This window comes from Siniperca chuatsi, linkage group LG8, assembly GCF_020085105.1.
Source record: "Siniperca chuatsi isolate FFG_IHB_CAS linkage group LG8, ASM2008510v1, whole genome shotgun sequence".
NCBI classification, from domain to species: Eukaryota; Metazoa; Chordata; class Actinopteri; order Centrarchiformes; family Sinipercidae; genus Siniperca; species Siniperca chuatsi.
Window position 1 is genome coordinate 31,621,331 of NC_058049.1, and position 128,756 is coordinate 31,750,086.

Below are 128,756 nucleotides of genomic sequence, written 5' to 3' on the forward strand. Positions count from 1 at the left end.
CAGATTATCTGTTTGACACCCTTTCACAATACTGTAGAGAATATTGTATAACTTGTATTATGAACTGTCAACACTGTAATAAAGTGTTTCTGTGAAACCGAAATGTCTTGCGTTGCTTACAGTCAATATTTACTAACTGTAGTATTGGATTTCTAGCAAAAGTCTTTCACATCTTCATAGTCAAGATGTTAAATGAACCAGGTTTTTTTGACCCTCCTAAATGCAAGTTTTTCATATCACCTGTTTAAACAGTGAAATTTCATAAAACCTTTGTGAAAGTACATGTTTCTCTAATACCACATTTACTACTAAATTTAAAAATGCTGTGTAGTCTTCAGGTCATCACTTGACATGGTATGACACCTGCCATGCAATGACTTCCTCCTCTGATGGGTCCAGGAACACCTGAGCTTCATCAGGTCACTCAGATGATCTGTAAAACATGGCAGATTCAGTGTTACTTGTAAGACAAATACATAGCAATATTACAGTATAAGTACAACTACTAAAGGCTGCAACAGCTCATTGTAGCTCAAAGTAGTCCTAACACATCAGGCTACAAACCTGCATTTCTGATGTGAGGCTGAAGAGTACCTGAAGAGTCAGTGTGTCTCTGTGAATGGTAAAAGGTAAATGGACTGTGCTTATATAGCGCCTTTCTAGTCTTTCTGACTCCTCAAAGCGCTTCAACTACATATCACATCACATCACATGTACTCAGAGCTACATTCACACACATTCATACAGCGATGGCAGAACTGCTCATCAAAGTAAGGTGGGTCGGTGTGGCAGGCAACATCCCTTGTTGCAGCTAACTGTAGTGATGTGTTGGCCTGTATGCAGGAATTTTGTTAGAGATTACACCAACGTCAAATGTGTAGTTATGGCAACAGCTACACACAGTGTAATAATAATAATTTTTCAAACTATTATTGAAGAAGAAACTGATTACACAGAACATTTGGCTTCGAGTGTAACTTGTGTTGTGACATAGCCTAGCTACCAAAAGCTCATAAATGCAGCCTATGACTCTGTAAAATAATCACATAGCTGGATGTTTTTGAAAGTTTTGTATTTTGTTTGGTTTAATAACTGGGCCAAAAAGAGGAGTGCCACCTTACCTTTACAAGTAAGACTATGCTCTTGCGGTTTGCCGGGGTCCGACTTTGCTTGTGAAATAGCACTTGCACCCAGCAACTGCCAAACTGTTCGGGATTTTTACATTTTTCTCCGGGTAGGGTCCCTTTTCTTTCTTTTTTCCCTTCTCCATCAGATTTGACCGATTTAACCAACTTTTTAGCCAAACAAAACAATGAATTAAGGATCTCTCCTTACTCAGTATTTATATTTTTCATTTGATTAATTTCTTGTTAGTTTATTTAATCACATATGCATTTATTTCATTGTCAATTGATTGATTTGTTTAACTGTCTTATTTATTAATATAATTATAACCCTTCAAGTCTGATAGTTTTCAGTCTGAATGCCTAGTTCGACCATCAGACAAGCAGTTTGTTTGACTCATATTGCAGTGTAAGTTTAGCCTCACAGAGCCCCTAGCTTTGCTGTAGAAATCTTTTGTTAACTCTTTAAGAGGGTATAAAATATATATAATATATAACTATACAAAAATTCAATTAAATTTTATTTATATAGCGCCAATTCATAACAGAAGTTATCTCATTGCGCTTTTCCTATAGAGCAGGTCTAGACCGTACTCTTTATAATATTATTTACAGAGACCCAACAAATCCCACCATGAGCAAGCATTTGGCGACAGTGGCAAGGAAAAACTTCCTTTAAGAGGCAGAAACCTTGGACAGAACCAGACTAAATGGTGGACTGCTGTGTTAGGTTTTGAATATATTCTGTGTTTGTAAAATACTGGGATTCCCAACCCAAACTTCCTGTCTCCGTTTCCATTTTCAAAGAGAAACTAAGCAGGAAATTATCCACATACCAAATCAATAACTGTGGTTTGTTATGCTCAAGAGGTAAATACAACTCTCAGTAACTTAATTACTTTACTGTTAAAAACTTAAAAACCTCTCTAAAATATAATGAATGTCTTAGTTCTTAGCTTTACCTCGTCCTTTGAATTCACTTGTTTAAGATGCCTTCAGTTGTTATCAAAACGGTTGTAAATACCAGAGTTCTCTGCTGAATCACCAAGGTGCGGTGCTTATGGGAGAGGGTGCATTACTTACATCCACCCAAAATAGAGAAGTTTCATTTTTAACTGTCCCATTTCCCAGGAACGCTTTAAGGCAACATAAATTATACACTGACGGTGTTGGCATGCTCCCTTGCTGTGCTGTTGTGTAAATGTTTGTGGATTAGAATATTTTGGTTGCTATTGGAATGGTATTCTGGCTGCCTGTTGCAGCATGATATGGGAGTTCTGGGAGGTGCAAAGCAGGGGCCCCTGAAAAGAAGGGGGGGCTCCTCTTCTCTCCTCTCCTCTCCTCTCCTCATTTCACCTCTTTTTCTTTCTTCTCAACTGTTTAACCCCTGCAGTTCACCCCACCCCCAGTTCAACAAGCCCCAACCAGCCTGATACTCAGAGCTGTCTTTTCACATGCTAATGTCACTCACATTACAACAGACATGTCTGCCTGCCTGCCTACTAATAACACCACTAAGGTTTTTCTACCGGCCTGTTGTATCGGTCTCTGGTTTTCTATAATTTCACTTTTCTTCAGTCCCTCAGCCCTTCTCTACCTCTCGTAAACACATGCGGATTTCAAGATGCACTTTCTGTTATACAAAGCCTGCATGTGTCTCCCAGCTGAGAGGATGCAATATAACAAAATCTTTTCAAATGTATGTAAAAAAGAATTGTCTGACATTTTGGGAAATATGCTTATTTGTTTCTTTCTTAGAGTGAGTTGTTCAGATTTCAGTCTTATGTCTGTGTGTTAAGTACAGAGCTGGAGTTAGGACATGGTTAGCTTAGCTCAGCAAAAAGTCTGGAAGCAGTGGGAAACAGATAGCCTGGCTCTGTCCAAAGTTTAAAAATACACCTAACAACACCTCTATAGCGCACTGATTACACGTTGTATGTCATTTGTTTAATCTGCACACAAACAGAAATGTGAAAACAACAATTTGTGGTGTTAGGGGGGAGTTCCACCCTGGAAATATTTCTTGGCGAGCAACAATGTATCCGTCCACCCAGTACTTCTGGGCAATGTCTCCGTCAATAGAACGCATTGCTAGATATGATCAATGAGCACAGGTTGATTTTGGTCTACAGGCACGATGGTACCAAACTTGGCAAGCTCACCTCGGCAATAAAACTTCAGAAAGCTGCTCACAATCACTGTGACCGGCTGCTGTTAGTCAAGAAATAGTTACAGCACATAACACTCATAATCACATAAGAGAAACCCCTGTTCAACTTTAAAGTTGGGAACATATGTGAGATCACATGGTCTGACACTACAACGTCCACCACACATACAGGATTAAAACAATCATCTGAGGAAATATAATATAAATAATTATCTATGGTTTATCTTCAGCTAGCATACTGAAGCAGTAGCACTGTGTTTCCATCATGAAATATTTCAGGAGCAATGATACTTAACTTATCAGCATGACCTTCATCAAGACCAGTTAGCTTAACTGCCACTTATACTTCATATTGCAATTCAGTGGACTTAAAACGTGAGTGAATGGTTTGGCACACAGTTCACTTGAGCAAGCTTCTGAAAATGGCACCCATTTTTTCTGTTAATTGACTTTGAATTGAAAATCAATTCTGAATCCAATCGTGACTCCGAGAGTCAGAAGCAAATTAAATCAAATCACGAGATTCCTTAAGATTCTCACCCCTGAAGTATGTTATTAAGCTCTTAACATTATTTGCTGTATTGATAGTCCCTCTGAAAGTGTATGTTAAACCCATATCCAGCTGCCGCTTGTTTGGGGAAGTTTAAGAAGCCAAAAATGATCTGTTGTAAATGTGTGTTGCATTGTTGATTTGGTTGATGAATCTCCACTTTTTGGATGGGGAAATATTGTATTAACACACTTCTTGAATGGTTATACTCAGGGACAATCTGGAATGATATCACATTCTTGTATGCATATATATATATATATATATATGTAAAACACAAATGCCAACGCATTGATTCTGGCCAGTCAGCATGACCTATAATATCATGACAAGCTGATCCCAGTGCTGTGCGAGGAACTTATTTACCAGTAATTAGCGTTACTATAACCGGTAATCGTGGTCAGTGTTTGTAATACTTCCGTTGAAGAAAGTCTCTCATTTTCTTCTGACTCTGGCAGTCCTTACGGTGGAGTCAAGCAGCAGAAATCAACCAACACAACAAGACAGGAAACATAAAGACAAAATATGACAGAGCGCTTTCTTGTTGCTGGGAAACATAAAGCTATAACCACTAAGATGTAGCTTTACTGTACTCTAACTACACTACATTCAGTATATTACTGACTACTATGCTTGTAGTATAATTGCTATGTACTATAACAACAGTATTGTCAATACGTAACTGTACAGTGAACATTATGTGGTAATAATTCCTTATAACTTCCTTCTAATGATGACATACTGTAACTGCACTGTTATATTTATATAAGCATCGTTTCATAGTTCTGGAATGTTCTGTTGGCTGTGTGTGTGTGTCCTACATCCAGCCTTAGTGTTCTAACTGGGTCACACCAGAACCCAGCTGCAGTACTGCAACACCGGCTAAGAGAGCATGTGCAGACACACACACAGTGTGGAGACTGTGTGTATATATACGTATGTGTGTGTGTGTGTGTGTGTGTGTGAATGTACGAGTGATAGCAACAAAGAGCAACTGGGGATGCGTTGTCATGGCAACCCTCTCGGAAGCCCGCCCACAAGCTTGTATGTCGGTGGGCATTACACAGTGAGGGAGGGAAAAAAAAGCACGGGTGCAGAGTGAGGCAGTGTGTGATTGGTCACACCCCCTTGTCTTTGTGTGGCGCAAGGGATTGTGGGTAGCCCTTGACTGAATGCTCATTTGTGTGTGTGAGTAGGAAAAGAGTGAGGGGGGCTGAGTGTGTGTGTGTGTGTGTGAGAACAGAGGAGGACGACGCCTGTGTGTGTATGTGTGAGAGGGGAGGGGGAGGAGCAGAGTATGTGTGTGAGAGAGAGAGAGAGAGAGGAGGATGAGCTAGTGTGTGTGTGAGAGAGAGAGAGAGAGCTGCGCTACCATCAGAAGCTGTGCTGGGCTTTTTAACTGGATTCTATTTTTTATTAAAGGAGTGGATTACTACCAGCCAAGGTATGAATCAGCCTGTCACACTGTCTGTCTGCCTGTTCTCTTTCTGTCTCACTCTTTCATTAGCTAGCCTGTTAGCAGCAGCTGCTAGTTAGCATTAGCAGCATAGCGTCACAGCCCTACGAAGAGAGAGACAGAGAAAGAGACGAGTGATAGAAGGATAGATGCAGACATACTGTATGAGAGAGCGAAAATGGAGGTTTATAGAGAGCAAGAGAAATGGAGAGATGAGGGAGAGAGAGAGCGAGGGAGAGAGGGAGGGAGGGAGGAGGGAGCGCATGACAAAAGGAGGGGGTGTGGTTTAGTGCTTTGGACAAAGGAGGCTGGCTGATTGTTTACTACCACTGCAGTGAGAGAGACATGGACGATCAATGTTCCATCATTCTCCCTCTGTTACTCTCACTTTATCTCTCTCTTTCTCTTTATTCTCTCCCCACTCTGCTTCATACAGCTGCTCCCCTCTTTCGTCCTTTCCACTGCATCTCTCCTAATCTCTCTCTCTCCCTACGTATCATTTCTCTTCCTCCTTTCCTGACTAGCTCTCTCTCTCTCTCTCTCTCTCTCTCTCTCTCTCTCCCCTTCTGTTTTTGGAAAGTGTAGTAGTAATTTAGTGAGCAGGGGTGTAAGCTAACGGCTGCTGCCACAAAATGGCTCTTCTTTACCTCCAATTCAGTGATTTTATTACCAGGACTGGGTCAGAAATACTCATGCTGATGTAGATTCTGAAAACCAACCGTAAAACTCAGCAGTAGATGCTTTCACTCCACACTGATGACATGTGTATGTAATGACGTACTATGTTCTGTCTGTATGTATGTGAGCTAGCTGCCTGCTATGTGACTTTGGTCAGTCTACTCATTCTTCACCAGCAATAAGAGAAGAAATCAAGCTGTAGTAGTTATGGTAAAAAGCAGTGTTAATACAGCAAGAAGAAATGGCAGTAATAGTGACTGTTGGAGGTAGTAGTAGTAGTTGTAGTAGTAGTAGTCAATAAAAACAAAAGTAGTAGAAGGACTGGGACTGCAATAGTAGTAGTGGTGGTGGTGATGGTTGTTCATTAATGCAGGGTTTGTTTCCCCCTTTGTTTACAGCTTGGATCTTATTTCGTTAAGTTGAAGGGACGCTCCACAGATTTCACTCAACAAGATCAATTCAGTTGATTTGGTTAATACAACTCAGCCTGTGAAAACAGTTGAATAATGCCCTGGTTCCTCCCTAAAGAGGAAATCTGTCCAGAACCCTGTGATCACTCCCAATAACTGATTGATGACTGGGCATAATTGTCCTCCAGCATTTTTGGAGCTTGACCCATACTAGGGACAAAAAGTCAGGATATCTCTGGTGCTTCAATGTTGTACATTCTTTTTTTAAATGTATCTCTCTGAAGTAAACACATTTTATGGAGGCACAGTCCTTAATGGCTGGAGTAACCCTTTCATTGCTAAGATTAGATCAACCTGTCTGATCGTCTGACTGCTCAAGTGTTTCTTCACCTGTCAGACTTCTTTTTAGTGATGTCACCCTGTTCCCACATCTGAATAATCAACATAGTGAGTACAGTGGTATTATTGCTGATACAAATAATGGACAACACTAAAAAAATAAAATCCAAGTTGTAATTAACCACAATTATCTTTAAACAGCAGTGGTAGTATGAGGGATAGCGTAGCAGAGGTAGTAATACTATCAGTAGTATTATTAGTAATACTAGCTATGTTAGCAGTGGTAGGAGCGGTAGTAGTAGATAAGAACAGTCTTGTTTGTAGCAAAGTATAGCAGTAGTACAAATGTCACCAGAAGATGCGGCAGTGGTAGTTGTATTAATAGTAATAACCATAGTACTAACAGTAGTGGTGCCGGCACAGCAGGTGTAGTTGTAATAACTATTGTAGTGGAGCATTATTATTTATAATAGCAGTAGTGGTCAAAGTTTTACTGACTGTTTCTAGTCTCACCTCTTAGTTCACCACACACCTTTGTGGGGAGAATGGTGTGCCTAATTTCATGAACAAATATGACTAATATTGATTATACTTCTCTCCATCGTCTCTGTTGGACTTAGACTTCGTCTTGATTTGCAATACTGCACACAATTCATATATGGTATCTATTGTATGTTATTATATATAATAATAACAACCATATTTTTTATTACTATTCATTATATATATATTTCATTATACTATACTAGGCTCATACTAGCTATTTTTCAGTACTACACTTTATGTAATTCTATATCTACATTTCACCTTTTATTATACTTTATATGCCATACTATATTATAATGTACTATATTATACAATATCATGTTATAATAATATATATGGAAGGGATAATGTACAGTAAATGTACCTGTCATTATTACGAAATTAACCCAGACCCCAAAAACAATAATTTGACACCAAATAATGATTTAATTGCAAAGAAAATGTAAACATTCAACAGTGGCTCAATGGCCATAATTCTTACTGTAACAGTTAAGGCACTCAAATACTGGCATACTGTCAAGAGCAAATAAATAACTCAAATAAATAATAACTAAGCAATGCTCCATTGTAAGACTCTGACCTGTTGATAATTCCTGAACGTGTGCTCGTTTATACAGAGCTGCACAGCGGACTGACTAACATGCACACGTGAAGGCTCATTGTAGCACAGCTCAAGCACTTTGACCATATGCTTAAATTCTGCATTCTCTGTGAACGAGTATAGTCGCATATCTGCAGAGATAAACACTCCTATAGCATTAGTTATTGATTTGGCACTGTGTGAATCTGCAGTGAGAGGCTGCCTGAACGCTGTAGGGAGAAGGACTCACCTTCCAGTCTGATTTTGTCCTGTTCCGCTAATCAGCACATTTGGGTGATGCCGTCATAAATGACATGTTTGAAGTGTTTCCACAGACAAACCCGACTTCATTTGAACAATGTCAGCATACAGTTGACATTAATCTGTGTCCATGTTCACTGTAACTAACCGGGAAACCGCAATTCTCCCATACAGTTTAGCAGCGATACTACATGAGCTTGACTAGCCGGGCTAAGCTGACTAGCATGCTACAGCTGATACACAACAACTGGTGCACTGCCAAAACGTTCCGGGTAAACTTTTTGTCACAGGACTTCTTTCTGCAGATTGATATGATTGGACTCCAGAATCTATGATCAGAACTGCATCCATAGCAATGGTTTGTTATTCAGAAATAACAGACCGTAGAATGCCGTAATTGACCAATCAGAGTCTTCAACATAGCCGTAAGTATATATAACATACACACACATATATATGTGTGTGTGTGTGTGTGTGTGACTACCTTTAAACCTGTTCAGGTGAAGGGAGCTCATGGGACAGAAACAGAATTATGGAGGGCAGTATTAGGGTCATGCTGAAGATGTTCTATGAGTCTGTGGTGGCCAGTGCTGTCCTGTATGCTGTTGCATGCTGGGGCAGCAGGCTGAGAGTAGCGGACGCCAACAGACTCAACAAACTGATCCGTAAGGCCAGTGACATTGTGGGGGTGGAGCTGGACTCTCTGGCGGTGGTGTCAGAGAGGAGGATGCTGGCCAAACTACACGCCATCTTGGACAGTGTCTCCCACCCGCTCCATGACGTGCTGGTCAAACAAAGGAGCGCCTTCAGAGGAAGACTCATCCCCCCACAATGCACCACAGAGTGCCACAGGAAGTCATTCCTGCCTGTGGCCATCAGACTCTTTAACTCCTCCCTCTAAGGGTTAGTCTGTATGACCCTAAGTCACTAAACTGGACATTGAGCATTACATCTCCGCCATAATTAATAATAATTGTGCAATATTAGTTTTCCCATGTTAGTTTTTCCTATTTATTGTTACTGATACTATATACCTCAATTACTCTCGACAGTACATGCACCTCCGCTTATTACTATTATTTATTACATAATTAGTTACATTGTATTTTATACTGTACTTTCATCATCAACCAGTAAACCCACTTGGTACTCGACACTTAGTTTATCTTATACTTATACCGACATGATACTTAATTTATTTCTGACCTGTTTTATAGTGTTTATAGTGTATCATATCGTTTTCTAGTACTTCCTCCTGTGTGCACTGACGTAAAGGCGAGCTGCTGTAACAAAGAGTTTCCCTACGGGGATCAATAAAGTTTTTCTGATTCTGATTATACTTGATCAGAACTACTTCATACAATGTGTTGTCCGACCATGTCGAAATTCAAAAGTGTTTAGTTATTGAGAACAGCCACACAGGGAGGCGGCCGTCATAGAGAGGGTGGAGACGTGATATCGTTTAAATGTGGGAATAACGGCGCACATTTTCAGAAAGTCTCTCCTGGAAGTGACAGAAAACGTTGCTGACAGAAGTTCCCACCACCGTACAGCTGGCCAATCACGGCGTAAAGTGGGTGTGAATGTCCGATCGCCGGTTTCGGAAAGTTACAGAAATGATCCAACGCAGCCCCCCTATTCTGACGTCGGAAAAGTGTGGGGGGAGGGGGGTTCCGAAGCTATTCGACCATCCGACAAGCAGTTCTGATGGAGTGTACTGGCCCCTTTTAGTGTAAAAGCACTATAAGACGCAACAGGAAATAGCCTCTCACTCAGCTGTTCTTTGAAACACGCATGCTTTTTGCCCCCACCCCCTCTCACTGTGTGTGTGTGTGTGTGTGTGTGTGTGTGTGTGTGTGTGTGTGTGTGTGTGTGTGTGTGTGTGTGTGTGTGTGTGTGTAGGGTTTTGGGTTTGTCCTGATCACTTTCCATGTTGATGCCTGCAGCTGTCAGTGTAGGGAGGTGGCAGCATGGTGGTCAGTGTTCCCAGCAGAGCCTCTGCAGCTGTGCTGTCTTCTTCTGTCCATCTTCACAATTTAGGAATCATTTGTATGTTTATTACACAAAAATAGGCAATAGGCACCACGAGCTGACGTGTATTGCTGTTCTTTATTTTGGGGATTCGCTTTTACATCTTTGGGGATTTGTGGTTGCGTTTGAAATAGATTACTATAAAAGAATATTTGATTTATATTTGAGTGTAGATGTTCATTCTTGACCTTGAGAACAGTATGTGTGATCAAATCATTTCGCTTTTAACTGTATCTCATGGCTTTCATTTGTGAATGGAGCTGGCTCAGGGTTAAAGGGTTCTAGATTCTGCAGTTCACCTTACTGACCTCCAGCTTTCTCTCTACAGAGTTTATAGTGTGTGTTCACATCTACCAAACTGACGACAAGTTGTTTCAATGTTTGTTATCTCCATTGATGATTTGGTTCGGTCACACTCGAAAATGCTTGTTCTTGACATGGGTTTCCTTGTACCGAAACTGTATTAATCAGCTGTAGTATTCTAAAGTAACTTCTGCTTATGACTTTGCTTAGTAGATTCAAACTAGTCTTCAGGTGTGTTCCCAGCTTGAAGCAACAGGTGGTCTCCTTTCTTTTTCCTCTGGGTTTAACTTCAGATGCTGTTGAGCTGGATGGGCCTGTGTGGCGGTTGTTTTACTGAACTTTATAACTGTTGGACTTCACAATTAAGGAGGACATTGTCTGATTCATCATCACAAACATCTTCCTTTCCACTGATATTGACATACATTCTTTTTACCAAATGGGTTGGACATTGAAATTATTGAACTGAAAAATGACATTAAACATCAAGCCAGAACAAGGGACAACAACTTTAGGGACTTGTTAGAAGGGAATAATTTGTGCACTTAAACCCCATTTCCACCTGGTATTAACATCTTAAATGGATAAGGAAAAAGAGGTGTTAATGCAGTTGTTAATGCAGCACACGCATTGTGATTGGAATGAGGTTAGATTGGCCAGACCACATCTGGAGGTGGTAAGTGCAGTATGTACAGTTTGGCCACACTCTCAAGAAAAAAATCCACCCAACAAGTTGAAAGGGCACTTAAAGGTGGGTCAGAGATTCTAATCCAGTACACGTCTTTTTGTCAAATTCAGTGAATATCTCCTCTCTGTCCGCTCAGTGTGTGCGCTGAAAAACCCTCCGGTGTTTGTACTCAGCCCTGGCTCTGTGAATGGGAAACAAACAAACACTGTTCCAGCCATGATGTGTGTGTCAGGTGACGTTAAAGGACTTGCCCACGGACATTCAGCTAACTTTCTAGTTTGCCAAGCTGTGCTGCTGTTGTGATGTTAGCTGTAGCAGCAGGAGAGTTGTGAGCGTCGCTGTCTGGAGCTGCTGTGCTGGCTCTGGGAAAGCGTCTCGTCCTCTCTGGCAGTTTGCTAACCCACAACCTAGCTAACGTTAGTTACATTACTTGCTGTGTCGCTGTTTGCTCTATATCATCAGAATCAGAATCAGAAATACTTTATTGATCCCCGAAGGGAAACTCTTTGTTACAGCAGCTCGCCTTTAGTACCAGGTGGGTATAAGTATAAGATAAAATAAGTGTGAAGTACCAAGTGGGTTTATCGGTTGATGATGATAATACAGTATAATAATAATACAATGTAATAATATAAGTAATAAGTAGTGGTGCATGTACTGTCGAGTTAAGTGCAGCTTATTGAGATTATTAAGATATTGCACAGCAGTAATGGAGGTATATAATATCAATAACAATAAATAGGAAAAACTAACATAGGAAAACTAAATATTGCACGGGAGTAGTACACAGAATATTGCACAATTATTCAAGTATGGCAGAGATGTAATGATCCATGTCCAGTTTAGTGACCTAGGGTCATACAGACTGACATCCTCCTCTCTGACACCACCACCAGAGAGTCCAGCTCCACCCCCACAATGTCACTGGCCTTACGGATCAGTTTGTTGAGTCTGTTAGCGTCCGCTACCCTCAGCCTGCTGCCCCAGCATGCAACAGCATACAGGACAGCACTGGCCACCACAGACTCATAAAACATCTTCAGCATTGTCCGGCAGATGTTGAAGGCCTCCTCAGGAAATAGAGGCGGCTCTGGCCCTTCCTGTAAACAGCTTGAGTGTTCTTAGCCGAGTCCAGTTTATTATCCATGTGTACTCCCAGGTACTTGTAATCCTCATGGTATTTGTCATGGTATTGGATTTCTCCAGAATTGCAGAACCCAACTTTAACTATACCTCTCCTTGCTATCTCAAGCTCTTGTGCAAAAACTATTAAAACACATCAGTGAGCCACACTGTTACACTGGGTGACATGTTCCTTCATCACCATGAACACACACACTGTAGTTTATTTTGACTCAGTCCCACATACACCGCCCTGCTGCCCCAAATACTTAAATGCAGTATTTTCTCCTGTTTGAGTAATGGTGGATAAAAGCTACAGTGGCCAGTTGTTTTAGGAAATTACTCAGCATTTTGAAACTACTAGGTTAGTGAGGTGATTTTAAAGACTGACATCTTCAGTAGGAACCAATGGGCTTAGAGCTGAGAGACTCCGCAGGTAGGGAAGTATTGAGAGATGCACTGAATTTGATAGTTTTGGTCTTTTCATGGAAAATATAGAATAACACCAGACTTTCTTTAAGGTCAAATCCTATTTTGGCTTCACGTGTCTGTGAGATAATCTTTTCATGTGAAAATGAACAAGTCAAAGCAAGGATACATCACTGTGTGTGTATGTGTGGTGGCATATTGTTCACTTTGAAGCTCCCTCTTGGTGTAAATAGAATGATATTACATTTGATTGAAATTGCCATGATTCACACTTGAATCTGTGTGTTAGAGGTTCTCATTACGTATTGTGCCTTCGTTTCCCCCAGGCAGGGTGTGACAATATTCATATTTATGTTCAAATGTCCTGGCAGTAAAAGAGACATTATTCACCACTTGAACTTATGTGCGGGATTGTCATTATTTTTTTAAATTATTGTTTTGGGCCCTTTATGCTTTTATTGGATTGCCAACATTAGAGATATGACAGGAAAGGAGGGAAGAGAGAGATGGGGAATGTCTGAAGCCAGACACCCAGGACAGCCAGGAATTTTATTTCTTATGTTTCAGAGAGGTAGATCTGAGACACGAGACTGCATGGTGTTCATTTTGTTCTACAGGTTTTGGTTATCGTAGATTTTAATCCAGTATCACTCAAAGTGATTTCTGTCTTTTCACAGGTGATGTGTCACCCATCAGTATGTCCCCCATCAGCCAATCGCAGTTCATCCCTTTGGGAGAGGTATTGCTATTGGCTATCTCTGCTATGAACTCCGCCCATAAGCCTGTCACTCAGGAGGCCCTAACTGAACACCTGCAGACATGTTTTCCAGGTAACACCAGCTCACACACTAACATCAGCTAACAGTCACCACCCATCAGCTTCTGTCTACTGTGACACAGTTATAAGTTCAAATAAAAACAGGGATTTTTTGGATAAATATTGTAAGGGCTCACATTCAATGAAGTGCTTTACATTCCCAGGGCTCCAGGGTGCGACCAAAACTCTGTCAAGTGCGACTAAACAAATAATGTATAAAATATTTTTTAATAAACACCAACTGGATGTGCAGTGGTGATGCGTGAATCTGACGTAATCCGAATCCACATTTACACACAAAGTATCCTCTGCCACTCACCCAAACAAATTATTTTCTCCGATTTAGAGACCCGCACCGGCATGGACATTTTGCTCCACCTCTACCGGTCTCTGTAGGCTATATTGCCGTTGAATTGCCTTTATGTCGAGCAGCGCCAGCTTACCAGGTGATTTCTTTACTGTGTGTTGTATTGATGTATGAGGGTTTTCCTTAACTATTTACTTTAACGAGAGGCTGCTGTCAGTCATTTTAAACGTTTCCATGCGCGCAGTAATGTCACAGCAAATAACGTAATGAAGGTACCCTGCTGTGCCTCGTGCATAAATGCACACAGCATCTCTCTTAATGGGGAGAGGCTTCACCCTATTTCTCCCACCCGCAACGCATCTGTATTAATCAGAATATTCATATCAAACCGACGCAAGGAGGAGTCAGAAATGATAATAAAATTTAACACTGTTCATAACATAGCCAGAGAAGAGCTACCTTTACTAAATTGAAGTCCATTAAAAACCATTTATCTGAACCTTTTATTCCTGTTTACAATCATTTACATATGTTTAGAAATGTGTGTATGGGAACTGGCATAAAATACGTAATGCTTAAAATGTTATGTTAAATATTATTGGGTGCACCTAAATTATGTGGTGGTGCACCTAAATCATGTGGTGGTGCACCTAAATGAAAAAGTTAGGCGCACCAGTGCCACCACTGTAAAAAGTTGGTCTGGAGCCCTGATTCCTGTTTCTTACTGTATCTTTTCTGTTGGGTTGTATTTTCATTTTGTGAGACTGTACTTGACTACATTTCAGAGAGAATATTGTACCTTATACTTCCCTGCACTTATCTGTTTGCTGTGGTTACTAGTTACATTGCAGATTAAGTGTTTGGTGTTTAAACATATAACTAAACATGAGGTGAATTTACTTTTTTAATGGCCAACATTTTGGTTTAAAATAAATTGGAGTTTAGTGTGCAAAGGCCTTTAGACAGAGTGCCACCTGGACCACCCACAACATTCAAACACTGCTGACATATCAATACTATAACACTTTCAAAGGAACCAGTCTTCATAATGAGTAATTTTGATATTTCATTTAGCTGCTAATATTTCTTACATAAATAGAATTTAGTTGAAAAATGTGTTGTCAACCTGGGAAGTGAGTAGACAGCCATGTGTGTCCACACGCTTCTTTTTACCTGGCAGTGAGGAGCTTCACCTGGAGGGCATAACGTGTGCAGGAGTTAACACGTGAGTGAGACATGAGGGAGGCTTGTTATCTGAATGGAAAGCACCCCAAGCAGGAGAGCTGCTAGTTCAGCACCAAGGATGTTGTAGTACTAGTACAAGGAGTGTTTCCACATACAAACACTGCTAGTTGTCCTCATTGGAAAGCACAACCAAGGATGTAATGATGCCAGGGTTCCCACGGGTCCTTGAAATCCATGAAAGTTTGTGAATTTGAGGGGGGGAAATCAAGACCTTAAAAGTTTTTGAAAATAGACATAAATAGATATGGGTCATTGAAAGTGTTTGAATTTATATATTTTGTGCAAGAATAGAAATTGAAGTTCTTAATATATAATTTTTTTCTTAAAGTAACATGACTGTAACACAGCAGCACAGCTGAGAAGTGTTCACACAGTCAAGCCTCTCTCTCTCTTTTTAATTGTCTGTGAGCTTCTGTAAAGCCTGCTAGTTCTCTGTGTCTCAAACTATGCCACGTTGGGTCCATGAATTTGAGGGAACTGTGCCTGGAAAGCCCTTGAAAGGTATTTGAATTTGATGTTTAAGAAGGCGCGGGAACCATGCATTGGTGGGCCTTTGTCAGACCTTTTCCACTACAGCAACTTAATGACCCATAACGTAAGGCGTGTAACAACTGGCTTCCACACGGCAAACCCTTATGAGTTCAATCAACAAAACCAAAGGCTTAGCACATAGGGAGGAAGTTGGGCTGTGTTTGCATGAGGCCGCCCTGTACACCTGCATGAATATGATTGGATGTTAGTAGTCAGCTGATAATCACACAGCTGATGAACAATGGCGCAGTCAGCCAAAAGCAGGAGGGGACAGGAAATACGCAAGTAAGGTTGTAAACATAAACAGCTGGAAATAGCATGGTTAGCGGGCTAACGACAGCCGTACACAAATTAATTGTAATTTGTATACGTATTTGTATTTGTATGCACTTGCAGTCACTACAGAAAAGCAGCATCCCTTCCTCTCTGCTGCTTGTATTATTTCACCGTGCAGTGATAAAACAAGGATATAATTCAGTTTAATTCAACTCAATTTAGCACCAATTCATAACAGAAGTTATATCATTGAACTTTTCATATAGAGCAGGTCTAGGACTATAAACAACCAGTATGTCCTGAATGGGACATCAATCCCTCCACATCTCTGAAACTGGCTGGACATTGGAGAGCTTGGCAATTCCGCATGTCAAAAGTCAATCAGATTGAACTCTGAGCAAAGTGAAGGTGGGGGGTCACTTTGTGACGGGAAGAGAATGTGTCTCGGCCTGTTCCACATAGAAATTAATGGGAAGCAGGTTTCGGTCTGACTGCTCCATGAGCCACTGATGGTGAAGCATTAATACAGCTGATGCCAACCAGCAAAGTAATACGATACACTACACTCACCAAGATTTAATAAGGAAGACTAAGCAGAATTTGTTTTCAGTATTGCAGTGAATTTAATGCCTTTTTTGCCTTTTAATGCCTCACAGCAAGAAGGTTCTGGGTTCGAACCAGCTGGGCCTTTCTGTGTTGAGTTTGCATGTTCCCCGGTGCCTGCGTGGGTTTCATCCGGTCTCAGGTTTCCTCCCACAGTCCAAAAACATGCAGGTTAGGCTGATTGGCGACTCTGAATTGCCCGTGGGTGTGCATATGAACCTGTTATGATTGACTGGCATATATAGCTAATGGATAATAATAATAATAATAATAATAATAATCACGCTACTGCCTACTTCATGATGAGTGACAATGAAATATATGCGTCAGGTGCACAAATGAACGAGCTGCTGAGAGATGGGCTGCAGATGGGACCGAAGGGTGTACAATCCTGACCCTGAAGGATCCCGCAAAGGGTACAGTCCCATCCAACTATCGGCCAATAACCTGTCTCTCCACAACATGGAAGCTCATGTCAGGCATCATCGCGGCTAAGATAAGTGGACACATGGAGCAATACATGAGCAAAGCACAGAAGGGCATTGGCAAAGGAACCAGAGGAGCCAAACACCAACTCCTGGTTGACAGAACAGTCACCCAAGACTGCAGAGCCCGACACACCAACCTGTGCACTGCCTGGATTGATTACAAGAAAGCATATGACTCAATGCCACACACATGGATCACTGAATGCTTGGAGATGTACAACATCAACAGGACTCTAAGATACTTTGTTGCAAACTCGATGAGGCTGTGGAAAACCACCCTTGAGACCAATGGCAAGACACTTGCAAAAGTATCCATCAAATGTGGCATATACCAAGGAGATGCTCTGTCCCCACTGCTGTTCTGCATAGGTCTGAACCCCCTCAGCCAAATAATCAACAAGACTGGATACCTACTCAGGAATGGGGCCACCATCAGTCACCTTCTCTACATGGATGACATCAAGCTATACGCTAAGAACGAGCGGGACATCGACTCACTGATCCACACCACCAGGATCTACAGCTCTGACATTGGGATGTCATTCGGGCTTGAGAAGTGCAGCCGAATGGTGACAAAGAGAGGGAAGGTAGTCCACACAGAAGGGGTCTCACTCCCAGAAGGAACAATAGCAGACATTGAGGATAGTTACAAGTACCTTGGAATACCACAGGCAAATGGCAACCTCGAAGAGGTAACAAGGAAAACAGCAACTGCCAAATACCTCCAACGAGTAAGGCAAGTCCTAAGAAGTCAGCTCAATGGCAAGAACAAGGCCCAGGCAATAAACAGCTAGTGATCAGATACCCTGCGGGAATAATAAGGTGGCCAAAGGAAGAGATACAGACCACAGACATTAAGACACGAAAGCTCCTCACCATGCATGGAGGGTTCCATCCCAAATCCAGCACCCTGAGACTGTACGCTAGCCGTAAGGAAGACAGCCGTGGACTAGTGAGTGTGAGAGCCACTATCCAGGATGACACATCCAAGATCCATAAGTACATCAAAGATAAGGCCCCAACAGATGACGTGCTCAGTGAATGTCTCAGGCAATGGGGAACAGAGGAAGACGTGCTGGAGGAGGGACCATCATGGGAGGACAAACCCCTACATGGGATGTACCACCGGAACATAACTGAAGTGGCTGATATCAAGAAATGCTACCAATGGCTAGAGCGGGCCGGACTGAAGGACAGCACAGACACACACACACACACACACACACACCCCCTGCTGTAGAGAATATCGATAAATTGTTGAGAATTATTAAATTTTGATGGAGCATTTCTATTTTAAGCAGCGCAGCTTTTCTAGCCTTTACGGCACCGGTTTAGCGGCCCGCGAGTCGAGCCAGTGAGTGAGATATACACACACACACAGGGAGAGACGAAACGAGCCGGAGAAATAATTTCACATGGCATGCTCTACAAAGAGAAAAGTAGACAGTGGAAGCAGAGCTTTTAATCAAGAATGGACAGACTCTTACATTTTCAGTCTTCCCACAGGCAGTTCAAAACCAGTGTTTCATATGTTCCGAGATCATGGCGATTATTAAAAGCAGCAATGTGAAGCGCCACTACGAGACAAAGCACAGAGCATCTTTTGAGCAGGTTAACAAGGGGGATGGATTTTGGTCATTTTGCTAACAAAGGGGATGGCATCCCCCCTCGTCCCCCCTCAAATTGCCTACTGGCTGCTGTGTTAGACTGCATTAGTTTTAGCCATACACATTCTTTCACCATCACATAATATTTACCTGCTGTACATCCCAAGGAAAGAGAACCCAGTGTGCTTTGGTGCAAATGGAGGATGAGGGATTGAAATGCCTCTAACGAGAAGGTCTGATGCTGTGGGGAAAATGGCCCAACATCCTTCACCAATGCTGTTCTAGTAGTTACACTACAAATGCAGGAGTACCGTGTTCATGGATGTCCTGAACATGGTTCACCATGCTTTGCCACTTGGCCGCTATCAACCACAGGTGGTTAATAATGGCTGGCCTCCACAGCTTCTGGTCCTCCCTCTCCTTTGAAGCAGCATCCAAAGTTTCCAAAAATTTCTGTAGACCTGTTTCAGAACAGAAAATGTTAAAAAAGAAAATGTAATTCTAACAACAGCCAACCTAAACGAAACTACAGACAGCCCTGCCATAAAACCTACCTTTACAAAGCCTACAATGCTCAGTTTTGAAATTCGGTCTGATAAGTGTTAATTCAATTCTATGTCAATTATTGAGGTCATAGTTAGTGTTGAGTTGTACTGGACCGCATCATACTGTGAGGTGTTCCTAATATTTTGCCCTCCTTCATTATGTAAGTGGAGTTGGTGGTGAGGTGCGCATGCGCCAGCCCGCATGCTGCCTGTTGCCGTAGCTCCGTCTCGTCGTCTTACTTTTTCCAACTTTTAACTTTCCTTTTTTATTCCAAACTTGAGTAACTTGTGTGTAAGTGTAATTTAAACTACGCTCTTTGCGAAAATGAGAGTAGAAAGTGTTTTTGTGCTTTTTTTCGCCGTGGAACTTCTTCTTCTGCTACTCGGTCAGGGCACCGCTGCAGATCAGCTGTTTGGCCGCATTGTTTACACCAGGAACAGCTGATCGCGCTGAAGCCGAGCAGCATGGCCCCCAGGACAACCGATGTCCCCACTGAGATCTGGAGGAGGACACACCGAGGATGCAGAGGTGGAGCGAAGCAGCGAGGAAGAGAGAGAGGGGTGCAGACAAAAGAGACTTAAGAATAAGAGATTTAAGCCATGTCTGCCTTCTCTCGTCATGGGCAACGTGAGATCACTGGCGAATAAAATGGACGAGCTAACGGCGTTAGCCCGGAGTCAGACGGAGTTCCGTGAGTGTAGCTTGATGTGTTTCTCTGAGACATGGCTACACCAGGATATCCCAGATCATAACGTTTCCATCGAGGGCTTTCAGACTGTTCGGGCGACAGGGATCACACCGGGAGGCGGTAAGCGGAAAGGCGGCGGGCTTGCTGTTCTAGTTAACAACAGATGGTGTAACCCTGGTCACATTACCATCAAGCAGAGTATCTGTAGCCCGGACATTGAACTGTTAGCTGTGGGACTCCGGCCATATTATCTGCCCCGTGAATTTTCACATGCCATTGTTGTGGCTGTTTACATCCCCCCCTCTGCTAACCCGGCATCGGCGTGCAACGGCATTCACACCGCCATAGCACAACTACAGACTCAACACCCGAGTGCACTCATTTTAATCTCGGGTGACTTCAACCATGTCAGTGTTTCAACAACATTGACTAATTTCACCCAGTATGTGAGCTGTCCTACTAGAGAGGAGAGGACACTGGACCTGATGTATGCTAACGTTAAGGATGCATACAGCTCTTCCCCCCTCCCCCCTCTGGGTAGGTCAGACCACAACCTGGTTCACCTCAAATCCTGCTATGTGCCTCTGGTTAAAAGGCAGCCTGCGACCACAAGGACAGTGAGGAGATGGTCAGGGGAGGCCTATGAGACACTGCAGGAATGTTTTGAGGTGACAAACTGGGATGCACTCTGTGAGCCTCATGGAGAGGACATTGACGGGCTAACTGAGTGCATCACTGGCTACATTAACTTCTGTGTGGACTGCAATGTCCCAACCAAGATGGTCCATTGTTATCCAAATAACAAACCGTGGGTAACAAAGGACATCAAGGACATTCTGAATGCCAAGAGGAGGGCCTTTACTGATGGTAATAGGGAGGAGGTGAGGGCAATCTAGGCTGACCTGAAGGTGAAAATCAGGGAAGCCAAGGAGAAGTACAGGAGGAAGCTGAAGAGGAAACTCCAGCAGAACAATATGAGGGAGGTCTGGAGCAGCATGAAGACCATCACTGGCTTCAGACCGACGGGCAGCAGAGGAGTTGAAGGCAGCTTGGACAGGGCCAACGAACTGAATCTGTTCTTTAACAGATTCGACACACCGGCTCCTGCTCATCCCCCCTCTAACTCAGCTGCTGTCGGCCCTCAAGCTCCTCTGAGTACTCTGCTTCCCCCTCCCCATCAGGCTAACGGCCCTCTCCAGACTGACGACTCCCCCCCTCCCCCACCTGTAACTTCTGCTGTGTGCCTGACTGCTGACCAGGTGAGAGGACAGCTGATGAGGCTCCACTCAAACAAGGCTGCAGGCCCCGATGGCGTTAGCCCCGGGTGCTAAAGCCTGTGCCCCCCAGCTTTGTGGAGTCCTTCAGCATGCCTTCAACCTGAGCCTGAGTCTTCAAAGGGTCCCCATTCTGTGGAAGACATCTTGCCTCGTTCCTGTGCCAAAGACGCCACGCCCCAGTGGCTCCAAGGACTACAGACCGGTGGCACTGACCTCCCACATAATGAAGACCCTGGAGAGACTAGTGCTGGAACAGCTGCGGCCCATGGTCAGACCCCTCCTGGATCCCCTTCAGTTCGCCTACCAGCCCCGGCTGGGAGTTGAGGACGCCATCATCTACCTGCTTAACCGCATCCACACCCACCTGGACAGGCCGGCAAGCACGGTGAGGATCATGTTTTTTGACTTCTCCAGTGCTTTCAACACCATCCGGCCTGCCCTGCTGGGGAGAAGCTGGCAGCAATGCAGGTGGATGCCCCCCTTGTGTCCTGGATTGTGGACTACCTGACTGGCAGACCACAGCACGTGCGCCTGCAGCACTGTGTGTCAGACAGCGTGGTCAGCAATACTGGGGCCCCTCAGGGGACCGTCCTCTCTCCCTTCCTCTTCACCATCTACACCACAGACTTCAGCTACCACACAGAGTCCTGCCACCTTCAGAAGTTTTCTGATGACTCTGCTGTGGTGGGATGTATCAGCGGTGGTGATGAGACGGAGTACAGGGCTGTGGTGGGTAACTTTGTTTCATGGTGCGAGCAGAACCATCTGCAGCTCAATGCGACAAAGTCAAAGGAGCTGGTTGTAGATCTACGGAGGGCCAGGCACCAGTGACCCGGTTTCCATCCAGGGGTCAGTGTGGACATTGTGGAGGACTACAAGTACCTGGGAGTACACTTAGACAACAAACTGGACTGGACCAAGAACACTCAGGCTGTTTATAGGAAGGGCCAGAGCCGCCTCTATTTTCTGAGGAGGCTGAGGTCCTTCAACATCTGCCGGACGATGCTGAAGATGTTCTATGAGTCTGTGGTGGCCAGTGCTATCCTGTATGCTGTTGCATGCTGGGGCAGCAGGCTAAAGGTAGCGGACGCGTAACAGACTCAATAAACTGATCCGCAAGGCCAGTGACATTGTGGGGTGGAGCTGGACTCTCTGGCAGTGGTGTCAGAGAGGAGGATGCTGGCCAAACTACATGCCATCTTGGACAGTGTCTCCCACCCGCTCCATGACGTGCTGGCCAAGCAAAGGAGCACCTTCAGCGGAAGACTCATCCCACCAAAAAGCACCACAGAGCGCCACAGGAAGTCATTCCTGCCTGTGGCCATCAAACTATTTAACTCCTCCCTCTAAGGGTTGGTCTGTTTGACCCTAGGTCACTAAACTGGACATTGAGCATTACATCTCCGCCATAATTAATAAATTGTGCAATATTCTGTGTAATACCTCCGTGCAATATTAGTTTTCCCCTTGTTAGTTTTTTCTTATTTATTGCTACTGAAACTATATACCTCAATTACTCTTCGACAGTACATGCACCTCCGCTTATTAATATTATTTATTACATAAGAGTTACATTGTATTTTAGACTGTACTTTCATCACCAACCAGTAAACCCACTTGGTACTTGACACTTAGTTTATCTTATAGTTATACCGACATGATACTTAATTTATTTCTGACCTGTTTTATAGTGTTTATTTTTTCTAGTACTTTCTCCTGTGTGCACTGACGTAAAGACGAGCTACTGTAACAAAGAGTTTCCCTACGGGGATCAATAAAGTATTTCTGATTCTGATTCTGTTGACTTATCTGTTTTTTATAGAACGTGTACAGCTAATGCAAAATATCAGTGCAAATTTACACTACCTGATGAACGATGGAAAGGTTTGAGGTTGTACTGTGAGCCACAGTGAAGCAGTTGATGGTGGTTGAGGAGCCAGCAGAACTGGCTGTAGGTGCATGTGTCCCTTCATTACTTGCAGTATCTCCCAAAACCTTATAACACACCAACATTACTGTTGAAAACTGTGGACTCGATGTCTTGACAGTCTAGAGTTTGTGCAACCTGCACAAACAATAATTCACCATGATGAAAAATGGGGGGGGGGCATTGCTGAAACTGCGATTTTTTTTTTCTCTGAATTTCTGCTCTTATGTCTTGTAAAACATATTAAATCCTTTCCAAATGATCTTTAGTAGGAAACATTGACAGACAAATTCAATCTGCTAGTTGCTCTTTAAATCTGTGATCATTTGGTCAGATATTAAGTGGAATGAACCTACTAAAAATGACTCTCTGCCAGGAAACCAAGGGAGACACTGCACAGAAGTACTGGACAGATGTATAAACTGTTGTTTGTCAGTAAATAGGTCCAGCCCTCACTGTGTTCCACCTGTTGCAAATTCGGGCAACCCCCAATTTGAAAGGATTAAAGGTGTTGGTAGGAGTATTTTTGAACTTTGTTCAGAGCCAGGCTAGCTGTTTCCCCCACTTCCAGTCTTAATGCTAAGCTAAGCTAATCATGTCCTGACTTGAGCTCTGTACTTAACACACAGACACAAGACTGATACCCATCTGAACATCTCACTCTCAGAAAGAAAGAGAACTTCTCAAAGTGTTGAACTTTTCCTTCAACCAATAGAATGAGGCGGATCAGTTCCTAGGATAGAATATTTGCTGCTTGATTTGACTTCCATTTCTATTTCAAATGTCCAGAAATGAAAATCTGCTGTGGGTTGGACTTAAAAAAGCATCACCCTTCTCTGTTCAGATTGTTTCCTCTTATTTTGATGACCCATAGAAACTGAACAGAAGCTGAACAGAAGCATATCTGGGTAAATGTGCAGGGACCTTATTATAGTGTTAGAATTAAATAGCAGATGCTGCTCATCACCAGTCTGGTTTAGCAAAACAATGTCCACCGCAGTTTTCCAGTGCCCAAGTGATGTTTTCAAATGTCTTGTTTTGTCCAACCAACAGTCCAAAACCCAAAGATATTCAGATTAAACAGTTTATGTCATGTTCCATGGTGGGCCTAATCAGTCTTTTTACATTGCATCCTTTGCAATGTGACTATTACAACTATACATTTGAGATGTCTTTGCTGAAATGATATATTGTTAAGGCCAACTCAATACACACACAAACATTTAGTCTGCTGATGCATGTGTGTATCTGTAGGTGTATCTGTGTGTGTCAGTCTACTCTGGGTTTCCCTCTTTAGAGAAGTTGCGTCATGCCACCAAAGCAACTGCACTTGTATGATGTAATGACAAGCAACAGACACACACACACATACACAGCTGTCTGTCCAGGTACTATGCAGTCTATCAATGAGTTTATAATAATGTGTCAATCTGTGGCTCAGTCATCTCCTCAGAGTGGGAGGGATAGTTCAACATTTTTGGAAATATGCTTATTTGATATTGATAACTATCTCAAGTACGGACAAATGACGAGTTTGTGATTTTAGGTGGAGTTGCAAAAAGTTCCAGCTAAGAATTTCCTCTTAAAAGCTATTCACAGAGCTGATGAGACACTTGGTGCGAGAAGATGCATTACTTGTAGCATTTGACTGATTGTGAGCAGGTCTTAGTGATTTAGAAATCCTCTGGACTGCCTTTAACTTCTTTCAGACTGAGAAACTACATTTAGCGGTAAATGCTTTGTGAATTACTCTCAGACCAAAAACGTAGTTCTAAAGTTAGGACAGACACTCCTCTTATTTTAAGGAGTCAGTCAGTGTTACTTTCAATTTCAAAATAAATCTTTACTCTTCTGAAATTTAAATGAAAGCCGGTTTGCTTGGGTCATTGGTTCAGTTGTGTGCATTCAGCACCACTGTCATCACAGACAGTGCTCTACATTACACTGTAAGACTATTGATACACTATAAAAAATCACGGTCCGGTGCACGCAGCAACACAGAGACTACATGGTATGTAGATTGGATCCGCATTACATGCATCAAAGTTCACAAGCATGAGTTCTGCCCAGAAACTTTAGCCATACACTGTTAGCCACATGTGCTCAAGGTAGCACTACGAGTTGATTGGCGTGTGAGTCAATCACACTATGAAGAGCGCAAATGAAATGCTGGAGCGGGAAGACCCACCTGCGTCCTTTCAAATCAGTTGTTTGGGAACAAGACAAGGATAAGACAAGGATGGTGTGTCAGTGTTGCTCCATTATTGTGTTGCTCCATTATTGTAGGATATGTGAGTGGAAACACACTGAACAATGGCATCGCTCAGATGTGCCTATCACCGGGACGAGAAAAAAGTAAACCAGAGCCCAACTCCTTATCCCTGCTGCTTTCAAGCAGCCTTTGATGCAAAAGCAGGATGGAAATGATTATTTATAATATTATTAGAAACTAATATTATTTATTATTCTATTTATTTTGTATTTTCATAGCATAAGAGATGCTTTTCAGTTTTATAGCCTATTGTGACCTATTGCCTTTTGGGAAAGTACAATGTAATATAGAAATGTTTGAAATGATCCTTATTTTTATAATGAAAATAGTAGACCAAAGTTGCCAGTGGGCAAAATGCTTCCTCAGTCCCCAGCAAGAGGATTGTGTCTGTCTTTTACACTTGCACTCTGTTCAAAATAAATGAAAAGAAATGTATCCGTATGCACCGAACTGTGACCCCTAAACAGATGAACCAAACCATGACTTCTGTGTACCGTTACACCCCTATTATAGTTTTCGTTGAAATGTTAGTCACATTCAGTAGTGATCCTGGTTTTGATGTGACCAAGCAAAGATGCCTTAAGATCAAAACAACAAGCAGAGATGTATAGAAACACTACAAATTTTCCAAACAGACAGAACTCACCATGACTCCACCATAAGAAAGAGACTGGGCAAAAATGGCCTGCATGGCAGAGTTCCAAGAAGAAAACCACTGCTGAGCAAAAAGAACAGGCTCGTCTCATTTTTGCCAGAAAACATCTTGATGAGGAGCGAACTTGGGTTCTGCAGCAGGACAATGATCCAAAACACACCAGCAAGTCCACCTCCGAATGGCTGAAGAACAAAATAAAGACTTTGGAGTGGCCTAGTCAAAGTCCTGACCTGAATCCTATTGAGATGCTGTGGCATGACCTTAAAAAGGCAGTTCATGCTCGAAAACCCTCCATTGTGGCTGAATTTGTGAACAATTCTGCAAAGATGAGTGGGCCAAAATTCCTCCACAGCGCTGTAAAAGACTCATTGCAAGTTATCGCAAACCGTTGATAGCAGTTGTTGCTACTAAGGGTGGCCCAACCAATTTTTAGGTTTAGGGGGCAATCACTATTTCACACAGGGCCATGTAGGTTTGGATTTAGTTTTCCCTTAATAATAACAACCTTCATTTAAAAACTGCATTTTGTGTTTACTTGTGTTATCTTTGACTAATATTTATTTTTGTTTGATGATCTGAAACATTTAAGTGTGACAAACATGCAAAAAAGAAAAAGAAATCAGGAAGGGGGGCAAACACTTTTTCACACCACTGTATAGTCTGCCATGTTTCTTCACTCGGTGCCAGTTCGCTGTAATACACTTATGTCTCACGTTCCAGCATTCGTTTCCTGTTGATTGAATCCTTCCTGTGTTGTGGACCTTGCTTCTGGGTTACCCTGTTGGATTTGTTTGCTATCCCCTGACTGCCTGCCTGCCTGTGTACCGAACCTGCTTACTGGAAAGTATAGACTGCTCTTACCTTATCTCCTGGCATAATGTGTCTGCATTTGAATCTGTTGCCTTTGACTTACCAGTTGTTACATATTCGATGCGATTTCGGCCATTGACAGAGCAGAAAATCTTGCTTTTTGACTTGCAAGGCGTGATTTGGACTTGCCCTCTAAAGACTTGAGACTTGGTTCAAGAGACTTAAAAACAACTCTGACAGAGAAAACTAAAATGACATTACATTTATTCATTTGGCAGACACTTTTGTCCAAAGCGACATACACATGAGGTACAATTCAAGCCACAGTAGATCAAGGAGAAGTCTCCGAAAATAGAAGCCCCAACACACAGTTTGTGTTCCACTTGACACAAGTACCACAAGGTTGCAGGTGCATGAAGTAACATATATAAGGAGTTGAGCGGCATACTCGGTTAGACAAAACCCCTCTCTCTCTCTCTCTCTCTCTCTCTCTCTCAAACCCTAACATGGCAGCGGCGGATGGCCGCCCACCATTGTGTCTGGTTCTGTCCAAGGTTTCTGCCCTCTTAAAGGAAGTTTTTCCTTGCCACTGTCGCCAAATGCTTGCTCATGGTGGGTCTCTGTAATTAATATTATAAAGAGTATGGTCTAGACCTGCTCTATAGGAAAAGCGCAATGAGATAACTTCTTCTTATGAATTGGCACTATATAAATAAAATTGAATTGAACTGAATAGATAGGACCAAGGGGGGACCAAGTACTGATCCTTGTGGTACCCCGGTGGAAAGGAAATTATGCTTGGACTCTTCTCCTTGCTGCACCCAAGATGTCTAATTCGGATAGGGTGGACAGGAGGATTTGGTGATTCATTGTGTCAAAGGTTGCCAACAGGTCCAGCAAGATGACAACTGACAACCTCAGGGTTTCTAAGACTGACAGCAGTGTAGTTTCAGTGGAATGACTGCTCTTGCAGGGTTTTTCCTGGCTCAGAATGGGCCTTTGGGGGTGACTACACACATCACTAAGCATGATAGATCCATGATAGATTCTGAAAACAGTGTCCAGATGACTACGACTGAAACCTTTTCTACTATAACAGAGCCAATAACAACAACTGTAGAAGCAGTTGTCGAGCAGGAACACGGGGGCAGCAGGTGGCCACAACCACAGATCCAGACTCTGCAGCTCCGGAGGCAGAAATACCTGCTGAAAGCAACAGAAGGAGAGAGGAGAGAAACGAGAAAGCACAAAACTACGGGAGAGAGAAGATGTCAAGGTAGTAAGATCCAGTAATGGGATAAAAATGCATACAGATGGAGAGGGAGAGGAGGAGAGAGAGGAAAGAGGTGCATCAGGGGAAGTCTCCTGGCAGTCTAGGCCTATAGTGGCTCCCATTCTACTTTTGGAGGCTTTAGGAACCACAAGTAACCCTGCATTCTGGGAGCGCAGTGTTCTAGTCAGGTAATAGGGTACTATGAGCTCTTTAAGATACGATGGTGCCAGACTATTAAGAGCTTTGTAGGTGAGGAGAAGGATTTTAAATTCTATTCTGGATTTTACATGGAGCCAGTGCAGAGAAGCTAATATTGGAGAAATATGATCTCTTTTCCTAGTTCTTGTCAGTACATGTGCAGCAGCATTCTGGATCAACTGGAGAGTCTTAAGAGACTTATTCGGGCAGCCTGATAATAAGGAATTGCAATAGTCCATCCTAGAAGTAACAAACGCATGCACTAGTTTTTCAGCATCATTTTGAGACAGGATGTGCCTGATAACAAGAAGAAGTACAGAGACAAGTCCATTGTCTGATGCAATTAGAAGGTCATTTGTAATTTTCACAAGTGCTGTCTCTGTGCTATGATGCACTCTAAATCCTAACTGAAAATCCTCAAATAAACTATTATTTAAAAAGTCACACAACTGATTGGCGATTGCTTTCTCAAGGATCTTAGAGAGAAAGGGAAGGTTAGATATAGGTCTATAGTTGCCTGAAACCCCTGGATCAAGAGTGGGCTTTTTAAGAAGAGGTTTTATTACAGCTACTTTAAAGGACTGTGGTACATAGCCTGTTAATAAAGACAGATTAATCATATGCAGTAAAGAAGTGCTAACTAAGGGTAAAACTTCTTTAAGCAGCATAGTTGGAATGAGGTCTAAGAGACAGGTTGATGGCTTAGGTGAAGAAATCGTTGAAGTTAGTTGGAGAAGGTTGATAGGAGGAAAAAAGTCTAAATATATATCAGGTTTTACAGCTGTAGCCCTAACCCGATTTATCGGTACTGGTTGAGGGCAGAATGTGATGAATTTTTTCTCTAATAGTTTAAATTTTATCATTAAAGAAGCTCAAGATGTCGTTACTACTGAAGGCTATAGGAATACTTGGCTCAATAGAGCTGTGATTGTCAGCCTGGCTACAATGCTAAAAAAGAAACCTGGGGTTGTTTTTATTTTCCTCTATTAATGATGAGTAGTAGGCTGCTCTGGCAGTACGGAGAGTTTTCATATATGTTTTAAGATTATCTTGCCAGACTAAACAAGATTCTTCCAGATTGTTGAAATGCCATATCCTTTCAAGTTTTCGCGATGTTTGCTTTAGTTTGCGGGTTTGGGAGTTATATCATGGAGCTAAACTTCTTTGTTTTATAATCCTCTTTTTTAGAGGGGCTATAGAATCGAGTGTCGTTGGCAGTGAGCCTGCAGCACTATCTACAAGATGGTCAATTTGGGAGGGGCTGAAATTAGCATAGGAGTCCTCTGTTATATTGAGACATAGCATTGAATTAAATGCAGATGGGATAACTTCCTTGAATCTACCCACAGCAATATCAGATAGACATCTAGAGTAAGAGTTTTTGCCTAATGGTGTGTTGTCCACTAATAGCAGTTAAAAAGTTATTATACAATTGTCCGATAATGAAGGATTCTGTGGAAAGACTATTAAATGTTAAATTTCAATGCCATGTACCAGAACAAGGTCGAGGGTGTGGTTAAAACAGTGAGTGGCTTTATGTACACTCTGACAAAAGCCAATCGAATCTAATAGATAAATGCAGTACTAAGGCTGTCATTTTCAACATCGACATGAATATTGAAATCACCTATAATAATTACTTTATCTGTTTTAAGGACTAAACTTGATTTAAAAACTCAGAGAATTCAGAAAAGAATTGAGAATAAGGACCAGGAGTGCGCTACACTATAACAAATACAATTGGCTCTCGTGTTTTCCAGGTCAGGTGTGAAAGACTAAGAACGAGGCTTTCAAATGAGTTATAATTTAGTTTAGTTTTAGGGTTGATTAATAGGTTTGAGTCGAAGATGGCTGCAACTCCACCTCCTTGGCCAGTGCCTCGAGGAATGTGAGTATTTATATGACTGGGCAGAGTGGATTCATTTAGGCTAACATTCTTCATTACCCAACCAGGTTTCAGTAAGACAAAATAAGTCAATATGATACTCTGATATTAAATCGTTCACTAGTAGATCTTCAGATGACAGAGATCTGATGTTTAAGAGGCCACATTTAATTCTCCTTTTTCAGTGTTTTTGTTTAGGTTTTTATGTATAACTCCTCTTCTGTTAACTTTTGGTTTTATTAATTTAAGTGGTCGGGGGGCAGACACGGTCAGTAAGGAGTTTTGGGTGGGTAACTGCTCTGGAAGTGCAGACAATCGTGTAGGACTGCAACTCTGCCTCCTGGTCTCAACACTGGGTTGACTCGGCCAAATTTCTAGATATGAGAGCTGCTCCATCCGAAGTGGGATGCATGACGTCTCTCCTAATCTGACCAGGTCTTCCCCAAAAAGTCTGCCAATTATCTAGAAAGCCCACATCATTTGTTGGACACCACCCGACAGCCAGCAGCAGAATGAAGACATGTGGCTAAACAAACTACGGAGACTGACATTGTCTTTGCATATGTACACACCGACTCAACATTAACTTTAGTGACCTCCGATTGCCATAATCGGGAGTCGTTACCGCTGACGTGAATTACAATCTTAATGTATTTACGTTTATCCTTTATCCTTGTGTCGCTGAGTGGGGAGAACTTGTTAGAAACGTGAACAGGTTGGTAGTGAACCATGGGATTTTGCTTTTGTCTGTTCTTCCTTCGGACAGGCACCCAGCCCCACGGTTTCCCGGGTGCTCAGGAGCTGCGGCAAACAGGAGCTACCTCTGGTCCGCACAAGCTACTGGGAGCTGGCTAACTACAGCAGCTAATGATTGAGTTCCCATGGTGCGGAACCGCGTTTCCAATTCACTAAGCCTCCCCTCCAATGCTACAAATATGCAACATTTGTTACATGTACCATTATCACTAAAGGAGGCAGAGGAATAGCTAAACATTTGACACACTGAGCAGGAGAGAGCAGGAGAGTGAGAGGGAGAGAGAGAAGCCATTGCTAGCTGCTAATCTACAGAACGGTAGCTAGCAAAAATGAATAGCCTGTAAACTGTGGGATTAGCGAGAAAGTCGTTAAAAGAAGGAGAGCACTCTGAGTGCTTGAGCAGCACTAGTGTAAGTTTAAATGTATAGCAGATAGTTAGTCACTATAATAAAGAATCGCACAAAATTAACTGTGATGAGCTAGAGCAGCAGAAATACGATACTAGTAACAGACAAACACCGGTGACCAGAAATGAGAAAATACCCTTACCGCAGCACGTCAGCATGTCAGAGTCAACTGAATGGATGCAGTCAGGTGAACCAAATGCAGTGAGGTGTATGAATTTTTAAACTAATGGTGGATAAAGGGGTACTTGAGCTCATCTGACAGCACTGCATGGGTACATGTAGGTTGTGAACCATTGGTCCAAAAAGGACCTACTTCAGAGTGTAATATAATAACATTATATTCACCAAGTTAATTACTGAGATCTGGGAACATGGTGACATCACTAACAAGAAATGTGACAGGTCACACAAGCAGTCAGACGATCAGACAGGTTGGAAACAAATGGACAAAATTTGTCAAACTTATTAGGAAAATGAAGGAAAACAGTAAAATTATTCTCCAAACTGTCCATTATAAACATCCCTCACAGTTTACGCACCCACTTCCTGCTTCCACTTTCACCCACTATACTTGAGAAGATGAGATATTATTATCAGCATTTCAGGTGCGCTCACTTTCAGTTTTACAGGCAGATCAATAGCTGTGCAGTGCACCAACTGCTTTCAGGATACCAACCAGTCTGGTTCTGGAACTCTCACAAACTGTCATTCATACTAGACTCATCATTAATATAAAACGGCTGCTACAAGTTTTCCCCTGATGCCAGTACATTGAGAGCAGAGAGAGATCAGCTTCATGTTGTTCCTCTACCATACATTTGGTGTGAGTGTGTTGATGTCAGGATTAGCCTGTCCTGAATCCAGAACAGCAGCTTTCAGACACAGCCTGCTTCTATCTCCACCTCCTTCCCTCTGCTCAGCCTTCCTATCAACAAGATGGAGAGGAAAAGGGACGGACAAACATTGTGTGTGTGTGTGTGTGTGTGTGTGTGCGCGCAGTCTGTCTGCATGGTGTTGCATCATTCTGGCTGGGCTGAAAGGCTGCTATGATGTAACTGGCAGTAATACCTCCAGACTGACAGAGGGAGAGCGAGCAGGAGATACTGAGGAGACAGGAAGAGAGGTTAGTGGAGGGAGGAGAAAGGAGGAGAGAGAGCAGGAAAATAGAGAAGAAGCAGAGAGGATAAATGAGAAAGAGATGAGAGGAAAATGGAAGAGAGTTGAAACAGAACAGCTGTCTGGATATTTGTAAACTGAAATGAATGCACACACTGTCCTCTGTCATTTACAGGTTCATAAACCTCACCTGATCCACCGTTTTGATATTTTATATCGTATACATGAGGTAGAGCAAGAGCTAAGAGGATAATGCAGGGAAATGGTTCCAAAAAACTTTGTTTCTAAATACAGAAAAATCTTAATTGTGAAGAAGTGGCTGCAACATCTCTTAATCAGAATAGTAGGTGTTATCTTTAATTCTTCTCCTTGCTTCAAAAAATCATATCAGTCACAAAGATGGCTTCTGTCCCTCTTTGTCTTGCTAAAACCCTTATTCTTGAATTAGTATCATCTTGAGATATCCCAGATGTACTAAACCAAAACTTCAGCTGCTTCAGAATGTAGCAAAATGTTTCTTGCATGAACAAAAAATTTAAGCACATAACTACAGTTCCATTTATGGTTACTTACACTTTCTCTGCAGGCCTTGTCAGCTTTCTCAGTATACTTCAGAACAATCTAGTCTGTACAATGTCGAAAGGCAGATATGTTTTTACCTGTTATGAAAGGCCACACTCAAAAGCGGGTAAAAAGCCTTTCCTCTTACACCTATTTTATACACCAGATGTGTGTATGACGAGGCTCTGCTCAACTTGCTTGTTATTTATCTGACTGTGGGAAAATCTGCTATTTTCACATCACAGATGATGAACAAAGACATTAAAGCATGAGTCTTGACATGGAAACTGGTAGAAGTTTAGTACAGTATTACTGTAGTGTAACTGGGCAGAGGAGTGAATAATACAGTAGCATACTGTACAGTATAATATAGTATTTTTTATAGTCATAGGTAAGGTGTAAAAGATGAGACATCACTAACGAAGTTGAGTATTTATAAAAACAAATATCTACAGATAAGAAATAGCAGAACTGTCACTGTCACACTGTCAATCTGAACGAGGTAATAGAGAGGGATAAGACATGATGAATCTTAGGAGTGCATACATTCCGACAGTCTCTACTCGACGGCATTAATGGTGTTGTACATGTGCAAAGTGACAAGTAGTTGTGTGGAAAATGAAAAAAGTGCTAGAGAGAGAAGTTCAAATCATCCCTACTTTCACACCTCCACACACATGTCCAATGACTGCATGAAGCGGAATTATGGTCGGATTATTCGTTTCAAGTAGTTACAGAAATTGTCAGTCACAGTCCCCTAATTCTGCTCTTAGAAAGGGGGTTTCAGATGCCCTGAGACAATCTGACAAGATCTTTATTCAAAGCATACTGAGGTCGTTACATAATCAATTTCTGTTGAGGGATGCAGGCTCTATTCAGACTTTTAAACCCACAGTAAAAAGCTAGTTATTTTTGATCATGGTGGCCCAGTTTCTGTGAAGTCTACTAAGGTTTCTGTGACTGTGCAGTGTATAAATGTACTTACTTTTACATTTAGTATGAGGACATATTTGAAAATGATGTCTTCATGTTTACACCTGCATTTTTTGACAATTTTCTAGTTCCCTGTCTACAGTAGTTGAAACACCAAAACCAAGTGTGAAATACTTCTAACTTTTCATTATTATTATTATTATTATTATTATTATATGTTCTACAAAAGATTCATTTTTTTAAACCCAAAAAAAGACATTTTGTTCCAAGGATCTACAGGGGTCCTTGATGGGGTGCCAGGCAAGATGAATAGATTCATTATTATTTTATTATTTCAGTTACTTGAGGTTAGCATTATGAGAGTATGTGTACCTTTGAATGTATAGGTTCCACAGAGCTTTTGGATTCTACACATAATCATAACTTTTTTCATAAAACAATCTCCTGAAGTTTCATTCATTGGAGTTAAACATAATAAAAAGAGAATCTAATGTGGACCTGTGTGAAATGTCCCTGCTCTAACCCCTTCTTGTCTCTAATTTTGGTTAGGTGTTCCCACGCCAACAGAGGAGGTTCTGCACCACACGCTAAGCATGCTGGTCCGTGAGCGGAAGATCTACCCAACACCTGACGGATATTTTATTGTAACCCCTCAGACTTACTTCATCACTCCAAGCCTAATCCGAACCAGCTCCAAGTGGTACCACTTAGACGAGCGATCTTCTGACCGCCACCAACAGCAGCAACATCAGAACCAACAGCAGCATCAGCAGACGCAGTGCACCTCCCCTCTCTCTGGCACCATCACCCCGTCCACCTCTGGAGTCGTGCGAGATCGAACACACCCAAAGTCCAGCCAAAACCACGGTGGGGGAGGCGGAGGAGGTGGGGATTCTTTTTACAACAATAGTTACCGTGGGGAAGACCCCCCTAGCCACCACACCACTCTGCAGCGCAGATCCCCCAAAGACCACCGGGAGGCATACTCCTCCCCGCATTCCCCACAAACACCTCCTCAGCAAGCAGGAGGCAACACAGAAAAGAGTCGCAGCACCCTCGGGTTCCCCTTCAAGACGGACACGCTCACCAAGCATCGAGGAGGGGGAGGAGGAGGGGGGGGGGGAACTGGAGAGATAGAGAAACAAGCAGGTGGAGGAAGTGGTACAGGAAGTCGGAAATTTGGTTTGAAGCTGTTCCGTCTGAGCTTTAAGAAGGACAAGGCCAAGCAGCTGGCCACCTTCTCTGCACAGTTCCCCCCTGAGGAGTGGCCGCTCCGCGACGAAGAGACGCCCAGCCAGCTGCCACGCCATGTAGAGATGGAGATCATCCGCAGAATCAACCCTGACCTCACCGTGGAGAACCTTGCCCGGCACACAGCAGTCATGAAGCGTCTCGAAGAAGAGCGTGCCCAGAGGAGCAAAGCATCCTCAGCCAATCAGAGCTCCAGGAGTAGGAGAAGTGGGGGTAGACACAGGAAGCAGTCTCAGACCAAACTTAGCCGCTCACACAGCAAGACGAGGGCTTCCCGTGGTGAGCCAAGCGACGGTTCCCACCTGGAGCTGGCCGACAGGGACTACAGAGCCTACTCGTCCTCACTGGCTCGGTCACCGAGGGAACACGCCCTGGCCATGGAGCGCCAGCGGGCCCGGCTTCACCTGGCACATAGCAACCCCAACATCCTCGACTCATCCCACCTGCCTGTCACGCCAGAGTGGGATGTGTCCGGAGAGCTCGCCAAGCGACGCACAGAAATGCCTTTCCCCGAGCCAAGCCATGGCCCATCAGCCCACCACTCCAAAGTCCACCGCTCACACTCCCACACCCAGGAGAGGAAGTCCAGAAACGAACGCAGTGACAAAGCCAAGGAACGTTCCAGATCCATGGACAATTCTAAAGGACCACTTGGAGCTGGGTTGATAGGACCACCTGATTATTATGACGACCGGAGCCGTTACTATACTGATGATGGCACCCTGCGAGCAAATCAGATCTCTTCTCACTACTCTCGTGCCACACCCCCCTCTGCTAAGCTGCCTGTGGATTCTCTGGGGTTGGATGGTGGCAGGAGCTTAGAGAAGAGTAAGAGCAGGGACAGCCTGCCAGCATACTCACCCAAACCACTACCCACCTCCGCCCCGCCTGATGATTACTTTCAATGTGCTGGTTCTTCTGAGGCGGTTCTCACAGCAGCAAACCCACTGGGAACTCTGGGCAAAAGTAGCCATGATGGATTAAAACTAGGCTGCACGGACAGGCAAACAGACAGACAGACACCCCATCCCCTAGAAAATAAGGAGGACTTGTCAAAGGTGGGACCTAAGGGTGGCAGCCTGCCTCCAATACCTCTCTCTATCCCTGACCCCCACCTTCCTAATGGACGACCTCCCCACAGTGCCTCCTCTGGTCAGGAGAAACATAAGGAGATCTTTAGTAAAGACACACTCTTCAAACCTCCTCCTAGCCTCCCTTTGCCCGGCTACAGCTCCCTGAGAAAACCGCAGGCCCCTGCCTCGTCTACTCTGTCCTCATCCTGCGATGCACTTGATTCCCAGGAGGCCTTTGATGCTCCCAAACCTCTGGTGGCCACACCATCTGCTCCCCCACAGGGGATTGAACCTTCGACCAGTGCTGCAGAGGCCTCATTCGACTACTATAATGTCTCAGACGACGATGAACTCGAGGAAGGGGGGACTAAAAGTCGAGGAGAGGACGAGAAGGCTGGAGGAGGCGTTGTTGGGATGGGAGGGGGTGGTGCAGGGACCATGCAGTGGCTATTGGAGAGAGAGAAGGAGAGGGATCTACAGAGGAGGTTTGAAAGAACCCTCACCTTCCCTGGTGCTAAAGAGAACCTTCCAGAGCCCAGTCAGAACCAGCAGTCAGCCCACTCAGCTAGACTGGACAGTATGGACTCCAGCTCCGTCACTGTTGACAGTGGATTCAACTCACCACGGTGAGAACATGTGTATATATATACTGCAGACATACACACTATTATTTATACCTAACAGTTTCTGTACCCAGTACAGTTTAGGCACTATCTCCCATTTATCAAATGCAACGGATTGCATTGTGGGATTGTTAGCAAAAGGTAGTCAATTTTTGTCCCTTTTAATTTATATTTAATTCATTCCTCGTTAGTTTAGTTTTAAGGTAAGCTGATGATGTTTTAGCCCCACTGACACATGAGAATAGAGAAGACTGCAGGTGACATTTGAAAAAATAAATCATGTCCTAGTTTGTGCATTTGGAATAAATATTTTCAGTAGTTTTTTTCAACTGACAAAATCTGGGTCAGTCCATCTCAAATAAGACATAATTTTATAGAATCTGAATCCAATATCGAATACACTGGTCAAATGAGAATAATTTCAAATCCCTTATTAAATCTAATTTGTTAAGCTTTCAACATTTGTAAATAATTAAATTTATTAAGAATTAAAACTCAAAGGATGTGTCCAAAATCATTTACTCATTCAATATTCTTACTCTCTCATATATAAGAAAAACACAATAGTTAACTCTATAGTGACCAGTAAAGGGAGATTTCTGAATTCTTGAATGAGATTTTTTTTCAAAATAATAAGTTCAAATCTGTGAACAATTAGTTTGTTGTTCACAACTGATTTGAATTTCTTATTAATTCAAGCAAATAGCATGATCAAAACTGATGAATACTCTTCACAATTTCTAAACATTCTTTCATTGTTTGAGCCATCACATGCAGAATGATCTATTTAATGATCAAAATCTGTCAGACATACATGTATATTCCATAAATATGGAATGTTTGTGATGTCTGCTAAATTAGCAAATTACGTGCCGGTGACAGTATAAGACTTTACATGAAAGATCAAAGGTGAATTTTTGTTTACAGTACATGTAACACATTGCTACACAAATAATAAAATAATTGTACAGTATTGACTTTTCCCAGTAAACTTTTTCCTACTGTTGAAATCTGAATCTAAAAAGCTCAGTGCGATACCCAATAGCATTCAGCTAGACAAAACTGAAATTTTTGTATAGTACGGTAAGCAGTCACTGTCAACAAAAAAGTAGAACAAAACATTTGTATGTAAGAAACATTTCCAGGGTTGACTGCCATGGTGAAAAAACATTTAAACATTTTGACATTGGCCAATTTACTGACACAATAACTAGGTTTTGAAGCATGAATGAACTGTTTTGGGTGGGTTACTACCTTTTGCAGATATACAATAGAGTTGCGATGTCCCATGAAACAGTTGTGACAGTTGAACTAACAGTTTCAAGAATGTTAAGACTGTTTCAAAAAATGAGCCAAAGCGATTGAGAAAAACTGTAAGTCACATGCTTCATGTATGTCATGATTTACTCACTTAGTCTGTTTTCATTGCACTTTGTCGCATTTTGCTTTTATCAATAGACCAGCTTTTCCACCTCAGCCAAGCATAAAACATTTTTCAATATTTTGACTTTGACTAAAGTACGATATCAACCGCTTAAGGACAAAATCCACTACTAAAGTACAATACCAACCGCTAAAGTACAATATCAACCACTAAAGTAAAATATCAACCACAAAGTAAAATGTCAACTCCTAAAGTACAATACCAACCACTAAAGTACAATATCAACTACTAAAGTACAAATTCAACTACTAAAATACAGTACCAATCGCTAAAGTACAATATCAACTACTAAGGTTCAAGGTTCATTTATCATTTTACAACACAGGGTTGTATAGTGAAATGCAAGCTGTAGTCCCTTCATGCTACACAACCCCTCCCCGAAAAGAAACTATTATTTATGGTGGAGTGCAGAGGACGAATTGAGGAGTCTAAAAGCCTGAGGAAGGAAACTGCTCTGTAGTCTGGTGGTACTGCAGCGGATATTTCTGTATCACTTGCCAGACAGCAGCAGGGTGAAAAGGCTGTGGCGAGGTGGGTATTGTCTTTTAGTATCCTTTACAACCGCTTGAGTTCAACTACTATAGTACAATATAACATTTGCAATAGCAAATATTTGCTCCTGGGCCCCCTAACAGGACACTCCGGCCATGCTTTTGAATAGTCACACTACGTCTACACTTAGCCGTCTAATTTTGAAAACGTGTGAAAATTACTTGCATCCACACTAGCATTTCAAGGTGGTTTTCATAGAGACCTCTAACCACAGAGAAACGCCTGAACAACAGAGAAATGGTTAAATCTCTTGTTCATTCTCTAACACCACGTCATAGCCAGAATCTGGTAAGGAGTGGGACAGACAGTCCAGCTGAACAAATCATTATTTTATCACTTAAATCTGAAACATGAACATTTAAAATGATCATAGGGCGATGAAAGAAATTGTGAAGTTTTCACCTTGTGAGTCTGTTTGTCGTGACATAATGTGGTCCTGGAGACACCTACTGTAGCAGGAACTACCACAGAAGCAGTTTTGAGTACTTTGCCAGTTGTTTATTCAATTCATTTCACTTTTATTAATATAGCGCCAATTCATAGCAGAAGTTATCTTATTGTACTTTTCTTATAGACCGTACTCTTTATAATATTATAATATTTATAATATTATTTACTGAGACCCAAGAAATCCCACCATGAGCAAGCACTTAGCAACAGTGTCAAGGAAAAACCTCCTTTTAGGAGGCAGAAACCTCGAGCAGAGCTAGAGTTGGGTGGCCATCTGCCGCTGCCAGTTGGTGGGGGAGCATACAGTAGGACAATGCAAATTCCACATATAATTTTTAAATAATAATGATGTAATGGTAGTGGTAATATTAATAAAATAATAATAATAATATGAATGATGATAATAATAGTAATAAGACTAATAATAATTGTAGCAGTGGGTGTCGAGCAGGAACACGGGGGCAGTAGGAGGCCTGCAATCATATATCCAGACTCTGCAGCTCCAGAGGCAGAAGTACCTGCTGAAAGCGACAGAAGGAGAGAGGAGAGAGAGACGAGAAAGCACAAAACTACAGGAGAGAGAAGATGTCGAGTTAATAACATGCATTAATGGGATAAGAATGCATACAGATGGAGAGGAGGAGAGAGGTGCATCATGGGAAGTCTCTCGGCAGTCCAGGCCTATAGCAGCATAACTAAGGGATGGTTCAGGGCTCACCCGAGCCAACCCTAACTATAAGCTTTATCAAAGAGGAAAGTCTTAAGCCTACTCTTAAATGTGGAGATGGTGTCTGCCTTCCGAACCCAAACTGGGACCTGATTCTGCAGGAGAGGAGCTTGATAACTGAAGGCTCTGGCTCCCGTTCTACTTTTGGAGGCTCTAGGAACCACAAGTAACCCTGCTTCCTGGGAGCGCAGTGTTCTAGTGGGGTAATAAGTTATTATGGGCTATTTAAGTTATGATGTTGCCTGACTATTAAGAGCTTTGTAGGTGAGGAGAAGGATTTTAAATTCTATTCTGGATTTTACAGGCTGCCAGTGCAGAGAAGCTAATATTGGAGAAATATGATCTCTTTTCCTAGGTCTGGGGAGTCTTAAGGGACTTCTTCGGGCAGCCTGATAATAAGAAATTGCAGTAGTCCAGCCTAGAAGTAACAAATGTATGCACTAGTTTTTCTGCGTCATTTTAAGACAGGATGTGCCTGATTTTTGCAATGTTGCATAGGTGAAAAAAGGCAGTCTTTGAAGTTTGTTTCATGTGGGAGTCAAAGGACAAATCCTGATCAAAGATAACTCCGAGATTCCTTATGGTGCTGCTGGAGGCCAGGGCAATGCCATATAGAGTGACTGTATGTTTAGATAACGTCTCTCTGAGGTGTTTGGGGCCAAGTACAATAACTTAAGTGTTGTCAGAGTTTAACATCAGAAAGTTGCAGGTCATCCAGGTCTTTATGTCCTAAAGGCATGCTTGAAGTTTAGTTAACTGGTTAGTTTCATCTGGCTTGATCGATAGATATAATTGGGTATCATCCGCATAACAATGAAAGTTTATAGAGTGTTACCTAATAATATTGCCTAGAGGAAGCATATATAAGGTGAATAGAATTGGTCCAAGCACAGAACCTTGTGGAACTCGGTGACTAACTTTGGCGTGCACGGAGGATTCGTCGTTAACATGTGCAAACTGACATCAATCTGATTTAAACAAGCTTAGTGCGGTTCCTTTAATGCCAATTACATGTTCCAGTGTCTGTAATAGGATGTGATGGTCAATGGTGTTGAATGTAGCACCAAGATCTAACAAGACAAGTACAGAGATAAGTCCATTGTCTGATGCAATTAAAAGGTAATTTGTAATTTTCACCAGTGCTGTCTCTGTGCTATAATGCACTCTAAATCCTGACTGAAAATCCTCATATAAACTATTGTTATTTAGAAAGTCACACAACTGACAGCGACAGCTTTCTCAAGGATCTTAGAGAGAAAGGGGAGGTTAGATATAGGTCTATATTTGGCTAAAACCCCTGGATCAAGAGTGGGCTTTTTAAGAAGAGGTTTAATTACAGCTACTTTAAAGAACTGTGGGACATAGCCTGTTAATAAAGACAGATTGATCATATCTAGTAAAGAAGTGCTAACTAAGGGTAAAACTTCTTTAAGCAGCCTAGCTGGAAAGGGGTCTAACCCTAACCTGCTGCACATACAGATGGGAAGGATGTGCAGCAGGTTAGGGTGATTAAAGATAAGGATGGAAATGTATTGACAGGTGCCAGGAGTGTGATGGGAAGATGGAAGGAGTACTTTGAAGAGTTGATGAATGAGGAAAATGAAAGGGAACGAAGAGTAGAAAAAGTGACTGGTGTGGAGCAGGTAGTAGCAAAAATTAGCATGAGTGAAGTGAGGAGGACGTTGAAGAGGATGAAGAGTGGAAAGGCAGTTGGTCCTGATGACATACCTGTGGAGGTATGGAAGGGTCTAGGAGAGGTGGCAGTAGAGTTTCTGACTACTTTGTTTAACAAGATCTTGGAGAGTGAGAGGATGCCCGAGGAATGGAGGAGAAGTGTACTGATGCCAATTTTTAAGAACAAGGGAGATGTGCAGAGCTGTGGCAACTACAGAGGAATAAAGCTGATGAGCCATACAATGAAGTTGTGGGAAAGAGTAGTGGAAGCTAGGCTAAGGGCAGAGGTGAGCATTTGTGAGCAGCAGTATGGTTTTATGCCTAGAACGAGTACAACAGATGCAGTATTTGCTTTGAGGATGCTGATGGAGAAGTACAGAGAAGGTCATAGGGAGTTGCATTGTGTCTTCGTAGATTTAGAGAAAGCGTATGACAGGGTGCCGAGAGAGGAGCTGTGGTATTGTATGAGGAAGTCTGGAGTGGCAGAGAAGTATGTTAGAGTGGTGCAGGACATGTATGAGAGCTGTAAGACCGTGGTGAGGTGTGCTGTAGGTGTGACAGAGGAGTTCAAGGTGGAGGTGGGTTTGCATCAAGGATCGGCTCTGAGCCCCTTCTTGTTTGCTCTGGTGATGGACAGGCTGACAGATGAGGTTAGACAGGAATCTCCATGGACTATGATGTTTGCGGATGACATTGTGATTTGTAGTGAGAGCAGGGAGCAGGTGGAGGAAAATCTAGAGAGATGGAGGTCTGCTCTGGAAAACAGAGGAATGAAGCTTAGCCGCAGTAAGACAGAATACATGTGTGTCAATGAGAGGGACCCAGGTGGGACGGTGAGGTTACAGGGAGCAGAGGTGAAGAAGGTGCAGGACTTTAAGTACTTAGGGTCAACGGTTCAGAGCAATGGAGACTGTGGAAAAGAGGTGAAGAGGCGAGTGCAAGCAGGTTGGAACGGGTGGAGAAAAGTGTCAGGTGTGTTGTGTGATAAAAGAGTATCAGCAAGAATGAAAGGAAAGGTGTTCAAGACGGTGGTGAGACCAGTGATGTTGTACAGCTTAGAGACAGTGGCACTGAAGAAAAGACAAGAGGCAGAGCTGGAGGTAGCAGAGCTTAAGATGTTGAGGTTCTCTTTGGGAGTGATGAGGACGGACAGGATCAGGAATGAGTACATCAGAGGGACAGCTCATGTTAGATGTTTTGGAGATAAAGTCAGAGAGGCCAGATTGAGGTGGTTTGGACATGTTCAGAGGAGAGACTGAATATATTGGTAGAAGGATGCTGAGGTTGGAGCTGCCAGGCAGGAGGTCTAGAGGAAGACCAAAGAGGACTTCAACTCCTCTTCTGTTAACTTTTGATTTTATTAATTTAAGTGGTCGGGGGTGTGGCAGGGCTCAGAGAAAACTATGGAGTCCGACATTGTCTTTGCATATGTACACACTGACTCAACATTAACTTTAGTGACCAAGATGCAATCACAAAACTTTATATGTGTGTCGTTGAGATCAAAATGTAGGCTGAGTTCAAAAATGGGTGTGGGCCGAGCACGGAAGTAGGGGGGTAGGAAGTATTGAAGCGGCCCCCCACTTTACGCCCCTGGCATGCACACATTCGTTTTAAGTCGTGGAATTAGCTTTGCCAAGATGGCAAGATCCAGGCAAGCAAAAAAAACATGGATTCTGCAATCTAGATAACATCCATCCATCCATCCATTTTCTACCGTTAGGGGTCGCGGGTGACTGGAGCCTATCCCAGTGACTTTGGGCCTTAGGCAGGGTACACCCTGGACAGTGGCCAACTCGTCGCAGGGCTAACACAGACACAGACAAGGACAGACAACCATTCACTCTCACATTCATTCAATACGGGCAATTTAGAGTTATCAATTAACCTACACATGCATGTCTTTGGACGGTGGGAGGAAGCCGGAGAACCCGGAGAGAACCCACGGTAACACGGGGAGGACATGCAGACTCCACCCAGAGAGATTGCGTGATGTTGGTCTGGTCCGGGAATCGATCCCACGAACCCACGATCTCCTTATTGGGAGGCAGGAGCTTTTAGCCGCTCTGCCACCGTGCACCCCATCTAGATAACATTCAACCTTTATTATAACAACTAAATAACAGCAACTACCATGATACATCTTACATAGTCTACACATACTAACATAGTATTTTTTTGCACAAACATCCATTAAGAACGATTATTAGATCCTTAACAAAAAATATTATTTAAAGACAAAGCACATTAAACCTTTGGATGTCCCTAACCAAATAGACTACAGCCTAATCTACAAAATACGACGGTGTAGTCCCTCATTCGTCCAGGAGTGTTCTATCGTAGAGAAGGTTTCAGTCGTAGTCATCTGGACACTGTTTTCCTAATCTACACATAATTATTACCGGCTGCAATAGGCCCCACCACATTCAGTATTCATGTTCTTGCCAAACAACTGATCATTTGTCTGTGATGGACACAGTTCTTCACAGTAGTGGTGAGGCTGTAGAGAAGTGAGTGTTCTAATCCAACTGGTCATTAAATATGTATTTATTTGATGTAACGATGAGCAAAAATCTGAATGTCTGTCATACAGGAATTGAGTTCTCAAGTCCGTTTCCTCTTGTTTGTCTCCAGCAGAAGTGGAAGCTTCACGCACTTGCTTTGGTGTTGTAATTGTATAATTTCTTATTATGTGTCTCTCTGCAGAACAAGGGAGAGCCTAGCGTCCAACACCTCTTCCATAGTGGAGAGTAACCGTCGGCAGAACCTGGCGCTAAGCCCTGGCCACCTTGGCATCACTACTGGCAACGGTCCCCCCTTCTCCTTCCGCGCCATTCCAGAACCTGCCGGCACCCAACCGGAGAAACTCCAGAAGCCCAGCGCCTGCCTTGCGTCAATCACCAGCGTGTAGGGGCGGAACTAAGGGCTGGGTGGAGTGCAGAGAGCCAATGGACAGGGGCCAGAAAATAAAAGTCCCACCCCCAAGGACTGTTACACCTTTAGACTGACAGACTGTCTGAATCAGTGGAGCTGCCACAGGCCCACTGTGGAACTACAGCTGTTAACACACACACACACACACACACACACACACTGACCGATACAAACAGAGGACCACCAGGTAACTGCTCTCTCTCTCTCACAGACACACACAGACACTTACACACCAGGCCACTGGGCAGACTCTGACCATGTCATTCTACAGCCTATAGTTTACATACTGCTGTTGTGTTGTTTCACATACGTGGGTTCTAGTTGTGTGTGTGTGTGTGTGTGTGTGTGTGTGTGAGTGAGTGATGGGGGTGGGGTGGGGGGTGGTGGTATGTATAATCTGTAATCTCAGGTCATGTTATTTCCACTCCCATTCCAGCTGCTCCAGATCAGTGCATCTCCCTCTAGTGGTGCCTCCGGTATTACACACTGAAGAGACGCAGCTCTGCTGACTACTGTTACTGATGGTACACACAGGCTCACTGATCCAGCTCCTACTCACTACTTGTCTCTGTTAGTTCTCTAAAATTCACCACTTGCAGACACCTTGTAAGGTGCAGTGCCACAGGAAATGACAATGATAGTTAATACTGTTGACCATCAGTCCAAAAGGCAACAATAATGTGAGGTGGTTAGACAGTCAAATGAATAACCTGTGACCAGGACTGTTTTTACTATAACACCCTCTGTAGAATGAAGCTGAGCAGTTCTTGTATCTGTTGGATGTCATGATGCCCATCTGAACTGTCTGGACACTTTTACTAGTTTGTAACCAGCTTTTAACTATCCTCTGCAACTGTTGTCAGATATATGAGGTGTAGCTCTAGAGATGGGATTTTTGATTACAGACTGTTTAGTGTTTCATGGAGACAGATCTTCCACTTTTTTCCCTCATTTTACATTACCCTTTATGCACACGGGATGCAGCTCCGCCATATTTCAGCTCCATCATGGCTGCCAGAAACTGCCATTCCAGCCATGTCCACTAGAGAAATGCTCTTTTCTCTACTCCACTATCATAACAGGCCAGGTGTGTTTTTCCCAAAGAAGATAAGACTTTATTGATCCTTGAGGGGAAATTCAGTTACAACAGCACAGAAACAGGCTGAGTGGTAAGGAAACTACTACTAACTACTACGATAAAAAATAAAATAAGATATTAAAGAAATCAGAGAGGTGATATTAAAATATATATATACAGTATATACATTACAATACAAGTGAATTTGTATACAGTGTATAAATGCCTATATTTATTGACAGTTGACATGAAATTAATATTTAATGACATGCTGCATTTTGTTCCTGACTTTGTCTTTACATGCATACAGCAAAATTTGTTTTTCATGTTTGTTTATAGAGTCACTTCACAGTGGTGTTCAGATATAAGCTATTGAGGTCCTGCAGGTTACGTCAGCCTGTAACAGCTGCCATACTGGCAGGCAGAAAACATGTTTTTCCTTGTCCTGCTCCCTTGTAAATGTGTTACTGACTGCTGAGGTAGCTAATTTCACTTAAGACAATAACATTTCCTCTATGCCAGTCACATCACTAAACCCAGTTAAACTTCATCTCTTCCTTTCAATGAACATCACTGAGATTTATGGATGTCAGTGATTAAAAGCAGTATGGTAGTAGAGATACTACTTAAAAAGGGGTCATTGATGTGGTTAAACATGGAGCCTCGGAGAGCTTTTCAGTGATCGTGTTATAAGTGATGACTTTCATACTAAAAACTGTAGACACTGGAAAACAGCATTTAGATTTGTTGCAGAAGGTGTAGTACAGTAAGTCAGGAGACATAGGATACTCATGAACTTACTTTGGTCCTTATTCATATGAACTCAATCAGTTAAGGTTTATTGTTCCCCGTTCAAGTATGATTATGCTGAACAGCACATTTTGTCACCATGTTCTGTTCATATGAAGCCTGTAGCACAGTGTGTGTCTGTTGTTAGCCACATTCGCTAATTAAGAAACAGAAGAGGCTCGTTATGGACGAGAGGGTTAGTAGGCGCTTGTCATATTCATGATTTATTTGTTTATTTATTCATTTTTACTACCTTGGCAGACTGTTGCCAAAGATGAGCTGAGGTTACATGCAAATGCATGCGTACATGAACACTTGAGCAGGAACAGTATAGCCATCACATCACATTCATGTTATTCCCTTTTCTTACCACTGTATATCTCTAGCTCTGTCAAGCTCAGGTGAGACCTTAGGTGGTCAGAGGGTGGAAACCAGCCCCATATAATGACTCATTCATGGAAAAACTATCAATTAGTCATTGTTGTTTATGGAGCCGCTGCCTTGCTTCTGCCCCTCAGTATGGCACTCGGTGCTAGATGGCAACGTCACAGCAGGACCTCAATAAAAACAGAAACTGAGAAAATCATTGGTTTTGTTTTTATATTGACAGTTTTCACTATTTATTGCTTATATACATTTCCAGTTGAAGTGAGAGGAGGATGGGGAGTGGGTGGACAGAGAGAGGGAGGGATAAAAACGCAGAAGATGTCAGCTAAACAACTCTAAACAGCATTAGAATCAAAGCACCTTCATTCCAGGAAACACTTGAAGCAGAAAAACCAAGAACAACTGAACCAAACAACAATAAATGTGTGATAATTGGACTGCTTGAAGACATGACGCAGCTGCATACAGTGGACATGAGGGGTTACAGTCACATCAGTGTTGAGTTTCGGAACTAAGCTGTTACAAAGTGAGTAGCTGACTTCTTCTAAGATTTTAACCAGCAAATGATCATTTTCACTAGATGAGTAGTGAATTTGAAATGAAATGTGTAAGTCCTGGCATCAGAGAAAATAGATTCTGCTGCACATTAAAGGCTAGCCCAGGGTGTACGAGTGCACAATCATTAGGAGCAGCTGTACTGGCACTTGAGGTGGCTGAGCATCCAACAGAGAATATGAGATGTCATCCAGAAAAAACTTATCCAGACCAGTGTTATACACAACACAGCAGGGATGTGACTTAATCTTTTGGATCAGTAGCTCTTTATTTATACACAACTTTATTATTCATTTACATTTCTATCAAGTTCATGACTACTTGAGTTTTTCTTCGGTTTGAATCATATCCCTCTCACTCCTGGTGCTAAGATGTATTATGGTCAGTGACGGCCATGATAATATTCATAATAAAAAGAGTGATGATACAGTTGGAATATAGTATTAAATGGCTGTTTATACTTAGGTTAGGTTTCACCTGCATAATTTTGGCAATGTCCATTTAGTCCATTCTATGAAGCATTTGGGTGAACAGTGACTGAACAGATGGACGGGGCGACCACTGACAGGGACACTGGCACAGGGAGATGTGAAATAAGACCTACATTCGAAATGTGTTGGTCTCATTATAAAACCAGACCTGAGCTGAGCTGGATTTGCCTATCACAAAAACTCCTGCAGTCCTTCCCAATCATTTCCCATCCTCCTATAGGTTCAGGGAGCTGTCAGTCATCCCAGTGTTGTCGTCCTTTAGGCTCCTCTACAACTACCTCCACAGCAGCAACAACACAGCCCATCCTTTCTGCTATCACACTGTCATCAGCCTCTAGCCTGTGAATGTCTACATACACATGCATACACACATATAAACACTAACACACTACACATCAAAGTGCTGGACTCCTGGACTCCCCTTCCCTTTCTTCACTAGCATGGTGTCTTCTAATGGTACATGATGAGCATTGTGGTTCAGCTGCATAACCCCCCAAGTTCCCCATGGACATACATTTTGGTCAGTATTCATGGGCACCTGCAGACATGAGCTGCAGATGACATTTACAGCACATGGACCCTAATAGCGATGCGGAGAGTATAAATTAGCCTTAAGGGGTTCGGTATGCTTGAAATGAACTAATTCATATGACGTGCGTCTGACCATGTCTGCAGTCAGTGTTTCTCCTCCTGGCTGCATCAATTTCAACATCAGAAAAGTTTGCTGTTCCACGATCTGACAAGCACTTCATTTGAAGCTTAGTGACCCTTTAAGTGTGCCTCAATAAAATATACTGCTTTTAGTTAGAGAAGAGTGTATATCAGGACACGCTCACCTTGAGTTAACTTGTATGATGGTTTTTAAAAAATTCTATTTATTTTCATATATTTCCCCGTTTTCTCATGTGGGGTGCTCAGTTCCCTCTGCCCTGCAATCCTTGACGCAACTAACTATGCTGTTCTGGGGAACTGTGCAGGCACCACGGCCAACTAGTAGGAGTCAATAGCGTAGCGACAAAGACAAGAATCCTCACTGGCTTCCCACCTGTGTACACATACACAAGCCGGACGTACTGTACTGGTAGACTGAACTGTACCCCCTCACTGCCATGTGCTCTGAGCAAATGTAACAAGCGCTTCTTTCATGAACTCCCTGACCTACTGTTTGATTTTAGTTTTCATTCTACCACTGCATTGAGTTCTACTCTGCATCCTGCCACTACACAAGGGTCTAACCTTATGTGTTACCACTACAGTAAAATTTTCAGTATGCTTCAAACTACTAATACAAGGGCTTTACCCTCTTCTCCCTCTGTACCAGGGTACTGGATTATATTCTGTCCCCAATGGACTGTTCTATGAATATGGTCACTATACTGTCAATATTTTATGATTCTAATCTCTGTTCTACCACTGGAAGAGATTTACAGTTTGTTCCACTGCTGTTCTTGGGTCCACAGGGGTGCTAGGGACTAAAATCCAAGGGGGACTAAAACCTGCTACCAATAATTCCAATTCTTGTCTCTGTTCACTGAGTATTCTAGGATTGAAGGGTGTTAGTCTTTTTTCTGTCAATATTCTGGGGGTATACTGTACATCCTTTCTGTATCTGTAATAGGGTTCTTGTCTCTGCTCTAACCCAACAGTAGGCTTCCAATCCATTACAAAGCTCACAACAGTAGGGCTCTAGTCCTTACTACAGCATTGCAGTTGGGTTGTAGTCCTAATTATACCTCTACAGAGGTTTGCAGTGCCAGTTGTACCCACATAGATGGGCCTTATCCCTTATTCTATGACTACAGAAAGACACACAGACAGACATAAGTCCAGATTCTGTTAGTCAAGTCTCTGTTCCACTTTTACCATTTAGGGGGTGTCCTGTCCCTACAAATACAGTAGTTTTGGTCTCTATTGTACCACTAATCTTGGGTTTACCACTACAGTTGAGTTCCTGTCCCTACAGTGGAGTTTAATTTCTATTGTACCACAGTTCAGGGGTTTTAAGCTCCTGTTCCACAGCGACAGTGGGGTTCTTGTTTCTGTTCCACCAGTAAAATAGGGCTGTAGTCCCCTGCCTGGTGGATGTCTTGGGTTCCATCCCTCATGTCTGATGTTTGCACTGGCCCCTAACCCAATCCTCCCTGCTACTGTCTGGCTCAGTGGCCCTCCATCAACCCCTAGTCCCCTCCAGCCACAGTCCTGTGACCTTCCATGCTTTTTCTACACTTACGGTCCATGAAATGTCTTCCCTTAACATCGGCGGTGGTTTATAAAAATGGAGGTTCAACAATAACATTGTTTCTAATGGTGACAGTATGTCATACCTGTAAATGATGTTTATCTGTCATGCCTAGTCAAATAATTTAAACAATAAAAAGAGGGATTTTTTTAATGTCTATAATATCTGAAAGTCCCTTTGATGTGTAGTGCTGGTGTTACCGTTGTTGTAGTGTATGTGATAACCCTATGGGGATTGTGTTACTTTTTAAGATAATAAAATAACAATGTTTGGTTACACCACTGTTGTGTGTTTTAATGTGAACAACATTACTGCCTTACGAGAAAGCAATACTGTAGGCACAGGGGCCCAACTAAACAGAACGCTGAGGCTAATATTGCATTATTTGTTTGGTATATTTTACTAAATACAATTTGTGGCTTCCTCCTTGTTTTTGAAAATAAAAAACAAAAGTACGCCCTACTGCCATACCCAAGTTCACATTGACAACTTTCTAATTGCTGGATTCCTGACTGACAGGTTCACAAGATAGAAGAGGTTGAGCAGTCCTATAAGGAAGAGAGTATTATTGTATTGTCCAAATATTTAATCAATCTGTACTTGGATGCTTTGGCAAAATTGTTTTTCAAAACTGTCATGCCAAAAAAAGGCTTTGACTTGAACATTTTATTGAATGGAAATTGAGTTAGGGGTCACAATAGAAGGAGTGTAATTATGCACACATTACATGTAAGTGCAAAACGTTTGGAACAGCATCAATGGAAAGAGTAACTCCTGCACACTGATACCGAACCACAAATATATTTAAATAGACAACATTTCGAACCCAGTCGTATCTTCACTTCATTAGATAATAATTTTCTAAATTTATAAAATTTCTAATTCCCGTCCCATTTCTTCACAATTGAGAATGACTTCCGGATGGGAGCCGAAACGTCTTGATTCTGAAAACAGTGTCCAGATGACTACGACTGAAACCTTTTCTATGATAGAACACTCCTGGACGAATGAGGGACTACACCATCTTATTAGATAATAATGTTTAAAACTGGTTATTACACCCATGTGCTGTGTAGACCAATAGGCTGATGGGCTCTGTGAAGACAGGTGTGATTTACCATCCAACCTGCCCAGGGTGATATTCAAGTAGTATACACTAGTGTAATGGATCAGTATCAGTAGTATACTTCAACTCTTCTACTCTAGAAAGGTCAAGCATGAACTCTTCAATCTCAACTTTCAAGTCAGCATGGACGAGAAGGGTGGCTGTGGCTCAGGATCCACTGATCACTGGAAGTTCGATCCCCAGCTCTTCCTGTCATTGATGTGAGTGTGTGTGTGTGTGAATGGGTGAGTGAGAGGCGCTAAATAAAAGCGCTATATAAAGGCAGCCATTTACCATTTCCTTTAAACAGTTCAGAAAATATGGAAACTTGGACATCTGCTGCATTCGACAGGGTCGACCACAACGAATTACTAGAACGACTGGAAAACTGGGTGGGACTTTCGGGCACAGTATTAAACTGGTTTGAATCCTACTTAAAGGACAGGTTTACTTTGTGTCTATAGGTAATTACACATCTGAGCGGACAAAAATTATTTGTGGAGTTCCCCAATGCTCCATTCTGTGGCCTCTTCTGTTTAACATCTACGTGTTCCCACTGGCTCAGATTATGACATAGAGCACTTATCAAAGCAAAGTACAAAGTGCTTCACATAGAGAGAAATAAAATACCACAGTGACTAATAAAATACATTACAAAATAAATATATCAATAAAATAAATAGACAGCTCAGGTAAAATAAGGATATGCTTTCCGTTAAAATGCGTCTTGAGAAGAGACTTAAAAGAAGACACTGACGCAGACATAACATAATTTCTTCAGGCAAGTTGTTCCAGAGCCTCGGGGCCCTGATAGCAAAAGCTCTGTCCCCCTTAATTTTCATCCTGGACTCAGGAACGGCTAACATCACCCAAGGGAAGCATGTATAAGAACAGTACTGGTCCCAGAATTGACCCTTGAGGCACACCATAGTTGATCTGGGAAAAGGATGACATGAAGTTATCAATGGCGACACAGAATTTCCTACTGGACAAATAAACTGAGAGCCAGTCTAGGTCAGTGCCAGATATGCCCACCCAGGGCCTCAGTCTATCTAAAAGAATGCCATGATCAATAGTGTCAAAGGCAGCACTTAAGTCCAGCAGTACAAGAACTGAACACATGCCTGTCTGCATTCATTAAAACGTCTGACAAAGTGACTTTGAGAAGGGCTGTCTCAGTGCTGTGGTGCTGACAAAAACCAGACTGGAACTATTCAAAGGTCTTATTGTTTTCCACAGCAGTGAGAAGCTGCTTAGATACAAGTTTTTCGAGAATCTTTGAAATAAAAGGCAGTTTGGACGAAAGTTATCCAGGAGGGTAAAATCAAGCCCAGGTTTTTTTAGAACTGGCTGGACACAAGCAGTCTTAAAGAAATCTGGGACGCAGCCAGTAGACAGTGAGCTGTTAAAAATTGTTTGCAAATGGGGCGCAATACAATCCATAACTTCCAATAAAAAGCTAGTTGGGATTTTGTCCAGAGGGCTGGAGGATACTCTCATAAGAGACATGATGTCTGTTAGTTCATGCAGAGTAACAGCAGAAAAATTACTCAAAGAATTCCTGAGTGGGTGATCCACATCTAAAAAGGCAGGATTCGGGGTAATACCAGATCTTATTAACTCCACCGTTCCAGCAAAGTGCAAAAGAAACATTTCACAATCAGCATCACAATCAGCAGTGGCACAAGGAGAGGCTGGGTTACCTAACTGATCCACAGTCTTAAATAGGAATCTGGGGTTGTGCTGATAGACAGCAATAAGTGCAGAGAAATGGCATGTTTTTGCATCCTTCACTATCCTTATTTTAAAGGAGTAATAACTTTCATAGCCACAAAGTGGACCTGGTGACCTGATAAACATGGCTGTTTTCTAGTCTTTGAGTTTGGTCTATTTTTCAGAGGAGTTATTAGATCTAAGGTTGAAGAACACAGGTAGTTAAAAGACTCAACCAAATCACCACAAAGAACAATTCTGTCATAATTTAAAACAAGACTGGACAAAAATTCCAACAAATGAGTTCCAACAAGAAAGAGCCAGCTGGTTTAGGGGGGCAATAACAATAATAATAGCAAATATGACAGGGAGTGGGCCACCAAGTTTAAACATGAGCACTTCAAAGGAGGAAAAATCATTGCAAGCTATGAGGTTACACTTTAAATGCTTCCTATAGATAGTAACAAGGCTGCCTCCACCACAACCACAATCCCTAGGGCGGCTAAAGCAGTCATAATCTGAAGGCACAGTTCAGCAAGCTGACTGTGATCACCAGGACATAACCAGGATTCTGTTAAAAACATGAAATCTAAATCAGTAGAAGAGATAAAATCATTTAAAATTGGGCACAATGATAGTAGAAATGTAATTGTAGTGTTAATATTAATACATTAATAATAATAGGAATGACAGCTATAGGAAAAATAATGTCAGTATTAGTAACAGAGCCAATAACATCAACTGTAGTAGCAGTTGTTGAGCAGGAACACGGGGGCAGCAGGTGGCCCACAACCACAGATCCAATCTCTGCAGCTCTGGAGGCAGAAATACCTGCTGAAAGTGACAGAAGGAGAGAAAGCACAAAACTACAGGAGAGAGAAGATGTTGAGTTAGTAACATGCAGTAATGGGATAAAAATGCATACAGATGGAGAGGGAGAGAAGGAGAGAGGAAAGAGGTGCATCATGGGAAGTCTCCCAGCAGTCTAGGCCTATAGTAGCATAACTAAGGGATGGTTCAGGGCTCACCCGAGCCAACCCTTTATCAAAGAGGAAAGTCTTAAGCCTACTCTTAAATGTGGAGATGGTGTCTGCCTCCCGAACCCAAACTGGGATCTGATTCCACAGGAGATGAGCTTGATAACTGAAGGCTCTGGCTCCCATTCTACTTTTGGAGGCTCTAGGAACCACAAGTAACCCTGCATCCTGGGAGCGCAGTGTTCTAGTCAGGTAATATAGTATTATGAGATCTTTAAGATATGATGGTGCCTGACCATTAAGAGCTTTGTAGGTGAGGAGAAGGATTTTAAATTCTATTCTGGATTTTACAGGGAGCCAGTGCAGAGAAGCTAATATTGGAGAAATATGATCTCTTTTCCTAGTTCTTGTAAGTACACGTGCAGCAGCATTCTGGATTAACTGGAGAGTCTTAAGGGACTTATTCGGGCAGCCTGTTAATAAGGAATTGCAATAGTCCAATCTAGAAGTAACAAATGTATGCACTAGTTTTTCTGCATCATTTTGAGACAGGATGTGCCTGATTTTTGCAACATTGCGTAAGTGAAAGAAGGCAGTCTTTGAAGTTTGTTTCATGTGGGAGTTAAAGGATAAATCTTGATCAAAGATAACTGTGAGGTTCCTTATGGTGCTGCTGGAGGCCAGGGCAATGCCATCTAGAGCAACTATATCTTTAGATAACGCATCTCAGAGGTGTTTTGGGCCAAGTACTTGGAAAGTTGCAGGTCTTTATGTACTTAAGGCATGCCTGAAGTCTGGTTAACTGGTTAGTTTCATCTGGCTTGATCGATAGATATAATTGGGTATCATCCGCATAACAATGAAAGTTTATGGAGCGGTTCCTAATAATGAGGAAGCATATATAAGGTGAATCAAATCGGTCCAAGCACAGAACCTTGTGGAACTCAGTGACTAACTTGGGCGTGCACAGAGAATTCACCGTTAACATGTACAAACTGAGATTGATCTGATAGATAGGATTTAAGCCAGGTTAGTGCGGCTCCTTTAATGCCAATTACATGTTCCAGTCTCTGTAATAGGATGTGATGATCAATGGTGTCGAACGTGGTACTAAGATCAAGACAAGTACAGAAACAAGTCCATTGTCTGTTGCAATTAAAAGGTCATTTGTAATTTTCACTAGTGCTGTCTCTGTGCTATGATGCACTCTAAATCCTGACTGAAAACCCTCAAATAAACTATTGTTATTTAAAAAGTCACGCAACTGATTGGCGACTGCTTTCTCAAGGATCTTAGAAAGAAAGGGAAGGTTAGATATAGGTCTATAGTTTGTGTCAAATATGAAAACTTGGGCTGTGTTATTAGGATTGATAGCTTGTGCTACGTACACCCTGTATGTAAGATGTTTGCCTCTGTACAAGTCTAACTAATGTAACATCTCAGGTCAGCAGCTGTTCTGCACCATAGACTGCAATCTAATTAACAGTTAGACACGAGAAAGTGGGGGAAGGTACAGTGGCTATGATAATCCCATTGTGACATACAGAGGTGATTTGGGGTGACAAAGAGTGGGAAGAAATGTATGCACATGTGTTGGCAGGCCGGAGCCGACACCCTGTTGAGATGGGTTGCTTGATCAATGCATGGGGGTGACTCGCATTTCCTTACTGACCAGCCGCTCTGATCACACCTGAGAATGGAATGCAGCGGCCGGTGAAGATCAAGAGGAATGGGAAGTGTGAACTTAGGCATTTACATAGCATTGTGTACCAGGAGGAGCTCAGGACATACAACCAACTACTTTTGTATTGCTGCTTCAGACATAGCTGGGAGATCGCCTGAAGAGGTCTCTGTGATGTGTCTCCAGATATATCTGTATTTGTCTGTATTGTTAGATTGTTTGTAATGTTTGTAATAATTGTGAGGATATAAATACTAGTTAAAAGACAATTGTAGGTCTCGCGTGGATCCCTTCTCATCAACCAACTCGGAGAGAGGTTTTTCTGACCTCGACATTTGCTAAAACTCCTGGATCAAGAGTGGGCTTTTTAAGAAGAGGTTTAATTACAGCTACTTTAAAGGACTGTGGTACATAGCCTGTTAATAAAGACAGATTAATCATATCCAGTAAAGAAGCGTTAACTAAGGGTAAAACGTCTTTAAGCAGCCTAGTTGGAAAGGGGTCTAAGAGACAGGTTGATGGCTTAGATGAATTAATCATCAAAGTTAGTTGAAGAAGGTCAATAGGATCAAAGCAGTCTAAAAATATATCAGGTTTTACAGTTGTTTCTAAGGTTTCTGTGTTTGAAGATAAGTCGGTATTGGTTGAAGGCAAGACTTGATGAATTTTGTCTCTAATAGTTTAAATTTTATTATTGAAGAAACTCATGAAGTCATTACTACTGAGGGCTATAGGAATACATGGTTCAATAGAGCTAAGACTCTCTGTCAACCTGGCTACAGTGCTGAAAAGAAACCTGTGGTTGTTTTTATTTTCCTCTATTAATGATGAGTAGTAAGCTGCTCTGGCATTACGGAGGGTTTTCCTATATGTTTTAAGACTATCTTGCCAGACTAAACGAGATTCTTCCAGATTGTTGGAACGCCATTTCCTTTCAAATTTTCGTGATGTTTGCTTTAATTTGCGGGTTTGGGGGTTATACTATGGAGCTAACCTTCTTTGTTGTATTATCTTCTTTAGAGGATCAATAGAATCGAGTGTCGTTCGCAGTGAGCCTGCAGCACTATCAACAAGATGGTCAATTTGGGGGGCTGCAATTTCCATAGGAAATATTGAGACATAACATTGAATTAAATGCAGATGGGATCGCTTCCTTGAATCTAGCCACAGCAATATCAGATAGACATCTAGAGTAAGAGTTTTTGCCTAATGGTGTGTAGTCCAGTAATAGCAGTTCAAAGGTTATTAAACAATGGTCCGATAAAGAAGGATTCTGTGGAAAGACTATTAAATGTTCAATTTCAATGCCATATACTAGAACGAGGTCAAGGGTGTGGTTAAAACAGTGAGTGGCTTCATGTACACTCTGACAAAAGCCAATCGAATCTAATAATGAGATAAATGCAATACTAAGGTTCATCATTTTCAACATCGACATGAATATTGAAATCACCTACAATAATTACTTAATCTGTTTTAAGGACTAAACTTGATAAAAACTCAGAGAATTCAGATAAAAATTCAGAATAAGGACCAGGAGCGCGGTACACTATAACAAATAGAAGTGGCTGTCGTGTTTTCCAGGTCGAGTGTGAAAGACTAAGAACAAGGCTTTCGAATGAGTTATAATTTAGTTTAGGTTTAGGATTGATTAATAGGCTTGAGTCGAAGATGGCTGCAACTCCACCTCCTCGGCCGGTACCTCGAGGAATATGAGTATTAATATGACTGGTCGGAGTGGATTCATTTAGGCTAACATATTCTTCATGACCCAGCCAGGTTTAAATAAGACAAAATAAGTCAATATGATAATCTGATATTAAATCGTTCACTTTAGATGACAGAGATCTGATGTCTAAGAGTCTACTTAATTCTCCTATTTTGTTGTGCTATTTCAGCGTTTTTGTTTAGGTTTTTATGTATAACTCCTCTTCTGTTAACTTTTGGTTTTATTAATTTAAGTGGTCGGGGTGCAGACACCATCACTAAGACGTTTTGGGTGGTTAACTGCTCTGGAAGCACAGAGAAGCGTGTAGGACAGCAACTCTGCCTCCTGGTCTCAACTCTGAGTTGTCATGGTTTTGGTCCACTAATAAACTCGGACAGATTTCTAGATATGAGAGCTGCTCCATCCGAAGTGGGAGGAATGCCGTCTCTCCTAATCAGTCCAGGTCTTCCCCAGAAAGTCCATCAATTAACTACAAAGCCCACATTGTTTGTTGGACACCACCACGACAGCCAGTGGCGAAATAAAGACATGTGGCTAAACATGTCGTCACTGGTCAGGTTTGGAATAGGCCCAGAGAAAACTATGGAGTCCGACATTGTCTTTGCATATGTACACACCGACTCAACATTAACTTTAGTGACCTCCAATTAGCGTAATCGGGAATCATTACGCTGACGTGAATAACAATCTTACTGTATGTTTATCCTTAGCCAGCAGTTTTAAATAAGATTCAACGTCGCCCGCTATGGCCCCAGGAATACATCTGACTATGGTCGCTGGTGTTGCTAACTTCACGTTTCTCTAAATGGAGCTGCCAATAATCAGAGTTAGTTTCTCAGTGGGTGTGTCGCCGAGTGGGGAGAACTTGTTGGAAATGTGAACAGGTTGGTGGTGAACCATGGGCTTTTGCTTAGGGCTATGCTTTCTTCAGACAGTCACCCAGCCTCCCTGGTTTCCTGGCTGCTCGGGAGCTGTGGCAAACAGGAGCTACATCTGGTCGGTCCGTACCGGCTACTGGGGGCTGGCTAACTACAGCAGCTAATGATTGAGTTCCCATGGTGCAAAACCGCGTTTCCAATTCACTAAGCCTGACCTCCAATGCTACGAATAAACTACATTTATTACATCTACCATTATTGCTAAAGGAGGCAGAGGAATAGCTAAACATTTGACAAACCGAGCAGGAGAGAGAGAGGGAGAGAGAAAAGCCATTGCTAGCTGCTAAGCTAAAGAACGGTAGCTAGCAAAAATTAATAGTGTGTAAACTGTGGGATTAGCGAGATAGTCATTAAAAGAAGGAGAGAGTAATGAGTGCTTGAGCAGAACTAGTGTAAGTTTAAATGTATAGCAGATAGTTACTATAATAAAGAATCGAACAAAACTAACTGTGATGAGCTAGAGCAGCAGAAATAAGCTGCTAGTAAAACACAAACACCAGTGACCGGAAATGAGACAATACGCTTACCGCACCACATCAGCCTTCCACTTCTTCCTTAGATACAATGAGAGGGATAAAGTAGCGCTAGAGGGATCCGGGCTCCAAATAGCAGTACTATGATCAGTCCACAAGGGGGAGTTAGTGACAGCAGAGGGTGTGTGGCTGTTTTTGGTGGGCAGAGAAGAGAAAGAAGAAGAGCGAGAGGAAACAGGTGATATAAATAGTCAACTACGTGAGGAGGACAGCACAACATGCTGCAGGTTCACTGCCAGCATGCGACTACCTGACTTGTTTGGGTGAAGACTGTCTTGTGCAAACAAGGAAGAATGATCTCAGAATAAGTTAAAATTTAACTTACCGAGCAATTCTATCTGCTACAGAAGATCATGTTGTATGACAAAAAGCTCCAGAACAGTATCTTAATGGACCTTAAGGTGAGACTATCATTGATTACTCTGATATGGCTGGTTTAGTGCTATGGTTAGATCTGAAACCAGGCTGGAACACATCCAATACACTGTGGATGGAAAGGGTAAAAAAGGGTAACATCTAGGGCTGCAACTAACCATTATTTTCATTATCCATTAATCTATCGATTATTTTCTCTGATTAAGCGTTTTTCTATAAAATGTCAGAAAATAGTGAAAAATGTCACATTTTCCCAAAGCCTAAGATGACATCTTCAAATGTCTCGTTTTGTCCAACTAACAGTCCCAAACCCAAATATATTCAGTTTACAATCATAAAAGACTAAAGAAACCAGAAAATATTCAAATTTATGAAGCTGGAATCAGGGAATTTTGGCATTTTTTTCTTAAAAACGTGTTTTAAACAATTGCAGAACTGGAAACAGTTATGTCTTTGTTTTGTTACACCTTCATTGTGTCAGTATGTGCTGATAGTGATAATCAGTAATTACAAATTAGACTTACATATCCACTTGAGCAAAATCTTTATTATAGCTGAATGTATACTCTACCCACTCAATTCAGCATTTTTATTACATGTATCTAGTTCCAATAGGTGGGCTACATGTGCAGTATTTTTTTTTTTTATTTCTTCGCCAGCAGGCCTCCAACTTATAGGTCTGACAGTCTGTTACATATTATGTCATGCCATAAGTAAAGGCTTGTGGTGAGTAACAGAGTTATGAGTCCTAACCTCCTGTGATATACTGTTTCATCATATACTGAACTCAGACATCTGCGCATGTGTCGGCGTTTTTGTGTACCCGGCAGAAGTGACACTAGAAACTTCGTCTTAAACCATCATAAATTGATATTTTATCGAGTTTTTAAGCCAAGTTTTCTATGCTACACTGCTTTCCTGGCCACTGCTTTACCTATATGTTTTAACTTGGAAAAAGTCTTCAGTCATCGGACGTGTGGATCTTAAGTGATTTTAAGCTGGCTACAACTCCACGTGGTTTACCGGACTGCCTCCACTGCTGCTAGCTTAGCTAGGTTTGTTTTTAGCCCGGCGGCTAGGCTAGCCGGTCGCTTTTACCAAGGATTTTAAGCTTGTAGCACTTTTATGGACTTAACTGTGGACTTTAAGCTTCGAAGCACTCTCACGGACTAAATGATGAGTGTGGATCTTGTCACCTTACTGTCTCAAAGCTGAGGAAAAGTATCGCCTGTCTGGAAGCCGAGCTCAGAGAAAATGATAAGCTCATCCTGGAGTTCTCCACTGTTGCCTTGGCCCAGGCAAATCACCTGGCGGTCCTCGGCTCCTATGGCTGCGCAAGCCGGAATGCGACCATCCCTTCTCACTCCCCTGACTGCTCCACTCCAGCACTGGACAATGATCCCACTCTTCCGTGGCTCGGCTCCATCATCACTGGCGCCCCGGAGCATGAAGCCGATTCAGCTAAGCCTGAAGATCTGTGGCTCCTCATGGGTGCGAAGCCAAAAGTAATTGCCATTTCTACTCTTTGCTGATCCCCAGTGCAGTCACTCACCGGCGGGGGTGGTGAGAACGCTCCAGTGAGTTCGACTCCACGCCAACCGGAGCACAGTCAGCTTGCTGAACTGTGCCTTCAGATTATGACTGCTTTAGCAGCCCTAGGGATTGTGGTTGTGGTGGAGGCAGCCTTGTTACTATCTATAGGAAGCAATTAAAGTGTAACCTCATAGCTTGCAATGATTTTTCCTCCTTTGAAGTGCTCATGTTTAAACTTGGTGGCCCACTCCCTGTCATATTTGCTATTATTTATTGCCCCCCTAAACCAGCTGGCTCTTTCTTGTTGGAACTCATTTGTTGGAATTTTTCAGAATCAGAATCAGAAATACTTTATTGATCCCCGTAGGGAAACTCTTTGTTACAGTAGCTCGTCTTTACGTCAGTGCACACAGGAGAAAGTACTGGAAAACGATATGATACACTATAAACACTATAAAACAGGTCAGAAATAAATTAAGTATCATGTCGGTATAACTATAAGATAAACTAAGTGTCAAGTACCAAGTGGGTTTACTGGTTGATGATGAAAGTACAGTCTAACATACAAAGTAACTACTTATGTAATAAATAATATTAATAAGCGGAGGTGCATGTACTGTCGAAGAGTAATTGAGGTATATAGTATCAGTAGCAATAAATAAGAAAAAACTAACAAGGGAAAACTAATATTGCACGGAAGTAGTACACAGAATATTGCACAATTATTATTGATTATGGTGGAGATGTAATGCTCAATGTCCAGTTTAGTGACCTAGGGTCAAACAGACTAACCCTTAGAGGGAGGAGTTAAAGAGTTTGATGGCCACAGGCAGGAATGACTTCCTGTGGCGCTCTGTGGTGCTTTTTGGTGGGATGAGTCTTCCGCTGAAGGTGCTCCTTTGCTTGACCAGCACGTCATGGAGTGGGTGGGAGACACTGTCCAAGATGGCATGTAGTTTACCCAGCATCCTCCTCTCTGACACCACTGCCAGAGAGTCCAGCTCCACCCCCATAATGTCACTGGCCTTGCGGATCAGTTTATTGAGTCTGTTGGCGTCCACTACCTTTAGCCTGCTGCCCCAGCAGCATACAGGATAGCACTGGCCACCACAGACTCATAGAACATCTTCAGCATCGTCCGGCAGATGTTGAAGAACCTCAGCCTCCTCAGAAAATAGAGGCGGCTCTGGCCCTTCCTATAAACAGCCTGAGTGTTCTTGGTCCAGTCCAGTTTGTTATGTAAGTGTACTCCCAGGTACTTGTAGTCCTCCACAATGTCCACACTGACCCCCTGGATGGAAACCAGGGTCACTGGTGCCTTGGCCCTCCGTAGATCTACAACCAGCTCCTTTGACTTTGTCGCATTGAGCTGCAGATGGTTCTGCTCGCACCATGAAACAAAGTTACCCACCACAGCCCTGTACTCCGTCTCATCACCACCGCTGATCCCACCACAGCAGAGTCATCAGAAAACTTCTGAAGGTGGCAGGACTCTGTGTGGTAGCTGAAGTCTGTGGTGTAGATGGTGAAGAGGAAGGGAGAGAGGACAGTCCCCTGAGGGGCCCCAGTGTTGCTGACCACGCTGTCCGACACACAGTGCTGCAGGCGCACGTGCTGTGGTCTGCCAGTCAGGTAGTCCACAATCCAGGACACAAGGGAGGCATCCACCTGCATCGCTGCCAGCTTCTCCCCCAGCAGGGCTGGCCGGATGGTGTTGAAAGCACTGGAGAAGTCAAAAAACATGATCCTCACCGTGCTTGCCGGCCTGTCCAGGTGGGTGTGGATGTGGTTAAGCAGGTAGATGATGGCGTCATCAACTCCCAGCCGGGGCTGGTAGGCGAACTGAAGGGGGTCCAGGAGGGGTCTGACCATGGGCCGCAGCTGTTCCAGCACTAGTCTCTCCAGGGTCTTCATTATGTGGGAGGTCAGTGCCACCGGTCTGTAGTCCTTGGAGCCACTGGGGCGTGGCGTCTTCGGCACAGGAACGAGGCAAGATGTCTTCCACAGAATGGGGACCCTTTGAAGACTCAGGCTCAGGTTGAAGACATGCTGAAGGACTCCACAAAGCTGGGGGGCACAGGCTTTTAGCACCCCGGGGCTAACGCCATCGGGGCCTGCAGCCTTGTTTGAGTGGAGTTGATGGTAATGTGACCAGGGTTACACCATCTGTTGTTAACTAGAACAGCAAGCCCGCCGCCTTTCCGCTTACCGCTCCCGGTGTGATGTGTGTGTCCTGTCGGCCCGAACAGTCTGAAAGCCGTCGATGGAAACGTTATGGTCCGGGATATCCTGGTGTAGCCATGTCTCAGAGAAGCACATCAAGCTACACTCACGGAACTCCGTTTGACTCCGGGCTAACGCCTTTAGCTCATCCATTTTATTCGCCAGCGATCTCACGTTGCCCATGATGAGAGAAGGCAGACACGGCTTAAATCTCTTATTCTTAAGTCTCTTTTGTCTGCACCCCTCTCTCTTCCCTCGCCGCTTCGTTCCACCTCTGCATCCTCGGTGTGTCCTCCTCCAGATCTCAGTGGGGACATCAGTTGTCCTGGGCGCCATGCTGCTCGGCTTCAGCGCGATCAGCTGTTCCCTGGTGTAAACAATGCGGCCAAACAGCTGATCTGCAGCGATGCCCTGACCGAGTAGCAGAAGAAGAAGTTCCACGGCGAAAAAAAGTACAAAAACACCTTCTACCCTCATTTTCGCAAAGAGCATAGTTTAAATTACACTTACACACAAGTTACTCAAGTTTGGAATAAAAAGGAAAGTTAAAAGTTGGAAAAAGTAAGTCGACGAGACAGAGCTACGGCAACAGGCAGCATGCGGGCTGGTGCATGCGCACTGATATTTATCCAGTCTTGTTTTAAATTATGACAGAATTGTTCTTTGTGGTGATTTTAATATTCATGTTGATGAGTCTTCAAATGCCCTTGCTACTGATTTTTAAATATCACTAACTCTTTTAACTTTCAACAACATGTGTCTGGCCAAACTCATACCCGTGGCCACAATTTAGACCTAGTTTTTAGTGTGGCCCTGAAAACCCCATCTGTGGAAATCAGGGACATGTCTGTATATGATCACCTATGCATTGCTTTTAATTGTGGCTGCTAGTACTGAATTATCCCGCTCTAAGTACACATGTGTCCTTAATGAGCATAGTGCCTCAAAATTCTGTACACTGTTCAATTCTCCAGGCAATGTGTTTCCTGATTCCTCCAACACCAACGATTTGGTTGAGTCTTTTAACTACCTGTGTTCTTCTTTGCTGTCTACTGGCTGCATCCCAGATTTCTTTAAAACTGCCTTTGTCCAGCCAGTTCTAAAAAAACCTGGGCTTGATCCCACCCTCCTGGAAAACTATCGCCCAATCTCCAAATTGCCTTTTATTTCGAAGATTCTCGAAAAACTTCTATCTAAGCAGCTGCTGCTGTGGAAAACAATACCTTTGAAAAGTTCCAATCTGATTTTTGTCAGCACCACAGCACTGAGACAGCCCTTCTCAAAGTCACCAATGACCTTTTAATGAATGCAGACGCAGGCATGTGTTCAATTCTTGTGCTGTTGGACTTAAGTGCTGCCTTTGATACAATTGATCATGGCATTCTTTTAGATAGACTGAGGCACTGGGTGGGCATATCTGGGACTGGTTCTCATCTTATCTGTCCAATAGGAAATTCTGTGTCAGCATTAATAACTTCATGTCATCCTTTTCCAATAACAAGTACGGTGTGCCTCAAGGTTCAATTCTGGGACCAATATTGTTCTCCTTATACATGCTTCCTTTGGGTGATGTCATCCGCAGACATGGTATTTCTTTTCATTGTTATGCGGATGACACACAGTTGTACCTCCCTGTCAAGCCCACTGACCTTAGTACGCTGAGTTCTCTGCAGGACTGCCTGTCTGACATAACAAATTGGATGTCGATAAATTTTCTTCAGCTCAACTCAAATAAAACTGAAATCCTTGTTATTGGGCCCCAACACATCACTAAACAAATACTGCCATCTACTGGTAACCTGTCACAACACATCAAGCCTGTTGCAAGAAATCTTGGTGTCCTGTTTAATAGCAATTTATGTTTTGAGCTACATATCACTAAGTTTGTCCAATCATGTTTTTATCACCTCAGAAATATTGCAAAAATATGATCTATTTTAAATCTTAGTGATGCAGAAACTGTTGCACATGCTTTTATCTCCTCACGCCTTGATTATTGTAACAGCCTGTTCACTTGTCTTAATCAAAAAACTCTGAAACGACTGCAGACTGTACAGAACTCAGCTGCTCGGCTGTTAACCAGGACCAAGAAGTACGACCACATAACACTTGTTTTAGCCTCTTTACACTGGCTCCCTGTTGGTTTTAGGATTGATTTTAAGATCTTGTTGATTACTTTTAAGGCTCTTCATGGCCTGGCTCCAGATTATATTTTAGACCTTGTAATCCCTTATGAACCTTCACGTAGTTTGAGATCTTTGGGCAGGGGTCTCCTGTCTGTTCCTGAGTCCAGGATGAAAACTAAGGGGGACAGAGCTTTTGCTATCAGGGCCCCGAGGCTCTGGAACAACTTGCCCGAAGAAATTATGTTGTCTGAGTCAGTGTCTTCGTTTGAGTCTTGTCTCAAAACACATTTTTATCTGAAAGCAGATCCTGATTTTACCTGAACTGGTTGTTTATTTTACTGTTTATTTTATTGCTTCTGTGTATTTTATGTATTTTATTTCTTTATATTTCGCCATTCACTGTGGTATTTTATTTCTCTTGTTGTGAAGCACTTTGTACTCTGTTTTGATAAGTGCTCTATAAATAAAGTTTTATTATTATTATTATTATTATTAGCGTGGTTGATTACCTGTTCCTAGAGCCCTGAAAGTAACTGAGTAAGGCAAAAAGAAATTCTTATTTGAAAGGCTGTTACCTGTCATTGTGTCACTGATGATTACCACTGACAGTGACCTAACTGTAATTGGCTTGAATTGTGTGAAGCAAAAATTGAACTTAATGTACACTAGGCTGTAATAAAAAAACAAACCAGATCATTTTAGTTGGACTTGCACTATTATACATTGTCCTCAGCAGGTCGTTTTAGTCATGTATAATAGGATTTCATTGTAAAGTTTGATTGTCAGCTTATTGACGTGCATCACCGCAAGTCTTATATCATTTCCTGTTTGTATAAAATGGTGAAGAACATTGATTACTAGTGTACTAACTTCAGAATCAGAAATCAAAAATACTTTATTTCAAAAGACAGTAATACTATGACAATTGGGGAAATACTATTACAGTATTACCAGACAGTAATACTATGACAACTGGGGAAAAAAGGGTTTTGCCAGGGTAATCTTTTTAAGTTCCTTTAAAGAAAGTGGTGCACTTCAGCTTTTTGTGGCTGAAATGAATATTACAACAAAAAACGCAAACAAAAAAAATTCACCGGCCAAAAATTTTATTCATCTGGCAAAAATTTTCTTTTCCACCTGTTTTACAGATGAAAAACACATTTAAGGAACGTTGAAAGATTATCCTGGCAAAACCTTTTTTTTTTCACCTGTTCTTAAGTCATAAGCACAGGAGAGAAAACAATTTAGATCAGACATAGAAAATGGATCACTAGGATTTTTTCTTTCTCACTTGCCTCTCAGGGCTTCCGTACTCATGCAGACTGTAACCCCACCCACCGCAGTGTGTGGGACTGGGACATCATCCTGGCACAACTGCCTTCTCATTTCTAGAGCGAGCCATCCCCTGTTCGGGTTGCCACTGTGACCACAGCACAGCACGAGACCCATCATGCCCCCCATACAGACACCTGCGTGTTCTCTGCTTCTCTCCACGCTGCTGCTGCTACTGCTGTGCGGTGCGGGACAGCAGTGTCACGCGGCCCATCCCTTGCTCGTGTTCCTGATCGACGGGTTCCGCTATGACTACATGAATGACCTGCACGCGCTACCCGGATTTCGCGAACTCGTGGGCAATGGGGTTAAGGTGGACTATATGACGCCGGACTTCCCGAGTTTATCATACCCTAATTACTACTCAATAATGACAGGTAATCTATCTATCTATCTATCTATCTATCTATCTATCTATCTATCTATCTATCTATCTGTCTGTCTGTCTGTCTGTCTGTCTGTCTGACTTGTTTGTCTGTCACTAGCCTACAGTACTAACACAAACATAAAGTACCAGATATTCCAAGAATAAATTAACAAACTATGTAAATACAATAAATCAATAAACAAATTAAAGGCCAATCTTAAGTTATGCACCTAAATGCAAGACTAATGAAATAGGCAATACATATTAAAAAATGAAAAATGAAACCTTTAAAAATGATGTGGAAATACAACCCACATGTCAGAAAACAAATACCAAAAGTTTCACAGCTGTGGACACAAGAGCTTTTAAATTCTTCTGTGTAGCTTATAGGCATTTATAGCCCTAACCCAACACACTTTTTAGAATATTAAAAAAAACAAAAAGTGGGTGACCTTCAAACAATTAAAAACAGGTTTCACCACACTAACTACTTCTTATATAGAGATGAGTTATTACTTAATATTTACACCTACTAACTGACTGGTGGAACTGTTGTGTTGCTGACTCAACCAACTGTTTAGATTGGAGAGTAAAAAGAGATGATATGGAATATGGTCGACATGTTTGACCTGAATTTTAAATGAGAGTAATTGATATTCAACATTCATATAAAACAAACCCATAATTACCTAAGTTTAATATATTACTTAGCCCCTAAAACTGTTATATTTGGAAGTTATGTTAAAGCTGGTGATGCTGTAGCGACTTCCTGTTTACAGAGTTGATTGCTTTTGATTTGACGGTCCTAAGGATTTCCAAGCAATGGAGTGAGAATACTACAAAATAAAACAGGAAGTGAAAAACCCTCAAACTATAACAGTTACACATTACTACAGTTATACAACATTCTTTAAGTCTTAATGGTGACTTAAATCACTAGTTCGAAACTAGCTACAAATTACTATGAACATAGGAAGGACTTTACACACAAACTTCCTGGTGCAATCCAATCCTGGGATTTATAATTCCAATATCAGTGTAATAGTCAGTGTAATAATCACTTAATAACCAGATTATCTCATAGGAGATAATCTGGTTATTATAGATACAGAGATAATTCCAGTATTTCAGCACCTGTAAATGCAAATAGTGTTTAACAGCTACATCAGATTCAGGACATGTCAGCTTGATGAATGTTGAGATGTCAGTGCATTTGGAATTATTTGCACATAAAAAACCTGAATGGAAACACCAAAGATTCAAAAAGACACATTTTTAGCTTCACTGGGACTGGCAGACTATAACCCCAACCAAGGTCCTAACCTGAACCTAGCCCCAGTTTGTGCCTCTCATGTATTATCATGACATTGAAGTCACTGAGCTCATCATCTGTTTTCTCAAAGATAAATCCCTGGAGATCTTTTCAATAACCCGGGAGGTATTTCCAAAATCCTCAAAGACTCTTCTGTCCATCTCGATCAAACAAATATTTTGCTGCACAATAAAAAAGATTTTTAACCCCTTCTCCAAGTTGGGACTATTTCTTAATCCAAAAGAAGATCTCTTTGCTTGTTTTGACACAAGAAAAATATGAATGCATTATTATATATGAAAAAAATAATAATAGAAAATAACATTAATATAGATATCTGGCAACAAAACTTTTTTATTTTTTATATCCCACAAATTGAGAAAGGAGACATGTACTGTACATATACATACTGTATGTGAGGAAACATTATTATATTATTTAAGGGGGAGAAGATAAAGCATTGTGGGAGAAACTTTCACACAGTCACAAATATGCTGATCTGTTCCTCGCACAGTGGTGTACATAGAGGTCTTTTGGATTAAATGTCCTAGAGCTGAGAATTGCTGGATTTTTTAGAGTTCTAGTGTGACATATTGGATAATATTTGTTACTTAACAAACATTTTTGATAAGGATCCTTAAATTCGGGTCTTAAAGAATAGTGACACATATACAGAGCGAGGGGTGCAAGGCCCTGTATGAACTTGGCATGGGAGGCCCTGATCACTGACATGCATATGCATTAACTTGTGCTATTGAATTACTTAATCACTTTATTAATATTATTTTCATATCCACCACTCATAAAATGTAGGGGGGAGAGTTCGGGGCTAACCCCCTTCACTTTTCCAGCAGTTGGGAAACAACAAAGAGGCTTTTCTTGGTCTTGAGAAGCTGCAGCATTTATTAACTGATACATTGAATCCTACACTGTACATTTACTGCCAGACTGACAGCTTACTGCTGACCTTTTCCTCTGCTCTGCTTCATTTACTGTCACTTTTCTGCCGCTCTCTCTCTCTCACTTGTACTCCACCACACACTTTGCTACGCACATATGTGGTTGTTTATTAGCCTACAACAAGGAGACCAGCTTTTCCTGCACTTCTGAGCTCTGTCTTAGTATGATCTGTTCTGCCCGACGCTGGTAAATTGTGCAGCCGTGGCGCTGCTAGGTAGAAGAAAGCATCAAATTATAAATGCATGGTAGGCTACAGACAGAATTAATTAAAATAAAACAGCATGCAAGAGACAAATAATGGTTTATTTATGTATGTACATGTACACACACCAGAAATTCACCATGGCAGTGTTTTTCTGGCTCCCCCAAAAAAATCACAGAGCACTGGTAGCTAGATAGGCATTGCCGACATCTTCAGTCCATTGTCAATTCTCAATTAAAGTCCAAGCCTACAATGGGACGTTGTAGTCCCTCATTCGTCCAGGAGTGTTCTATCGTAGAAAAGGTTTCAGTCGTAGTCATCTGGACACTGTTTTCAGAATCAAGACGTTTCGGCTCCCATCCGGAAGTCATTCTCAATTGTGACTCTTGTCATTCTCAATTGTGACTCACAATTGAGAATGACTTCCGGATGGGGAGCCAAACGTCTTGATTCTGAAAACAGTGTCCAGATGACTACGACTGAAACCTTTTCTACCAAGCCTACAATGCTTACCTTATACAGCATTAAGCACATTCAACAGCATTATGCACAACTTTAACAGCACTACATTTAACCAGCAAAATTCTGCACAATGTTTAAACAACATTGCACACCTATTCTTTTTTCATTACTTTCACTTAAAGTCAAAGAAAATAACAACTCTTAGATAAATAAACTCACCATACAGGGAATTAATTAAGTTAAATTGCTTTCTTGGCAGCAAATTCAGCAGTAAAACCTGTGGAAGTCTTCATCCTTTTCAATGGATAAAACAGCATATCCACACAGTCTGTCCTGAAACACTGATGAACGCAATTAGTTATTGATTTGTTTCAATTTTGAAAAGCTGCGCTCTAGAGATGCCACAGTCACCGGGATGGTCGGAAGAATTCTGAGTTGTGAAACGTTTGTCCAATGCCTTTGAGGATTTGAAGTGCTATTTGTTTCCTTAGAATTATATCTCTGAGTATCCTCAGCTCTTGAAACAGGTCCTGTGCGTTTATGTACTGAGATTCGGACATGCTCGGTGCGTCACTCAGTCTGTCGCAGTGCTGTTGCAGATCAGTATCTTCCATTTCACACAGTTTAGTCAGAAAATGCTGTCAAACTCCCGCATTTGTGTAAAACGGGTGCAGAGAGCAGTGACAGCCTGATCAACTATGGAGGTTAAAATAGTCTGTTATATAGACTTGCTCATTCTGTGTGGTGAATATGGGTATTGCACTCCTACAGTTGAAACAGGTCAAAGCTACCAAAACCAGGTACAGTTGACTTACTTCAATTAAAACATAGGATGTATCAGCCAGTCACATGTGGCTACTGTCATGCTACTGTATGACTGTAGCTGTGTCCCCAAAAAGTCGTTATGCAGACTAAAACACTTTTTTAGGATTTTTGTTTGTTTTCTTGATGTACACTGCAGTCACAAAATGCAATGCACAAAGGAAAAGGAGGAGATACTCACAGCTGCAAAGTAAACAACACCAGTTCCAGGAAGAACTTGGAAATAGAATAAATTAAAGAAGCACCAATATGGGATTTCAGGGCTGGTAACAATAACCGACAATTTGTTTGTTGTGTCTGATACCAATACAATTACCACTAATATTATTCTTACAGATGCAAAATTGTGAAGAGGACATTAGATATATATTTTTAGATTGACAAGTTTATTATTCTAATACAACAATGTTTAGAGAGCTTTCACCATCCTTAAAATAAATATTGCATTTATTTATTGTAGACTTGCTTGTAATAACCTTAGTTTATCTTTTTAAAATGTTGACTTATTAATGCCAGGCCACATATCTCCGTATTAACAAGCAGGTAAAGGCTACAAAAACCATTAGACTCCTCTGTTTAGAAATGCTTTTTATTGCAATAAACAGCTCTGTGTCATCATTCATCGTTTCCTCTGTCCTCTTCTCTCTGCTGCTGATGTGAACAGTCTCTCTGCTGGATAGGTACTGCTGGTTGAAAGGAGGAGGGGCTGGTCATACTCTCCAAGTCTCCAAGACTTAAACAAATATTAAGATTTGTGGTTAATTAGGCTCAACTGTTATGAGCAATTAGCATTCATTTTTAGCCCCTTCATAACAATTCACTATTAGCATAAGGAACTCTGTATGCCTATGATGATTAAGAGGGCACAGCGAGTTGACTGCTGGCAGAGCAGTTGAAGACGTCACATTTCTGCAAGTTTGTGGTCTGCTTAAACAGGTATTTGATAAATTGCTTGTTCTGTCTTCCTTAATGGATGATTTTGTTGCACTTATGGATAATGAGCATTGTAGTTGTCGACTTGAGTAAAAAAAAATAACCCCTAGTCCATTTCATTCTCTCCGGCCTCTGCTCTGCTTCCCGCTGTGTGTGTGTGTGTGTGTGTGTGTGTGTGTGTGTGTGTGTGGGAAGCTCATCCCTGCCCTCGTATCAACACAGACACAGAGAGCAGAGGAGAGGAGAGAAAGGCAGAAAGCTAAAGTCCCAATTCAGAACCGGGTTTCGAGTGGCATCCCCAGTCCGCAGCGAAGGCTCTGTATTATCGGACATAATTATCAGCTGAAATTCCATCGGAACAATAACAAATCTAAAGTCGTAGTTTGATTGAAGTACATTAATTTCTTGTATACTAACTGCAAAATACAGTATACTGTGACAAATAGTAGGCTATATAGTACAAACGGTGTACTATTAATCAGAATCAGAATCAGAAATACTTTATTGATCCCCATAGGGAAACTCTTTGTTACAGTAGCTCGTCTTTACGTCAGTGCACACAGGAGAAGTACTAGAAAAAATAAACACTATAAACCAGGTCAGAAATAAATTAAGTATCCTGTCGGTATAAGTATAAGATAAACTAAGTGTCAAGTACCAAGTGGGTTTACTGGTTGGTGAAGAAAGTACAGTCTAAAATACAATGTAACTCCTTATGTAATAAATAATATTAATAAGCGGAGGTGCATGTACTGTCGAAGAGTAATTGAGCAGCAATAAAGTAGCAATAGCAGTAGCAGTAGCAATAAATAAGAAAAACTAACAAGGGGAAAACTAATATTGCACGGAGGTATTACACAGAATATTGCACAATTGTATTAATTATGGCGGAGATGTAATGCTCAATGTCCAGTTTAGTGACCTAGGGTCAAACAGACTAACCCTTAGAGGGAGGAGTTAAATAGTTTGATGGCCACAGGCAGGAATGACTTCCTGTGGCGCTCTGTGGTGCTCTTTGGTGGGATGAGTCTTCCGCTGAAGGTACTCCTCTGCTTGACCAGCACGTCATGGAGCGGGTGGGAGACGCTGTCCAAGATGGCATGTAGTTTGGCCAGCATCCTCCTCTCTGACACCACCGCCAGAGAGTCTAGCTCCACCCCCACAATGTCACTGGCCTTGCGGATCAGTTTATTGAGTCTGTTGGCGTCCGCTACCTTTAGCCTGCTGCCCCAGCATGCAACAGCATACAGGACAGCACTGGCCACCACAGACTCATAGAACATCTTCAGCATCGTCCGGCAGATGTTGAAGGACCTCAGCCTCCTCAGAAAATAGAGGCGGCTCTGGCCCTTCCTGTAAACAGCCTGAGTGTTCTTGGTCCAGTCCAGTTTGTTGTCTAAGTGTACTCCCAGGTATTTGTAGTCCTCCACAATGTCCACACTGACCCCCTGGATGGAAACCGGGGTCACTGGTGCCTTGGCCCTCCGTAGATCCACAACCAGCTCCTTTGACTTTGTCGCATTGAGCTGCAGATGGTTCTGCTCGCACCATGAAACAAAGTTACCCACCACAGCCCTGTACTCCGTCTCATCCCCACCACTGATACATCCCACCACAGCAGAGTCATCAGAAAACTTCTGAAGGTGGCAGGACTCTGTGTGGTAGCTGAAGTCTGTGGTGTAGATGGTGAAGAGGAAGGGAGAGAGGACGGTCCCCTGAGGGGCCCCAGTATTGCTGACCACGCTGTCTGACACACAGTGCTGCAGGCGCACGTGCTGTGGTCTGCCAGTCAGGTAGTCCACAATCCAGGACACAAGGGGGGCATCCACCTGCATCGCTGCCAGCTTCTCCCCCAGCAGGGCAGGCCGGATGGTGTTGAAAGCACTGGAGAAGTCAAAAAACATGATCCTCACCGTGCTCGCCGGCCTGTCCAGGTGGGTGTGGATGCGGTTAAGCAGGTAGATGATGGCGTCCTCAACTCCCAGCCGGGGCTGGTAGGCGAACTGAAGGGGATCCAGGAGGGGTCTGACCATGGGCCGCAGCTGTTCCAGCACTAGTCTCTCCAGGGTCTTCATTATGTGGGAGGTCAGTGCCACCGGTCTGTAGTCCTTGGAGCCACTGGGGCGTGGCATCTTCGGCACAGGAACGAGGCAAGATGTCTTCCACAGAATGGGGACCCTTTGAAGACTCAGGCTCAGGTTGAAGACATGCTGAAGGACTCCACAAAGCTGGGGGGCACAGGCTTTTAGCACCCCAGGGCTAACGCCATCGGGGCCTGCAGCCTTGTTTGAGTGGAGCCTCATCAGCTGTCCTCTCACCTGGTCAGCAGTCAGGCACACAGCAGAAGTTACAGGTGGGGGAGGGGGGGAGTCGTCGGTCTGGAGAGGGCCGTTAGCCTGATGGGGAGGGGGGAGCAGAGTACTCAGAGGAGCTTGAGGGCTGACAGCAGCTGAGTTAGAGGGGGGATGAGCAGGAGCCGGTGTGTCGAATCTATTAAAGAACAGATTCAGTTCGTTGGCCCTGTCCACGCTGCCTTCAACTCCTCTGCTGCCAGTCGGTCTGAAGCCAGTGATGGTCTTCATGCCGCTCCAGACCTCCCTCATATTGTTCTGCTGGAGTTTCCTCTCCAGCTTCCTCCTGTACTTCTCTTTGGCTTCCCTGATTTTCACCTTCAGGTCAGCCTGGATTGCCCTCAACTCCTCCCTATTACCATCAGTAAAGGCCCTCCTCTTGGCATTCAGAATGTCCTTGATGTCCTTTGTTACCCACGGTTTGTTATTTGGATAACAATGGACCATCTTGGTTGGGACATTGCAGTCCACACAGAAGTTAATGTAGCCAGTGATGCACTCAGTGAGCCCGTCAATGTCCTCTCCATGAGGCTCACAGAGTGCATCCCAGTTAAGCATCTGTTGTTAACTAGAACAGCAAGCCCGCCGCCTTTCCGCTTACCGCTCCCGGTGTGATCCCTGTCGGCCCGAACAGTCTGAAAGCTGTCGATGGAAACATTATAGTCCGGGATATCCTGGTGTAGCCATGTCTCAGAGAAGCACATCAAACTACACTCACGGAACTCCGTCTGACTCCGGGCTAACGCTGTTAGCTCGTCCATTTTATTCGCCAGCGATCTCACGTTGCCCATGACGAGAGAAGGCAGACACGGCTTAAATCTCTTATTCTTAAGTCTCTTTTGTCTGCACCCCTCTCTCTTCCCTCGCCGCTTCGTTCCCCCTCTGCATCCTCGGTGTGTCCTCCTCCAGATCTCAGTGGGGACATCGGTTGTCCTGGGCGCCATGCTGCTCGGCTTCAGCGCGATCAGCTGTTCCCTGGTGTAAACAATGCGGCCAAACAGCTGATCTGCAGCGGTGCCCTGACCGAGTAGCAGAAGAAGAAGTTCCACGGCGAAAAAAAGTACAAAAACACTTTCTACTCTCATTTTCGCAAAGAGCGTAGTTTAAATTACACTTACACACAAGTTACTCAAGTTTGGAATAAAAAGGGAAAGTTAAAAGTTGGAAAAAGTAAGACGACGAGACGGAGCTACGGCAACAGGCAGCATGCGGGCTGGCGCATGCGCACTAAATGTAGTAGTATGTAGTATGGCATAGGACAAAGCATGTAAATAGTCAGGATTCTGGAAAAAATAAGTTAAGCCAGTTGCAATCTGACCTCACACCAAACAAGTGATAAAAAGTCATTCAACTGAAACAATTAGGAAAGTTAGCTAGTTTTCCAGTGTTGCTAATGCAACTGCACAAAATTACCACCACACCAACAAGTACAGTGGGAGATTTCAGTCCTTGTTGATTTGGCAACATACGTGGTTACTGGTGGTAACAGTAACCACTACAGGTCCCAGAATTCTGAGGGAAGCAAACACTGGTTGAGCTGCTACTTTGTCAGAAATACAACAGTAGAGCAATGGGTGTCTGTCTCAGTCTTTTTACAGCATAACCAAGCAAACTGATGTTGTTTAAAGTCAGTCAGAAAATTGTCTTTTTCCATAATTACATGAGCAACCACGATCTGATTTCGTGCAAATAGTGAGGAGCAGTTGCCACTGTGGCTGTGGCTGCGGCTGCCACCCAGCAACTTCAGTACTCTCTATTTTGAATCGACTGCAGCAGGCTCCCAGCTACCTCCAATCCTACCAGCCTGTACACCACAGGCTGCTGCTATCCACTATCCCCCCAGAATAATCTCATTATGCAGCTAAAGAGTAGGTTGTGGCTTAAAATAGAGGAAATGATAGCAAAATGACACAATGGATATAGCAGGTTTTTCTAACTAGTATCATAAACATTGTTTATTGTCCCAGACCGGATAATCAGACTTTGAGGCTCCAATACCATTACTCTGCATTGATCTGTCGGTTTTCTGCTGGTGAAAGATGTGTAATTTAGGGAACTCAGATACCTGTAAAATCAGCTCCTGTATTGATTCCCTCGCTATGGTTGCTATGGTCACTGTCATGGGATAACAGGCAGAGGACACCGAGATGGATGGGAATGTCTTTATTCAGACGACAGCCAGAAGTGGAGAGTGTGGAGATAGGTAGAGTGGATCTGGGGAAGTCACCGGAGGGAAGCCACAGGAGACTGGAGAGACAAGGAATGGAGAAGCCACGGAGGACCGGCACCGACACAGAGGACTGGAGAACACAAGGGGAACTGGAGAGACCACGAAGAACTGGAGAAACACTGCAATAGTCTGGTGTGGAGTCATACACAAACAAGGTCGGACACTGACTGGGGAGAGTGGAGTAGTTTTATCCTGGGTGTGATTGGGGCTGATTGAGGGCAGGAGTGTAATTAGGAGCAGGTGTGGGTGATTATGGGCTGGTGAGGACATGACAAGCTGTGACAGTCACACAGCGCTGTGGCAAGTTGAAAAAGATGGACCATCCTGAACTCTGAGTGCAGAGAGCTGTGTGCGTGCTCCCTCTCCTTGCCACTGCCAACAGCACGTCTGCTGCTGTGTTTACATTGAAAACAATGGAGGCGGTGGCGGCAACTGCTCGTTGTCTGAATGCATCTTAACAGCTCACTGTTCCATTACTCCCTGCAATATTAATATCTGCTCTCAAAAAATGCCGGAGTAGACCAAAGACAAATGTCTTGTATTTGTAGATGCAACAAAGAGAATCAGTGACCAGGGACAACCCTGGCGGAGTCCAACACCCACAAAAAACATGTTTGACTTTGTGCGGAGAATGCAAACACAGCTCTTACTTTGATTATATAGAGACCCGATTGGCTTGTAGTAACGGCCCTGGTATCCCATACAGTATCTCCTGGGGGGACATGGTCCAAAACCCTCTCCAAGTCCACAAAATACATGTAGACTGAATGAGCAAACTCCCATTAACCGCCCAGCAACCCTGCAAGGGTAAAGAGCTTCTCCACTGTTCCACGGCCAGGACGGAATCCGCATTGGTCCTCCTGGATCTGAGGTTCAACAATCGGTCAGAGACTCCTTTCCAGCACCCTGGAAAAAACTTTCCCGGGGAGGCTGAGCAGTGTAATACCCCGATAACTGGAGCACACCCTCCGGTCCCCCTTTTTAAAAATGGGAACCACCACCCCAGTCTGTCACTCCACAGGCACTGTCGCCGACCTCCAGGCAACACTGAAGAGGTGAAAGCCAAGACAGTCCAACAATGTCCAAAGCCTTCAACATCTCAGGGAGAATCTTGTCCCCACCTGGTACCTTGCCACCTAGGAGCTTCTTGACTACCTCAGAGATCTCTGCCAGGGATATTGGTGAGGCTTCTCCAAAGTCTTCAAACTCTGCCTCTTCGACAGAGGACATTCAGGAGTTTCTCAAAGTGCTCCTTCCACTGCTCGACAATATTCCCAGTCAGGGTCAGCAGTTCTCCTCCCGTGCTGAACACAGCTGAGCTGCTTTCCCCTCCTGAGTCGTTTAAACTGTTAGACAGAACTTCCATGAGGTCTCCCTGAACTCCTCCCATACCCTGGATGCACAAGAAATTCTTCCAGAGCTGGGAGTTGAAGACCTTGCGCACAGGGACCTCCACCAGATGTTCCCAGGTCATGCTCACCACACGTTTGGGTTTGCCAGGTCTGTCCGGCAGCCTCTCCCGCCATCTGATTGAACTCACCACCAGGTGGTGAGAGGTTGACAACTCTGCTCCTCTCTTTACCTGAATGTCCAAGACATACGGGTGCAGGTCTGATGATATGACAACAAAGTTGATCATCAATCTTTGGCCTAAGATGTTCTGGAACCAAGTACACTTATGAACCACCCTATGCTCAAACATCTTTGTTTTGGATAAAAGCGCTATATAAATGTAGCCATTTACCATTTAAGAGTTACTGTTAACTGGTGTCTATGTCGAGCCAGGCCAATGATCAGCATCTCGGTTTCATCAGAAATTAGGAGCAGGAAATTATGTGACATCCAGTTTTTCACAGCAGACAAGCAGGCCTCTAGTTTAATAATTTGGGAATGATCATCTGCCTTTACAGGCACATACAGCTGATTATCATCAGCGTAGCAGTGGAATTTAATTCCATGACTGTGTATAATTTGGCCAAGAGGTGAAATATATCTTTTAGTTTTGCTTCCTGTCTTTGATGGTTTTCACTTGTGTCTTGATCAGTTTCATTTGTGTCTTGTTGTCTCCCTAACCTAAGTGTATTTAGTCTGTGTCCTTCCTTTATTCTGTGTTGGATCATCTTTGTACGTTGTATCTCTGTCAAGCACCCTGGTTTGTTGTCCCCCTGGATTCTTTGTGCCCTTGTACCTTGCCTGTCTGTGGGTTTTGGATTTGCCTGCTCACTGACTTGTTTTTCTGTCTTTGACTGCTTACCTGCTGAGAGTTGTTTTTCCCCACCAATTCAGTGTAAGCCTTCTTTCGCCCCTGCCGGTTGGGTTGGGGAGCACAATGCAAATTCCACCTAGAATTTTAAAATAATAATAATGACGTAATGGTAGTGAGTTAGTAACATGCATTAATGGGATAAAAATGCATACAGATGGAGAGCGAGAGAGGAAAGAGGTGCATCATGGGAAGTCTCCCGGCAGTCTAGGCCTATAGCAGCATAACTAAGGGATGGTTCAGGAGTCACCCAAGCCAGCACTAAATATAAGTTTTATCAAAGAGGAAAATCTTAAGCCTTCTCCTAAATGTGGAGATGGTGTCTGCCTCCTGAACCCTTTTTCAATGATTTTACTTAAAAACGGGAGGTTTAATATGGGCCAATAATTGTTTATTAGTGACACGTCTAGATTGTTCTTTTTTTTGTTGTGGAGGTCAGGAACCCAGGTCATTACCAGAGATTAAGTCCGGACTCTCTTCCAACACGTTTACCAATGAATCAGAGTCTTAAAGCACCCAAACAGAATCACTGGACAAGGTCAGAGTTCGATGCACAGAGTTTATTCTTTTACAAGAATCAAACTCTGGAGTTGCTCTGGAACCAACTGAATCTCAAGCATTGCACGTCTTCTTATATAGTCCACAAGTCCCTCCTTCTGGGAATTTCCCTACCTACTTTTTGTCACGGATACACCAGTCTCCACAACCTACTAATCATCCAAACCTGCTCCGTATCACACTCCTGCTCCCCATTAGCTCCCAATCACAGCCTGCATAAAAGCCCTGCATTCACCTCAGTCTGGGTCCGACCTCGTTTGTGACTGGGACTCTCAATGCTACTTGGCATTACGCCTAGTCCCCCTTCTCCAGCGATCTCCTGTCTCCAGCGATCTCCTGTCTCCAGCGAGTCTTCCCTCCTACGGACTTCCCTATCTACATACCTGTATACCTGTACAGTACCTGTACTGTATCGGGCTGTCTTCCCATAAAGAACATTCTGTATCCATCTCGGTGTCTCCTGCCTGTCTGTCTGTAACAGAAGGTCGGACCAACCGAAATGATTCAATTCACTTCAATTTTATTTAAATATCACCAATTCATAACAGAAGTTATCTCATTGCGCTTTTCCTATAGAGCAGGTCTAGTACTCTTTATAATATTAATTATAGAGACCCAACAAATCTCACCATGAGCAAGCATTTGGCGACAGTGGCAAGAAAAAACTTCCTTTTAACAGGCAGAAACCTTGGACAGAACCAGACTCAATGGTGGGTGGATGCCGTGTTTTGAGAGAGAGAGAGAGAGAGAGAGAGAGAGAGAGAGAGAGAGAGAGAGAGGAGTTTGGGGGGAAGGGGATAGGGTTAGGGAGGCACAATGCAAAGACCACGTAGAATTTTTTTATATATATAGTAGAATAGTAATTATACTGTTAATATTAATAAATTAGTAATAATAGGAATGACAGCTATAGGAAAAATAATGTCAGCATCAGTAACAGAGCCAATAACAGTAACAGAGCCAATAACAACAACTGTAGTAGCAGTTGTCAGCTCCCTGATAGGGAGGCACAATGCAAAGACCACGTAGAATTTTTTTATATATATAGTAGAATAGTAATTATACTGTTAATATTAATAAATTAGTAATAATAGGAATGACAGCTATAGGAAAAATAATGTCAGCATCAGTAACAGAGCCAATAACAACAACTGTAGTAGCAGTTGTCGAGCAGGAACACAGGGGCAGCAGGTGGCCCACAACCACAGACCCAGACCCGACAGCTCTGGAGGTAGAAATACCTGCTGAAAGCGACAGAAGGAGAGAGAAGAGAAACGAGAAAGCACAGAACTATGGGAGAGAGAAGATGTTGAGTTAGTAACATGCAGTAAAGGGATAAAAATGCATACAGATGCAGAGGGAGAGAAGGAGAGAGGCCGTCCCCAGTCCCAGCGCCATCACTCCCTGCTGATTCGCAGCCGCCAGCACCCCCTGTCTGGGTCCGACCTCGTTTGTGACTAGGACTCTCCATGCTACTCGGCATTACGCCTATTCTCCCTTCTCCAGCAATCTCCCTTCTCCAGCGATCCCCCTTCTCCAGCGATCTCCTGTCTCCAGCGAGTCTTCCCTCCTACGGACTTCCCTATCTACATACCTGTATACCTGTACTATCGGGCTGTCTTCCAATAAAGAACATTCTGTATCCATCTCGGTGTCCCCTGCCTGTCTGTCCGTAACACTTTTCTTAAAAACTTATCAGATTACCCCCAATATGAGTGCACAGGTTAGCTGTATGGAAGGTAAATAATGTCAATATATATAGCCCATATATGGAATTTAAATAATATCATAAATGCATTTTACTATGTCAAGGGCCTGTGGGAAGACACCTAAGAGAAGAGATATGTTGACAATTTGTAGAAGATCTGAGGCTATGCAATTATAAACATTTTTTAAAAAGCCTGTTGGCAGAAAATCAAGGCAGGAGAAAGGAGGATTTCAGATGTTTTACAATGTCCTCCAAGTTTTTATGGTAAATAGGATCAAATTGTGTCATGCTATTTGAATTGATTTTAATTGGACACAGGGACAACACATATCCTGTAACTGATATGGACGCACTGACTGCCTGTTTAATTTTCTGAATTTTGTTAGCGAATAAGGAGTTCAAAGGCTACTGACACATGAGAGTTTGTTAGCCTGTCAACAGTAGCTATTACGGAATAACAGGCAGGGGACACCGGGATGGTGGGAATATCTTTTATTAGACGACAGCCAGAAGTGGAGAGTGTGGAGATAGGTAGAGTAGATCTGGAGAAGTCACCGGAGGTAAGCCACAGGAGACTGGAGAGACCAAGGAGGAATGGAGAAGCCACTGAGGACTGGCGATGACACGGAGGACTGGAAAACACACGGGGAACTGGAGAAACACTGAAACTGATCAGAAAGTTCTCGGATATATGGAGTCCTATACGTAAACGAGGTTGGACACTGAGTGAGGAGAATGGAGTGGTTATATACTGGCTGTGAATGGGATTGATGGGGAGCAGGAGTGTGATTGGGAGCAGGTGTGGGTGATTACAGGCTAGTGAGGACATGACTGTGACAGTAGCAAACAAGGTACGTGCATTATTATTGTTTTTGGCAACAATGTCCGAGAAGAAGGCCTACCTTGCATTTCTCAATTATAAATTATAAATGCGAAGCCTCTCTCTATAGATGTCATAATGAACCTGGAGATATGTTTTTTTGCCACCTGCATTCAGCTTTACGACACTTTTTTCTATTCTTACCAGCATGGCATTTCTCCATGGAGATTTTTTCTTACCAGAGACAGCCTTCACCTTAGTAGGTGAAATGGCATCAGTAATATTTGTAATTCTATAATTTAAGTTATCTACAAGCTCATTGACTGAGACCCAAGAGAAAGGCTGGGGTGGAAGAGAAAGCCTGAATAAATATTTCACTAGTGTTTTCAGTGATTACCTCTGTTTGAACCGTTGTGTGCATGGAGATAGCACTTTCAAAGAAAACCAGGAATGATCAGAGAGAGCAACATCAGTCACCACAACCTTAGAAATGTTCAGACCCTTGGAGATGATTAAGTCCAGAGTGTGCCCCTTGTTGTGTGTGGGCTCCGTCACATGCTGAGTCAGTCCATAGTTATCAAGAACACAACACAGTTCTTTAGTCCCTGTGTCCTGGAGGTTGTCAACATGGATGTTAAAATCACCAACAATGACTACACAGTCAAATACAGATTATAGACAGCAGTTCGGGATAGTCATCAAAACATTTTGCACAGTATTTGGGTGGCCTGTAGATATTTAAAAATATTGCTTGAGAAGAGGAATTCAACTGAAAAGCTACATATTCAAAAGAATAAAAATTTCAATAAGACATCTTGCATTGGAGGGAATCATTAAACAAAATAGCAACTCCACCTCCTTTCTTATCAGAATCAGAAATACTTTATTGATCCCAGTAGGGAAACTCTTTGTTACAGTAGCTCGCCTTTACGTCAAGTTGGAAAAAGTAAGACAATGAGACGGAGCTACTGCAACAGGCAGCATGCAGGCTGGCGCATGCGCACTTATGCACTCTAGCTTCGCTCATAAAACTGAAGTTGGGAGAGGTAGCAGCTCGATAAGTTGCACTGTTGTCTTGGTCTAACCAAGTTTCAGTTAAAAACATGAAATTAAGAATGTGTTTGATGATAAAATCATTGATTAAAGATATTTTTCCTGCCAAAGACCTGTCGTTTAATAATGCTAAATTCAGTGTGTTAAAGGCATTATCTGCCAATTTTTTTGCGACAGGCTTTGGCTGACGAGTAATGGATGCTAAATTTTAGAAATTTGCAGAACCAGTTGAGTGCTTCCTGTTTCTTAGCAGATTCTCCATTCTTTTTTTATTACCTATCAAGACAGGAATTGAGAAAGCTACTGGCGCACAGGGCCCCGGCTTGTCCTGGGAAGAGTCATGAGTGCCATTAGCCTTGTAGCCTGAACTCGGCAGTTATCTGTTAGAGCTTTCTGTATTTTGTACACAAGCAACTGGACGTGTTGTACTGTTATCAGGCTGGGGAGTCAGAGGATGATTCTGAGGCTGTTGTGAAGGGGGGGGAGGGGCTGGGCGCCGAAACTGTGACAAATGTGTCAAAACTGGCTGAGGACTTGAAGCCATTGGTGGAAGTGGACGCCGAGGGGGGTTAGGGGAGAGAAAATGGGAGTAGGGCGAGGGAAGGGGCAGGGAGGGAGTTTGGTTTCAGCAGTGACCAGCTCTTTCATCTGGTCAGTGAACTCCAGGAGGGGGGAGGAGGGAGAAAGGGTGACTGGAGATGAGGGTGACCTGGATGGGGTTTTGGGGGGTGAAGAAGGTGAATCCTCAACGGTGGTTGTTGGTGAGGGGGGTGGAGACTCTTCCTCTCGGCTCAGATGTCTCTGATGATTAAAGCTCTCTTCAGGCAGGGGCTGAGGTGGCTCTCTTTCAAGGTTTCTACCGTGCTGTTATGTTTTCCTCCTGTTTTGATTCCTCTTGTCTTGTCCTTGGCAGATCGAACACATGGGTGATGCAGGAAATAAAATGGTTAGGGATGAACAATTTTACTGAATCTCTCAACTCCTCTTCTGACTGCTGGTAGAGGGCCACTGATAAACATCTCAGCATTCGGAGTGCTGACTGTGTTCAACAGATCAATAAAGTCTTGTTTCAGAACTTCAGACTGTTGTTTCACAACATCATTGGTCCCTTTGTGCAGTATGATATTTTCCACATTTGGGTGTGCAGCCACGATATGATTGTATCTATTGTCATCTATTTTCCTACAGAAATCATGAGCCGTAAAGGTGAGCAGCTAATAGACGGCATCTTTTGAGTAAGGTTAGCCACAGTGTTGCACAGATTGTGTTTATTGTTACAGATTAAGCGAGAGAAATATGCTGCTTTGGCAGCGGACAGAGACGAGTGGTAAAAACATTGGTGCCAACATTACAAGCTAGTGTAGCTTGAAATTGAATTAGAAAGTGACCTGACACCGCCGATGAGAAAGAAGAAACATTCAGGGCAGACACCTCCATCCTGCTGGAGAGTCAAACTGATTGAAGCCAAAAGTATCGATAAGTGCCGAAAAGGCTCTACATGTTTGTAGCCTGTAGAGATGGTCCACTAGTGGCTGTCAGCAGCAGAGAAACTACCATATATGTAGGTAATGCAGGTGCATTGGGGTCCGCAACAGTTTGGGGCCTACACGCACAGGTCCCCCTTTATCTTGCCACTTTTGCATCAAAAAATCTTGAGCAATGAGTCTGCAGTATACACGTGGCTACAATGGTAAGTATTTATAGTACTCAATGAGCCAGGTCATCTGCTCGATGGTGACTCATACGTGATGTCAAGCACCAAATAAATGACACAATAACACAGTCATAAAACAGTTTTACATATACAAGCATATAGTTTATCGACTCATACTTCTATGTTACATTTCTAAATTAAGTATAGATAAGGATTATTGGCAATTTGATCTTCAAAAATGTGCCTGCAGAATTCTGGGTTATGATAATTATGGACATGCATACTACTGCATAGCAAAAGCCACACAGAAGAGTTATCTAGCTAGCAAAGTTTCAAGACAGCAAAGTAAGTGAGAGGTGAGATGAAGAAGCAGCCAAGAAAGAAAAAGCAAAGCTTCCAAAAATAGGCAGTTTCTCTAAAAAGACAGACGAGACAGAAAGCACTTGTCCACTGAGCAAACAACGTGCCATTCAGAGGACACCGGGAAATTTTAGGCCAAATGAACAGTGATAATTTCTTCTCTATCATTGAGCTGATGGAAAAATACAACCTGGTCCTAAAAGATCTAATCAGTCACCCAGCTTGCTCATTGACATACCTAAGCCCATCAGTACAAAATTAGCTTATCGACATCCTTGCAAAACGTGTCCAAAAAGAAATTCTGGATAAAATAGCAGCAGACCCATGTTTTCTGTTATTATGGACACTACCTAGGATATAGCTAAAGTAGATCAAAGATAGTAAAGGAGGAGAGCGAAAGGAAAAGGCACACAAAGCAAGGTACAAAAGATCCTACATGCCGCGGCAAGACACAATAATTGTCCCTTTATCACACAGGAACCCAGCAGCAAACTTTTATTCGGTATCCATGTTACTGGACTTTGGTCTTGATAAAGCAGCAGTTATTGACTCTGTGTGCAGTGGCAAAAGCTAACAAGTAAAGGTCCAGTGGCATGGTACCAATATAAACAATGAAACGTGCTAAACGCGAAAAAACATACCAGTAAACAGGTAATAGACTAATGTTTTCATATTTATCAAGGTGTGCTGTCACAGATTATGTTTTCATCTGTGTCAAGGTGAACCGTCACTGATGTTTGTTTTGGATTTTGTCAAGTAGGCTAGCCTATCACTATCTTTGCCTTGCTATTACGACCCCTCTACGAAGGCAGTCTGTTTTTGTAGTAATAATTTCATTTAGGCATCAACTGTGCAGTGCATTTCGCTGTTGTTGGTCATTTTAAAGCTGCTTTCACTTCTTTCATTCTCTACTGACATAACGTTATATTTTGCCTGATTGTGATGGGCCAGTCAGCTTTGACCATCTTGCATTGGGGCCCGGCGCTGCCTCGTTACGCCACTGGCTGTGAGATTGTTTTCCATCCTTGTTTTGTTTTTTTAAGCTGGGGTGTGTAATGAGTAATGAGCATTAATGAGTAACTAGACAATATAAGGATTACTGTAGGTCTGTAGGCTGGTTTTATGTATATGCCAAGTATAAAGCTAACAGGAGTGAGTAAGTCATGTATTGAAACATGCACTGATACTTTCTGATTTGAACTTGATGTGAATGAAACAGCATTTTTTTATTCACTGCTGCTCTGTACTTTGTCTCTGAGTGCTTTACAATACACTATTTTGTATCGTTGTGAGTGTGAGTGAATACATGTGACACTGATAGTGAGTTTGATCCTTTCCACACATTCCAGTTCACTAGGTGTTGTGATCTGTTATTTCAGCATCTATCTGGCTTGACCCTTGAAAGTTGACCTCTGGAAGCAACGAGTACTCAGAGAACAAAGTGACTCAAAGCAGAGTTCAGTTCAACAATGTTCCAAAGTTTAATGAAGCAAACAGGAATATATATAGTCAGAAACAAACAACTTAGATAAGAAAGAAGTAGCCTACATGGAAACAAAGAGGTAGTCACTATAAGATGTCAAGGTTGGTTACAAAACAGGTGGGATGAGCGGGGGATGAGAACAGCTTGTACAGACATGAGTCAAGGTTCAGGGTTCAGGATATGAACTTGATAGGCCTTGTGTGTAAGTGGTCAAAGTCTGTACGAGTGTTCCCCTCTTTGCTCACTTGATGACATGTAACAGTGTCCACAATGTGAGCAAAATATGGAGGAGTATGATTATTAACCTGGCTGTCATTATGTCACCATGACTAAAGATTTACACCGGTTTTACTGTATACTGTGGTAAAACATTTTGTTGGTAACAACACCGCCTACATTTTTTACTACTGTCATTACTGTGCTTATCGTCGTCTTGTTTTCAGAGGAAACTGTGAACACAGTACAGCTCTCCTGCATTCATTAACAATTTTTTTTGACTAACCACAAGGGAGCACCTTTCTACCAGTCAACCAGAGACACAGCAGTCACATCAGGACCAGTGAACCAGTCTCCTTGTCTGTCTAGCTCTAGTTACTGTGGCCATGACTTGCTATGTTCACACATATATTACATTCTGTGCTGTGGTCCATCACTATTATGTTCTAATGTTCTGCCTTTAAAAATTATTTAAACTATTAACACCCAGCAGTTGCCATTGAACTGCAAAGTTCTTGCACTCCAGAAAGTATCATAGACAGGATGGGTCATAAACAGGATCATAAACTCTGACTGTAAAAGAAGTCCTGCACACTAAAATTCAATTTATGAATTTTACCCAATGAATGTCTTAAGACCGCAACGTTGCAAATAAAGTGGATATAAGTGATGAATATTGTGAAAGGTTTTTTGGTTCTATTGCAACTATTAACATCCAAAAGAAAACAAAACATGTATGAAACCATGAATGAGTGTATAGAATCTAAAAGACATAGACACTGAGCTGCATTTAAAGTCATTTTCAGTCAACTGTCTTAAACGTCTAACATCCAACCTGCTTTTTGTTTGTGGTGTTAGTAGTGTATTTGATATCAGTTCATTTGCAAATGAGGTGAGGTAAAGTAATCATTGTGTGAGGTAATTTTACTATATTTTAGCACTAATAGTATTTTATGAAAGTTTGATGATTATCGTGATAATACCGTTTACTGTAATATTTTTTGCAACAATACTAGTATGAAAATCTTATACCGGCACATTATGACAGCCATTGTCACAGTCCTCAATTAATTCAGTACATAAATGAGAAGGATCAGTCCATACAGCTGTGAAGGATGCAGGCTCATTTAGATTTGATGTGTGTATGTTTCAGAACAGCTTGTTAAATGGGTGTACTCGTGAATAGTGAAGTACATGGCTTGCCCACAAAACACCAAAATCCTAAACCCATTCAAAATAATACATGCTACTATGTCAGCATGTAAGTAGGAGCAAGACACTTTGGAAATGGAAAGTTAAGTTGAGTTATATAGTTGTAGGCTGGGCCATTCCAGTTAAGACTGAGGTACAGAATGAGTTGTAGCAGATTTCAGATAAGCACATCATTTTCCATACAACAAAGGCTGTGAGACAATATCTAGCTTCACTGAGTAAGGACTTCTTTCCCTGCTTGTTTTGTAGGCAGGTGGTTTCTGAACAGCTAATGAAGCTGCAGCTACAACTGTGATTACAAGGAGACAAACCTAAGACAATAGGCTGTAGATTACTACTACAATTGTCTACAGGTGTGTAACATTCAGATTGAGAAAAAAAATAGTGTTTGAAGACAACAGGCCCCAGCCCAAAACAAAAGTCACTAGCAGAGTGATTATCGTAGAAAAGGTTTCAGTCGAAGTCATCTGGACACTGTTTTCAGAATCAAGACGTTTCGGCTCCCATCCGGAAGTCATTCTCAATTGTGAAAAAATTGGATGGGAACTGGAAATTTAAGCTACTCTGAGTTACATAAGCCCTGCCCTCAGGAGGGAATCTGCCTGAGTATCTGTTAATAGCTAGTTTCACCTGAAACTGACCTAATAGTTTCAAGATGGCCCAGTAATCAGTAATCAGGCCTATTGTTCTCTGGCTGCATCTACTTCATCACTGTTAAGTGCCTGATTAGCATGTGATAGGCGTGACCAAGGTGATAATACACTCTGATAGACTTTGGGCAGATTAAATCTCAGACCACCATTTCTGTTCAAAGAAGGGTTCTCTTTCTTCACAAAAATGGCTTCCTTGACGCCCCGTTCAAACCAACTCTTCTCTCTACTAAGAATCTTCACCTCGCTGTCTTCAAATGTGAGGTTTGTAGCTTTTAAATGCAAATGCACGGCGCTCTGTAATCCTGAGTTAGCGTGTCGTCTGTGCTGATAAAGTCTTTTGTGAAGTGGCTGTTTGGTTTCGCCTATGTACCGTTCTTTGCTGTTTTCCTCACTGCACTGAATGGAGTAGACAACATTGCTCTGTTTTTGTGTGGGTAACTTGTCCTTAGGGTGAACGAGTTTCTGTTTTAAAGTGTTGCCTGGTTTAAAGAAGACAGGAACATCATGCTGTCTAAAGATCCTTTGTAGTTTTTCAGACAGTCCAGATACACAAGGAATGGAGACACCGTTCCTTCTTGGTTCAGTTACACTTTTGTCCTGTTTTTTGGCTCTTTTAACTTTGTTGATAGCCCAAGTAGGATAACCACAGGCTGAGAGTGCATTCTGGACATGCCTTTCCTCTTTCTTCTTACCCTCTGAGCCTGTGGGCACTTCTTTGGCTCTGTGTTGTAATGTCTGGATTACACCCAGCTTGTGCTGTAGTGGATGGTGTGAGTCAAAAAGCAGGTATTGATCCGTATGTGTTGGTTTTCTGTACACTTCTATCTGGAGCTTTCCGTCCTCTCCTCTGAGAGTAGAACAATCAAGAAAGGCCAAGTGGTTCTCTTTTGCATCCTCACGCGTGAACTTGATGTTGGAGTCGACCGTATTAATATGCTCTGAGAACGCTTCCAAGTCTTGTTTCATTATCCTCATTCCCGGGCACACCACCAAGTCATTGGTACCGTTACGTGGATGACACCTTTGTGAAAATCAAGAAACAAGACTTGGAAGCGTTCTCAGAGCATATTAATACGGTGGACTCCAATATCAAGTTCACGCGTGAGGATGCAAAAGAAAACCGCTTGGCCTTTCTTGATTGTTCTACTCTCAGAGGAGAGGACGGAAAGCTCCAGATCTGCTGTCCATGTCAAAGGTTTGAAAGCATGAAGTAGTTGATTTGGAATCCACCGTCTGCAATATCCAGTTATGCCTAGAAGATGACTCAACTGATTATGAGTTGGTTTTGGTCCAGCCTGGACTGGACACTTTCAGGGTGTCTCTCAAGTGGACACAGACAATGTCTACCAGTTGTAGACACACAGCTATGCCTTTGTGCAGCGAAGTCCTGTGAACTTAAGAGGCAGAACATTTGACAGGATCCCTGTGTCACCTCAAAGCACATGCTGATGTCACAGCTGTATATCATGCTCATTCAGAGCGTTTACATGCACTTAAGTAACCTAGTTACTCAGTGAAACCAGGTTACATCGGTAATCAGAGAACGAGTTTACATGCACTGTAGTAACCTGGTTACATTAAATCCGCGTAAACATGCAGCAGGTCAGTAATCAGATTTCTCCCCTACTTCCGGCTTTATTTTGGAAGAATGTATTTTTTTATTTTAACTATAGTAGTGACAGAAGACTCTGCCCCAGACCTATTTTCCCTCTCTCTCTCTTTTTTGTCAGAGCAGACTGACAGTGCAGTGGACAGGCAGGCAGACAGACAGAACGGAGCCCTTCCTCACAGCGAGAAAGTGTGTGAATTCAACAAGTCAAATGTTCAGCAGTGGTAATAAACTTATTTGTATCATGTTTGTGCTTGACAATGGGGAGATCCTTAATTCTTATGCTCCTCGCTCTGTCATAGTTTTGGGGTTTTGTCCTGTCTCCTGTTTTATTTTGTAGTGTTCTCCTCTCCTCGTGTATCTTGTGGTTTTACTTCCTGTCTTTGTTTACTTTCCCTCCAGTTTAGATTGTTGGCCCCGCCTTGATCAATTGCATCTGTGTCTCATTGTGTCCCCTACCTAAGTGTATTTAGTCCGAGTTTTTGGATTGATCCTAACATACATGCATGATGAAGACCAGTAGACAATGCTGAGCCTAAGCCTTGCAAATGATTGTTGTTATGGCTATTATTTATATTACTGCCAATGCCACTATTATTGTTGTTATTGCTATTACTCTTATTCTTTTTCTTTTTGGTTTTTAGGATTAGTGCTCTCTCTTATGAACACTTAAATGTGTGGATATTTTTGCAAGGGGTTTAGGGCTTATTGATGTTCCCGTGCAAGGGGTTCTTGAGTCACTCTTTAAGTGGCAAGGGTTGGGATTGTGCACCATACTTATTCAATTCAATTAAACTTTATTTATGTAGCGCCAATTCATAACAGAAGTTATCTCATTGCACTTTTCCTATAGAGCAGGTCTACACTGTACTCTTTATAATATTATTTTCAGAGACCCAAGAAATCCCACCATGAGCAAGCACTTGGCAACAGTGGCAAGGAAAAACTTCCTTTTAACAGGCAGAGAGAGAAGGGGGGGCAAAATGCTAATTCCACCTAGTAATTCCAAATAGTAATAATGTAGTGGTGATATTAATAACGTCATAATAATAGGAATGATAGTCATAGGAATAATAATGACAATAATAGTAACAAAGCCAATAACAACAACTGTAGTAGCAGTTGTCGAGTAGGAACACAGGGCAGCAGATGGCCCACAAACACAGATCCAGACTCTGCAGCTCCGGAGGTAGAAATACCTGCTGACAGTGCCCAAAGTCTATCAGAGTGTATTATCACCTTGGTCACTCCAATCACATGCTAATCAGGTGCTTAACAGTGATGAAGTAGATGCAGCCAGAAAACAATAGGCCTGATTACTGATTACTGGGCCATCTTGGAAACTATTAGGTCAGTTTCAGGTGAAACTAGCTATTAACAGATACTCAGGCAGATTCCTTCATGAGGGCAGGGCTTATGTAACACAGAGTAGCTTAAATTTCTAGTTCCTGTCCCATTTTTTCACAATTGAGAATGACTTCCGGATGGGAGCTGAAACGTCTTGATTCTGAAAACAGTGTCCAGATGACTTCGACTGAAACCTTTTCTACGATAGAACACTCCTGGGCGAATGAGGGACTACACCGTCTCTTTGCGTATGTACACACCGACTCAACATTAACTTCAGTGACCTCTGTTTGGTCTAATCGAGAGTCGTTATGCTGACGTGAATTACAATCTTACTGTATTTATGTTTATCCTTAATCAGCAGTTTTAAATAGGATTCAACGCCGCCCGCTCTGGCCCCAGGAATACATTTGACTATGGTCGCTGGTGTCGCTAACTTCACGTTTCTCAAAATGGAGCTGCCAGAGCTGGTTTCTCAGTGGGTGTGTCGCTGAGTGGGGAGAACTTGTTAGAAACGTGAACAGATTGGTGGTGAACCATGGCCTTAGGGCTATGCTTCCTTCGGACGGGCAACCCAGCCTCGTTGGTTTCCTGGCTGCATGGGAGCTGCGGCTAACAGGAGCTATGTCTGGTCGGTCCGCACCGGCTACTGGGGGCTGGCTAACAACAGCAGCTAATGATTGAGTTCCCATGGTGCAGAACCGGGTTTTCCAATTCACTAAGCCTCACCACCAACTCTAGAAATAAACCACATTTATTACATGTACCATTATCACTAAAGGAGGCAGAGGACTAGCTAAACATTTTATCCGGTGAAGACTGACCTGCATTTTGAAATTCAAATGATTTATTTAGGTTTTCATTAATCTATATTTAAATTATGTATCTGCTGGCTGTTTTATGTTGTTTTTTATCAATCCCTTTAAAATTTGACCCATTTATTAATTCCTTAGTAATTTGTCTATTTATTTATGGATTAATTACTTCATTTGTAAAACTTTTTATTAATTTCTATTTTAATTGTCCAATTAGATATTAAGTAATGAAATGCTTTATAATTATTACCATGACACTAGAGGTCCTCTATGTTGCTCAGCATTGTATCCGCTTTACCAGTATGAGACAAGTCTTTAGCATGTTAGTGAGCCTATTTGAAGAGAATCTAGAGAGAAAGAGAGAGGCACAAAAGAAGTCCATCCCAGAAAGGGAGCTGGACAGAGTGAGAGAAAACTGAAGCTATTGACTGACAGACACAAATGTGAAGGCCAGGGATTTAAAGCAGCAGTTAGTTAGTGGTTGGCCAGTTAGACTATGAAATGATATGACACTGATTGTGTTGGACGTTACTATCCTCCTTGTGAAAAAATCATGAAGAATGCTGGCAATGCATAATTACACAGGAACAGCAGTGCTTTCTTATCATTGAACATGTTTTCAGCGGCTGGACTCAGACCAGCAGCTTCCTTCCCCCACAATGCACAGTGCCTGTCTGAATCAGAAGTGAAAGCGCAACAGAAGAGAAGGCTACCTACAGGACATTTTTGACAAATTCTATATGCAGGCTTCCTGTTTGCATGTACAGCCAAGGCACAGAAACCCAATGTCAGGATGCTAGATCTATGGACCCTATCTTACTAAGCCCTAAAAACAACAGCCCATGCTGGCCAATGTGAGCTTTGGAGCCTGCCCCTGATGATGTGCTGATGTGTGCATTTTGATGAAGCACATTCTCCTGTTGAAAGAATCACTGGCTGGACACACACACACACACACACACACACACACACACACACACACACACACACACACACACACACATCTAGTTCATTAGCACCTCCTATTATCCTTGTGCCAGCCAGTCCTGCTTGATGCTGACTCACTTTTGCTTTAGCCTGAATTTACTGAATTTGCTTTAGAGCAAAACTAAGAATGTTTTAGTCTGTCTCTCAATACTTTCTGAATTCCCTGCCCTGTCTGTCTCAGCTCCAAGCCTATTGTTTCCAACTGAAGATGTAAATCTTTAAAAACAGCTCACACATATATAATTTATTTTCTAATTAAGTATCAGTAATTTCCTAAAAAATTGCAGTGTGTTTGTTCATGATAATGAATGGTAATGAAGGAACATGTCACTTAGTGCAACAGTGTGGCTCAGTGATTTGGTTTGAATAGTTTTTGGAAAACATTGGAACTCTATGGCACAGAGGAATAAGATATTTCAGATGTTGGATACTCTAGACTGTGCTAATTTTTTTATATAGATTTTTTTTTTTTTTTGTCAGGCCGTCACTGTGATGTTCATCAGATGACTGGAAACTACATGTGGGATGAAGCCTCCAAGAAGGAGTTTCTGATTGGGACCAATCCTGACAGCCGGTTGCCTCTTTGGTGGGATGGATCAGAGCCATTATGGGTCACCCTGCAGAAGCTGGGAAAGAAGGTTTTCATGTACTACTGGCCTGGTGAGCACACACATTGTTAACTTGAACATGGCATTTTGCAAACTGCAAAGGCAAGTTGACTGGCTATTTTATGGCTTATCTACACAGAAAGCGTTTTAGATGCATTTTTCTATTGTCCGTCTCATGTGCTTCTGACAGAACAGATACACTTCTATTTTAATCAATACAGCTGTCTACACAGGTCACTTAACAGCTTGCGTTAATTTTTCTATTTTCTCCTGTTTAATGCATGTAACTAGAGTGATTGTGTATTGGGTTCTGAACACTGCCAAAATATGGATGAGCTACACTCAATACTGTGCCTGAACGCATCCTGTGCAGACACAGATGGTGCACTAAAGCTTTTGCTGCTACTCTGCTCATGGTCTGTGGGCAGTGTGGACATTGTGTTACCCTTGAAGAAGTTTCTCCACTAATCCAAGAGGCTTCATCAATTGTACCCAGTGGTAGGGAGATCCAGAATGATTATGTAATTGTGCCTGCTCTGTTTTTTTCTTCCGACTAAGACTTTTGGCAAAAGATACATTGTTTGAAAGATGGGTGTAGGAGAAACAAATATATAACTAGCAAAAAAAGATTCAAAATGTATTGGTGGCAACGTTACTAGGGCTGACCCGAATGCTTCGAAGTTTCTACCTGTGCCATTGTAATCGACGTCCAAATCAGTATTCGAATGCTGCAGGGTTTTTTAAATAATTTTTTTATTATAATACAGTACATGCATTGCCCCAAAAAATCCCAAATATTTCAATGAAATAAGAAATAGTAATCCAACATTATGCATTATGCATCAACATTTAACCTTAGTTTTACCTAGTTTTGTGCCTTACAGCTCTCATCTAACACTGAAATTTAGACAATTTGACCATGTGACAGGCTTACAACTAGGCTAGCAAGTCAAATGTCTGGAATAATTTCAAAATTTGTGAAGATGACCCCCAAAACCTTTAGTGCCAGATATTCCAAAGGAAACTGGCATATCACAAATCTACAAGTTTGGCAAATCACCTGACAACTGTCACAGTAACAGCTTAGCCGTCTTGCAATTGCTGAAATTTTCTTTTTCTGTTATGGCTTATGCTAGTACGACCTGCATGCTAACAAAGTATAGGTTACCAACCATGATTGCTAATTGTCATGTTATTGTAGGTGCATCGACTGAAAACTGATGTTTCAACCACCGGCCCTCACAAAAAACACTGGACTCTATGATGGTAAAACCCATTATGGAGAACAGAAAGCGAGTCATAACTGATGCTATAGTGTCATTTATTGCTCATGACAAGAGGCCCATCAATATCGTGGAAGGGCATTGATAAAAATGCTGCAACCAGGCTACACTCTGTCCAATTGAGAAAATATCTCTCATGCACTGACAGCAAGACACACTGACATATGCAACAAAATGTGCAGCCTTGTCCGAAGGTGCTCGGCCCTAAGCTTCACAAAGGACATATGGACCTGTCAACGAATGGAGACGTAGATGATGGTGACAGCTCATTGGATCAACTGGGAAATGGAGAGCTTTGTATTGGAGATTAAATAAATGGATCAGAGTCAAACAGCAGCGCATATTGCACAAAGACTTGGAGAAGTGGCAGATGCTTTTTCTATTCTTGCTGCGAAAAGAGTTGCGATTGTGCAAGACAATGCAGCGAACATGGTCCTGTGCACTGAGATGGGGGCTGATGAGGCCTTTAGCTTTCCTTTTTCTTCCAAACTTGGGTAACTTGTAAGTATAATTTAAAGTACGCTCTTTACGAAAATGAGAGTAGAAAGTGTTTTAGTACTTTTTTTCGCTGTGGAATTTCTTCTCCTGCTACTCGGTCAGGGCACCGCTGCAGATCAGCTGTTTGGCTGCATTGTTTACACCAGGGAACAGCTGATCGCGCTGAATGCGAATGGCATGGCACCCAGGACAACCGATGTCCGCCACTGAGATCTGGAGGAGGACACACCGAGGATGCAGAGGTGGAACACAGCGACGAGGGTAGAGAGAGGGGTGCAGACAAAAGAGACTTAAGAACAAGAGATTTAAGCCGTGTCTGCCTTCTCTCGTCATGGGCAACGTGAGATCGCTGGAGAATAAAATGGACGAGCTAACAGTGTTAGCCCGGAGTTCCGTGAGTGTAGTTTGATGTGCTTCTCAGAGACATGGCTACACCAGGATATCCCGGACCACAACGTTTCCATCGACGGCTTTCAGACTGTTCGGGCCGACAGGGATCACACCGGGAGCGGTGAGCGGAAAGGCGGTGGGCTTGCTGTTCTGGTTAACAACAGATGGTGTAACCCTGGTCACATTACTATCAAGCAGAGTATCTGTAGCCTGGACTTTGAACTGTTAGCTGTGGGACTCCGGCCATATTATCTGCCACATGAATTTTCACATGCCATTGTTGTGGCTGTTTACACCCCCCCCTCTGCTAACGGCATCGGCGTGCAACGTCATTCTCATCGCCATAGCTCATCTCCAGACTCAACACCCGAGTGCACTCATTTTAATCTCGGGTGACTTCAACCATGTCAGTGTTTCAACAACACTGACTAATTTCACCCAGTATGTGAATTGGCCTACTAGAGAGGAGAGGACACTGGACCTGCTGTATGCTAACGTTAAGGATGCATACAGCTTCCCCCCCCGGGTAGGTCAGACCACAACCTGGTCTACCTCAGTGAGGAGATGGTCAGGAGAGGCCTATGAGACACTGCAGGAATGTTTTGAGGTGACAAACTGGGATGTACTCTGTGAGCCTCAAGTAGAGGACATTGATGGGCTCACTGAGTGCATTATTGGCTACATTAACTTCTGTGTGGACTGCAATGTCCCAACTAAGATGGTCCATTGTTATCCGAATAACAAACCGTGGGTAACAAAGGACATCAAGGATATCCTGAATGCCAAGAGGAGGGCCTTTACTGATGGTAATAGGGAGGAGGTGAGGGCTATTTAGGCCGACCTGAAGGTGAAAATCAGGGAGGCCAAGGAGAAGTACAGGAGGAAGCTGGAGTGGAAACTCCAGCAGAACAACAAGGCTGCAGGCCCCGATGGCGTTTGCCCCGGGGTGCTAAACGCCTGTGCCCCCCAGCTTTGTGGAGTTCTTCAACATGTCTTCAACCTGAGCCTGAGTCTCCAGAGGGTCCCTGTTCTGTGGAAGATATCTTGCCTCGTTCCTGTGCCGAAAACGCCACGTCCCAGTGGCTCCAAGGACTACAGACCGGTGGCACTGACCTCCCACATAATGAAGACCCTTGAGAGACTAGTGCTGGAACAGCTGCGTCCCATGGTAAGACCCCTCCTAGACCCCCTTCATTTCGCCTACCAGCCCCGGCTGGGAGTTGAGGACGCCATCATCTTCCTGCTGAACCGCATCCACACCCACCTGGACAGGCCGGCAAGCACGGTGAGGATCATGTTTTTTGACTTCTCCAGTGCTTTCAACACCATCCGGCCAGCCCTGCTGGGGGAGAAGCTGGCAGCGATACAGGTGGAAGCCCCTCTTGTGTCCTGGATTGTGGACTACCTGACTGGCAGACCACAGCACGTGCGCCTGCAGCACTGTGTATCAGACAGCGTGGTCAGCAACACTGGGGCCCCTCAGGGGACTGTCCTCTCTCCCTTCCTCTTCACCATCTACACCATGGAATTCAGCCACCACACAGAGTCCTGCCACCTTCAGAAGTTTTGATGACTCTGCTGTGGTGGGATGAATCAGCGGTGGTGATGAGACTGGGCTGTGGTGGGGAACTTTGTCTCATGGTGCAAGCAGAACCATCTGCAGCTCAATGCGACAAAGTCTAAAGAGCTGGTTGTGGATCTACGGAGGGCCAAGGCACCAGTGACCCCGGTTTCCATCCAGGGGGTCAATGTGGACACTGTAGAGGACTACAAGTACCTGGGAGTACACTTAGACAATAAACTGGACTGGGCTAAGAACACTCAGGCTGTTTACAGGAAGGGCCAGAGCCGCCTCTATTTTCTGAGGAGGCTGAGGTCCTTCAACATCTGCCAGACAATGCTGAGGATGTTTTATGAGTCTGTGGTGGCCAGTGCTATCCTGTATGCTGTTGCATGCTGGGGCAGCAGGCTGAGGGTAGCGGATGCCAACAGATTCAACAAACTGATCCGCAAGGCCAGTGACATTGTGGGGGTGGAGCTGGACTCTCTGGCGGTGGTGTCAGAGAGGAGGATGCTGGCCAAACTTCATGCCATCTTGGACAGTGTCTCCCACCCGCTCCATGACGTGCTGGTCAAGCAAAGGAGCACCTTCAGCGGAAGACTCATCCCCCCAAAAAAGCACCACAGAGCGCCAGAGGAAGTCATTCCTGCCTGTGGCCATCAAACTCTTTAACTCCTCCCTCTAAGTGTTAGTCTGTATGACCCTAAGTCACTAAACTGGACACGATCATTACATCTCTGCTATACTTGAATAATTGTGCAATATCCGTGTAATACTCATGTGCAATATTTAGCTTTTTCCTATTTATTATTCATACCTCCATTACTGCTGTTGCAATACTACTTATTATTACATTGCATTATTACAACGGTAAACCCACTTGGTACTTCACACTTATTTTATTTTATACTTATACCCTGATAGATAGGATTTAGTACGGTTCCTGTAATGCCAATTACATGTTCCAGTCTCTGTAATAAGATGTGATGGACAATGGTGTTGAATGCAGCACTACAATCTAACAAGACAAGTACAGAGACAAGTCCATTGTCTGATGCAATTAAAAGGTCATTTGTAATTTTCACAAGTGCTGTCTCTGTGCTATGATGCACTCTAAATCCTCACTGAAAATCCTCTAATAAACTATTGTTATTTAGAAAGTCACAACAAGGATCTTCGAGAGAAAGGGAAGGTTAAATATAGGTCTATAGTTGGTTAAAACCCCTGGATCAAGAGTGGGCTTTTAAAGAAGAGGTTTAATTACAGCTATTTTAAAGGATTGTGGTACATAGCCTGTTAATAAAGACATATTGATCATATCCAGTAAAGAAGTGCTAAGGGTAAAACTTCTGTAAACAGCCTACTTGGAATGGGGTCTAAGAGACAGGTTGATGGCTTAGATGAATTAATCGAAGAAGGTCGATAGGAGCAAAGCAGTGTAAATATATATCAGGTTTCAGGTTTCCTGTGTTTGAAAATAAATAGGTACCGGTTGAGGGCAGGACGTGATTAATTTTGTCTCTAATAGTTAGAATGTTATCATTAAAGAAACTCATGAAGTCGTTACCACTGAGGGCTACAGGACTCTCTTTCATCCTGGCTACAGTGCTGAAAAGAAACCTGGGATTGTTATTATTTTCCTCTATCAATGATGAGTAGTAGGCTGCTCTGGCATTACAGAGGGCCTTCCTGTATGTTTTAAGACTGTCTTGCCAGACTAAACGAGATTCGTCCAGGTTGTTGGAACGCCATTTGCTTTCAAGTTTTCGTGAAGTTTGCTTTCATTTGAGTCCTCTGTCATATTGAGACATAACATTGAATTAAATGCAGATTGGATCGCTTCCTTGAATCTAGCCACAGCACTATCAGATAGACATCTAGAGTAGGAGTTTTTACCTAATGGCGTGTAGTCCAGTAATAGCAGTTCAAAAGTTATTAAATAATGGCCCATATACCATACATGCCATATACCAGAACAAGGTCGAGGGTGTGGTTAAAACAGTGAGTGGCTTCATGTACACATGCCAATCAAATCTAATAATGAGATAAATGCAGTACTAAAGCTATCATTATCAACATCTACATGAATATTGAAATCACCTACAATAATTACTTCATCTGTTTTAAGGACTAAACTTGATAAAAACTCAGAGAATTCAGATAAAAATTCAGAATAAGGACCAGCAGCGCAGTACACTATAACAAATAGAATTAGCTGTCGTGTTTTCAAGGTCGAGTGTAAAGGACTAAGAACAAGGTTTTTGAATGAGTTATAATTGAGTTTAGGTTTAGGGTTGATTAATAGGCTTGAGTCGAAGATGGTTGCAACTCCACCTCCTCCGCCATTGCCTCGAGGAATGTGAATATTAATATGACTGGGTGGAGTGGATTCATTTAGGCTAACATATTCTTCATGACCCAGCCAGGTTTCAGTAAGACAAAATAAGTCAATATGATACTCTGATATTAAATCGTTCACTAGTTCACGAGATCTGATGTTTCAGAGCCCACATTTAATTCTCTTATTTCAGCGTTTTTGTTTAGGTTTTTATGTATAACTCCTCTTCTGTTAACTTTTGATTTTATTAATTTAAGTGGTCGGGGGCAGACACCGTCACTAAGGAGTTTTGGGTGGTTAACTGCTCTTGAAGCGCAGAGAAGCGTGTAGGACTGCAACTCTGCCTCCTGGTCTCAACTCTGAGTTGTCATGGTTTAGGTCCACTTATAAAATCAGTCACATTTCTGGATATGAGAGCTGCTCCATCCAAAGTGGAATGAATGACGTCTCTCCTAATCTGACCAGGTCTTCCCAAGAAAGTCCATCAATTATCTACAAAGCCCACGTCATTTGCTGGACACCACCTCGACAGCCAGTGGCGGAATGAAGACATGCGGCTAAACATGTCGTCACTGGTCAGGTTTAGCAGGGGCCCAGAGAAAACTATGGAGTCCGACATTGTCTTTGCATATGTACACACCGACTCAACATTAACTTTAGTGACCTCCAATTGTTTTAATCGGGAGTCGTTACGCTGACATGAATAACAGTCTTACTGTATTTACGTTTATCCTTAGCCAGCAGTTTTAAAAAGGATTCAACACCTCCTGCTCTGGCCCCAGGAATACATTTGACCATGGTCGCTGGTGTTGCTAACTTCACGTTTCTCAAAATGGAGCTGCCAATAATCAGAGTTGGTTTCACGGTGGGTGTGTTGCTGAGAGGGGGGAGAACTTGTTGGAAACAAGAACAGGTTGGTAGTGAACCATGGGCTTCTACTTAAGGCTATGCTTCCTTCGGACAGTCACCCAACCTCCCTGGTTTCCAGACAGCTAACAGGAGCTACCTCTGGTCGGTCAACACTGGCTACTCGGGGCAGGATAACTATAGCAGCTAATGATTGAGTTCCCATGGTGCGGAATCGCGTTTCCAATTCACTAAGCCTTGCCTCCAATGCTACAAATAAACTACATTTATTACATGTACCATTATCACTAAAGGAGGCAGAGGAATAGCTAAACATCTAAACAAAACACAAACACCAGTGACCGGAAATGAGGCAATACGCTTACTGCCTCACGTCAGCACTTGGTCTTCTTTCCACTTAGTCCTCCTCCTGAGTTGGACTTCTGATGGTGTGTCCCAGCCCTCATTGAGCAAGATTATGCCAGCAGTGTTGGATGCCATAATTTCCCTGGGCCCCAACTACATCCAGGATGGCTTATTGGTGAGTGTTGCAACATGTTTAAAATGCTATTGCTGGGGTAAGTACAGTTATGAAAACATATCTCATCTGTAGGTGTTATCCACTGAAGCCATGGCTCATAACTCCCGTAATCAACCCAAGGACCCAACAGGAGCAGAATTATAACCGGGCCAATGCACCCTCCATATCCACCGTTGAGCTCGCAAAATATGCCTGCTGGCTGTGCCTATCTAGCACGGGGGGGAACACTGCAATATCGGCCTGAGAAAGTGTGCCACATCGTCATGGCTTGCTGTGTGCTCCACAACCTGGCCATCAGACAAGGTGTTCCGCTGCAGGAACCTGCAAGACCAGATGCCCCCATGCTTGACACAGAGCCCCTACCACCTCCTAATGCTGCTGCCATTCAGGCACAAGCTGGGATCATACAGAGAATTTAGGTAAGTCTGCCCTCTAGCTGAGCTTAGAAAAATCAGAGAAGCATTTATTTTGCAGCATGGTGACAAAATGACTGAATTTACGTTATTATTTAACAGTTGAAGGTTTATTAACCATTTGGGTTGTACAGTAAGCAATTTGTTTTAGTAACTCATTTATTTCCATTAATACACTGAAAATTGCCGTCAGTTGGTCCTTTAAACCTCTAACGGTTTATAAATAAGAATTGGCGATAAAATGTAATTGAATTAACGCTTCACAATAAGCCATCTTTAACAGCCTCGCCCCAAGCAATCTATCAGCCTACCTAACTGGCTGGAATTGTTTCAAGGCGTATCACACTACACACCAGCTGTCATTTCCCTCTCTGGACGTCATGTCCATCTGCAATTTTATCACCCATCATTCCATCCAAAAAAATCCAGTCCTCAAACATCCAGACCTATTTAGCAGGAATTAACTTCTTTTGCAAACTAGTCAATGGCCTCCATTGTCCTTCTACCTCCCATTCCCACGTTACAATGTTAATCAAAGGCCTGTGGAAACAGGAACCTGTTCTCACAGCCAGACACTTACCACTCACGTCAGGCCTTTTCAGCCTATGCATCCGTTCTCTACCTTAAGGCTACATATCCCCTATGGTTGACTTAACCCTAGAATCCATGTTCTTGCTGGCTTTTTTTTGGCTTCCTGAGGTGCTCCGAATTTACCCGTCTTCATCCCAGTCTATCTGACATCATCATCCACACTTCTGACTCTCATATTCACGCTCCGAAGGAGTGAAACAGATCAATTGGGAGATTCTTTCCCCATCTACCTTTTTCGCCTCAACTCCTATCTCAGCCCATATGAGCTGCTAACCAAATACATCAACTCCAGGTACGCCGCCAAGGCAACACCACAACACCACCTGGTTCCAGAAGCATTTACATTTACACCAGTCCTCTGCATTTCAGGCATATCTCCAGAACACTATTCCATTCCTTCCGCATTGGCGCAGCATCCACAGCAGCCAGACTGGGCATCTCAGATAAAACCATCCAGGTCCTCTGCCACTGGTCATGTCAGGCATATCTCTCCTACATCCGCCAAGCTCACACTCAACTCAGCACAATATAATCTTATTAGGGGCCTGTAATCAGCTCGGGTGGAACCACACTGGAGACGGAACCCCCGCACTGAGTCTCCCACCACCCGGTCTGCAGTACTCTTCCATCATCACCCCTCCCCTTACATCCATCTGTCCTCAATATTCTTCTACCTTCTGAATGTCCATTAAACCTTAAAATGATATATAACATCTGAATGTCCATTATAGCTTCAAATGACACATTGTTGTGGTGTGATCTTTGCTAGTGAAATGAAGTTAACGCAGGGCCACGCCTCACCCACACCTCTAATCACCTGTCAAGCCTACTTACCAGTCTACCCTTCCTGCCCTGTTCGTCTCGGTTTTCTCGACCCACTCTCCTTTTCCCTTCCCTTCCCTTCATCCTACCTCATCCCTCCCTCTTTCATCCCTACCCACATCCCTTCATCCTCTCTTCCCTCCTCCCCTCATCCATTCCTATTCCATCTGCTACACAACTCTCTCATGTCTCACTCTAGGTAGCATCTGGGGGCCAGTAATCAGCTCGGTTGGAACCACACCTGAGACGGAATCCCCACACTGAGTCTCCCACCGCCCGGTCTTCAGTACGTCCTCCCAGATCAGCCTAACAGACAACATCCCTCTTCCATCATCACCCCTCCCCTTGCATCCATCCATCTGTCCTCAAAATTCTTCTACCTTCTGAATGTCCATTAAGCCTTTAAATGACATGTGACATCTGAATGCCCATTAAATCTTTAACTGACACATTGTTGTGGCGTGGTCCTTACTAGTGAATCAACCCTAAACCTAAACTAAATTCGAAATCCTTGTTCTTAGTCATTCACACCCAACCTGGAAAACACTACAGCTAATTCTATTTGTTATAGTGTACCGCGCTCCTGGTCCTTGTTCTGAATTTTTATCTGAATTCTCAGTTTTTATCAAGTTTAGTCCTTAAAACAGATTAAGTAATTATTGTAGGTGATTTCAATATTCATGTAGATGTTGATAATGATAGCCTTACTACTGTGTTTATCTCATTAATAGATTTGATTGGCTTCTGTCAGAGTGTACATGAAGCCACTCACTGTTTTAACCACACCCTCGACCTTGTTGTTGTATAAGGCATTGAAATTTAACATTTAATAGTCTTTCCACAGAATCCTTCATTATTGGATCATTATTTAATAACTTTTGAACTTCTATTACTGGACTACACGCCATTAGGCATGATCCTACACTAGATGTCTATCTGATATCTATCTATGTCATTATCAACATCCACATGAATATTAAAATCACTTACAATAATAACTATCTGTTTTAAGGACTAAATTTGATAAACACTCTGAGAATTCAGATAAAAATTCAGAATAAGGACCAGGATCTCAGTACAATATAACAAATAGAATGTAGTGCTGTAGCTAAACTTAAGGAAGTGATTCCATCTGTATTTTATTCATTGCCATGTCTCAATATAACAGAGGACTCCTATGCTAAATTCAGCCCCTCCCAAATTGACCATCTTGTTGATAGTGCTGCAGGCTCACAGGCTGACAGAGAGTCACAGCTCTATTGAGCCATGTATTCCTGTAGCCCTCAGTAGTAACGACTTCATGAGCTTCTTTAATGATAAAATTTTAATTAGAGACTAAATTAATCACATCCTACCCTCAATCAGTACCGATTTATCTTCAAACACAGGAACCTTAGAAAGAGCTGTAAAACCTGATATATAGTTTGATTGCTTTTTTCCATCGACCTTTTCGAACTAAACTCAATGATTTCTTCATCTAAGCCATCAACCTGTCTCCTAGACCCCATCCCAACTAGGCTGCTTAAAGAAGTTTTACTCTTAGTTAGCACTTCTTTACTAGATATGATCAATCTGTCTTTATTAACAGTCTTTTAAAGAAGCTGTAATTAAACCTCTTCTTAAACAGCCCACTCTTGGGTATTTGTCACAGTCTGTCATGTTCTCTCCAGCCACTCCCCTTCACTCTGCACTCCCTCACCTGTATATTGATTCCCAGCACCTGTCACCCATCACACACCTGAACGTCATCAGCCACTCTACTCCTCTATAAATTACAACTCCTCACCTCAGTCAGTGTCTGGTCTCGTTAGTATGAAGGACAGAGCTTCTACTCCTGCCTCCCATACTCCACGGACTCACCCACGACGCTTCGTCCAAACTACTGCTACTCTGAACCCTGAACCCTGAACCCCGAACCCCGATCCCCGATCCCGACTCCAGAAATCTCCAGATCCCAGAGTGTGTCGCTCCAGCTCCGGCTCCAGTGTGTCTCCAGTCTCCTGTGTGTGTCGCTCCAGTTCCCGTTCCCGTGTTCCTCTGTTCAACTCCAGAACTCTTCTGCCATCAGTGAAATAAGGGACGGTATCATTAACCCCTCTCATCTATTTCATATTACCTTTTATGTATCAATAAACTCACTCAGTCTCTCCACCGTTGTCTCCGGTTGTTCTGTCCGTAACAGTATTAGCCAAATATATACCTAACCTATCTAACCTCGCCTTTATTTCTAAGATCCTTGAGAAAGCAGTTGCCCATCAGTTGTGTGACTTTCTACATAACAACTGTTTATTTGAGGATTTTCAGTCAGGATTTAGAGTGCGTCATAGCACAGAGACAGCACTGGTGAAAATTACAAATGACCTACTAATTGCATCGGACAATTGTCTTGTCTTGTGAGATCTTAGTGCTGCATTCGACACCATTGACCATCACATCCTATTACAGAGACTGGAACATTTAATTGCCATTAAAGGAACAGCATTAAGCCAGTTTAAATTCACTTCTGTTCACCTTTATATATGCTTCCTTTAGGCAATATTGTAGAAAAGGTTTCAGTCGTAGTCATCTGGACACAGTTTTCAGAATCACTACGACTGAAACCTTTTCTACGATAGAACACTCCTGGACGAATGAGGGACTACACCGTCTTTAGGCAATATTAATAGGAAACATTCCATAAACTTTCATTGCTATGCGGATGATACCCAATTATATCTATCGATCAAGCCAGATAACACTAATCTGTTAGTTAAACTTCAAGCATGCCTTAAGGACATGAAAACCTGGATGACCTGCAATTTTTTTATGTTAAACTCTGACAAAACTGAAGTTATTGTACTTGGCTCCAAACATCTCCGAGACACATCCAGCACCACTGGTGGATCTCAGGAATCTCGGAGATATCTTTGATCAGGATTTGTCTTTTAACTCCCACATAAAAACAAGCTTCAAGGACTGCCTTCTTTCACCTACGTAACATTGCAAAAATCAGGCACATCCTGTCTCAAAATGACACAGAAATAGTAGTCTATGCGTTTGTTACTTCTAGGCTGAATTATTGCAAATCCTTATTATCATGCTGCGCTGAATAAGTCCCATAAGACTCTCCAGTTGATCCAGAATGCTGCCGCACATGTACTCACAACAATTGGGAAAAGAGATCATATTTCTCCACTATTAGCTTCTCTGCACTGGCTCCCTATATAATCCAGAATAGATTTTAAAATCCTTCTCACCTACAAAGCTCTTAATGGTTAGGCACCATCTATCTTAAAGAGCTCATAGTAATCTATTACCCGACTAGAACACTGCGCTCTCAGAATGCAGGGTTACTTGTGGTTCCTACAGTCACCAAAAGTAGAATGGGAGCCAGAGCCTTCAGCTATCAAGCTCCTCTCCTGTTGAATCAGATCCCAGTTTGGGTTCGGGAGGCAGACACCATCTCCATGTTACGATGTTGGCAAACAGGGAACAGGAAAGGACCCACATGCAGACAGAGGTGGCAGCATAATGATTTAATTTATTCAATAGAGCTTACTGGCAGGTACAGGTAGGCAGACTGGTAGACAGGCAGGCAGGTACGAAACAGGCAGCTGAGCCAAACATCAGAGAAGCCAAAATCAACAACTGGGACGAACTGACAAAGAACAAAAGGACTGAAATACACTTAAGTGAGGGAGACGTCCCATGATGTACCTCTCATTTTTCCTCCTGTCTCCGTTTGTATGCATTTTTATCCCTTTACTGCATGTTACTAACTCGACGTCTTCTCTGTCCCGTAGTTTTGTGCTTTGTCGTCTCTCTCCGCCCCCTTTCTGTCGCTTTCAGATGGTATTTCTGCCTCCGGAGCTGCAGAGTCTGGATTTATGACTGCGGGCCTCCTACAGCTCCCATGTTCTTGCTCGACAACCGCTACTACAATTATTATTAGTCTTAATACTATTATCATTATTATTCCTATCATTATTATTCCTATTATTATGTTATTAATATTACCACTACCATTACATTATTACTATTTTAAAATTCTAGGTGGAATTTGCATTGTATGCTCTCTTACCCTCTCTCTCTCTCTCTCTCTCTCTCTCTCTCTCTCTCTCTCTCTCTCTCTCTCTCTCTCTCTCTCTCTCTCAACCCAACGTGCAGCAGCAGATGCCAAGTGCTTACTCTTGGTGGGAATTGTTGGGTCTCTGTAAACAATATTATAGAGACTACGGTCTAGACCTACTCTATAGGAAAAGTGCAATGAGATAACTTCTGTTATGAATTGGCACTATATAAATAAAATTTAATTGAAGCGAAGCCTATTTAAATCTTAAATCAAAGTCTGCTCAATATTTCATCAGCACCGATTTAGATTCCTTCATAGAAGAGGTTGGCAAATGACTCACTTGTAAAACATTAAAGAAGCCAGCATAATTATACACAAGCATTTATTAAAGATAATAAAGCAAAAACACACAAGAGCGGAGAAAAGAGTTCAGTTGGGTGTCTGCTGGTGAGCAAGCCAAACTGAGAGGGAGACAGCCACGGCTGTCTGCCGCAGTGAAGGATTCCAGGAGAAAGAGCGTGAACAATGGCTGTTAACACCTTTTATTTACCTGGTGACATCCAGGTCACAAAGTGCATATGTTTTTTAACTACATAAGTTGACCAACATAAAACAATACAAAAAGCCACAGAGTCACTGAAGATATTTCAACACTTCATGAACTGGCAAACATGGCCAAAGCCAACAACAAGGCCCAAGTGAGTCTCTGCTAAAAAGAAAAGGATGAAATGGAGAGTACTTCAGGTCCACATCCTGACCCAGAGGGTCCAAGGAGTAGCTAGAAATATTGAAAAGAACAAAGACGACAACATATTAAATCACCCTAAAGAGAGAGACATCTTGGTGTGTGTGTGTGTGTGTGCGTGCGTGTGCGTGTGTCTGTGTGTGTGCTTCTTCTTATCATTTTAGAAATTCTACTGGTAGTCCATCAGTTTGAAGAGTATAGTGGAGACATGTGGGTCACTGCAGCCTGTTTCCCTGTACAAGTCGCCCTGTGGTTTTAGTTGTCACTTTTCCTTTTATGTTTTTGTCCCTCTCTCTAGTTCATGCCTATGAAGTGCCTGAAAAGTGTCAGGAAACACACACAACATTTAATGCAGATTTTTCATTTTTATGATGCATATAATCATGCTTATGGATTAGAAGTTTTCCTTCCATCATATTCTAATATTCTTAATGGAGTCAACACCTACATTATGTACATGAGTGATTGTGTAGATGAAAAACCAGATTATGTTGAAAATCAAGCATTTTTCAAGGAGTATATTTGAATTTCAGCATATTCCTAACCTTGAAAACATTACGGTTAAAATAAAGCATTTTCCAAACTAAAGACTATGTACAAACCCGGTACATATGTAAAAGGCAGGTTCTGAGGTTGTGAGAGTTCAACCCTTACGTTTGAATGAACTTCAATGTACACACCACCACCTCCTGGTACTCAAGGTTGGATATGTAGTAGGGTGTAACACTTTGCAAAGCCAGACAATGGCTCAATGCTCACCATTCAGCACCCACTAGTCAAGGTGTCTCCTGAAGCCAAAATTAATAAAACACAACATCACTTATTTTTACGCATGCCTTCTTTTGTCTTGGATCTTTTCTCATTGAAATGATCTTTGACTGAGTGAGTTAACTGGTTTTTGAACTGGGGTTAACAAGAGATAGCAAACAAGGAGCAATGTACACAGAGTATCCATGGAAAAAAATAAACATTTGTCAACTAGAGTAAGACATTATCTTTCACTTTACCTTGTTTACTGTCTCCACCTCTCTGCTGTCCGCTGTGAAGCTGAGCCTCGTCCTCATTCGCCTCCATTCTAGTCAGTGTGTGTATGTCCACTGGCTCTATGTTTGGGCCATCTCACTTCAGCTCACATCTCTATCTGCTATCTTTACTCGCCGAATGTCTTTTGCTAGAGCAGCTTGCGTCTCTGAAGCGTCAAATTCACTTGTATATGAATGTATAAATATGAATGCCTTTATTGATTGGCAATTGACTGCAATACAGCTGAATTCAAGATATAATTGTTCAAATTTACATATTACATGTTGACCAGGAGTCATTACCAAGCTGCTGAGCTACTGATAAAATCGACAAGACATCATCAGACAAAATAAATAAAATTACAGGTTTATGACAGCAGCTGTGCTGTGAGATTGGCTATACTGACATTTAAAATGAGTGATGACAGAGAAAGTTAGAAGCAACAAAAGGATGTCATATTCAAGTACAGCCACAAAGCATCTAAATGGGCTAAAAAAAATTTGTATTTTGCCTTGTAAAGCAAGAAAAAAACTATATTAAAACTGTAGTGCTAAGGAGCAGATACTGTGCTTCAGAAACATTTCCAGTGGACATTGGAACAGTGACGGACCGGTGACATTTGGCGTTATGTCCCCATGGAACTTTAGAGTCCTCGCAGGCCATGAAAAATCATCTCATGGAAATGAGGTGTTGTATTTCTCCTATTTACAGTATATCCTCCAGGACTCTGATAATTAATAATTATTAACCATTAATAATATGTCCCCGTCTTGAGAAAAGGTTGTTATAGTTCCAAATTGCAGATGTTTACAACACGTCTTTGACATTTAGGTGTTTTTCCACAGACAAAAAATGTGGAGCGTGTAGGACCATGTCGTAATGAGAATTTTATGGTTGGAATGCCAATAAGTAGAAAGTCCTCTAGTTTATAAGGTGTGATTAAATCTTGTTCTTTTTGTTGCCAAGATGAAGATTTATTAGCATTGAACCACCAAGTCAGCCTCCTGAGCACAAATGCCCAATGATAAAGTTTAAAGTTGGGGTAAGAATTGACTTCAAGGCCTGTGTGCTACTATTTGCAATGTTAATTATCTTAAGAACTGTCTGTAAGAGATGTGTGTGTGTGTTTGTGTGTGTGTGTTTGTGTGTCTTCAGGCTGCGAAGTGGAGATTCTGGGTGTCCGTCCATCATTTTGTGAGGAATACGTCTACAACCCATCAGAGAAAAACCTCACCGACTCAATAGCGAATGCTCTCAACGTCCTGAGGTAACAACACAATGACCTGCACCTGTCATATACCCTGTGATGTCCTCTGATCCATGGCTTACTTTTAGCCATTATACGGAAAAGTGCTGTGAACTTGAGAACTGAGTGCCAGAGTAATAAAAAAAATCAAGCAGCATGAGGCAGGCCTTTTATAGCCACACATGTTAATTATTAAACCTATGGAGATCTGGGTTCTCATTCACGATGGTTTAAAAAAAACAATGTCTTCAATATTTATGTTTTAGCTGCCTTTAACGAACACCATTTCCCATAAGCTTTAGACATTCATGGGCTAAATGTTATAGCTCGACAAAAGAGGTGGGTCCATGAGTGAGTCCAGGGGTCACATTGTCTGTAATAAGAGATTACAATTAGAAAGTTGAAAAAATACTTTAGAAAAGAGCGTGAATTTTATGGATATAGACTAAATCAAATTACGATGATGTAAGTAAATACAGTACAATAATGTAACAATTTAGATAATGCCAATAATGGTAGCAGCAGATACCTCAAGGAGTTTGTGTGTGTATGTATGTGTGTAGGTCAGGCCAAGCAGGCATGGCAGCAATATATTATGAGAAAATAGATGTGGAGGGTCATCACTTCGGTCCAGACTCTCATCAGGTCAAAACAGCTGTACAACAACTGGATCTTGCCATGCAGAAACTCAACAGCAAAATCAAAGTTAGTAATATCACTACTATTGTTATTACAATTACAGGTACTACTGCTTTTCCTGTCATGTAGTTTATTTTTCATCCATTTCTGTTGCTTGTGATATTCTTGCAGGAGGAGAACATGGTGAACCAGCTGAACATTGTACTATTTTCAGACCACGGTATGACAAAGATCCAGTGGATGGAGAAGGTCATAGAGTTGGACAATTATATCAACATGTCAGACATTGTCAAGATGATGGACAGAGGACCTGTGGTCAGTCTGTGGCCCAAAGATAACAAGTACAAAGAGGTGAGACCAGAATCTGTGTTGTCTGCTCCGCCATGTTGCTTTTTGTGATTAAGAAAGTAAGTAAGTAAGCTAGAACGATTATAAAATGATTCATGGAGAAATTGATGGTGTTGAAATATAGTAAAGACAGCTGAAAAACATCTAGGTACAGGTTGAGGAATGCTTAAACTATATGATACCCCGTCCTTTCTCCTATTTAAATCTAATTAATCAGCTAATCTAACCCATATCATATTATGTGGCTCTGGTACTTTTTTTATTAATTAAGTGGCACTGGGGGGCCTCTACAAGATTAAAAGCACTCAGACACCACAGGGGAGAGCTAGGGTTGGCTTTGTTTATGGCTGAGAAGCCGGTGAATGTTCATGTTTTTGTCACTGATCTATTGACTGGTTGGTCAGGGTGCCTGTGTGAATGGTGGGGGGAGAATGTAAACCTCCTGGTCTTGTGCCCTCCCGCTGAAAGCCCTTGCTAGCAGGTGAAAAGAAGCAGCTGGTGACTCTACGTGAACCACAACAGTGGCAGTAAGCAGAGACAGGGACGAGGGAAACTGGCCATTCAAAAGTGGGAGGAAAAGACAAAAATACATACTGTGCAAGGATTTTGAAAGTGACATTTCTTGTTGTTTTGTCTTTGTACTCCAGCATAATTGATTTGAAAAGAAACAATCAATGCATTTACATGCATTTATTTAAGCAACTGGGTTACTGTCAACTTTCTGCAGTACTAGAGAGACCGGATTTCCCAGCTCGATTTCTCCCGGAGAACATTGATTTGTTGTCCATATATACACATAACAAGGTTTATAATATGCTTTTTACATGTAAGCACACATGTAAGCACAAAGACTGCAGACAGAGAAAGTATCACTGTGACTGCAGAGCTGCAGGATAAAAAGAGAGATCATTACAGTTTGAGATGCAACCTTGTATTCAAAATAATTCCATTCAAAGTCTGACTAAATTAACACTATTAAGACCCTAGACGCCTAGTCAGTTTCCACAGCAGAAGTTGACTATTTGTAAAATTCAGACCCATTTACGCTGTAAGGAGAAGCCGTGCGCTCCCTACAGCGTGTGTCATTTCACTGCATGCTCAGTCCAAATGCTCAGAGGCACACATAAAAAGGAAAGGTCAGGAAGCGGTGTCTTGAATCACTGATACATTTTAAATCAGTAAGCCATGGTTCCAATAGAGGAATAGAGAAGGAATAGGAGAAGAATATTTTAAGAACAAAGATCCTACACATACAGTCAATGCAACCATTGAGTTTTTATGACAAAACAGTGAAATGTTCTTGACTTGCCAAGTCAGTCACATGACCTCAGTCCAACTAAACAACTGGGCGACTGTGGCTTAGTGGTAGAGCAGGTTGTCCACGAATCGGAAGGTTTAAGTGTCCTTGGGCAAGACACTGAACCCCAAATTGCTCCCGAGGTGTGCCTTCAGTGTGTGAATGATTAGTTACATCGGTGTGTAAATGGGGTGAATGTGATATGTAGTCAGAAAGCCTAGATAGGCGCTATATAAATACAGTACCATTTAAACAATTGTTTCACTTACTGATAATTGTACACACAACATCACATATTAACTGATTATATAAGCCAGGCTCAAAGTTGCATAATACAAACACTTCTATGTGTTCTTCACGTTACTCCATTGATAGTGGGATCCTCGACTTTGTTCACAAGTCACTTTTTAACTTTAGTAGCAGGTTAAAGGTTTAAATGCATTAACTCACTTGCGGCTATCAGTGTTCATATTAAATAACAGTGTTTAACTCAGTAAATTCATTTTAAAACGGGGCACCTCTCCTTTACAAGGATAAATTAATTTATCCTTGTAAACGGGTGGTCCCCCGGTCACTGTGCTGAGTTCTTCAATTCAATTCAATTCAATTTTATTCGTATAGCGCCAATTCATAACAGAAGTTATCTCATTGCACTTTTCCTATAGAGCAGGTCTAGACCGTACTCTTTATAATATTAATTACAGAAACCCAACAAATCCCAAGTTCTTGTCTCAGTCTCTGAGTTCTCTGCCCCCTAGTGGTTGATTTGAATGAAACTTTCAGGATTTATTTCAGGTACTTATGTGGACATATCCTGTACATTTTGTGGTGATTGGCACAATGGTTGTTGACTTTGGTCTATTTATGTACTGAGCCACGCCCCTTTTGAAGTTCATTGGTCAATATCTTGAAAACTAAATAAGATATCAACAAGCTTCATGCAACTGTTGATAACCTTCATCCAATGATGATCCACCGAAAATTTGGTAGCAATCGGACCTACGGTCTAGGAGATGTCAAATATGTTGTTTTTTTTAAAATTCAAAATGGTGGGAAATCTAGCTAGGTGGACTTTAGTGGTCCAAGAGGCTTTTTTGTAGAGCACATTGAGCTGGACTGAAATTTAAAGTCATTCGGACTTACGGTGTGAGGGGCATGGCCTGTTCAATATTGCATTTTTGGGCCTTAATATCAGTGCCACCATTTGGCCGATTGGGCTCATATTTCTGTGGAAGCACATGCACATCATTTCCAGTTATTGTTAAGTTATAAGTTTTGTATTTCTAGCTCATTCCAGCTCATGGCAATTTGAGCTGTGGCATAAGACAAATAATATCAACAATAACTAGACCTGCAAGCAGGTATTAACGGGGTCCAAGCCTCCGGTGCAAGTCCCAAAATGCAGCCCACTGAGGCTGTGCAAGTCGGACCTGCAGTCCCACGAGCATGATGCAAGTCACAGGTGGAGTTCAGCACAAAATAATTTTAGCATGTTTTATGATTTTGCAACAAAAATGCCACCTAGTGACTGACTGGTGCCAAATTTTGCATAAGGCCTCGGTGTGGCAAGGGAAACTACTGGCCCAACTTGTCGTAGTGTACGATTCTCAAACCCACAGATGCAGAACACAAATGGAGAAGTTTTAAAGATAAAGTCACTCTTTATTTGAATGTATGTAGTTTCAGTGGGAAGGGGTGCAGTTTTCCTGAGTGGTGCCTTCGGTGGCGTTCTTGGCAGCTCAGGAAAAGCAACAATGGTTCAGGAGTGGAGACTGAAGCAGCGGTTACTAGCCTGGCTCAGGTTGAGTACAGTGTGGATCTGGACAGGCAGACAGGTCCGTAGCGCAGAGCAGGCGGTGGAGTGTTGGCCTGGGCTGGCAGCGGATCTGCAGTGTGGAGTTAGCGGTGATGTGTGGATCCGGACAGACAGCGGCCTGATAATCCTGAGCCAAAGTAGAACAGGATCAACAAACGAGGTAACAAGCAATACTCGCAAAAGTACTTAACTTTTTTAAGTAAGGCGCCTTGACGTAGTAGTCGTACAAGTGTACGGAGACGATCTGGCGCTGGTGGTGTGGGAGAGCCTGGTATTTAAGCTGTGGAGACTGATGGTAGATTGAGGACAGGTGTGCCGGTGATCAGCAGTAGACCAGAATACATACACACACACATACATCTAGAGACGAGCCGAGGACATACAAGAAACACAAGGGAAGGAGAGTACAAAAGAGAACACAGGGATGGGAAGGATAGGGTGGCTGACTACCACACAACTTTGGTAATTGGACGGCGCTACGTGGAGATATGACATCACTTCTTGTTTTGACTGCAACCCACATGAAGTATTTGCTTTATAACTTGTGTGTTTTTTGTATATTATCAAAATTCTTTAAATAACTTTTGATCATGAGCGTCCATAGATTAGGGTTAGGGGGGGGTTAGATCGGACTCACAGCCTAGGAGGAGTTCTAAAAAGTATGTTTGCATATTTCATGATTTTGCAATAAAAGCACCAGCTAGTGGCCGATTGGCACGAAATTAACACAGAGCCTCAGTAGGGCATAAGAAACTACTGAGCCAAGTTTCATGTTAATCGGATAGACCTATGTGGAGATATAGATATTAATTAAAGTTTTCATATTTTGAAAGATATAGAGTGACAGGCTTCTTAATTGACCATAGGTTGCAGTGAGGCAAACTTTTGTCACACATCACTGGATGTGCTGAAAAAATTTCAGCTCTGTAGGACATACAGGTGATTTTTTGAAGTTTGGTATGTGAAATGTGTAGATATTTACATTTGTTGTAATAAGCCATCATTACCAAATCATTACCAAATTTTATGCATCAACTGAGTCATGACCCTAGATCATGCATATGTAATCTATGCAGCCCATTACTCAAGATAAAGTTTTTGCATTTGTGGCACCCTCTAGTGGCAGAATATCCCAGGACTGTTCAGCGAAACTCGGACCTAACATCCAAACACACGCACCGAGTTTCGTTACAAAAGCTCAAGCCAATTTTCATTTATGAGTGTTTATGTAAAATTTAACTTAAAGAGACAGGTCTAAAAACGTATTATTTCAAAAGGGATTGATGTATCGAAATTTCCTTGATAGCAAAGTCTGTAGATGATTCTGCCAAAGTTTTGGGACGATTGGCCCAACGGTTTCTGACGAGTTGTTGAAAATAGTATTTCAAGAAAATTGAGAAAAAGTCTTAAATTTTAATTTTTAGAGCAGAAGACCATTGGAGCTACGTTGCAGATGAACTGAGAGATTTAAATGATTTAGAATAATGATGATGTGGAATAATTTTGACTCTATGCCAAGCTGTTTTTGAGATAAGTGTGAAAACTTAAACTTGATTGAAAGAAGGTTAGCTCCATGGTATAACCAACAAACCCGCAAATTAAAGCAAACATCGCGAAAACTTGAAAGAAAATGGCGTTCCAACAACCTGGAAGAATCTCGTTTAGTCTGGCAAGATAGTCTTAAAACATATATGAAAGCCCTCAGTAATCCCAGAGCAGCCTACTACTCATCATGAGGAAAATAAAAACAACCCCAGGTTTCTTTTCAGCACTGTAGCCAGGCTGACGGAGAGTCACAGCTCGTAATATTGAGGCATGCTTGAAGTTTAGTTAGCTGGTTAATTTCATCTGGCTTGATCGATAGATATAATTGGGTATCATCTGCATAGCAATGAAAGTTTATGGAGTGTTTCCTATTAATATTGCCTAGAGGAAGCATATATAAGGTGAATAGAATCGGCCCAAGCACAGAACCTTACGGAACTCCGTGACTAACTTTGGCGTGCACGGAGGACTCACCGTTAACAAACTGAGATCGATCTGATAGATAGGATTTAAACCAGCTTAGTGCGGCTCCTTTAATGCCAATTACATGTTCCAGTCTCCGTAATGGGATGTGATGGCCAATGCTGTCGAACGCAGCACTAAGATCTAACAAGACAATTACAGAGACAAGTCCATTGTCTGATGCAATTAAAAGGTAATTTGTAATTTAAAGTGCTGTCTCTTTGCTATGATGCACTCTAAATCCTGACTGAAAATCCTCAAATAAACTATTGTTATTTAGAAAGTCACACAACTGATTGGCGACTGCTTTTTCAAGGATCTTAGAAAGAAAGGGAAGGTTAGATAGGTTAGGTCTATAGTTGGCTAAAACCCCTGGATCAAGAGTGGGCTTTTTAAGAAGCGGTTTAATTACAGCTACTTTAAAGGATTGTGGTACATAGCCTGTTGATAAAGACAGATTGATCATATCCAGTAAAGAAGTGCTAATTAAGGGTTAAACGTCTTTAAGCAGCCTAGTTGGAATGGGGTCTAATAGACAGGTTGATGGCTTAGATGAATTCATTGTTGAAGTCAGCTGAAGAAGGTTGACAGGAGCAAAGTAGCCAAAACACACATCAGGCTCTACAGCTGTTTACAAGGTTCCTGTGTTTGAAGACAAGTCGGCACCGGTTAAAGGCAGGACTTGATGAATTTTTTCTTTAATAGTTCAAATTTTATCATTAAAGAAGCTCATGAAGTCATTACTACTGAGAGCTATAGGAATACATGGTTCAATAGAGCTATGATTCTCTGTCAGCCTGGCAACAGTGCTGAAAAGAAACATGGGGTTGTTTTTATTTTCCTCTAATAACGATGAGTAGTAAGCTGCGCTGGCATTACGGAGGGCCTTCCTATATGTTTTAAGACTATCTTGCCAGACTAAACGGGATTCTTCCAGGTTGTTGGAACGCCATTTCCTTTCAAGTTTTCGTAATGTTTGCTTTAATTTGTGGGTTTGGGGGTTATACCATGGAGCTAACCTACTTTGTTTTATTATCTTCTTTTTTTTTAGAGGAGTGATAGAATTGAGTGTCGTTCGCAGTGAGCCTGCAGCGCTATCAACTAGATGGTCAATTTGGGAGGGGCTGCGATTTGCATAGGAGTCCACTATTATATTGAGAGATAGCATTGAATTAAATGCAGATTGGATCGCTTCCTTGAATCTAGCCACAGCAATATCAGATAGACATCTAGAGTAAGAATTTTTGCCTAATGGCGTGTAGTACAGCAGTAGCAGTTCAAAAGTTACTAAATAATGGTCCGACAAAGAAGGATTCTGTGGAAAGACTGTTGAATTGAATGTTCAGTTTCAATGCCATATACCAGAACAAGGTCGAGGGTATGGTTAAAACAGTGTGAATCCAATAATGAGATAAATGCAGTACTAAGGCTATCATTATCAACGTCCACATGAATATTGAAATCACCTACAATAATTACTTAATCTGTTTTAAGGACTAAATTTGATAAAAACTAAAAATTCAGAATAAGGACCAGGAGCGCAGTACACTATAACAAATAGAATTGGCTGTCGTGTTTTCCAGGTTGGGTGTGAAAGACTAAGAGCAAGGCTTTCGAATGAGATATAATTTACTTTAGGTTTAGGGTTGATTAATAGGCTTGAGTCGAAGATGGTTGCAACTCCACCTCCTCGGCCGGTGCCTCGTGGAATGTGAGTATTATTATGACTGGGCAGAGTAGATTCATTTAGGCATAATAACATATTCTTCATGACCCAGCCAGGTTTCCGTAAGATAAAATAAGTCAATATGATACTCTGATATTAATTCGTTCACCCGTACAGCTTTAGATAACAGAGATCTGATGTTTCAGAGTCCACATTTAATTCTCCTATTTTGTTGTGCTATTTCAACGTTTTTGTTTATGTTTTTATTTATAACTCCTCTTCTGTTAACTTTAGATTTTATTAATTTAAGTGGTCGGGGGCAGACACCGTCACTAAGGAGTTTTGGGTGGGTAACTGCTCTGGAAGCGCAGAGAAACGTGTAGTACCGCAACTCTGCCTCCTGGTCTCAACTCTGAGTTGTCATGGTTTTGGTCCGCTAATAAACTCGGCCAGATTTCTGGATATGAGAGCTGCTCCATCCAAAGTGGGATGAATGCCATCTCTCCTAATCAGACCAGGTCTTCCCCAAAAAGTCCGCCAATTATCTACAAAGCCCACATCGTTTGCTGGACACCACCTCGACAGCTAGCGGCAGACTGAAGACATGCGGCTAAACATGTCGTCACTGGTCAGGTTTGGCAGGGGCCCAGAGAAAATTACGGAGTCTGACATTGTCTTTGCATATGTACACACCGACTCAACATTAACTTTATCAAGCTTTATCAAGGCAGATCTAATCCATTTCTGGGAAGTGTCAAGGACTGATGAATTAAGGGAATTAAATTATATATATATATAATTATAAGGGTGTAACTCTGTCACCAGCGACTTTTAAACTGCTAATGAAGAACTTCAAGAGGAGGGTTTGACATGCGAAGGGTCACATATTTTTCTATGCAGCTGTCTGACCAACCAGCAGGAGTCATAGGTGCTATAAAAGTCCTTTTTTGTAGAACAGTGCTTTATAGATAAGGTTTGTCATTAAAACTATTCTATTAACACTGTGTGTGTGTGTGTGTGTGTGTGTTATGCCAGGTGTATGCTGCATTGTCCCAGGTCCCTAACATGCGTGTCTATGCCAGACAGGAGATCCCTGATCGTTTCCATTTCAAAGGAGGGAAGTTTGTCTCCCCCCTGACGCTAGTGGCTGAGCCAGGCTGGTTTATCGCTGAGGTAACAGATAATATTTCCTTTGTATTAAGACATTCACTAGGACAAACTGTATTTCTCTTCACCTGCTGATTTTCTTCCTAAGAGTAACTGGATTTGAAGTGAATGCAAAGATATGAGTGGACAGATATATTTGCTCAGGGCACTAACTATAGATTTTCAAACTTTCCATGATTTTGAGCACCTCAGGGACTTTTCATCCATGTTAAGTTAAAAGTTTAAGTTTATGTTTCTATGAGTTGGTCCCCATTTTTTTTTCTCGCGCACACACATGAGGATGCACATGAACGCGCAAGCAGGTGATGTGATACACAATCCTGTCAATTGTTTCACACTATTCCACTGAGATACAGGTGGCGGTAGCAATGTACATGAGCAAGTACACATGGATGTACACTGTGCTGGATTTGAAATACTTAATAAAAATTGTCTTTGCAAATGTTTTATGAGGAAGGAAATGCATTTGACAGCACTCAAGGATACACACAATGTGTTAAGGTAAACATGAATGTAAACATAATTTTGGTTTGTTTACAAGAAAACTCCACAGGGCACCTTTAAGCTTGATAGTTCTTTCTTGACCTTGGAAACAGCAGCTGACAAAGAAAATTAGAAGCTATTCTATATGACATGTGGATTGGTATTGTTGCAAACAGATCAATAATCCATAAAACCCTACCTCATACTTTGTTCTATCTATTGTTAAAATCTAAATCGTGTGTGTGTGTGTGTGCGCGTGCATGTGTTTTCACTCCAGAACAAGGCAAGACTCCCATACTGGAAAAACAACTCTGGGGAGCCTTCAGCCTGGCAAAATGGCTGGCATGGTTACGACAATGAGTTCCTCGACATGAGAGGCTTTTTTTTGGCGACAGGACCTGGTAACAAACAAATCATATTTTAATAGTACAATCTGGGCATTTTTTTAAACCTGTAATCTATCAAGCAAGCAACCATGCTTCACAATGGTATTTGTCCTTAAGCAACCACACTCTTGTCCTGTTATCTACTGTGTGTCTAAAGCAGGGTGTACCATGCCAGTGGAAAGATGCTACAGTGAGCTCCTAGTATTCATGACATGACCCAGAACCCAAGTTGGGATGGGTCCTGGGTGTTTTTTGAGACAGACGGAGTGAACTGTGCAGGAGAAATGACATGTATTGCTGCTCTGTCAGTCTAGTCGAGTTTGCAGTGAAGTTAAATATTGTACATTATAATGTAAGGATATTAATTTGCGATTTAATTACGTTTACTTAATTTCCCTCAGACTTCAAGCGAAATGTTCAGGCGGCTCCAATTCGATCGGTGGACATCTATAACGTGATGTGCTGGACGTTGGGAGTGGAACCTTTGCCCAATAATGGGTCCTGGTCTCGGGTGGAGTACCTCCTGAATGGCTCTGATTGTCCATCCCAGCCCACAACCCTCTGGACCTGCTGTATGGGTTTGTTTGGAATACTGCTGGCACTATGGGACAAAAACATTTAACAGTTCAATGTCTATGGCATGTGAGGTAGCTAGAAATTATCTGCTAGAAAGAGTTAGAACATTAAACTGTGTGGAGGTTAATGCATCTGAAAGGTTGGAAAATGTGACCTTGAAATGGTTAGAGCATTCTTATGGACCAAAAACATGAAGCCTTAAAGGGCATGGAGAGTTTGCCAGTACCTCATCCCAACTTCCTAAATGGACTGGGGAAAAAAGATAATTCTACATGCCCACAACACCTTAGAAAGGACTTCCTTTCTGGATTCTTTAGAGCCCTAAACTCACTTTTTCTTTTCCTTCTCCAGCTGTCCATGTTTGATCAAAATGTGTTTATGTCTGAGGTGATACATACCTTAAATGTACAGCAAACAGCAAGTTGTTAATTTTGACATTTGCCTGAGCATTTTCAGTTTTGGCTCAGTTCATGTTTTCTTCTGCAAGTTCTCTTGCCATTTTATTGTTAGTTATAGTTGATAGAGATACAACATGTCAGATGTGATACATGTATTCAGGGTTTCTGGTGCTTTACAGTTTTTATATATTTCTGAGTTTCCTGGAAAGAACTCTGTAATTTGAAAGTTGTCACAGGGAAAATAGGAATTTCCTTGAAAGAACTGCTCAATTTCAATGCTACATATTCATTAATTATTTATCAATTATTGGAAACATTGATCTCCACATATGCATATATAAATTTCACATTTATCATCAGAATGAAAATCACAGAAGAGCGCTTTTAAATTGATGGACTTCATACAGTATAGGATCCTGATGTTGCCTTCCTTTGATATGTGTAACAGCTAGAATAGGTATTGGGGGAATGACGTAAGCTATACTTAAATTGGTAAAGCACAAATACATGTAGAAGATGTTTTGAAACCCTAATCTTTTCAGACGCATTTCTTCCTTTTTTATGCTTGGGCTCTGTTAAAATCTTGTGAATTCAGTCTGTATGGTGGATGATTATAACCAAGATGCTTGTTTTGAGCTGGTTTTTAATTCAGCTATTGATGTCTTTGTGTCAGATCTGTAAGATCCTGTTTGACACACATTTTGTGAAAAGTGCTCCATAAATAAATTTGCTTTGATTTGGAAAACATGATTGTGTGTGTCCATCAGGATTTTATCAATGTGCTCAACAGCTTCTTTTAACAAACTCTTGAGGTTTTTGCAATATTTCAGTCAGAGACACTTACATCAAGGAAATGACCATTTATAGCAAATGGTTATACAGTTAGATTTGGCAGAAAGGCTCTGCTGTTTGAGGGAGCGCTCAATGAAACTGAGCAGCAACAATGATTCTGCAGAGAGAGATAATACCCCTTAATATACATACATGACCTTAAATCTTAGTTAAATCAACAATACAAAATACCACAAAAGGAGGAGGTTGGGGTAGTGGAGGGAGCTGTGGCAGCAAACAGCACTGGCATGAGTGTAATCAGGGTTAGGGTTAGGTTAGGGGACTATAATTATGACACGGTTAGTCATGTATTTGCACTGGCACAGGTCTTAATCATGGTGATAGTAGTTCTTTTTTGTTAGGGGAACAGTTCCCAAATCAATTTTAAGCCCAGCTAAAAAAAGAAATATTAAAGTTAAAAAACACTTTTAAAGAAAATATTTCTTAAACTAAGAAAGAAAAAGTGTTTAAAAAGGTTTTTTGAATGAATACAGACCATAATCCAAATTTGAAAAACATAGAAGGAAAGGAGAGGGGTTAGGAAAATATTTGTGAAAAAGAAACAAGGATATTTTTATCTAAAAAAATGTATTATTTCAAAAATATATATATACAGTGGTGTGAAAAAGTGTTTGCCCCTTTCCGGATTTCTTCTTTTTTTTTTTTTTGTCACACTTAAATGTTTCAGATCATCAAACTAATTTAAATATTAGTCAAAGATAACAGTAAACCCAAAATGCAATTTTTAAATGAAGGTTGTTATTATTAAGGGAAAACAAAATCCAAACCTACATAGCCCTGTGTGAAATAATGATTGCCCCCCTCTGTTAAAACATAACTGTTGTTTATCACACCTGAGTTCAATTTCTCTATCCACACCCAGGCCTGATTACTGCCACACCTGTTCTAAATAAAAAAAAAAACACTTAAATAGGACCTGCCTGACAAAGTGAAGTAGACCAAAAGATCTTCAAAAGCTAGAGATCATGCCGAGATCCAAAGAAATTCAGGAACAAATGAGAAAGAAAGTAATTGAGATCTGTCAATCTGGAAAAGGTCATAAAGCCATTTCCAAAGCTTTGGGACTCTAGCGAACCACAGTGAGAGCCATTATCCACAAATAGAGGTGAACCCTCCCAGGAGTGGCCAGCCGACCAAAATTACCCGAGAGCGCAGCGACGACTCATCCAAGAGGTCACAAAAGACCCCACAACAACATCCAAAGAACTGTAGGCCTCACTTGCCTCAGTTAAGGTCAGTGTTCATGACTCTGCCATAAGAAAGAGACTGGGCAAAAATGGCCTGCATGGCAGAGTTCCAAGACAAAAACCACTGCTGAGCAAAAAGAACATTAAGGCTCGTCTCATTTTTGCCAGAAAACATCTTGATGATCCCCAAGACTTTTGGGAAAATACTCTGTGGACTGATGAGACAAAAGTTGAACTTTTTGGAAGGTGTGTGTCCCATTACATCTGGCGTAAAAGTAACACCGCATTTCAGAAATAGAATATCATACCAATAGTAAAATATGGTTGTGGTAGTGTGATGGTTTTGCTGCTTCAGGACCTGGAAGACTTGCTGTGATAAATGGAACCATGAATTCTGCTGTCTACCAAAATCTCCTGAAGGAGAATGTCCAGCTATCTGTTTGTGACCTCAAGCTGAAGCGAACTTGGGTTCTGCAGCAGGACAAATATCCAAAACACACCAGCAAGTCCACCTCTGAATGGCTGAAGAAGAATAAAATTAAGACTTTGGAGTGGCCTAGACAAAGTCCTGACCTGAATCGTATTGAGATGCTGTGGCATAACCTTAAAAAGGCAGTTCATGTTCGAAAACCCTCCAGTGTGGCTGAATTACAACAATTCTTCAAAGATGAGTGGGCCAAAATTCCTCCACAGCGCTGTAAAAGACTCACTGCAAGTTATCGCAAACGCTTGATTGCAGTTGTTGCTGCTAAGGCTGGTCCAACTAGTTATTAGGTTTAGGGGGCAATCACTTTTTCACACAGGGCCATGTAGGTTTGGATTTAGTTTTCCCTTAATAATAACAACAACCTTCAATATAAAAACTGCATTTTGTGTTTACTTGTGTTATTTTTGACTAATATTTAAATTTGTTTGATGATCTGAAATATTTAAGTCTGACAAACATGCATAAAAATAAGAAATCAGGAAGGGGGCAAACACTTTTTCACACCACTGTATATTTATGTAAGATTAGAAGACTGTTTTTAAGTCTAATTAACCTCAGTAAATGTATCCCAAATATGCTTCCTTGAAGGGTTAGGGGGAAAAAATCCACTAACCAATTAGGGTTAGGCATAAACCGCTATGCATTAATCTTAGGGTAGGGGAATTGAACCTGACCCCCAGCAAAGTGGGAGACAGGAGGTGCACGGTCCTTCCCCCCGTAGTCCCTACCCCTACCCCCTCTATCAAAGGCAGATTGGTGGTGATATCTGCCATGAAATGTTTGTCAATCCCGTTCAGGGGATTGACGATGCCTTCTGCCGTGGCGCTCCACGGTCCATCCATCATCATGAGTTTTGCTCACGATGATGGAGTTGTTTTTTGTTTTTGTTTTTTTAAATCACTATATGAACTAAAATAAAGTAAATAACAAAAGTCAAATTTTAAATTAACTGAAAATATATACATTTTTTATCTATTTAAGAAACTAAATAATATTTTCAAATATAGTGTGCCTACGCGCAACATTTCGACCACTGTTGGTCTCCTTCAGGCTAAGGCACAACTGAAAAAGGAAGGTGGTCCGGGTTAGGGTTAGGGTTAGGGTTAGATGGGCCGAGCAAGAAAGAAAAAGCCACTGCGCTCTATTTATACCCTCCCTTGTAACTTCTTTTGTAACTTCTTTTAACTTTGGTTTGTGTTCTTGTATTTGTGTTTTACAATTTGTATTTTGTCCACTTGTTTTTAACCCTTTTGTATGTCAATAAATATGTTTTTAATCAGAATTAAACAGATTTTAATATTGTGTATCCCAAAACATGAAATTTTGTATGTATTGTTTGTGTTTATTTGTATATTATAATGAATTGGTGATATAATTTGTCCTGTAAATAATTTATTAATTTAATAAATGAATTAAAGAAAAAAATTGGTGCTTAAATTCTTTAATGTTTAATTAATATATTTAGCGATCACTTGTAGGAATAGGGTGGGGGTGGGATTTGGTGATAGTAGTCTTTTTTTGTTAGGGGAACAGTTCCCAAATACATTTTAAGCCCAGATGATAAGAATTAAAATTTAAAAAAAAAAACACTAGAAGAAAATATTTCTGAATAAACTAAAAAAGAACAAATGTTGAAAAAAGGTTTTTTGAATGAATACTGAGCAAAAATAAAATTAGAAGAGAAGAAAATTATTTACCTATAAACTCAAATTTTGGATGTCAGTATGGTCAGGTACAAAATAAATTCATAAGTGTTGATATATATAAATAATTTCTTCATGCAAGGAAAAATAAAAGGTCAACTCCTACAAAAGAAATAAGTAACCGGAGTGATCATAAGATTCAAAACAGAAATTCATTCAAGTATCAAATTAACTTCAAGTAATCTGAAATATACATCAAAGTTTGAAGAGAAATCTGGGGTATTTTCCATCAATATAAAAGTAAATCACCTGAAGTATAATATTTTAATTTGGTCATAATATAGCTTTAAGTCGTCATATTTAGAACATATGAAAATTACTAAACAAGTAAAGTAGATTAACTTAATATAAATTGAATCATCATAATTAAGATATATAAAGAATCATAACACAAATCTCACTAGCATGATTAATATGAATTTTGATCATCATGATTCTGTGGTAGTCTGCCACCTTTTCCTCTCCAGCCCTGTGTTCTCTGTTGTTTTCCCCTTCCTGGTGTGGCTTGTGTGTCCCCCACTTGTCCTTGGATGTGTGTGTGTGTGTATGTCACCAGTTCTGGCTCCATGAATCCCCACCTGCTGCTGATCACCGGCACACCTGTCTCCTATCAACTCATCAGTCTCCACAGCTTATATGCCAGGCTCTTTCACTACACCGATGCCAGATCGTCCCTGTACATTGTATGACCGCTACATCAAGGCTTTTCTAAAATTTACTCAGCTAAGTACCTTTTGCAAGTGTGTGGGGTTTTTTTCCCCTTGTGTTTTGATCCTGTCTTCTGCTCTGCCCTAAGGATTATCCTGTGCTGGTGATCACAGCTCCTGTCGTTGCCTGGATTCCTGTCAGCCTGTCTGCCTGCCTCTCCAGCCAACTTCACCTCGCCTGTCTTCATCAGTTCCACTTTGCCTGTCCACCACCACTCCTCGGAGCCAGACACTCGACATCTTGCCTGCTCCGTGATCTTGGTTCCGCTGACGGTAGTGTGTGGAGACTGACCGCAACACCACGGCCAGCCAGATCCACGCGGTACCATCTTACCCTGCTGGACGGACCAGCCTGCCTGTCCAGACCCACGCGGCGGCTAGACCCCGTCAGTGAGGTAACCGCTGCTCCAGGCTCCGAGTCGGAACCACTGCTACTTCCCCGGGGTTACCAAGTTCGACACAGATGGCTTCGCTCTGAACAACTACCCCCCTTCCCACTATTTCTGCGTCATATAAATATAGGTGTGAATTGGGTGATAAAGATATCAGTGTTCTGCATTTTGTGGGTTCGAAGATCGTACATACGACAGATTCAAATATATGAAAAATGGGACCCGTAAATATGATTCACATAAGTAATATAAATTTAAACGCCATGATTCTTCCTTTCTATACACTACACCATGAGAACCACCATGGGAACTAGGATTTAAGATTTGTCATTCAGACCCAAGGGTTCCGTTGTCCTCAAGGTACCTATCATCATTTTCTCTCCCTACGTTGTCTCTGTGCTCTAGTCCAATTCGTGTCACTCTCCAGACCCATATAAACAAGGCAGCTATGGCCATGTTCTTTAAAATTATTGTACAAAGCTGTAGATAGCTTCTTAGGGAAAGGCCTCTTGTCAATTTTGAGAGCCGTATGAACAGTATATCTTTGAGGTTTTTATTCCTTCTGTAATCATTTTTAAATTCCCCCAAAGCTGGAATATTATATTGAACTTTTTGAAAAGTTGTTTTAAAGGATGAATTTAAAGACGTGATTTGTTGGGAAAATGTTGTTACAAATGGAATTACAGGCGTTGTGTTGTCTCTGCTTTTGTATTCATCCAGAGTGTGGAACATTACATTGACCTCTCTTTTCATGTCTCTGAGAAAGCGGGGTTATGACTGGATTAGTCATGTATTTGCACTGGCACAGGTCTAGGGTTAGGGTTAAGGGTTAGGTTAGGGGATTTATAAACATGACTGGATTAGTCATGTATTTGCACTGCCACAGGTCTTAAGTCATGGTGATAGTAACTCTTTTTTGTTTAGGGGAAGGGTTAGGGTTAGGGTTAGGGTAGGGGAACTGAACCTGACCCCCAGCAAAGTGGGAGACAGGACGTGCACGGTCCTTCCCCTGGTAGTCCCTACCCCCACCCCCTCTATCAAAGGCGGATTGGTGGTAATATCCACCCTGAAATGGTCTTTGTCGATCCCGTTCAGGGGATCGACGACGTCTTTTACCGTGGCGCACCACGGTCCATCGATCATCATGAGCAAAACTCATGATGGAGTTGTTTTTTTTAGAATCCCTATACGAAAGTAAATAAAATTATCTAAAACAAAAATCAAATTTAACTCAAATTTTAAATTGTAAACTAAAATTATATTTATTTTTTATGAATTTTTTATATTTTTAATTTTTTAACAAACTAAATAATATATATTTTTTAACAAACTAAATAATATATGTATTTTTTAATAATAAAGTGTGCCTACGCGCGACGTTTCGACCTCTTTGGGTCTTCTTCAGGCTAAGGCACAACTGAAAAAAATTAATGAAATGGCTTGCAGACTGGCAGAGATGTTGACTCTTCAATGGTTTGAGCAAGAATGAAAGAGAAAAGCCTCTGCGCTCTATTTATACCCTCCTTTGTAAGTTGCTTTAACTTTGGTTTGTGTTATAAGTTTGTACTTGTGTTTTACAATTTGAGTTTTAGCCACTTGTTTTTAACCCCTTATATGCCAATATATATATATTTTTTTTAATTCAAAATTAAACAGATTTTAATATTGTATATAATCAAAGATGAAATATTAATATTTTTTATTTAAAATATATTTATGTATTTTAAGTCTATGTATAAGACTTTTATTAACTTAGGTGGGTGGGATTGGGTGGGATTGGGGGTAAAGGGATGGTGGTTAGGGTTAGGAAGGGAGGGTTGTTAGGTTAGGGAGGGTTAAGGAAGGGGGGGTTAGGGGTTAGGGTTAGGTTAGGGGGGTTAGGGTTAGGGGTTAGGGGTTAGGGTTTAGGGTTAGGGTTAGGGGTTAGGGGTTAGGGTTAGTTAGGGTTAGGGTTAGGGTTAGGGTTAGGGTTAGTTAAATTAAAATTAAAATTAAAAATTAAAATTAAAATTAAAATTAAAATTAAAATTAAAATTAAAATTAAAATTAAAATTAAAATTAAAATTAAAATTAAAAAAAAAAATTAAAATTAAAATTAAAATTAAAATTAAAAAAAATTAAAAAAATTAAAAATTAAAATTAAAATTAAAATTAAAATTAAAATTAAAATTAAAAATAAAATTAAAATTAAAAAATTAAAATTAAAATTAAAAAAATTAAAATTAAAATTAAAAAATTAAAAATTAAAATTAAAATTAAAAAATTAAAATTAGAAATTAAAAAATTAAAATTAAAATTAAAATTAAAATTAAAATTAAAATTAAAATTAAAAATTAAATTAAAATTAAAATTAAAATTAAAATTAAAATTAAAATTAAAATTAAAAAAATTAAAATTAAAATTAAAATAAAAATTAAAATTAAAATTAAAATTAAAAAAATTAAAATTAAAATTAAAATTAAAATTAAAATTAAATTAAAATTAAAATTAAAATTAAAATTAAAAAAATTAAATTTAAAATTAAAATTAAAATTAAATTAAAATTAAAAAAATTAAAATTAAAATTAAAATTAAAATTAAAATTAAAATTAAAATTAAAATTAAAATTAAAAAATTAAAAAAATTAAAATTAAAATTAAAATTAAAATTAAAAAAATTAAAAAATTAAAATTTAAAATTAAAATTAAAATTAAAATAAAATTAAAAATTAAAATTAAAATTAAAATAAAATTAAAATTAAAATTAAAAAAATTAAATTAAAATTAAAAAATTAAAAAAAATTAAAATTAAAATTAAAATTAAAATTAAAATTAAAATTAAAATTTAAAAATTAAAATTAAAAATTAAAATTAAAATTAAATTTAAATTAAAAAAATTAAAAAAATTAAATTAAAATTAAATTAAAATTAAAATTA

At 41.8% G+C, this 128,756-nt stretch overlaps 2 protein-coding genes across 7 annotated transcripts in view; both read left to right on the forward strand.

Moving 5' to 3' along the window:
- Nucleotides 1-50,408, forward strand: part of LOC122879932 (storkhead-box protein 2-like) — a 106,089-nt gene extending 55,681 nt beyond the window's left edge. For 2 of the 5 annotated variants that reach the window (XM_044204562.1, XM_044204563.1), the window contains exons 2-4: nt 13,365-13,517; nt 34,415-36,815; nt 44,366-50,408. In XM_044204562.1, coding sequence (XP_044060497.1) covers nt 13,365-13,517; nt 34,415-36,815; nt 44,366-44,570 — 2,759 coding nt within the window. In that variant the 3' untranslated portion in view covers nt 44,571-50,408. Of the gene's footprint in view, nt 1-5,094; nt 5,289-13,364; nt 13,518-34,414; nt 36,816-44,365 lie in introns of those variants that run through there. The other 3 variants (XM_044204565.1, XM_044204566.1, XM_044204564.1) reach the window with 3 other exon arrangements.
- Nucleotides 50,409-66,391: 15,983 nt separating this feature from the next.
- Nucleotides 66,392-121,263, forward strand: enpp6 (ectonucleotide pyrophosphatase/phosphodiesterase 6). 2 transcript variants are annotated; one of them, XM_044205652.1, is made up of 8 exons: nt 66,392-66,774; nt 93,255-93,434; nt 109,640-109,751; nt 110,294-110,435; nt 110,541-110,720; nt 118,539-118,676; nt 119,431-119,554; nt 119,941-121,263. In XM_044205652.1, exons 1-8 carry the CDS (start codon nt 66,516-66,518, stop codon nt 120,159-120,161), a joined length of 1,356 nt encoding a protein of 451 aa, XP_044061587.1. In that variant the 5' UTR covers nt 66,392-66,515; the 3' UTR covers nt 120,162-121,263. The 2 variants fall into 2 exon arrangements, with proteins under 2 accessions (XP_044061587.1, XP_044061588.1); XM_044205653.1 differs by lacking the exon at nt 93,255-93,434.
- Nucleotides 121,264-128,756: the final 7,493 nt, after the last annotated feature.

Coding starts and splice junctions, on each gene's coding strand:
- enpp6 (XM_044205652.1), top strand. CDS start 66,516: ATGCCCCCCATACAGACACCTGCGTGTTCTCTGCTTCTCTCCACGCTG. Junction 66,775..93,254: donor TTACTACTCAATAATGACAG/GTAATCTATCTA, acceptor TTTTTTTGTCAG/GCCGTCACTGTGATGTTCAT. Junction 110,721..118,538: donor AAGATAACAAGTACAAAGAG/GTGAGACCAGAA, acceptor GTGTTATGCCAG/GTGTATGCTGCATTGTCCCA.